The sequence below is a fragment of the Anabas testudineus genome, chromosome 24, assembly GCF_900324465.2.
Source record: "Anabas testudineus chromosome 24, fAnaTes1.2, whole genome shotgun sequence".
NCBI lineage: Eukaryota > Metazoa > Chordata > Actinopteri > Anabantiformes > Anabantidae > Anabas > Anabas testudineus.
This window is the reverse complement of record NC_046632.1, coordinates 3,358,037-3,478,007: the sequence shown is the minus strand read 5'-3', so window position 1 is coordinate 3,478,007 and position 119,971 is coordinate 3,358,037. Positions and strand designations below refer to the sequence as shown.

The 119,971-nt window shown below is 37.0% G+C and overlaps 17 protein-coding genes and 2 pseudogenes across 17 annotated transcripts; 18 read left to right on the top strand and 1 right to left on the bottom strand.

Annotated features, from left to right (window-relative positions):
• Window positions 1-17,485: 17,485 nt before the first annotated feature.
• Window positions 17,486-37,360, bottom strand: LOC113149604 (adhesion G protein-coupled receptor F5-like). Its single transcript, XM_026341814.1, has 27 exons — window positions 37,278-37,360; window positions 35,656-35,697; window positions 34,839-34,945; window positions 33,313-33,358; window positions 32,970-33,137; window positions 32,697-32,867; window positions 31,447-31,485; window positions 31,014-31,052; window positions 30,158-30,196; window positions 29,726-29,764; window positions 28,764-28,919; window positions 28,469-28,636; window positions 28,295-28,332; window positions 27,629-27,671; window positions 27,270-27,358; window positions 27,097-27,158; window positions 23,908-24,029; window positions 23,576-23,803; window positions 22,829-23,035; window positions 22,487-22,618; window positions 22,206-22,384; window positions 21,843-22,019; window positions 20,366-21,733; window positions 20,214-20,255; window positions 19,275-19,325; window positions 19,111-19,177; window positions 17,486-18,917 (listed from the first exon to the last, which is right to left on the bottom strand). Exons 3-27 carry the CDS (start codon window positions 34,938-34,940, stop codon window positions 18,859-18,861), a joined length of 3,831 nt encoding a protein of 1,276 aa, XP_026197599.1. The 5' UTR covers window positions 34,941-34,945; window positions 35,656-35,697; window positions 37,278-37,360; the 3' UTR covers window positions 17,486-18,858.
• A 9,159-nt stretch (window positions 37,361-46,519) lies between these two features.
• LOC113149637 (trace amine-associated receptor 1-like) lies at window positions 46,520-47,503 on the top strand. Its single transcript, XM_026341846.1, has one exon. The coding sequence runs from the start codon at window positions 46,520-46,522 to the stop codon at window positions 47,501-47,503; it is 984 nt and encodes a 327-aa protein (XP_026197631.1).
• A 3,436-nt stretch (window positions 47,504-50,939) lies between these two features.
• On the top strand, window positions 50,940-51,923 carry LOC113149615 (trace amine-associated receptor 1-like). Its single transcript, XM_026341825.1, has one exon. The coding sequence runs from the start codon at window positions 50,940-50,942 to the stop codon at window positions 51,921-51,923; it is 984 nt and encodes a 327-aa protein (XP_026197610.1).
• A 3,921-nt stretch (window positions 51,924-55,844) lies between these two features.
• LOC113149650 (trace amine-associated receptor 1-like) lies at window positions 55,845-56,828 on the top strand. Its single transcript, XM_026341867.1, has one exon. The coding sequence runs from the start codon at window positions 55,845-55,847 to the stop codon at window positions 56,826-56,828; it is 984 nt and encodes a 327-aa protein (XP_026197652.1).
• Window positions 56,829-64,225: 7,397 nt separating this feature from the next.
• Window positions 64,226-65,224, top strand: LOC113149551 (trace amine-associated receptor 1-like). Its single transcript, XM_026341754.1, has one exon. The coding sequence runs from the start codon at window positions 64,226-64,228 to the stop codon at window positions 65,222-65,224; it is 999 nt and encodes a 332-aa protein (XP_026197539.1).
• A 2,405-nt stretch (window positions 65,225-67,629) lies between these two features.
• LOC113149629 (trace amine-associated receptor 1-like) lies at window positions 67,630-68,619 on the top strand. Its single transcript, XM_026341839.1, has one exon. The coding sequence runs from the start codon at window positions 67,630-67,632 to the stop codon at window positions 68,617-68,619; it is 990 nt and encodes a 329-aa protein (XP_026197624.1).
• Window positions 68,620-71,791: 3,172 nt separating this feature from the next.
• LOC113149600 (trace amine-associated receptor 1-like) lies at window positions 71,792-72,790 on the top strand. Its single transcript, XM_026341807.1, has one exon. It carries the CDS (start codon window positions 71,792-71,794, stop codon window positions 72,788-72,790), a length of 999 nt encoding a protein of 332 aa, XP_026197592.1.
• A 1,847-nt stretch (window positions 72,791-74,637) lies between these two features.
• Window positions 74,638-75,618, top strand: LOC113149713 (trace amine-associated receptor 1-like). Its single transcript, XM_026341954.1, has one exon. It carries the CDS (start codon window positions 74,638-74,640, stop codon window positions 75,616-75,618), a length of 981 nt encoding a protein of 326 aa, XP_026197739.1.
• A 1,630-nt stretch (window positions 75,619-77,248) lies between these two features.
• LOC113149598 (trace amine-associated receptor 1-like) lies at window positions 77,249-78,247 on the top strand. Its single transcript, XM_026341806.1, has one exon. It carries the CDS (start codon window positions 77,249-77,251, stop codon window positions 78,245-78,247), a length of 999 nt encoding a protein of 332 aa, XP_026197591.1.
• Window positions 78,248-80,608: 2,361 nt separating this feature from the next.
• LOC113149543 (trace amine-associated receptor 1-like) lies at window positions 80,609-81,592 on the top strand. Its single transcript, XM_026341741.1, has one exon. It carries the CDS (start codon window positions 80,609-80,611, stop codon window positions 81,590-81,592), a length of 984 nt encoding a protein of 327 aa, XP_026197526.1.
• A 2,849-nt stretch (window positions 81,593-84,441) lies between these two features.
• On the top strand, window positions 84,442-85,440 carry LOC113149597 (trace amine-associated receptor 1-like). The gene has a single exon (XM_026341805.1). The coding sequence runs from the start codon at window positions 84,442-84,444 to the stop codon at window positions 85,438-85,440; it is 999 nt and encodes a 332-aa protein (XP_026197590.1).
• Window positions 85,441-88,597: 3,157 nt separating this feature from the next.
• Window positions 88,598-89,596, top strand: LOC113149596 (trace amine-associated receptor 1-like). The gene has a single exon (XM_026341804.1). It carries the CDS (start codon window positions 88,598-88,600, stop codon window positions 89,594-89,596), a length of 999 nt encoding a protein of 332 aa, XP_026197589.1.
• Window positions 89,597-90,405: 809 nt separating this feature from the next.
• LOC113149595 (trace amine-associated receptor 1-like) lies at window positions 90,406-91,805 on the top strand. Its single transcript, XM_026341803.1, has 2 exons — window positions 90,406-90,421; window positions 90,811-91,805. The coding sequence occupies exons 1-2, from the start codon at window positions 90,406-90,408 to the stop codon at window positions 91,803-91,805; spliced, it is 1,011 nt and encodes a 336-aa protein (XP_026197588.1).
• Window positions 91,806-93,239: 1,434 nt separating this feature from the next.
• On the top strand, window positions 93,240-94,222 carry LOC113149593 (annotated as a pseudogene).
• A 3,575-nt stretch (window positions 94,223-97,797) lies between these two features.
• Window positions 97,798-98,796, top strand: LOC113149592 (trace amine-associated receptor 1-like). Its single transcript, XM_026341798.1, has one exon. It carries the CDS (start codon window positions 97,798-97,800, stop codon window positions 98,794-98,796), a length of 999 nt encoding a protein of 332 aa, XP_026197583.1.
• Window positions 98,797-101,786: 2,990 nt separating this feature from the next.
• Window positions 101,787-103,460, top strand: LOC113149591 (trace amine-associated receptor 1-like). Its single transcript, XM_026341797.1, has 2 exons — window positions 101,787-101,805; window positions 102,466-103,460. Exons 1-2 carry the CDS (start codon window positions 101,787-101,789, stop codon window positions 103,458-103,460), a joined length of 1,014 nt encoding a protein of 337 aa, XP_026197582.1.
• Window positions 103,461-104,971: 1,511 nt separating this feature from the next.
• Window positions 104,972-105,974, top strand: LOC113149590 (annotated as a pseudogene).
• Window positions 105,975-108,593: 2,619 nt separating this feature from the next.
• On the top strand, window positions 108,594-109,592 carry LOC113149589 (trace amine-associated receptor 1-like). Its single transcript, XM_026341796.1, has one exon. The coding sequence runs from the start codon at window positions 108,594-108,596 to the stop codon at window positions 109,590-109,592; it is 999 nt and encodes a 332-aa protein (XP_026197581.1).
• A 4,475-nt stretch (window positions 109,593-114,067) lies between these two features.
• LOC113149549 (trace amine-associated receptor 1-like) lies at window positions 114,068-115,051 on the top strand. Its single transcript, XM_026341749.1, has one exon. The coding sequence runs from the start codon at window positions 114,068-114,070 to the stop codon at window positions 115,049-115,051; it is 984 nt and encodes a 327-aa protein (XP_026197534.1).
• Window positions 115,052-119,971: the final 4,920 nt, after the last annotated feature.

The following is a 119,971-nucleotide window of genomic DNA, read 5'->3' as shown; positions in this document are numbered from 1 at the left end:
AATATTTTCTACAACCAATGAGCCTTTCAAACAAAATATGTTTTTCATACCTGTAGTTGTGGTTGTAGTAGTTGTTGTTGTAGTACAAATGACGCCTGAAAAGCAACATCGGACATAAAATTATTTGGTTTTATCATAATTAACATAAGAACATGAATTTCTGTTTAACAGATAATTAAACACATACAAAAACTAAAATTTTGCAAGGTCAAATAGAGTTGCGCATCAATGCTTACTTGTGAGTGGTTCACAGAACTGTTCATCATATGGAAGTGTATTTAAGCATCCACAGGTTTGTGAAGTGTCAGTACTGCATGCATTATAGTATCTACACTTGCTGCATGGCCAAGCGAACTGCGGCTCACACTGACACTGCAGATCTCCAGTGGTGTTTGGATAGCACTCTTTAAAAGACATGCAAAAACCATGTGAAGCCACAGTATGCAAGTAATATACTACAGTGTTTGATGAAACAACAGTAATCCAGTCATACAAATTCTGAAAGAAAACAAGCAAACACAAGTTCTTACCTGTTGTGAAATTGACGCTGGTTACTTGTAAATACTCATTGATGGCGAAGGGCAAGGAATGCTCATTATTGCTAATTATGCTCCTGACTTGTGAAAAAAAGGTATCTGGTGCAACAGTGGAGACAGGGACTCTCAAGTCAATGACTAATTCAATGGCTACTGTCCCTATGGAAAACGAGAAAATGAGAGAAAGACTAAGGTTTACAAAACATTTTGCCATGTGCAGTCATCACAACAAGGATCAGATAATCAGTGTGTTGCACATGCCCAGTACTGAGCAAATTTTTAGCAACCAAATTTGAAACATATAGAAATTAAACTGGGTACTGTATGTGACAGAAAAATATCATTCAAGGTTAACTAGCTGCTGAAGTAGCAATGACCTGTGTTTGTTTTCATTCTTTCTGTAAAAAGACTTTAATAGCCAAGTGAAGTCAGGTGAGCTTTTGTGACCCAGTTGTATTATTTTGATTCCTTGCTCAAGTAAAACCTACTCAACCGAGACTTGCATCAGACTCTGTCATCTTTGTGTTTTGTTAAGTGTTAATAAGACAGTATGGGAGTTATAAACAGATATTCCAAGAGCTGTATAACTACATTTCATGTGTCTTACCATTTGGTGTTGTTTTTGTAGGTGTCATTTCTGTAATTGTTGTTTCTAGCGTTGTTGTTGTTGTGGTTACTGTTAATGACAAATATCATCAGGACTTTTACTAGTTAAAGAGGTATACGTTTTTCTTTATTCAAAATTCAGAATGATATGCAAAGAGACATTAATGCTTTACATACTATTAGGTGTTGAAGATGATGGTGGAGCTGTTGTTAAAAACATTGTATATTAATCAGCTAAACTAACTTTATTAAAAGTCGTAATACATTTTAAATGTCTGTTTAATGTAAAACATATTTTTACTATAAGAAATGAGTCTTTAATACCTGTAGTTGACGTTGGACATATACTGACACCTGAGGAGTATCAAAAAAAAATATTTTCATCACATATTTAGGTCTAAAAAAACATCAAACCTTTCATTAAAATTAGCATTATATAACATAAAACATGAATTTTTGCTTAACTGACAATTTAACACATTCAAAAAACACATGGAGATTTATTTTACTGCTGATGCTACACAGCATCAGTGCTTACTTGTGAGTGGTTCACAGAAGTGTTCGTCATAAGGAAGTGTATTTAAGCATCCACAGGTTTGTGAAGTGTCATTACTGCATGCATTATAGAGTATACACTTGCTGCATGGCCAAGCGAACTGCGGCTCACACTGACACTGCAGATCTCCAGTGGTGTTTGGATAGCACTCTTTAAAAGACATGCAAAAACCATGTGAAGCCACAGTATGCAAGTAATATACTACAGTGTTTGATGAAACAACAGTAATCCAGTCATACAAATTCTGAAAGAAAACAAGCAAACACAAGTTCTTACCTGTTGTGAAATTGACGCTGGTTACTTGTAAATACTCATTGATGGCGAAGGGCAAGGAATGCTCATTATTGCTAATTATGCTCCTGACTTGTGAAAAAAAGGTATCTGGTGCAACAGTGGAGACAGGGACTCTCAAGTCAATGACTAATTCAATGGCTACTGTCCCTATGGAAAACAATGAGAGAAAGACTAAGGTTTACAAAACGTTTTGCCATGTGCAGTCATCACAACAAGGATCAGATAATCAGTGTGTTGCACATGCCCAGTACTGAGCAAATTTTTAGCAACCAAATTTGAAACATATAGAAATTAAACTGGGTACTGTATGTGACAGAAAAATATCATTCAAGGTTAACTAGCTGCTGAAGTAGCAATGACCTAAGGCCGGACACCAGGAATGATAAAAAACAATCCAAATCTGTCTAAGATATCTGTGTTTGTTTTCATTCTTTCTGTAAAAAGACTTTAATAGCCAAGTGAAGTCAGGTGAGCTTTTGTGACCCAGTTGTATTATTTTGATTCCTTGCTCAAGTAAAACCTACTCAACCGAGACTTGCATCAGACTCTGTCGTCTTTGTGTTTTGTTAAGTGTTAATAAGACAGTATGGGAGTTATAAACAGATATTCCAAGAGCTGTATAACTACATTTCATGTGTCTTACCATTTGGTGTTGTTTTTGTAGGTGTCATTTCTGTAGTTGTTGTTTCTAGCGTTGTTGTTGTTGTGGTTACTGTTAATGACAAATATCATCAGGACTTTTACTAGTTAAAGAGGTATACGTTTTTCTTTATTCAAAATTCAGAATGATATGCAAAGAGACATTAATGCTTTACATACTATTAGGTGTTGAAGATGATGGTGGAGCTGTTGTTAAAAAATATGTATATTAATCAGCTAAACTAACTTTATTAAAATTTGTAATATATTTTAAATGTCTGTTTAATGTAAAAAATATTTTTACTATAATAAATGAGTCTTTTATACCTGTAGTTGATGTTGGACATATACTGACACCTGAGGAGTATTAAAAAATATTTTCATCACATATTTAGGTCTAGAAAAACATCAAACCTTTCATTAAAATTAGCATTATATAACATAAAACATGAATTTTTGCTTAACTGACAATTTAACACATTCAAAAACACATGTTGATTTATTTTTCTGTTGCAGCTACACAGCATCAATGCTTACTTGTGATTGGTTTACAGAACTGTCCATCATAAGGAAGTGTATTTAAGCATCCACAGGTTTGTAAAATGTCAAACTGCATGTCAGTACTGCATGCATTATAGTATCTACACTTGCTGCATGGCCAAGCGAACTGCGGCTCACACTGACACTGCAGATCTCCGGTGGTGTTTGGATAGCACTCTTTAAAAGACATACAAAAACAATGTGAAGCCACAGTATGCAAGTAATATACTACAGTGTTTGATGAAACAACAGTAATCCAGTCATACAAATTCTGAAAGAAAACAAGCAAACTCAAGTTCTTACCTGTTGTGAAATTTACACTGGTTACTTGTAAATACTCATTGATGGCGAAGGGGAAAGAAAGGTTTCTCAGAGCATTCCTGAATATATCAAAGATATTTGATGGTGTAATGGAGACTGGGATTTGTAGGTCAATGACGGCATCAATGTCTACTGGGACTGTGGAAAAGAAACAGGAGAAAATGGATAACAGGGGTCTCACCAAATGAGACTCACCACCAGACACACAAGAAAAATGCTAAACAGAGATAAACATTTCCAATGTCATACTATTGTGTGTTGTAGTTGATGATGTTGTCATTGTAAAACATAAAATGTATTGGAATTAAACTATTTTTGGCATTTTGCACATTTCAAAAATATATTTGTTATATGTTATTACATGTTACATTTGTTATTTTGTATAACATATAAAGGTATTTGTTGTTCTAAATGTTTGATCAAAATTTAAACTGCAATGAAAACAAAACAACATATTCCTCATACAAGAAGGTGCTTGTAGGTTTTGAAAAGGAATAGTTGCAATCTTTTTAATCATACCTGTTTGAAGTTCTGTCTTTGCCCACGTGACAAATTCTTTTTTTCAGGCATGTAGCAAAACCAGTTATTTAATTTGATTAACACATTTAAAAGATGAGGAAGCTTCATAATTATGAAAGATGAAACTTAGATACTAGAACTTGCAATATCTCAATATAAAAACACCAAGTAGATTCTTCATAGATCAAACAACTACAAACAGGAAATAGAGGCTGCAGAGTTTATGGGTGGAAACCACTGGACAAGTGGACAAGTAACTGTCCTAGAATTCATAACTGTCTTTCTGTCGGACTAAAAACCAACTGTCAAACCTGCCTTTTTGCACATAGCATAACTCTGTTTGAATATTTGTCACTACATTTCATAAGAAGTCATACCTAGTGTTGGTGTTAGTGGTGAAGGTGTTGTTGGAACTGGTGTTATTGGTTGTGATGGTGTTGCTGTTGTAGGTGTCGGTGTTGTCGGTGTTGTTGGTATTGTCACTGTGAAACAAAAAAATATGCAATGTGTATGAACCATGAATGAAGTTTCAAAAGAGAAACAAAACAAACAAACAAAACAGAGGAACTACAAGTTACAAACAAGACAAAAACAAACAAGACAAAACTTAACCTCAGATGCAGGTTTTTTGTTATCAGCACTTATTTCAAAAGCCTGCGTCTTTGATAGTATGGGAGTGCATTAGTGCCTATAGGTAAAATAACTGCTAGCAGGATATACTCCCATCCAGCTTCATTCCTTCAGGGAAGGTGCTGTACATTTCTGCAAGATGGTGCTAAACTCCATCTATGAAAGCAGCATGGCTTTGTGAGAGAATCTCTGTGCTGAACTGGCCTCTCTGCGGTTCACCAACTGGAAATATTTGGTGCATATTTTAACCCTAGTTAAACCCTAGTTTAAACACATGTTTTCTGTGTTCTATTGTGTATAGGTTTATGAGATTTGCAAATTTAGTATTAGTCAATGGTCATAATGCTTAATTTCACTCGTGGTGGAGTGACATGTTCGACGTAATCGAGGTAAACGACTATGTAAATGCATCGATTAACATGCATGACACATGCATCATTTGAGCATTTGAAGTGGAAGGCTTATAAAGCTAAATTACTTTCAGATATTGGTGCTTACAGTACCAAAAATGAGTATAAGCATTTTTCCTCATATGGTTTATCTGTAAAGTAGCCAGTAATGTACTGTACTTTCCACTTCTGAATGAATGTACTTAATAATATTTCACTAATTATTCAGCTGTAAATGTAATTAATACAGAACATTAATTTTTAAAACCAGTCAGGCCTACCTAGTTGGCTGTTGTTTAGCTGGCAGTACTGGCTGTCAGCTGGAAGGGCATTAATGCAACCACAAGTGTCATCAATGATGGCATCGCAAGCCCCATTGGCAATGCAGCTGTTAAATGACCAAGCGAAATTCTGCTCACATCTGCACTGGTATCCAGTCATATTTGTTGAACACACTATAAGGACAAAACAGTAGGATGCATCACTAAGGTTTAAATACATGTTTACTTTGTGAATACATTCAACTTTGACAAACAATGGGAAAGTTTTTTTTTTTTTTACCTGTTGTGGTCTGAATGCTGGTGACTTCAACAGAGCTGTTAATTGTTAAAGGCAAAGAGAGTGTCTCCAAAAGAGCTCTGAGATTAAGAAGGTCCTGTTCAGAGATGTTCACAACAGCTTGGAGAACATAATCAGTGGATGGATTACTAAAGGAGGAATTTAAGGCAACTAGGAGGAAAAACATAGAAATAATCAGATATTAATAGGCCATACTTTAGTCAAAACAAAATGACTAATCTTCAATATGATTTGCTCTACTGAGCACAGGGATGCCACAGTCAATAAGCAGCAATTACCTACTCACAGATATTGTAGTAATACTGTCAAAATGTGACTCACTTGCTCTTTTGTCCCTGGCACTACTGGGAGATTGATCCATTAATTCCTGAAAAAGTCAGTTTTCATTTCATTAATTATATAATGTCTCCTGGATATTGGTTTATCTTTTCGGAACATTTCTCTAAAATAATATGTTATCAAGGGCTTATTCTATTAAAAAATGTAAATTAGGGGTTAAATACAATGACTTGCTTTTATTTAAAAAAAAAACATACAAAACCTATTTTTTTATCTAAGGTTTTTTATTTATTATTTTATTTACAATATGTACAGTGCATCCAGAAAGTATTTGCTGCGCTTAAGCTTTCCACAGTTTGTTATGTTACAGCCTTATTCCAAAATGAATTAACTCAACAGTTTTCCTCAAAGTTCTACAAACAAATCTTTTTTTTTTTATAAAATGAAAACGTCAACTGTACATAAGTATTCACACCCTTTGCCATCACACTTAAAATTTAGCTCTGGTGCATGTTGTTTTCACTGATCCTACTTAAGATGTTTCTACAACTTTTTTGGATCATCTTTAAAGAAAACCTGTTCCAGAGCTCTCTAGACCTGTTGATCTTTCAACAGGACAATGATCTTAATCACACAGCCAAGACAGTCAAGGAGTGGTTTTGGGAAAATGTCCTTGAGTGGCTCAGCCAGAGCCCAGACTTAACTTGACGGAACATCTCTGGAGAGGTCTAAAAATGTCTGTGCACCAATGCTCCTCCTCCAACCTGATATAGTCAGGTACTGCAAACAAGACTGGGAAAAAACTGAAAATAGGTGTGCCAAGCTTGTAGCATCATACTCAAGAGGACTCAAAGGCTATAATTGGTGCTAAGGGTGCTTCAACAAAAGCTGTGAATACTTTTGTACATGTGACTTTATTGTTTTTTCATTATTAATAATGTGCTTTTTTAATTTATACCATCTTTTGCTATAGTTATGACTCATTGCTTGATTTCACTGCATGCTTTAAACCCTCTTGGTCATCAATAGATAGCATAAGCAATCACAATTGCTTATGCATCTAATCTTGAAAGATATTTTAATTTGTATTATTAATTAGTATTCTTACCTCAAAGAATACTTTCACAGACTGTGTGTATCCCTGTTTCTCCAGACTATAAAGTATAGCCAGGAGAACAATTGTGTATCCCACTGTCCTTGGTAATGTCATCTCGACTAAAGAGAAAAAACAACAAGACAGCAGATAAGTTTAGTTTTGGTCTATCGTTGCTCACAAGATTAATGTTCATTAGTGACACTTTCTATTTCAACATGGTAAATCTTTTTTGTTGAGATGTCTGCTAAGAATATATGGCATGATAATAACAATAATGATAATTAAAATGATACATTTAGAAAGTCAAGATAGAATTGATTTAATCAACAACATCTCTAACCAAAGTTTCCTTTCAAGGTATGGTTTGGCATGTCTAGACATACTATAAAATTTATTTGACATTTTAAACTGCACTGTTTGAAAGTTGCAGATCTTTGAACATTGATCATGTTTGTAGTTTTTTTTTGTAGAAATTATTTATGCCATGCGCCTTTAATATGTGATTATGATGAATTAAGAACATACAATAATGTACCACCTGAGTCCTGGCTTCATGACAAACAGGTTAAAATACAATACAGTTGAACATGACATCGGCACACTCTATTGCTATTACGATTATTTAGTTTAAATGTCCTTTTACAAAGACATACCACTATTACTATCAACACAGAAATATGTGTAGTGTATAGTTTCTTACAAACATAATAACCTGTAGTCATTGAGACACCGGGTGATACAACAAATGACACTTAAGAACTCAGCTTTCTTGACAAAGTTGAAAGTGCATGTAAATACATATGTCCAAAATATCAGTCTGAACATGCAAGGTTAAGTTGATTAGTTACAAAAATCTGCTTACAGCATCAGAAGTGTTGCTGATGTACTAGAGAATAAGAACATCCAACATGAAAGTGTCATGGCACACCCTAAATATTATTATCATTACATCAGCATTAGTGATGTTTAAAAACAAACCTTTTTTCAATTATGTATTTTGTAAAATCTAACACTGATTATTAAACATATTAGTTGACATCATAAAACACGTTTTATTTTTTTATTTTATTTTTGTTCTCTTAGAAGTTATTTCATTTATGCTCCAAATAAAAAATCATTTACATTTTGTTTTAACATATCAACATAAGAAGAAAACGATATAATACAATTTCGGAAAAAGTGAAATCTTAGCCAAGACAAAACAAAATTCAATTCTCATATTAGTAAAATTCTTATCACATTAACAAGAGTCAGCTGAATAATACAAAGTGTGATAATGTCTAAAAAAAAAAAGAAAGTAAATTGTGTAGTAGTGTTGGTATGCTACAGTAGTATAGATGCTAGAATAGAATGCTCCTGTTAATCTCTTCTCTAATCTGTACTTTCTCTGAAATAAAACACATATTTCTCTTGAATTTACATTAATTAATGACACACCTTGGATATAAGTGATGTTTTAAATTCATATTTATATTTGTTTACCTTTATTGTGTTTTCAGTCCAAGAGTGCTCTAGTCGAGAAGATGCAATCATTTGAATGTTTGTCTCTAGACAGACAGACCAATAATTAATCTGAAACCATTAGTCAACTTACTGGAATACTCTGAGTCACAAACCTGTCTAGCAAGTTGAGTGACTTGATCCTTCACGTAAGTGTTGGTTCCCTAGTTGATTACATACGAAAGCATAGTGAATGTTCTGTGCATGTACACTGTTACGCCTCAAAGACGTAGGGAGAAGAAAAAATGCTTAAAATGCTTAAAGTCTATTCTGTGTTCACACAATCTCAACCACGACTTTGAATTTTTTTTTTACTTTAAGATTAAAAATTGACCGATAAATCCATCAAAATGTGTTGTTAATTAATCTACTTTTGTCTGGAAGTTTTATCAAAAACATTTCTTATGATCTAAAAATGTAGATACAATAGAACAGAGTCAGGTTCCAAGAAGTTGTTTTCAGCCATGTGAAAAAAAAAAACAATACACGTTTACTTCAGTATCAGATTAATGACCCATCTCAAACTGTTGCTTAATCCAGTGTAATCTAAAATTAGATTTAAAATTTTCCAGATGCTTCTTTGAATTAGATTCCCAGCCTTCTTGTTAGATACTATAAAATAGCCATGTATTCTGCTTTTGTTTCTCTCTGTTTGCCTTGTTCCTTAATTTTTCTTTGATCTTAGTACTTGAGCATTTGAGCGTCCATAAGTCACAGCAGTGTTTTCACTAACGATGTCAGTCAAAAAAACAAAAAAGAAACAAATCAAAACTGAACCATATTTTCCTATTGCGAAGGTAAACTGTATTTTGTACGGGTGGATTTAAGGGTGCAGCTGAATAAAAACTCTAATTAATTTTAATGACTGCAAGTCTGTACTCATTTTAGTCATGTCACAATATGCCAACAGCAAACAGAAATGGATACCATCAGTAATCTGTTCCAGTAGCTACCAGACATAAAACCGTTTGTGGTCATTCTCTCCAGAAACAACACAGCATTGTATCGCATTTAAAAAGACTGTTTGTGTAAAGGAAGACGTTTTGACGTTGACAATAATCTGAGTTTCAGCACCACTGCATCACTTTGAAGTAATTGTGACAGTGATTGGGACAACTGAACTGGTGCTTTAAACCAAAGAATGACGAAATGTAAATATTGTTTTAAAGCTGCATTAACTAATGTATTACTCATTTTCTGAGGAAATTAAGTGATAATAGGACAAGACTATGTCTCTTAGCAGTTCTAATTTATTTCATGTTTCTGTTTAACATACAGGTCTTCTCTTGTTATACCAGCCACACTTGGCCTTGTTATTGCACATGGCCCACACATCATTTCCCTTTGATGAATTCCCTGTCACTCTGAAAATAAGCTTAACACAAACATGGACAAGACAATCTTTGTGTGATGTCCAACCTCTTATTAACTATTTTAAATTTTCTGTTGTAATCTGACATGCAGTGCAACTTAACCTCAGCTGCCTTAATTTAGAAACAATATTAGATATTTGTACAACTGATAGGTCAGTAAAGTCTCATCCTTCTTACTTGACATTAAATCACTGCACTGCTGCTGTACAAAAGCACAATAACCTTTCAACTAAAGGCCAATCTTGCCTTTGCAAAGGAGACTGGCTACATGGAGGCATTTGCTGTGCTGTGCTGTGACATATTTGCAGAAACAGGACGGGAGGGGTCAAGGTGTGGTTATGGGCTTAAGTGTCTTTTGTTTGCGAGAAAGCCATCTAAATTTAATTATCAACCCTTTTAGGAGGAGTAAGACGTGCAAAGAAAGAAGATATGTCAGCTATTTTCTTTCAAGATCACCCTGTTTGGGTGGATCTTACGTTCAAGCTGTTAAACACAGAGTTCAATTGACTCTTTATTTTTTACTCTCAGTTAAGAAAAATAATGTCCTCCAACTTACTTACTACTGATGAAAAGTGGATGAATACAGTCTGGGAGAAGTTCTAATAATTGAAGCCAATGGCTAATGTTCTGTGTCCTACTCTTTGCTTTTTACTGCTACTTTCAAGTTTTACAGATAACATTTTTTTCACTTGGCACAAAGTTGAAATAGACCAATGCAAAGGCTGTAACACTCAAAACACAGAATTTATACATGTAAATACACAGAAGTATATGTGTTTATTAGTGTCATAGTTTTTAGGCATTTGACTGCTAGCTTCTAATTACATCATAACCTTGTGGCCTCTTCCTCTTAACAGAGAGAATTGCTCATGCCAACTAATAAAGGTCACTTGATGGTAGTAGGTAGTTTAATCACAATACTGTGAGACTTAATTGGCTCTGTGAACAAAACAATAATCTGTAAGTGCAATCTTAAACACTAGAGCCTTTACTGAAAATAAAATGCAGTGACATCGTTTTATGGTGCGTGAGCACAGCAAGTATTTTGATTTAATAAAAGTACCCTAAGGCAAACACTTGGATTTCCCACGCTGTAAGTAGGCCCTGCCTACATTAAGCACACACTAAAATGAAAGTCCAGCTGTCAGTGATTCTAAATATAGAATAAAAGCACAATAGATATTGTGCCTATGGCATCTGTTCAGAAATAGGTTTCATTTTCACATTAAGTACTGTCGAGAATATCTCTTGACATTTGATCAGAATAAAGTTAAAGTCTACCTTTAAAAAAAAAAATAATCCAACTGCTAGCTTTACCGCTTATGGTTCTACGAAATGCCTTGTGCAGAAGAACTGGTGACACTTAACTTCAGAACTAGTTTTGCTAACAAGAAAATGATTTGTCTTTCGGTGCGTGAATTCAGTGAAGTATCATTAAGACTGTTGCACTTGTTTTGAAGGAGAAACCACTCAAACTTTGAACGAGTGGCCACACGTGCAAGATGAAAGCTGGACAGATGCAAGGGTATGAACCTGCTATGCCAGCTAGAGCTGATCATTGCCACTCTACCCTATGGTTCTATTTCCACTGTGCAACAAGTGCCTCCCACAAGTAGCTCGCTTTCCTCCCTCTGTTCCTGTCTGAATCCTATCTACCAAGGACTACATGTAAAATATAGCCTAGCAAAATATAAAATAATCATAAATAATGACCTAACTGTAAATACTGTAGGTAACAGCTGAACAATGTGGGAGGTAAGAACAGTTTTTCATGTACCTTAACTACATAAAAAAACAAATGAAAGATAATCTCAAACTGAGGATTGGCATTGCAGAGGATGGAACAAAACACAGTTTCACCCCGAATGCAAAATCAGACACTATGTCTTTTTATTATGGAAATGACACTTGTAGATAGCAGCTAAGCTAATTCAAATGAGACTTACTGAACAACTAGTGAAAAAGCTGGAGGAAACAAAACTTTGCATCACTGATGTTTATGATGAAGCCCAAAACCAATTGGACAAGCATCAATGAAAAGGAAGAAAAGGACTTTGCAAAGTTCTGTGACTCTGTCATTACAGAGACTGATAAGAAGTTAGCTTGGTTAAACTAAAACTAAGCCTGTGTGAGGGGTTCTCCTTCACTGACCTGGTGGCTTCAGAGAGATAATCTGTATGGACCAAATCTGTCACTAGTTATCTGCTGACCATACTGAAATACTGAAAGCCAGACTGGATATCTCAACATTCACCAGTAAGAAGTGGATGGAAGTTTTTTCTTAAAACACAGCAAAAGCTGAACATTGAATCATTTGACTCACAACTGATACTTGTCATGTTAGGATTTCAAAAGGACAAAGGACTCATGAATCACATAAAAATATCTGGAAACTATTCATGAAGAAAATAGACTGGATGAGTCATGTTTCTCCTAGTTCATGATCACTTGCTTGGTTTGGTTAATTTAAATTTCAGTTGTATTTAGTTTGATCATTAATTTAAAGATTTACTCAGATGAGCTAGATGCAGTTTTAGATTAGTTATAGAAGTCAAACGTAATAATAATAAAAAAAAATGTATTTAAAGAGCACTTTTCTAAACATATGTTACAAGCCAACAAGTGCTTCACATTAGAGATAAAAAAACACAGGTAGCCAAATAAGACCAACTTGAGCAAGCACTAGTGGAGAGGAAAACTCCCTCTAGGGAAGAAACAGATGCAGGAAACAATGAACAATAATAAAAAATACAAACAAAATTAAACAATAAACAATTTTACAAACAAAATGTACAATAATTGCAACATCAGTCCTTGTGCAGGCTAATAAGGCTTTAAGAGCTTGGGTATATAGCTGGGGGAAAGCCATGCAGGGCTTTAAAAGTTATCAATAAAATCTTAAAATCTATCCATAAACATACTGGCAGCCAGAGTGATGTCTTGATATTTTCTATTTCTAGTTAACAGTCAGCTGTCTCATAAAATGATTGAAATGAACATATTTTGGCGATACCTAACACTGAATATTGCGGTCGGCTTGGTGGTTGACACTGCAGAGTAGAGAGTCTAAGGGCTGCCTCAGCCTCTACTGAATCAGCAGGTACGGCGACAGAGCTTGAATTTGCAGCACCTACTGATAACTCAGATTGGTCAGCCTCACAATCACCAGTCTCAGGCTCCACAGACAAATCAGCATCAGGTGAGTTCTCAGACACATTGGTGAGTGTTTCTCCATCCATTGGCAGTTCCACAGCTTCAGGCAAGTAAGCTCCAGGCTTTTCGACCACCTTAAGCTCTTCCAGAGTTTCCACTGACTCGTCGCCAGATGTGGACGTACCTCCTCCCTTGGACAGAGACAAAGATCCTTCGACCTCAAGAAGTCAGTTCCACTCTTGCAACAGCAAAGGCAGCTCTGGTAGCTCCTCTCGAGTCATGAGAGGAACCTTTTCACCAGTCTCAGGCTGATGGATGACCTCACAAATAGCGGGGTCAGCTTGCTGTTCTGTTTTTGGGTCATCATGGGACAGAGATGAGGTGACTGAAGATCGATGGAATTCTTCTTTATGGTCAGTGTCTGGAATGGCTTTGATTCTGACTGTCAAGGACTCAGCCAGGGTGATGTTAGACTGTGAAGGGTCTGATTGAAGATTTGCTCTCATCAGGCAGCTCTGACAGATGGTGTCCTGGATGTCAGAGGAGATCTTGTCAGCATTGTTTGCACAGCTGCTTGGTCAGGTGATGAATCAGTTCCAACTCCTTACAAGGATGATCCTCTTCAGGCACGCAGGGCATCAGCGTCAAAATTGTACTGACAAGCACGGTACTTCAGCTTGAATGAGTATGTGGAAAGTGCAGCTAACCATCGATTGCTAGTGGCATCAAGCTTCAATGAAGTCAGGAGATACAGTATGTGAGGGGATTACTGTCTGTGGCGACTGTGAAGTTAGCACCATAGAGGTAATCATGGAACTTCTCTGTTACACTCCATTTCAAGGCCAGGAACTCAAGCTTGTGGGGTATCACGACTTGCTTTTGGACTCGGCTGGCATAAGCGGCAACTCGAAGCTTGCCCTCCTGTTCCTGGTACAAAACAGCGCCTAATGCTGTGGTGCTTGCGTCTTTGTGCAAAATGTAGGGCAATTTAGGATTAGTAAATTCAAGTACAGGAGCAGAGGTCAGCTTGTCAATAGCCATTTCAAAGGTGGTTTGGCAGTCTGAAGTCCACATCTTAACAAAGACCTGCTTGGGATCCAGGTACTTCCCTGGAGGAGCCTTCGTATTTGTGGACCAACAAACAGGTGCATAGCCTTGAGTAAGGAGGTTCAAAGGTTTAATGAAGGTGGCATAGTCCGTGATGAATGACATCTACCATCTTTAGTAACTAGTGAATCCCAGAAAAGATCTCAGCTCCTTCAGATTTCGGGTTACTGGGCAGGATTTTAATGTGGAGATCATCTCTGTGGTGGTTTTAACACCTTTTTCAGACACAACATGGCCCAAATATTGCATGCTGCACTGGAAAAACTTTCATTTCTCAGGGGACAATTTCAAACCAAACTCTCTTAATCAGCTGAGTACTCGCAGCAATCGTCTCTCGTGTTCCTCATGAGAGGCAGAGAAGGCGATGAAGTCATTGATGAACACAAATACTTCGTTAAGATGCAAGTCTGCCATACACTTCACCCTTAACCTCGATTCCATTCCCAGAAGCCAAGAGTCAGCACTTGCCAACCTGTGGTGTCTAAACTTGTCAAGGAATGGAACAAGTCTGCCTGCAATAACTAACTGGACTCCATATTAACTTAAAAGACATTAACTGTTATACTGGACTGCCTGCTGCCTACACAGCATGTAATCACCCATATGAGGATGGGTTCCTGTTGAGTCTGGTTCCTCTCAAGGTTCCTTCCTGTTGCCTTCTCAGGGAGTTTTTCCTTGCCACTGTCGCCCTCAGCTTGCTCATCAGGGACAATCTGATTATTATGATTCTTACACATTCACTGTTCATGTACTGTTCTTTGGTTGTGTAAAGCTGCTTTGTGACAATGTCAATTGTAAAAAGCGCTCTACAAATAAAATTGAATTGAATTGAATTAAACTCCTCGAGTCTAACAGTCTTTGTTCAGGTCAGCAATTTTTTTGTAGGCTATCTGAAGCTGAAAGTTGTCCTCACCAGGGGAAGTTGTTGCTGTGACAGCAGCCACCATGTTGTGCTCAGACAAGAGAAAGGTGTGTTAATTCTTGGTTGTAAAATACCCACGGAAAAGTGTAAAATGACTAGTGAGAAATGCGGTCATTAACAGTAGATAGTGTAAAGATGGACGGATGAGAAAGTGGAAAACGTACAAGGAGATAAACAATGTTTAGAGCACAAGAGTTACAAACTTGAATTTTGGGTGCGTCGGATCTGCAAAGTTCCAAGATGGCCATCCAAGGTTTCCAATCGATACCTTTTGTTCCCTCTTTGATTTGGTATTATTCTCTGTATATTTGCTCAACACCACCTCCACCAAGGCACAGTGTACTATATAGATGTGAGTGAAATTTGGCAAGCCTAGACAAGAAGTTGTTTGCATCCTTGTTTACATTATTGTGTGATCTGTTAAGTAGTAACAGGCACAGTGAGGCAGTTTCAATAGGTGGCTGGGTGGACTGATGGATGGGTCGTACACACTTAAATAAAAACAGAAGGCCTGTATGTTACCTAGAAACATGAAATAATTTAGAACAGCTTAGAGAAAACATCTTATCCCATTTCTTATAAAATGTGTAAAATATTTATAGTTATTGTACTTTTGTTGAAAGAATATAGGTTTAGCCGTCCTAGTTGTTTGCCAACCACAAACCTTTTTCAAAAACATATTCCAGTGTCATCACAATTGCTTCAAGATTCACTGATTCAGATTCAGATTACTGTCAATGTCAGAATGCCTTAATGGCTTGTCTCAAATGACTAATTTTGACTATGCACAATACTGTCACTGCTTAGAGATGTTACAATTAAGCAGTGCAATAAATTGTGTAAGTAATAAATAGTGAAACTTACTTACCTAACAGAAGGGAAGTCCAGTTGCCAAGACTCAACTTTCAGATTTCTTCATGTATAACAAGAGCTAAATTGCTCATAGGTGGCAATGTGTGTGTGGTTATCTTTCTCTAAATGTCAGCCCAATGTCAGACTGACAACCAGAGTTACCCGCCTCTTACCAAATGACATTATGCCCATCACCCTGTGACCTGTAACAAGGAAAGCAGTTGAGACAATGAATGGAGAGAACTTGCTCTTTGGCTACCATGTGTCATTACTCCCCTCTAGTGGTGTTAACCACTAGCACCTCTTCTTTCTCCTAATCTGTTGCACTGCATATATTCCATGGTTTATTACCTGCTGTCATATTAGTAAGATTACTTCAAACAACCACACACTCCTGCATATTATATTGTTCAAATGTAAATGTAATCATTAAAATTTGCCACTCTATACTGTATCTAGCCATACCTATCACAAATGTTTTTATGTAAAATAACACACACTCCCAGCAAAATTGTGGCAAGGTAAACTTTTTCCTAGTGTATATATAATGCACAAGTGACTTTAAAGTGAGAAAAAAAAAACAAATCCTGTTTTTTTAATCTGAAGTATAAGAAATGCTTTTCCATTCTTGATAAAAAACAGACGCTTCCAGTCTGATGGCTGTGGACATCACTGGCATAGATGATGAGACAGGGAGAGACTAAGAAGCCATCTCAGGTCTAGCCGCTTAAAGGGCTTCAGGTAGGGTTTGGGCTGTTTCAGGGTCTGAGATCTTTAGGATCCAAAACCGATCCTTCACCATCGCAAGGATTTAGATCCCCATAACACCAAAATCTCACATCTGAAGACAATATAAAACTGGTCGGCGAAATAATATAAATACTGCCTCTACTAACTGTTTTCAGCTCTTTCACTGTTTTCGCCTGAATATTAGTCAGAACCTTGGACTTGTCAGCTATTGCAACATGAAGCCCAATCACATCTGGCAACAGGAACAGTTTTACTGCGCAGTTCCTTGTGTTTATGTACAGAAACATAATGTAGCCTCCAACATACTGCAATACAATTATTCTGGTAGTGCCACTTGCACATTAAGATTTGCAATTGACCTGTTTAACCATGAATCACATAATTTATTAACCACTATTTGTGATTATGGGTTTGATATGTTTTGTTATCAGCCATAAACATAACATTTGAACATATATAAAGGGAATTACAATTTCCTTTGCTGTGATCATATCAAAAGTACAGGCATGTATTGACAGCTTACACTCCTATAAAGCATTGTATGATCAAGTGATCATAGTAATGTGATAAAGCAAGTGGCGAATCAATTTCACACTACTGCTTCCAAGACAGATTCCAAAATACGTATTTGCTGTGACCATGGTGCCAGCAGGCGCACCAATCAGCCGTATCTGTGCTCCTGTTGTTGTGATTCTGATTCTTGCCACATTAGCTCATTATAGTTATAGTTAAAAACTATACAAAACACTTGACTTGACAGTTGTCCATGAACCACATGGTGTGGTTCTCCCTTGCCTCATGTTGAGAATTCATTGGACAAGACAAGTCATTTACCCTCCAGAAGTATTGGAACACAGGGGACAGTTTATTTTGATGTAGACTGAAAACATTTGGGTTTGAGATCAAAAGATGAATATGGATCAAAAGATCAACATTTCAATTCATTGTCCAGGTGAAAACTGAAAATAGCAACCTTTGTTTGAACCCATCCATTTTCATGTGAGCAAAAGTATTGGAACTCAGGGACTTAAAATAGATTAAAGTAAATAACATTTTATAATGAGTTGTAAATGATTTGCTTGCAATAAATGCATCAAGCCTGTGATACAGTTGAAAACAACCATATAAGAAAATTCTAATACAGAAGTTGTTAAATAAGTGAAACCTGAAAAACATTAAAAACTTGGATGATAATATGTCTTTGTAATCATGTCAATTCAGTATTTATCACAAACTTGATTTATTACGAAACTAAACATATCTCACATTAATACATAACATAACTAAGTCAACTTTTTCGAACACTAAACATCATTTTTTTATTAACCACTCTTTCTCTCACTTCAATGTCCACAATGTCTTCATGAGTCCAAAAATTTAGATGCAGCCAAAACAAAACCATGGAGGACCATGCCAAATGCAATGGTTATAGAAAGAATTTATAAAAATAAGCACAGCCAGACCTTACCCAAATAGACTTGAATCTAATTAAACAACAGCATCTCGGCTGTGCTGATAAGCCAGTTGATTTGACCTCCATGTTTTAATTTTCCATGTGCTTCGCCATGTATTTTCCGATGGTGATGGTAACAATTTACAGATGATCTGCTGGCAGGCTTGGGCTTGGGTCTGTTCGGATCATCTGTTCCTGGACAGAACCAAGACCTGAGAGAGTAAAAGGAGACCTAACCTGATTAAAGTGAGTAGAATTTGGACCTGACTTGGATTCACGGTCAGGTCGTGGGTCCTCAAAACCACGCAATGCATAGCTGCAGGGTGTAGTGTTTTGTTTTTATGCTCACAATGCAAAAATGTTCCCAATACAATATTTTAAAACTGGTCCTCAGACAAGTAGAAATGCAGTAATTCTGAGAGCGTCTTTTCTGTAGTATGAGCAGTTTGTTTATAATAAATTAATAAACTAATGCTAATATTTGACTGATTGATTTGAGTCTAATCCTAGACAGTGGTGTCAGTATGATGCCACTGCATGGGTAAACAAATTTACTGATTTGTGTAAAACAGCCTTTCCCTATCTAATCTAATCTGAGTTATTTGGCAGAGAAAACTGAAACAGACATTTAGCCTAAATATCTAAATACTTGAATTTAATTTTACCCTCAAATGTTAAAGTTTTTATAGCTGCAATAGAGAAAATAAAATATGGGATGCCACTTGTTTGTTTGCTTTGTTGATTTGGTCAATTCATAAAGATCATCAACTGTTGGAGTAGGAGTTGGATGCTCCAGAGGGGCCAGATGACACATTGTAACCATCTGAAAAAGTGTCGGCAAAACAAATGCATTAATAAAAACATGATTGTTATGATGATCATGATTGCATTTAAATTGCATAGGAACATAATTTTCAGAAGATGATCAAAACGGTGAAACAACATGAGCTGCTTGTGCAGATAATAAACGACTTCAGTAGCATTTAGAAAATGGCTGTTATCAACTCATTCTGTACCTCTTCCTCTTCTCCAGTTCCGGAGAAAGCCCAGTCCACTTGATGATGAGGCTCCAGCACTGGTGCTCTAAAGCAAGGATAAAAATCAAACAAAATATGAGAAGCAATGGATGAGCTGCTAACAAAACAAAACTTATTATTATTATTGGGAAAACAATTCTTACCCTTGTTCCAGCACCTGAAGTTTGGGACTTTATTACTAATTCTGACCGCACCTGAAAAGTTTTCACCCAAAAGTTAGCAAACTAGTATAAATATTTAATTTATGCTAGTTTTATACTAGTTTCTTTCCATCAGAGTGAAGACAAACCTTTTTGCAACATCTCATGAAGTAAAGAACATTCTCTCTACAGTCAATGTAAAAAAGGTCTTCACAGACTTCAAAACAAGATTCTTCAGTCTGATGAAACCAGGATCAACTTATTACCATATTAATGGAAAGAGAAATTGATGTAGAAGGAAAAGAACAGCTCATGATCCAAAGCATACAGCTTTGTCTGCAGCTTGCAGCTAGAAAACCGCAGATAGTTAATGACAAACATATACAGCATATAACTTAGAGTTTCTTAAAGCAAAAAATTTAATATTCTTCACTGGCCAGTCAGTCACCTGAAGTTCACGCATTAAAATATGGTGTTCATTTGAAGTCAAGACTGAATGCAGAAAAACCCACAAACATTTTCTTTGCATTTTACACTTTCTTTTTCTGAGAAGTAATAAGTTTGTTTCTATTACATGGTAAATAAGTTAGTTTGTCCCATTATTTGTGAGCCCCCAAAATTGTGTAATGTTTATGAAAATATGAAAATAGCTGTAATGCCTGAGTAGTTAATATCACACTTTTGTCAAACTTGTTGAATCAAATCTGACTTAACACTCACTCACATCTTCAGTGTTTCATTTTAATTTCAGTGCGGTGGTGTACAGAGGCCAAATTCTCAAAAAACCTATAATGATTCCATTATTTATGGACTTAACCATCAATTTAATTTCACTTTCTTACAAATACCAGTAACAATGCCCTACTTTTTTTTGGATTAGATACCTACCTAAGACAGAACCTTAGATAATAGTAGATTATATTTGAATATTGACATACAGACCTTTTTGTCCAGCAGTGTCCCAAAGACCAATATGAAGAAACCCTTAATAGAAGCAGAAAGTGATGTCAATCAATAGTTTCAGTGTCAACAGTTATTATTTAGGCTCTGAAAAGTATCAAAAGTATATCATGCATAGTAAGACTGTATTGTACCTGCAGTGAATTGAATAGTGCAAATGCAATAAGAAGTCCTCTGTTGTATGGGTCTGTCATGGTTCCTATTCCTAGACCCCAAGTTATTCCAAAGAAAGGTGTGAGGACAGCCAAAGTTCTCGCAATAACCACTAAGGCATTCCTCTCAGCTGCATGTGAAGCGCCTCCGACTCTTCTCCTCAGCATTTTGTACAAGACCACAAGCAGGATGATGAGGTTTATCACAACTATTGTCAGCGCAGGGATCACAAATGCCAGTAGGGCTTTGGATTTATTCCAGTTGAGCCAGCAGATTTTCGCTCCTTGGATGTATGCTTGTCCGGGTGCAGTGGCAGCTATAGTTACAACCACAATGATAAGAGGGGCCCCATATCCTAGAGAGAATCCAATAACCAACATAGACGTTTTAGACAAACCGCCGTCAAAGACACTAACTGTGCGATAGAGCAGCAGCAGAGCTGACGCCAACATCCAGAAGAACAGGGCTAGGTAGAAATAATGGATAAAAAAAGTTGCTGTACTACATGCTGCTGTGTTTTCATCCTTTGCTGCTGAAATAGCTGCGCCAATAATGAACCAGATGTCTGCAATCAGGAGAGACACGGCGATGTTAACAATGGTAACATGACGCAGGTAAGAAGTATTGTTCTTTCTTATTTTTCTCCATATGACGGCTTCAATAATGAGGCATATGATCAAGGAAGCCATAGATATGCTGACTCCAATGTAGGTGATGTAATCCAGCACAGGGTCCTCAGTGCTGAAGGGCGACATCAGAATGGAGAAGGAGGTTAGATGGTTACAGTTGCAAGTGACAGTTTGGTTGTTGTTCACTAACTTGCAGCCTGTGTTGTCCCATCCTCCCAGACCACTGAATAGATTGAAGTTCCAGAAAACACACTCCGGGTTTTTCAGACTATCATTGGTAACAACAAATGTGAGGGAAATATTACTGACATTGGCACTGGACTGAATCAGTACAACTTTCCCATTGATCTCAGGGGAGTCTAAATTAAGTTCATTTCTTGCAGGGAGTACGTTATCCATTAATGAAAATGTTATAATAGTGAGTAACTTATTTTCTCCAGTAGCCTCTGATATTGCTACATCTACCGAAGAATTAAATTCAGCATTGAAATTGTCCTTGAATGTAGTTTTGTTCAAGATAATGTAATCTGTGGAAATGTCAAAAGAGTCATTGGTAAGGCGACGTGTTATCTGCTCAATAGACTGCAGGAATTTAGAGCTGATACTTTCATTTTTGGAGATGCTACTGTTTGTTAATGAGCTGTTTCCATTGGAATCTTTGTTTAGAGTTTCCCAGGAGCTCTTTGCTGTGGTGAGGATACCTGAAGTTATTAGAACGTCCTAAATGGAAGAGAAAGTAGTTATTACATCATCAAAAATGTACTGTAATGTATATTTTGTTTAAAATAATGGAGAAAATATTTAAAACTCAACAGATTTATTCACATACCTTCATTGAAGAATTAGTTATTGAGATAAGTAATGATGATGACGCATTTGCAACATTAGTGAGAATTTGAATTGTGGCATTGATGGTGGCAAGAGATCCAACCACTTGATTTGTGTACTTGAGAGTGGCATTGCTGAGCTCACTCAACAATGATGGTAGTGTAGTGCTAGTCAAAGACTGTGGAAAAAGAAGAAGAAAAACTATGCAAGAGTACTGTTTTAATATTATTTTTAATAATTAAGTAAAACTTTGAAATCTATTAACTGGTTGGGTGAAAATTCATCTAAGAACTTTTTATACAGGTGTGAAAAACATTTTTATCAACAAGTACAAGTGTCAGAAACAGCTGAAGAACTATCTCACCTCAGACTGCACAAGCAGGTCAAAAATTGGTTTTAGGACGCAGTCATTTTGTTGTTCCACCCACCCACTGCTCAAACAAATTTTTATTATTTGGCCCACCTCATTGGAACCTTGGCATGGACCTGCAGCTATATCATTTATTTTTCCATCACCATAAACAGGATCATGACAAACAAAATCTGGAGAGAAACAAAGAATGTTTTAACGTCAGTATTTGTGTTCACAAGATCTCAACCTCGATTATGATGGAATTGCATTGTTTTGTCGGGATCAATACTCACTTCCAGTCAGTATGTTCAGCGTTATGGTTGAAGATTGCGTCGAGTCACTTTTTACTTGACAAGTGAAAATCTTAGTTGTACAGTCTTGGGTACTACTAATTGTGTATTTAAAGCTGATTGAACTACCATTACCTAAACAGACAGACAGACAGACAGACACACACACACACACACACACACACACACACACACACACACACACACACACACACAAACAAACAAGAAACAAGAAATCTCAATAGGTGTATTATGTATACAAGTAAAACATTATTTGTATGAGAACTGCATTCATTTGATTTCACAATAGCTGATCTGTGATTTGTTTATTTGTTTTAGTTTTACCTGCAGCAGGCTGGTCTTTAAACTCAACATTATAGGTGGAGCTGTCGACAGAGCAATTCAATGTCACTGAATTTCCAAGAAAACACTCTACATTTATTTTGACTGGTGACACTTTAATCACCGGCTTTGCAGTGACATAAAATTTGTCATATGTCTGTCTGAAAGATGCGCTGTCTGTTCCCCGTATCAGCTTACATTCATAAGTTCCTGAAATTAAAAGGAGCTCATTATTGAAGTTCAAATCACATTTGATTCTTTGAATCAAGACCTAATACATTTAAAAATAATCCAATAAGTGACTATTCTATTACACCTTAAATTATAATTATTAAAAGTCCAGCTAAAAGTAAATAGTTTTTGTGCTGCAGAAGCCACATCCACATATGTTGTGAATCCTAATTTGATTTTATTTTTTGGATATGAAATCGAATCCCCTGTTGTAACTCGGAATACATCTCATTTTTGCAGTTTTTCTGTTGTTAATCAAGTTGCACTTCAATCAGTTTGTTTTTATTTTAGTGTTTTAGCTGTCTGTGGTCATTAACAAAGATTGACCCTCCATTCATCAAGTGGTTTTGCATTATAATACAAATACTGCCTTCACATGATACATTTATGAAGATCAAAGCACAAAGAGAAAACTCCTGTCCTTTACCTGCATGTGTGCCTATGAATTTGAAAAAATGTTGACTTAGACAAAAGTACAAATTATCTATTGACTGCACCATACTGGATCTTTTATCTTACCACTGTCAGTGCTAATGACATTTGACAAAGTTAATGTTGCTGTTCCAGCTCCACTGTTTGTTGAAAAGCTGTATTTGTAGATGTCTGCAGGTAATGGGCTGTTGTCATGCTTCCACTCTGCAATCCAGTTGTTACCAAAATTAAGATTTGCTGGTGGAGGGCCACATGTCACAGTCACTGTTTCCCCATAAAATGCTGACTGTGGCGTAAATATTAAGGACGATGGGCCTTTAAAAAAAAAAGCAATATGCAGTTGCAGTGATTAAAAAAAAACAAACAAAATAACACACACACACACAGACAAAATTGAATGTCTTCCAGAAATTACTTACTGTCAAATATTATGGGGTATGTGTTTGCTAACTGTGTAAATATCCCAGTCTTTACTGCACCTATTTCTGTCACATTTAAAGAAGGTGCACTGATGTTATAGTCTGCAATGGTGCTTCCGCTCCTGTAATAAAGAATTGAATTGCCATTGAGATCCAACAAGTATTAGTATTAGTGCTAGTAGGCAGAATGTACACAGCTCAAAAAATGAAAGGACTACTTTTTAATCACAGCATCAAGTCAGTTAAACTTCTGGGATATTGATCTGGTCAGTGGTCAAAGATGAACACTGCCAGAGCCCCACAAAATGACATTTAGGAGGATAGTAGTGTAAATGACCAAACAATCTGAAACAGACTCCATTAGGGTCAATTACCATCACCACGGACCTTGCTTGGCATTTGCCACAATAAACATCATAATTGGCACTGCTTTTCACAGATGAGCAAATGCCAAAAAAAAAAAAAAAAAAAAAAGCTTAAAATGCATTTAAAGACGTATTTTACATTATACAAAGAACTCATAAAGGATATGAAGAAAAATTTACATTTAAAATGTATGTTGAATCTTCTTCTTCTCTTTCGGCTTTTCCCATCAGGGGTCGCCACAGTGAATCATCCTTTTCCATCTAACTCTATCATGGGCATCTTCTACCCTAACACTAGCCAACCTCATGTCCTCTGTTAACACATCCATATATCTCCTCTTTGGCTATCCTCTTGCCCTCCTGCCTGGCAGCTCCATCTCCTAAATCTACAAAGACACAATGCAGCTCCTTCTGACCATCTCTGTAATTTTCCATCAACATTCTCAAAGCAAAAATGGCATCAGTGGTGCTCTTACGGGGCATGAAACCATACTGCTGTCTCTCCTAATCACTTCCACACCTCCACAGGTACGTCATCAGGACCAACAGCCTTTCCACTCTTCATCCTTTTCAGAGCCTTCCTCACCTTTCCAATCTCTGCTATTTCCTGCTCCACAACATCCACAATGTTAGAGTAAAAATGATTTACTCACTGATTTATAATTTTCTTGTTACAATGTTACTTCACTCATAAGGATAATTTCTTGTTTCTTACTTATTGTCATTATGAAGGATACATGTGTTTGATGTTTAATCCTGTAAGTAACAAGAGCATGTTGTACTCTACTGAAGCTGCACTTTGCACACACACAGGAATTAGGAAAGGTCAGGGAAAGGTCAGCGGCCTTGGAGTTGAACAGTTCTTGTTGCTATATGCCTATAAGAAATGTTTTATCCTTGTATGGAGTTTCTTTTCTTGCAATATGATCATCTTATATTCATCATGTAACCATAGGATACACCCACATCTGTAACTTCAGGGTGTGTCTCATCTTTAATAAAAAGAGACGGACGGAGTCGGAGGTGGAAACTCCTGGGTGAAGCATTCATGATGCTAAGATCTCAGGCCGGCTCCCCTTGCAAGTAAAAAGGCAGAGCAGTGTCCTTGTTGTGTTTTATTGTCTTCATCTCTCAGCGTATGAAAAGTGTTGTGGTTATTTTAAACCCGACACACATCTTCCTCCCGTCTTACCCTGTCATTTTCCTCGTTCATCAGCTCCTCAAAATACTCCTTCCATCTTTTCTGCACACTCTCCTGGGTTGTTAGTACCATTCCATCTCTGTCCTTAATCACCCTTACCTGTTGCACATCCTTCCCATCTCTATCTCTCTGTCTGGCTAGCCTGTACAAGTCCTTCTCACCTTCCTTTGTGTCTAACCTGTCGTACAGCTCATCTTAAGCTTTCTGTTTCGCCTTTGCCACCTCCCTCTTCACTCTATGCTGCACTTCCTTGTACTCCTGTCTACTTTCCTCAGTTCTTTCTACATCCCACTTCCTTCTAGCTAACCTCTTCCTCTGGACGCATTCCTGTACTTCCTCATTCCACCACCAAGTGTCTTTACCTTCTTTCCTCTTTCCAGATGACACACCTAGCACCTTTCTACTTGTTTCCCTGATAATGTCTGCAGTAGTTTCACAGTCATCTGGAGGCTCATCCTGACCACCCAGAACCTGTTTCAACTTCTGCCTGAATGAGTTTCTTCATTCTTTAGCTTCCACCACTTGGTCTTCTTTTCTGTCTTCCTTCTCTTCTTCTTCCTGACCTCCAGAGTCATCTTGCACACCACCATGCGGTGCTGTCTGGCTACACTCTCTCCTACCACCACTTTGCAGTCACTAACCTCTCTCAAATGACTTTGTCTACATAGGATGTAGTCCACCTGTGTACTCCTACCTCCACTCTTGTACGTAACTCTGAGTTCCTCTCTTTTCTGGAAGTAAGTGTTGACTAGCCATTTCCATCCTCTTAGCAAAGTCCACCACCATCTGTCCTTCCAGATTCCTTTCCTTTGCACCAAACCTGCCCATCACCTCCTCATCACCTCTGTTGCCCTCACTAACATGCCCATTGAAGTCTGCTCCAACAACTACTCTCTCTCCTTTGGGGATACTCTCTACGACCTCATCAAACTCACTCCAGAATCTCTCCTTCTCTTCTAACTCACAGCCAACCTGTAGAGCATACCCACTGACTACATCACCATCACCCCTTCAATTTCTAGCTTTAGGCTCATCACCCTGTCTGAGACTCTTTTCACCTCTAGAACATTGTTCACAAACTCCCCCTTCAGGATCACTTCTACCTAGTTTCTGTTCCTATCCACTCCATGGTAGAACAGTTTGTATCCTTCAATACATCTACCTTCCTTCTCTCCATCATGTCTGCCAGCTCTCTGCCTTTCCCTGTCATTGTGCCAACGTTAAGAGTCCCTATTCTCAAACCTATGCTCCTGCCTTTTCCCTTCTCTCTCTGACCACGAACCCTTCTGCCTCCCCTCTTTCCTCGACCAACAGTAGTGAAATTTCAACCCGCACCCTGTAGGTTAACGGCATCGGTGGCGGTCGTTGTTAACCCGGGCCTCGACCGATCCGGTATGAAAGTCTTGTGGATGATTTGCATAGTAGCTTGGGACCGGTACAGAAGTCACTGGCTTGCAACCCCTGTGGCTAGATTAAAATTTATGTTGAATAAATCTAAAAAGCTGAGCAGTGGCCTTTGAGAAGCGTGGGTTTCCTACTGCACTGGATTTTTCCAATGCTATTAGTTAAAAAAAAAGAATACGTATATACACACACACATCCAGAATAAGAGATTTGACTTACCGGAAGCCAATTAAATTTGCTTTTACAAGAGCTGAGATGTACTTCTGACATTGTGTTTGAATCTGTTTAAAACAACAACAGACTGTGTTACTGGCTATATAATAAGATCAGGTTCAAATATTACATAAATTCAATACATCAACAGACGGAGAGAACATTACATAAAGACTTACAGCACTACTGATGTCTTTCCACATTGTACTGCTTGGGTTGTTAAATGAGTTGTTAAAAGTTAAGTCCATGGTAAACGATGATTTCTCAACTGCAAGAGTCATTACAAAGAGGTTATATAATAACTTTCTAAAGTTTTCTTTGTCTTGAACTGAAAAATGAAACTGAAAATGTGCACTTCTCAAAGCTGAAGACAGGATACCAAATTGTAACTGAACAACAAAAGAGGTCTTGCTAATCAATGATTATTGAAAAAAACAAACTAATTTAACAGCACATACTGAGAGTTTGGGGCAATTTTATCCACAGCCAGGGCATAACTACATTTAGAACTTCGTCACTAGTTATTAATATGTCATACCTTGTGGTGGTATTGTTGTTGTTGTTGTTGTTGTTGTTGTTGTTGTTGTTGTTGTATTTGTTGTTGTTTGTGTTGTTGCTGTTTGTGTTGTTGTTGTTGGTGGTGGTGGTGTTGCTGTTGTTGGTGTTGTTGGTGCTGTTGCTGGTGTTGTTGGTGCTGTTGTTGTTGTTGTTATTATTGATGTTGGTGTTGTTATTATTGTTGTTGGTGTTGTTGGTGGTGGTGGTGTTGCTGTTGTTGGTGTTGTTGTTGTTGTTGTTGTATTTGTTGTTGTTTGTGTTGTTGTTGTTGTTGGTGGTGGTGTTGCTGTTGTTGGTGTTGTTGGTGCTGTTCCTGGTGTTGTTGGTGCTGTTGTTGTTGTTATTATTATTGATGTTGGTGTTGTTATTATTGTTGTTGGTGTTGTTATTATTGTTGTTGGTGTTATTGGTGTTGTCACTGTAAACAAACAAAAGAAATAAGCAGAACTTTTACTAGTCCAACAAAATGATGCTTGTTATTAGGAAGTTTGGTTATGCTAATGTAAAAATGACAAAATCAGCCACACTAAGTGTGATTAAGTTAACTATGATTTTATTTTATCTTTAAAATGGAAAAATGTTAAAAAATATTTTATACTACAACCAAAGAGTCTTTTAAAAAAAACATGTTTGTCATACCTGTAGTTGTGGTTGTAGTAGTTGTTGTTGTAGTACATATGACACCTGACAAGCATCAGACATAAAATTATTTGGTTTTATCATAATTAACATAAGAACATGAATTTATGTTTAACAGATAAATAAACATACAAAACCTAAAATTTTGCAAGGTCAAATAGAGTTGCGCATCAATGCTTACTTGTGATTGGTTCACAGAACTGTTCATCATAAGGAAGTGTATTTAAGCATGCACAGCTTTGTAAAGTGTCAGTACTGCATGCATTATAGAATTTACACTTGCTACATGGCCAAGCGAACTGCGGCTCACACTGACACTGCAGTTCTCCAGTGGTGTTTGGATAGCACTCTTTAAAAGACATGCAAAAACAATGTGAAACCACAGTATGCAAGTAATATACTACAGTATTTGATAAAAACAGCAGTAATCCAGTCAAACAAATTCTGAAAGAAAACAAGCAAACTCAAGTTCTTACCTGTTGTGAAATTTACACTGGTTACTTGTAAATACTCATTGATGGCAAAAGGGAAAGAAATGTTTCTCAGAGCATTCCTTAATATATCAAAGATATTTGATGGTGCAGTGGAGACTGGGATCTGTAAGTCAACGATGGCATCAAAGTCTGCTGGGACTGTGGAAAAAAAACAGGAGAAAATGGATCATGGACATCTGTCACAAAATCGCCACCAGACACACAAGAAAAAAGCTAAACAGAGATAAACATTTCATGTGTTATACTATTGTGTGTTGCAGTTGATGGTGGTGGAGGTACAAAAACAAAACAGAACAAAAAAAGAATCAAAATCAAACTTTTGTCTTTTTGCTTTTGCACACTACAAAAAATATATATTTGTTACATGGTATTTTATGTAATATAAAAAGTTATATGTTTTAAATGTTTGATGGATCAAAATTTAGACTGCAATGAAAATAACACCAACATATCCCTCATACAAAAAGGTGCTTGTAGGTTATGAAAAAGAATAGTTGTAATCTTACAAATGGAGCCTGATTGAAGTTCTGTCTTTGTTCATGTGACAGATCATTTCTCCCAGGCATGTACCAAAACCAGTTATTTGATTTGATTTACACATGTGGAACATGAGGAAGTGTCACGATTAAGGAAGATTAAAAGTAGAGACTAGAACTTGCATTATCTCAATGTAGGTAAAAAAACACCAGGTAGATGCTTTATATATATTTATAATAATTATTTATATTATATATTTTTATGATACAAACAAGACATAGAGGCTGCAGAATTTATGGATGGAAACTACTGGACAAGTAACTGTCCTAGAATTCATAAGTGTCTTTCTGTCTGACTAAAAAGCATCTGTCAAACCTTATCTTAATGAACAACACCACATACTGATACTTTTGTGGTCTTTTTTTGTTTTGGAGCTCTATTTTGTCAGTACATTTCATATGTCATACCTTGTGTTGTTGGTGGTAATGATGTCGTTGGTGTTGTCACTGTAAAATAAAAAAAATATAAAAAACACTGATTGAATAATTTATAGTAGATCATTTCATCAAAGGATTCCAAGAACCTGTAGAAATCTTAATGCAGTGCCCTCTTGTAGTGTAATGAACTGAATTGAAAACAAGCACAATTCTGTAACAGAGATCACTGCTCAGGAATACTTCCTTCTGTGAACACAGACAAGATAAAGAGAAAATCTGTGTAGAGTAGAGCATGCGGTAAGTCTGAAAATTCAAAAGCGACTAGTTTTGGGCCCTCCTCCACCCTCCCCCTCTTAAAGCATCTGTCAAACCTTATCTTAATGAACAACACCACATACTGATACTTTGTGGTCTTTTTTTGTTTTGGAGCTCTATTTTGTCAGTACATTTCATATGTCATACCTTGTGTTGTTGGTGGTAATGGTGTCGTTGGTGTTGTCACTGTAAAATAAAAAAAATATAAAAAACACTGATTGAATAATTTATAGTTGATCATTTCATCAAAGGTCATCAAGATAAAGAGAATATCTGTGTAGAGTAGAGCATGCGGTAAGTCTGAAAATTCAAAAGCGACTAGTTTTGGGCCGTCCTCCACCCTCCCCCTCTTAGTTTACAGAGGGATCTGCAATATGTATGAACCATGAATGAAGTTTCAAAAGAGAAACAAAACAAACAGACAAAATGGAGGAACTACAAGTCACAGTTACAGAGTCACAGTGGCAGAACAACAGTTTCTGTGGTAGCAGCAGACACAGCTGAGCAGGAATAAGTTAAGATGAGCATGCTACTTTACCACCATCCAATCCATAACTGCCAAAAAAATTATTTTCAATGTTTCATCTTGACTGTGCAATTAGCCCAGTCTAGTTTTCACAAACTTGACAAACAAACAAGTCAAAACAAAAACATGCAGCTTGAAACATGAGGAATAGTCACGATTAAGGAAGATAAAAAGTAGAGACTAAAACTTGCATTATCTCAATGTAGGTAAAAAAAACACCAGGTAGATGCTTTATATATATTTATAATAATTATTTATATTATATTTTTTTATGATACAAACAAAATATAGAGGCTGCAGAATTTATGGATGGAAACTACTGGACAAGTAACTGTCCTAGAATTCATAAGTGTCTTTCTGTCTGACTAAAAAGCATCTGTCAAACCTTATCTTAATGAACAACACCACATACTGATACTTTTGTGGTCTTTTTTTGTTTTGGAGCTCTATTTTGTCAGTACATTTCATATGTCATACCTTGTGGTGTTGGTGGTAATGGTGTCGTTGGTGTTGTCACTGTAAAATAAAAAAAATATAAAAAACACTGATTGAATAATGTATAGTTGATCATTTCATCAAAGGATTCCAAGAACCTGTAGAAATCTTAATGCAGTGCCCTCTTGTAGTGTAATGAACTGAATTGAAAACAAGCACAATTCTGTAACAGAGATCACTGCTCAGGAATACTTCCTTCTGTGAACACAGACAAGATAAAGAGAAAATCTGTGTAGAGTAGAGCATGCGGTAAGTCTGAAAATTCAAAAGCGACTAGTTTTGGGCCCTCCTCCACCCTCCCCCTCTTAAAGCATTTGTCAAACCTTATCTTAATGAACAACACCACATACTGATACTTTTGTGGTCTTTTTTTGTTTTGGAGCTCTATTTTGTCAGTACATTTCATATGTCATACCTTGTGTTGTTGGTGGTAATGGTGTCGTTGGTGTTGTCACTGTAAAATAAAAAAAATATAAAAAACACTGATTGAATAATTTATAGTTGATCATTTCATCAAAGGTCATCAAGATAAAGAGAAAATCTGTGTAGAGTAGAGCATGCGGTAAGTCTGAAAATTCAAAAGCGACTAGTTTTGGGCCCTCCTCCTCCCTCCCCCTCTTAGTTTGCAGAGGGATCTGCAATATGTATGAACCATGAATGAAGTTTCAAAAGAGAAACAAAACACACAGTGGCAGAACAACAGTTTCTGTGGTAGCAGCAGACACAGCTGAGCAGGAATAAGTTAAGATGAACATGCTACTTTACCACCATCCAATCCATAACTGCCAAAAAAATTATTTTCAATGTTTCATCTTGACTGTGCAATTAGCCCAGTCTAGTTTTCACAAACTTGACAAACAAACAAGTCAAAACATAAACAAAAACATGCAGCTTAAAACCTCACACACAGGTTTTGTTTTTTGGAAACCATGGGCACTGTCTCTTCCGGACTAAAAAAGACAAAAGGGACATTCTGGCTTGTTATCAGCACAGTAGCATAGCTTTGTAAGAGAATCTTGGTACTAAACTGGCCTCTCTGCAGTTCACCAACTGGAAATATTTGGTGCATTTTTCTAACCCCAACACAAAATAAAGTCCCATGATTGTTGCACAGTAAGGATCCTATATTACTTAAGAATTTAACTCTCCATTCCCAAAACTCCAGCAACTGGTCTTCTGAGTTCTCACATGTTTATGGACTGTTGTTAAAAGAAAAGGAGAGTCTACGACATGCTAAACACAATGTTTTCTATGTTCTATTGTGAATAAAGTATGGGTTTATGAGCTTTGCAATTTCAGTAATAGTCAGTGGTCATAATGCTTCATTTGACTAGAAGTGAAGAGACATGGTAATGTAGTCGACCATTGACCATGTAAAACAATTAACGTGCAGTCATTCATCATACATCATGCGTCATTTGAGCATTTGAAGGGGAAGTAATGCAAAGCAAATGTACTTTCTGATATTGTTGCATACAGTGCTAAAAAAGAGAAAGAAAGTATTTCTTTTGGTTTATCTGTAAAGTAGCCAGTAACGGTAAAGTACCTAAGTAATGTACTTTTCATTTCTGAAAGGATGTACTTACAATAATAATATTTCATAAATTATTCAGCTGTAAATGTAATTAATACATAACATTTCTTTTTAAAACCAGTCAGGCCTACCTGGTTGGGTTTTTAGCTGGCAGTACTGGCTGTCAGCTGGAAGGGCATTGATGCAACCACAAGTGTCATCAATGATGGCATCGCAAGCCCCATTGGCAATGCAGCTGTTATATGACCAAGTGAAATTCTGCTCACATCTGCACTGGTATCCAGTAATATTTGGTGAACAGACTATAAGGACAAAACAGTAGGATGCATCACTAAGGTTTAAATACGTGTTTACTTTGTGAATACATTCAACTTTGACAAACATGGGAAAGTTTGTTTTTTTACCTGTTGTGGTCTGAATGCTGGTGACTTCAGCAGAGCTGTTAATTGTTAAAGGCAAAGAGAGTGTCTTCAAAAGAGCTCTGAGATTAAGAAGGTCCTGTTCAGAGATGTTCACAACAGCTTGGAGAACATAATCAGTGGACGAATTATTAAAGGAGGCATTTGAGGCAACTAGGACGAAAGAAACAGAAATAATCAGATATTAATTGCCCTTTTGCTTTGGTGAAAACAAAATGACTAGTCTAGTCAATATGATTTGCTCTACTGAGCACAGGGATATCGAAGTCAATATGCAGCAATTACCTACTCACAGATATTGTGGTAATACTGTCAAAATGTGACTCACTTGCTCTTTTGTCCCTGGCATTACTGGCAGATTGAGCCATTAATCCCTGAAAAAGTCAAAAGTTTGTATTTCATTAATGATATAATGTGCCTGTATAGTAATAATAATAATAACAAGGCATACAATGTAACATTTTTTTATTGTTTTCCTTAAAATTCTACAAACAATAGGAAAACATTAGTTTTTGCAATCTTGTTTGTATTCAAAGTTTTCACACCCTTTCTCATCACACTTAAATTTGAGCTCTGGTGGAGTTTGTTTTCACTGATCATAGTTGAGATATTTCTACAACTTATTTGGAGTGGGAAATTCAGTCCACTGAACATAATTTGGAAAGGCATTTGTCTGTATAAGGTCCCACAGTTAACAGTGCATGTCAGAGCACCAACCAAGCCATGACGTCCAAGGGGCTGTATGGATACAGAGACACAATGGTATCCAGGGACAGATGTGGGTAAGGGTACAGAAGAATTTCTGCAGCACTGAAACCCCCCAGGCCAAAGATGGAACTTTTTGGTTCATCATGCTGTGGGGATGTTTTTCAATGGCAGAAACTGTCAGGATCAAGAAAAAGATGAAAGCAGCACTGTACAGAGACATCTTTGATGAAAATCTGTTCCAGAGCTCTCTGGACCTCAGGCTGAGAATGACAGTTCCTCTTTCAACAGGACAGTGACCTTAAACACACAGCCGAGACAGTAAAGGAGTGGTTGTGGAAAAATGTCCTTGAGTGGCTCAGCCAGAACCCAGACGTAACCTGATCAAACATCTCTGGAGAGATCTGAAAATGTCTGTGCACCAATACTTGTCATCCACTCTGACAGAGCTTGAGAGGCAGCCTACTGCCAAAAAGAAATGGAGAAACTGCCCAAACATTCCTTGTAAACAATACACTCAAAAGACTTGAGGCTGTAATTGTTACAAAAGGTGCTTCAACAAAGTACTGAGCAAAGACTGGGGTTTCTTATGTACATGTGACTTTTCCATGTTTATTTTTAATAAGGTGCTGCAAATACTTTCTGGATGCACTCAGAATGTAAGAGGAGCTTTTTTCTGAGAACAAATTCAATTCAATTCAATTTTATTTGTATAGCGCCAATTTACAACAGAAGTTATCTCAAGGCACTTTACAGTGTAAGGTTTTAGACCTTACAGAAAATATTTATACAAAAAATTACAGAGAAAACCCAACAATCCCATTTGAGCAAGCTTAACAAATAGTACAATTATATCAGGGTACCTTTAAGCATCTGCTGTATCTGCTAATACATACTGATGGTGGGTCATTAATGGGGCTCTTGTTTTTTATTACTTCAAAATTAGAAGAATGAATAATGTTACAGGCAGACGTTCTTTAATTTATACCATCTTATGACTCTGCTTTATTTTACTGCATGCTTTTTGGTCATTTGACAATACCATCACACTTCCAAACTCAATCACAATCACTTATGTTATCTAATCAAAAGCCATTATTTAATTTGAATTATTGATTATTTATTATTGAGTACAAGTATTATTCTTACCTCAAAGAATACTTTCACAGACTGTGTATATCCTTGTTTCTCCAGACTATAAAGTATAGCCAGGAGAACAATTGTGTATCCTATTGTCCTTGGTAATGTCATCTCGTCTAAGGACAAAACACAACAAAACAACAGAAAAATTTAGTTCTGGTCTGTCGTTGCTCACAAAATTAATGTTCATCAGTGATACTTTCTATTTCAACCTGCTAAATCTTTTTTTTAAAGATGTGTGCTAAGCATTAATTGCACTATAATAATGATGATTAAACTGATAGATCCTAACTGGGCAAAAAGCTCATAGGATAGGATTGACCTAGGACATCTCTAACCAAAGTTTCCTTTAAAGGGAATAGTTTGGCATCTTGTGAAAAATGCATATTAGAACCTGGTTGGCATGGCATAAAGACTGAAAATGGAAAACTTGTGACAATAGTTATGGTTTACAGGGGCTAATGTGACGAATGATTCCTTGGCTTTCCTGACGATTTCTTGGAAGGTTACTGTAGTTGGGCAAAACTAAAATTAATATTTTATAGACTTCAGTTTAGAACAAACATGCGTGAGATGCCTGTAGGTCCATTTAGTATTATCTTACCTAACTCTTGGCAAAAAGGCAAAGGTATGTGGGTATGCTGACATTTCTTCTTATCTCATGTCATAATTAAAATAAAGAAGAGAAGGAAATTCTAATTCTAATTACAATTGAGCACTTAACACCACCAGTTACCACAGAAAGTGCTGGAACTAGCTGATGGTGTTATTTCATTTTGTTTCAAACAAATGATACAATACACACAAGTAAAGATTTTCAACTTACTTCTTTTGTCTAAATCTGCAAACTTCGAGCAATGTATTTAGCCTGGAGTAGAAAACCAATTATGACAGAGACTTATTAGCTGTGGAAATCTCTTGTTCAATCAATTCAATACTATAACTTAATAATTACTCCAGTAATTACAGTCAGTTGTCATTAAAAAAATATGAGCCCAAAAATGTTTATAGTTAAAGTTTTAGAGCTACTCTAGACATAATATATATCTGATATTTTTAACCAGTGCAACAAAAGCAAACAGCATTCACAAATGAAACTATTTGGTTAATTTATCTCTTATGATCTCCGAATCACCTGATTTTGTACTTATGAGAAAATGTTACTGTGGTAATCAGTTGTCACTACTTTAGAAGATGGAGAGATTATGGTGCTGTGTACTGATTTAATCATCAGTTCTACATACTTTATATCCAGTGTTAAGGAAGCTGCTTATAAAGTCTTATATAAAGCCACCAGGCAATAAACACAGGAAGAATATCAATCAAGAGTGAACTTGTGAATTTTAAGTTTAAAACTTCAAGTCAGCTCAAGACTTAAAGTTTTAAACTTAAAATTCTCAAGTTCTCTTAACTCAGTAAGTTGATAAAAACAAACAAACAAACAAAAAAAACTACCATGTTAAAAGACTAACCAACATGCACTATTTGAGAGTTACAGAACATTTTTGTAGTTTAAAGAAATCACTCATGGTAACAATTTGCTATGTCTTTAATATGCCTTCAATTTTGATTTTGATGGTTTACAAAACATAAAGATACAATAAGGTGCCACCTGACATTTTTTGTTTTACATGACATTGGGTTCCTCTGATTGTTATTAGGATTATTTAGTTTAAAATGTCCTTTTACAAACGGATACCATTATAACTATTAGAACAGAGATATATGAAGTGTACAGTTTTTGCACATCTGACAAGTTGATACAGACAAAAACACCTAGTGATAGAAAGACAAATGACAAATGACACATAAGAAATAAGCTTTCTTTAGAAAGTTGACTGTAACCTGGCTACTTGAGTGCATGTAAATGCATATATTCAATATATCATATTGAATATGCAAGATTAAGTTGAGTAGTTACAAAAATCTGCCTAAAGCATTAGAAGAGTTGCTGATGTACTAGAGAATAAAGAATAAATATACTCATGAAAGTCTCACAATACACCCTTAATATTATTATCATCACATAGGATTAGAGATATTTAAAAAAATAAATATTTTTTAGACTATGTATTTTGTAAAATATACACTGAATATTTAATCTATGAGAACCACGTTATTTTCATTATTTTCTTTTTCCATGTTATATGTATTCAGCAAGACACTTATTTCATTTATTCTCCATATATAGATCATTTTAATGTTCTTTTTATTTTGTTGAACATCATTTCAGGAGAAAACAATATAATACAATTTTAAATAAAGTAGATTGTGTAGTAGTGCTGGTATACTGCAGTAGTATAGATGCTAGTATGGAAGGCACCTGTTAATCTTTTCTCTAATCTGTACTTGCTCAGCAATAAAACGTATACTTCTCTTAAATTTGCATTAAGTAATGGCACAGCTAAAATATTAGTGATGTTTTAAATTGATATTTATATTTTTTACCTTTATTGTGTTCTGAGTCCAAGTCTAGTCAAGAAGACGCAATCATTTGAATGTTTGTCTCTAGACACAAAGACTAATAGTCAGGTGAAACCATCAGTGAACTTCCTGAAATACTCTTTCTGAGTCACACACCTGTCTGGCAAGTTGAGTGACCTCATCCTTCACGTGTGTAGGTTCACTAGTTGATTACATAAGAAAGCATAGTGAATGTTCTGTGCATGTACACTGTTAAGATTTTTGGAGAAGAACAAATGTTTAAAACGCTTAAGGTCTATTCTGTGTTCACACAATCCCAACAAAAAATTAGTTTTAGATTTTTTATTTTACTTTAAAAATAAAATGGGCTGATAAATCCATCAAAATGTGATGCTAATTAATCTACTTTTGTCTGCATGCTCTATGTTTTATGTTTTAAGCAAAAACATTTCTTATGATCTAAACATGTGAAAAAAAACAACACACATTTACAGTACTTCAGAATCAGATTAATGAGATTAATTATTCTCAAACTGTTGCTTAATACAGTGTAATCTAAAACTGGATTTAGATTTTTCCAGATTGCTTCTTTGAATTCCAAGTTTCTTTTGAAATATGTTTTTAAAAAGCCATGTATTCTCCCTGTTTGTCTAGTTCCTGCTTTGGTTTTAATAATTAACATAAGATTTATGTCTCATTGTCTTGATGAATTACGCTGAACACACATGTTTCTTTACAGTTAATGAATGATTGACACAGTTTGAGGATAAATAAACTGTATAAATGTTTGTGTTTTGCTGCCTAATTAAACAAATCCCACACATATACTTTAGGTTAACTGATGCAAAAAACACTTTAAAATTGAGACTGGCATTTTTATTTTATGTCATTACCTGACCATTTGAGCATCAATTAGTCACAGTGGTGTTTTCACTACTGATGTAAGTAAACAAACAAACAAACAAACAAACAAACAAACAAACAACAACAAAAGTGACCTATATTCTATATTCATTAAACTCAAATTAATTATCTCTAGACTCTAATTAAGTCCATACTTCATGTCACAATATGCCTACAGAAAACACATATGGACAAGCATTAGTCATCTGTTCCAGTAGCTACCAGACATAATACCTTTTGTGGTCGTTCTCTCCAGAAACAACACAGCATTGTGTAAAGCAAGACGTTTGACTTTGACAATAATCTGAGTTTCAGCACCACTGCATCACTTTGAAGTAATTGTGACAGTGGGACATGTGTTGTGGGCAAACAAGACTTGTCGGCCTACCTGAGACAACTGAACTGCAGCTGTAAACCAAAAAATGATAAAATTTAAATATTGTTTTAAAACTGCATTAACTAATGTATTACACATTTTCTGAAGAAATTACTTGATAAAACGACGAGCAGTTAGCAGTTCTATGTGATTTCATGTTTCTGTGTAACAGACAGATCTTCTCTTGTTATTCCAGTCACACTTGGCCTTGTTATTGCATATGGCCCATGCATCGATTCCCTTTGCTGAATTCCTTGTAACTTCCTTGTAACCTAATAAGCTCAATATAAACACGGCCAAGATTATCTTTGTTTGATACCCAACCTCTCATTAACTTATTTCTGTTTGAAGTTCAGTAATGTTACATGTAGTGCAACTTAACCTTGGATGCCTTGTATTAGATTGGCTGCTATTGTTATCACCATAGAAGCCATAGCAACAAAGGATGCACATCCTCTAGAAACAATGATAGATATTTGTACAACTGGATAGGTTATTAAAGTCTCTTCCTCCTTACTTGACATTGAATCACTGCAGTGCTGCTGTACAAATGCATTATGAGTAAAGAAAGAAGATATGTCAGCTATTTTCTTCTAAAATCACCTTGTTTGTCAGCAATGTTACTGGGCATGCTCATGATTGGATCTTACATTCAAGCTGTTAAACACATAGTTCAATCGCCTCTTTATTGTTACTCTCAGTTAAGAAAAATAATATCCTCCAAGCTCTTTAAATGACAACTTTTGGTCTTTTCAAAAACCCACAGATACTTGATTGTCTTGCTGAAAAAATGAACATGGCTGCTGTACCTACTTACTACAGATAAAAAGTGGACAAATAAAAGTTCTAATAATTAAACCTAATGGCTAAAGCTACTTCTTGCTTTTTACAGCTATTTTCAATTTTTACACTTGGCAAAAAGTTTTATATACAATATGTGTTTATTAGTGCCAGTGTTTTTTTTGCATTTAACTGCTAGCTTTTAATTACATCATTACCTTGGGGCTTTTACCTTACCAGCGAGTGAGCATAATAGATATTGCGCCTATGGTGTCTGTTTAGATATAGGTTTCATTTTCACAGGGTATGAACCTGCTATGCCAGCCGGAGCAGCATCAACTTACTTTCCTCCCTCTGTTTCCCTATGAATCCTATTTAGCATTGACTGTATGTAAAATACAGCCTAGCTAGATATTATATATAATATAGACAATACAATAAATAATGACTTAACTGTAGACTTTGTAAATAACAGCTGAACAATGAAGGAAGTAAGTGAAAAAAAATCTAGACCCTGAAATGCTCCCTTTGCAGGATGGAACAAAAACACCGTCTCAGCCTGAATGCAAATCAGATACTGCTGGTGGAAAACACAGGTAAAGCTGCATAATTTGGTTAAAAGTCGCAATATGTTGCAAATGTTGTGAACAACACTATGTTTTGCAAATGTCATATGACAAACAACTGGTACAATGAGACTACATCAATTTCTTTGTGGACAGCCATGTACCCACAGAAAACTATTCGCTGCTCAAATAACCAAGTATATTGTGATACAGTAACCTGTATCTAATTCCCCTCAACTCAAACATACATTTATGATAAATAACATGAAAAAGTGAATGTCAGGAGATTGAGACAAAAATCAAATCCCAACATTATTATCATTATTAAGACTGGAGGTAAACAACCAAACCTCGGGCTCATGTGCACATCAAACATGTTAGACACACTCACTAGCTACTTTATTACAGCAATGTTGCTTTATTCGTAAGAAGGTGTCCCCCTCTTTAAGGCGACTTTGTCTGTTGTCATTGCATTTAAAATCACTGCTGCAAAGGCGCTGCAGTGTGTGTTTTACACAGGTAACTGGCTTGCCAGCTTCAGCGATGTGACGTTTGGACATAAAACAAAAGCAAATTGGATTTATATTGCCTTTAAAACATTACTGGTAAATTAACTGTCAAGTGCTTTTTTTTAGTTTTGCACGTGAGTGGACTGTCATGTGTAATGGTCCTGCAATGTGGTGCAGTACAGGGTTTTTTATTTATGGCTTGTGTGCTTGTGTCATTTAACAATATGATTTTAGTGCCTAAGAAAACAACTGTTGATATTTAATATTTAAAACAAAACGTCCTCATGATAAGGACAGCTAATCTCCCATTTCTTGCCTGTTCCCTCTTACTCATTAAAATTGGACTCTGCAGGTGTGTTATGATGTTTTTCAGATCATTAAGACGCCATGGATTTGTTTTGCTCTATTAGTGTTGTTATTGCAATAAAACATTAAAGCCCCAGGTTGAAAAGGTGAGGATGATGCAGCCAAGATGAATGTGTGTGTGTGTGTGTGTGTATAACGAGCGTAGCTTAGGGAGTAGCACGGTACATTCACACCTCTAATTGAGCGCTGTTGCATCACATCAACTAGCTGAAAAAAATTGTAAAGACATAAGTTAGCATTTGGGTCAATGTGTATAGTTTTAAAAAGTATTCTTAAGAGGGCAATGTATTTTACACCACAATACTTCTACTAACACCCACATTGCAAAAGAAACAACATTAAAGTGGTCAAAGTAGACAAAATATGCAGCTAAGGCATTTTAAGAATGAACCTGTTTGACCTGCCTCAGCTTCTCATTTCAGCTCACTTTTTAGATCATCCCTTGTTCATAGTTACTGACTGTGTAATTCCCTCATTATTGTTCAGAGACGTCAGCAAACAGTATACTAATGCCTTTATGTCTTCTGTTTCAGGTCATTTCAGTTGTTTAGCTTATTGCAAAACTAGGCCTATAGAAGGACTTTTTTTTTTAGGCAAATAGCTCACCACCAGGTTTGTGCAACAGTTTCCGTTGGTTCTGCTCATTCAGTAAGCATTTAGCCAGGAAGTAAGAAAGTAATGTTCTAGAGCTGAGATGTGATATGCAGATATGCAGCATTTCCAGTTAGGCTACACTTTGGCACAGCAGTGCTTTGGTTTACTGTAAGAATTATGAGGATGATTGCTATGTAACAACTGTTTTGACTCCAGGTCTATAACCTGTAACTGAATCTCTGTGTGACAGTTAAAGTGTCTGATGTGCAAGAAGGTAAGAATTTCTAATCCAGGATCAGTGATGATGAAGGTATTAACACAATTTTCAGAAAAGTGGAGACTTTTTCTAATATCATGTAAAGGGTTAATTTACCTAAACCTAATACCAGTTCTTTCTGAAAACAAACTGAAACATGGACTGTTTCCACTGTCACTTTAGTTTTCTTCTGACAAGACATGGGTTCATCATGGTTTTACATGTAGTTCTGCCTCAGATCTAGAAGGTAAAATTAATATTAAATTATTATTTTGCCCATGATTAACAATTCTCTTATCAAGTTTAGTTTTAGGATCAAGTAATGAGCCATGACCCATCTCTTGCAAACACTGACCCTTTAATGGATGCTCAGTCTTACAGTACAGCAGGTTTTGACATTTGCTTTAACTTGCAAAATCCAAATACATTAGACACTAAAAAAAAAGAAGAAAAGAAAAAAACGGTTAATCTTACTTGCTGTAAAGAATGAGGAAGTAAAAGAAAAAAAACAGCAAATGCTGACAGATTTATTACATTAATAGTACCAAACACCTGCATAAACCTAACATCTATACAACACACACACACACATAAACACGTTACTACCAGGAATACAGACAATGCAGGTATGGTGTTTCATCAGATAGCACATCACATACAGGTTCAACTTGTCGTTGATCTCCAATCTAGTAAAGAAACCAGTGTTGACTGAGCTGACCCTGAGTACATGGTGGCAGATGGTATGCTGACAACACAGACAGTCAGCTAAAACTGAACACCACCTACATGCTGTGGCACACAAGCAATAAACATATTTCACATTTACACACTCAGAAAGCTGCCAAGGTTCCTGTTGTAACAAGTCCCATGTCTTGTCCAGTGAAGAGTTCTTTCAATCTCAGTGAAACTTTACTATTAGCCCAGGTGAAGTACCAAGGGAAATGGCCCCCTTAGAGACAAAACACATGCAGGATGAAAACACAGAAATAGAACAGGGGTCCTCATACAGAACATTGTTTAAAGCAAGTAGATTTGTGGACTGAAGGAGACTTAAAGGTTTAAATATTTACACTGGGGAAACTATTAAACTTTATTGATTACATGTTGGTTTGCAAAAATGTCTGTACATCAAGAGAAAAACATACATACAAAACCAGGGATCACCAAATTTCTTAATTAATTATAGCTAAAGTGGTCCTCTGCTTTTTGAGCTCTATCCTATTCCATAACTGCACTCTAGAAGTTAGAACTGACTTTATTATTTCACCGCTTCTCTGCATGGTCTATACACAAAGGGAAGAGCTCCCTTTATATGGAATGCAGCCGGTCTGGCTTTTATTTTGGATCACCATGTAGTAAAAACTGCAGGTACCTCCATAAAAAGGTATTGAAAATGTGAAACACATACACAAACAATAAAATCATGCATCAGTGCAGATGTGTGAATAGGTAAAGTATGAAACATTAACCAAAAAAGACTAAATGTTATGAGGCTTGGGTCTGACTCCATAACCAGAGATGACACGGAAAAACAGGATGAGTTAAAAGGTGTACAGAAAGGAATATGACACTAATGTGAGGGGATCCAGAAGCATCACAGCTGAAGAAGTGAACGGACTGAATGAGGGATGCACAAGCTGTTCTGCAGGCCAAATGGCAGCGCCGTACCGAACCTTGTGCCGAAGGGACCAAGGACTCCATCTCCTGGACATTGAACAGTGGCGGTTGATGACCATAAACCACCTGAAAGGACTCAACCCCATGGCTGAAGATGGCAAGGAGTTATGAGCATATTCTACCTAGACCATCTTTGTCGACCAAGATGTAGGATCCCGGGAGCTCAGAAGATGGAGGCCGGTCTCCAGCTCCTGTTTAAAACGCCCATCCCCAATAGACAGAGAAGCAATGCACAATGATGAGAGTCCACGGAGATGTGGGACCAGGGCCGAGGAGGGATTGAGAGAGGACGAAGCAGTCCCACTGGATTGATTGATGACCTGTTCTGGCTTAAACATATATGGTGCAGGCCGAAACACCCAAATGCTTGACTGAAAAAGAGGGTGCGTGCCATTCCCAGGTGACAGGCCCAACGGCAGGAGTGGCACCAATCCAGCACCCTAGAGCAGAGGTGATCAAGGACAAACTGTTTATTAGATGGACAGATAGGAATGGAACATGTGTTTCAAATTCCTTTTTCTCAATGTCCAACAGGGTGATACCAAGGCAGGTGGCAGGAGGAAGGATGTAGTCAGATTGGGCAGGAGATTCTGCTGGCTCAAATTGTCGAGACAGAGTGTCTGCCTTAGCATTTCGGTGACCTAGGCGTTAGGACAGAGAAAAGTTAAAGCGGTTGAAAAATAGAGCCCACCTGGCTTGTCGTCCACACCAACAAATGTTGTGCAGCTCCCTCTAACCAGTGATGCCATTCCACCAGGGCCCATATTTAAAGGTTGGAGGCATCCACTTCTACGAGAAACTGACGGTGAGGGTCAGGTAACATCAGCATGGGAGCCGTGGTAATGCGTTCCCTAAGCTGGTCAAAGGCATCCTGTGCTTCTGGGGACAAAGTAAACCCAATCTTGGTAGAGGTAAGTAAATGCAATGGTCTGGCAATGGAGCTATAGTTTCCAATGAATCTCCTTTTTTGCAAAACCCAAAAACCGCTGTAAGGCCTTCCGAGACTTGGGGATTGGCCAATCTTTTACTGCCGGTACTTTTGCCGGATCCATCTGGATCAGACAAACAAGACAGACTTTGCACAGAACTGACACTTCTCAGCCTTAACAAAGTGGTGGTTCTGCAACAAACGTTGCAATACTCTTTGTACGTGTTTCACATATTCCATTTCAAATCTGGTGAAAATGAGAATGATATCCAGAAGGAGGGATAAGGACAATAATGCACATTATTGTACTTATTATTGAAAAGGGATCTTTTCTGGAGCAGAAAGGGAGAATAAACGATGTCATGGAGAAGAGGTACTGGGTAAAAGCCCAAAAGCGCAGTCATAGTGTCTGTAATGTAATAAGGAGGTCCCCTGCACGTTATTGAAAACGTGTTTGAGGTCTAAGTAATCAGGTGGGATGGCCGAAATGTCAGGAAATACCAGCACCGGTTCGGTTGTCTGTTATAATCTGTTCTTTCACTTGTCTACACGCAGCTGTAGAACAGGTCGAGCCCCAACCAAGAATCTTTATCCTGGCCCAGTCCAGGTGCAGCTCAGGAACCCCCGCCTCAGAGCCGGTCCAAAGTCATACACAAAGAAATCCAACAAAGAGGCAGAGTAGGGCAACAGGGGAGAATAGACACAGGAGAAGATCAGATACAGGGACGAAGGCAGGTCGAGAAGCAGAGCAATTTAGGTTACGGGAATCCACTTACGGTACCGCTGGTTCGGGCTGAGGCAGATCCAGGTATCTGGGAGACAGAATGAGGAATGACACAGTTTCAGAGAAAAAACACTCATGGTACCGGAGGTAACAGAGGCTTGTTGAGACAGAAGACAGATCCAAATGAGGGGGAGTCTGACATAAACAGGTCAAGCAGGTCAAGCAGGGTTTGTAACAGAAGATTAGTCCAAAGGTTAATGCTGGATATGTTCATTCTAATGTTGATGTGAGACTATCTGGCAAACTGGGGGACTGACAGACCTGCTAATACTGTCAAGGGACAGGGGAGACACAGGTGCAGGCGACTGACAATAACCTTAGAGAAGAGAAAGAAAACAGGGAATAGACCAAAAAAAAGCATTCAAGGGATCATGACACTAAACATGATTTTGTTTTTCTACTATATTAACAGTAGTTAAAAGTGTAATTTTTTTCACAGGCATGAAACAAAATACTGAGGTTGTTGCTGATACACATTCCTGCTAATGAAGAAGAAATACTCAAATCGTATCATATCATGTGTGCCAACAAGAGCTGCTGTATTTTTTTCTTTGGTTTATTAGCTGCTGTCAAAATATGTGGAAACCTTCTCGTCATAATTTCCACAACTAATTACACACAGCTACACACTTATACATACATGTTACATTACATATCATCTCACTCAACTTGAGTAATAATTATAAGAATTTGCCACTGTACACTTTTGGCCATGAAAGCATCACATACCTCTTTGAGACATACACTAACTTTAGCATTTCTTCAAGGATAACCTTAGCCTTAGTTTTGGCTGGAGTACTTATAGCAGGTGCAAATGTACAAATTAGCTAACAAACGTTGTATGAGGTGTACAACTTTCCAGCTTGCACTCTCCTTGTCTCCCTTCCACCAGCCTAAGCTAAGGGCACAAATGGTAATGAGTCGCTCGCTTCACATTTGCCTGTATAACTGAAGCATACCCTTGCTGGCAACGTGCATCAGCGTGAATTTGGACTGCAGTACCACTTTTGAACACACCGTCAGTCTTACAGATTGTTCCTTTAACAAAGGCATTACCTGTTTGCAAAAATGCATGCCGAGACTTAATCATTCCTAAAATGAATGATATTGTTTGAGGAAAATATTTTAAATAAAATTATATTGCAGCATTGTAAGCATGAGCTTCGAGTATGGTGAGAAGGGTTGTGAGGAAAAAACACTATACAGTATTTTGAATCTGCAGTACCACTTTTACCACTGCACATTACATTGAGTCATTGGTTAACTCAATCCATTCCTGATTGGACCACAATTATCATAATAAGCTGAAGGTTGATAAGTACTAACATTCTTCAGAGTGTCACATTTAACCAAAATCACCCATCAGCTTTGATTCATGGATGCTGTTGTATATCAAACAGGTATGTAAGAAAAACTGATTTCTATTGTATAATAGTTGTATAACTGGCACTGTGCACATTGTTAATTTTGATGATATGATATCTTTCAATAATATAAATTGTATTGTATTGTAGGAACATAAAAAAAATGGAACCAGAAGTTACTGTCAACAGTTCCGTCTTTGATTTCTGCTATGAAATAGATAAATACACTTACATACTGGCAAACACACCTTCTGTTAAATGTGCATTATTGTACTTATTAATCATGTTACTGTCTGTTGTTACAATATGTGGAAATCTTCTTGTAATAATCTCTATTATTTACTTCAAACAGCTCCACACTCCCACAAACCACCTTGTTCTCTCTTTAGCTGTTGCTGACCTGCTTGTTGGTATTTTTGTTTTTCCTTTCAGCATGACATTCTCTCTCAGCTTATGCATGAATAGTAGTAATTTCTTTTGCAAAATACGTGGCAGCTTTGATATAACACTGACCGCATGTTCTATACTGAACCTATGTTGTATTTCTGTTGACAGATATTACGCAGTCTGTCAGCCTCTGACATATAGAGCTAAGATAACTCATCATGTTGTTGTGATTATGATCATTGTGAGCTGGGGAGTTTCTGCTCTGATTGGAATTAGTGTGGTTGTTTCTGGGTTAAACAATGAAAAATGTGAGAAAAAATGCTTAATTGATGTTCTTATGGCAAACGCTATTGGACCTATCTTTGCATTTTACCTACCAATGATGATATTACTCTGTATCTACTTCAAAATTTTCCTTGTTGCTCAGAGACAACCTCGCAGCATTCATAACACAACCTGTCAGAGCACAAAGTCTGGAGCAACTGTCAGTAAGACGGAAAGAAAGGCCACAAAAACTCTGGCTACTGTTCTGGGTATTTTTCTGTTATGTTGGACTCCTTTCTTTCTTTTTGCAATTATTCAGCCTTTTACTTCAGTACCAGTTACAGTGGTTGAAGCAATTTACTGGCTTGGACTATCAAACTCAATGCTCAATCCATTCATTTATGCTTTATTTTACAGCTGGTTCAGAGCAGCTTTCAGAATGATAATTTCTGGAAAAATATTTCAAGGTGATTTTGCTAACATAAAATTGCATTAATTACTGTTTGGGGTGGAGAAACAAATTGGTAATGTCATTGATGATGAACTAAATGGTGATATAATAATGATAAGAATGATGATTCTTTTTACATGCAGTCTATTATAGTGGATTTTTACCACTGCATACTTCTGTTTACCTAAGCATGGCATAACTGTTGTCAATTGGAAAATAAACTCTACTATGTGATAAAATTGCACTGTGTCATGATTTATACTATTTCAATAATTCCCTAAATGTTAATATTATGTATATCTATATATTGTATTATATTCTATTATATTTAATCATTAAATTGTCATTTGCAAACAAAATGGCCTGTGGTTACTGTTGCTAACTAAATAAAACACATATTTACTTTAAACAGTGGGCCTCATGCATGAATCAGTCATGAAACTAAACTTTATTTGAAATAACTTGTGGCATTCACCAATTTTCTCAAAAACAAAGAAAAAAAAATCTGGAAAAAGCACATACAGTGAGGAACAAAAGTATTTGAACAATTGCAATTTTGCAAGTTCTCCCACTTAGAAATCTTGGAGGGGTCTGAAATTCACATTGTAGGTGCATTCCCACTCTGAGAGACAGAATAAAAAAAGAAATTCCAGGATGTATGTATGATTTTTAAAGAATTTATTTGTCTTGCACTGCTTAACATAAGCATTTCAACACCTGAGAAAATCAGTGTTAATATTTGGTACAGAAACGTTTGTTTGCAATTACAGAGGTCAAACGTTTCCTGTAGTTCTTGACCAGGTTTGCATACACTGCAACAGGTATTTTGGGCCACTCCTCCACACAGTCCTCCTCTAGGTCAGTCAGATTTTGGGGCTGTCTCTGACGCAGAGTTTAAGCTCCCTCCAAAGATGTGCTATTGGATTGAGGTCTGGAGACTGGCTAGGCCACTCCAAAACTTTGATATGCTTCTTACAGAGCCACTTCTTTGTTATTCTGGCTGTGTGCTTCGGGTCGTTGTCATGTTGGAAGACCCAGCCAGGACTCATCTTTAATGCTCTGAGGGCATGAGGTTGTTGCTCAGGATCTCACAATAAATGGCCCCATTCATCCTCTCCCTAATACAGTGTAGACGTCCTCTCCCCTTTGCAGAAAAGCACCCCCAAAGGATGATGTTACCACCCCCATGATTCACAGTAGGGATGTTGTTCTTGGGATGCAACTCATCTCTCTTTTTCTTCCAAACACGACGAGTGAAGTTTTGACAAAAAAGTTCTACTTGGGTCATGACTTTCTCCCATGTCTCCTCTGGATCATTCAGATGGTCTTTGGCAAACTTCAGACAGGCCTGGACATGTGATGACTTGAGCAGGGGAACCTCCTGTGCAATGCATAATTTGAAACCATGACAGCGTAGTGTTCTACCGACAGTGACCTTTGAAATTTGTCGTCCCAGCTGTCTGGGACATTGACCAGCTCCTCCCTTGTAGTTCAGGGCTGATTCCTCACCTTTCTTATAATCAGTGACACTCTACCAGGTGAGATCTTGCATGGCGCCCCACTCCGAGGGAGACTGACAGTCGTCTTTAGCCTTTTCCATTTTCAAACAATTGCTCCAACAGTTTCACCAAGCTGCTTGGCAATTGCCCCGTAGCCCTCTCCAGTCTTGTGGAGGTTCTCAATTTTGTCTCTGGTCTTTTGACAGCTCTTTGGTATTGCCCATGGTAGTAGTTGGCTTCTGACTGACTGTGGAGTAGACAGATGTCTTTAAAGAGCTGTAAACAGCTGCTACTAATTTAGATTAATGAGTGGAGTAGAGGTGGACTTTTTCAAGGCACAGTAATAGGTCTTTGAGAGCCAGAATTCTTGCTGTTACTCAGGTGTTGAAATACTTATGTTCAGCAGTGCATGACAAATAATTTTTTAAAGATCATACAATGTGATTCCCTGAAATTTTCTTTTTTATTCTGTCTCTCAGAGTGGGAATGCACCTACAATGTGAATTTCAGACCCATCCATGAGTTCTAAGTGGGAGAACTTGCAAAATTGCAGGGTGTTCCAATACTTCTGTTCCTCACTGTATTTTAAGCTCAGCCACCTGCACTTCTCTCACTGTGTTGTCAGTTTTCTGTTATTCAGACACACATGAGCCACAATAAATACAAAACTCAGTAAACTGGTATAACTTCTTTTGCAGTTTTTATGCATGTTGGTCCAGACTCATATTCATCCACTAGGCCAAGTTTAAATGTGTGCTCCATCAAATGAAATTCCATCCATGTGATACTGATATTGCTTTGAGGCTGACAGGACCAAAACGAGATCAGACTGACCTTGGAGGAAATTCCCTTGAGATGTTCCTGCTATATGAAGTTGGAAGAATGGGACAGATTTGATGTCATACAACCTGACAAAATAACGCCTCCAGCCATGACACTAACCAGTGCAGAGGCATACAAATAACTGAAATAATGTCAGATGTTAGTGACAGACAAATCCATAATGGCCATGGGCAAAACTTTAAAAAAGCTGTATGGAGAAGTAGTCAATCCCCAATGAAGGAAGGTTCACAAGAATCCAAAAGTACTAGAACAGTGAGGCTGGTTCTTCTATATTTATTGAACACTAAAAACTTCTGGCTTTGTCATCAAAAGATAATTAGGAGACAAAAGATCAACATTTCAGCTTTTGTTAATGACTGAATCTGATACACAATTCACAATTGTTCGAACCAAACAATTTCCATACACGTAAAATTATTGGAACAGGAAGACCTAAAATAGATTAAAGTGAACAAGGCCAATTATTTAGCTGCAAATCCTTTGCTTGCAACAACTGCATCAAACCTGTGACTCATTGAAATCACTAAACTTTTGCATTCTTCTATTGTGAAGCTTTTCCTGCTTTTCCAGGTTTTCACTGCAGCCTTTTTCAGTTGTTCAGTTTTGTGCCAATATTTTCACGAACCTGCCTTTAAGGTTCTAAGATTTTCTAAATAAAGAGGGGTTTATTTAGAAAATTAAATAAAAAATCTTTTCTTTAATAAAGGCCTTACATGATTTCCAAAATGTGTGACAACACTTTTTTCTTCTGAGGATTATTCTTAAAACGAACATAGTTTATTTCTTATTGTTTGAGCAAAATATTGGTAATAAAATTGTATTGCGGCATTTTGAAACACACCCACTGCTCTAACATCGCATTGAGTCATTGGTTAACTCAATCCATTCCTGATTGGACCACAATTATGATAATGAGATGAAGGTTGATAAGTACTAACATTCTTTACAGTGTCACATATAACCAAGATCACCGTTTAACTGTAATGCATGGACCTTGTTCATCCAACAGGTATGAAAAGAAAAACTGATTTATTTTTTACAGTTTAACTTGTATATCTGAAACTGTGCACATTGTTAATTTTGATGAAATGATATCTTTCAATAATATAAATTGTATTGGGTTTTAGGAACATAAAACAATGGAACCAGAAGTTACTGTCAACAGGTCCATCTTTGATTTCTGCTATGAAATAGATAAATACACTTACATACTGGCAAACACCCCTTCTGTTAAATGTGCATTATTGTACTTATTAATCATGTTACTGTCTGTTGTTACAATATGTGGAAATCTTCTAGTAATAATCTCTATTATTTACTTCAAACAGCTCCACACTCCCACAAACCACCTTGTTCTTTCATTAGCTGTTGCTGACCTGTTTGTTGGTATTTTTGTTTTTCCCTTCAGCATGACATTCTCATTCAGCTTATGCATGAATAGTAGTAATTTATTTTGTGAAATACGTGGCAGCTTTGATATAACACTGACCACATGTTCTATTCTAAACCTATGTTGTATTTCTGTTGACAGATATTACGCAGTCTGTCAGCCTCTGACATATAAAGCTAAGATAACTCATCGTGTTGTTGTTATTATGATCATTGTGAGCTGGGGAGTTTCTGCTTTGATTGGAATAAGTGTGGTTGTTTCTAGAATAAACAATGAAAAATGTGAGGAAAGCTGCTTAGTTAAAGTTCTCATGGCAAACACTATTGGACCTATCTTTGCATTTTACCTACCAATGATGATATTACTCTGTATCTACCTGAAAATTTTCCTTGTTGCTCAGAGACAAGCTCGCAGCATCCATAACACAACCTGTCAGAGCACAAAGTCTGGAGCAACTGTCAGTAAGATGGAAAGAAAGGCCACAAAAACTCTGGCTACTGTCCTGGGCATTTTTCTGTTATGTTGGACTCCTTTCTTTCTTTTTGCAATTATTCAGCCTTTTACTTCAGTACCAGTTACAGTGGTTGAAGCAATTTACTGGCTTGGACTATCAAACTCAATGCTCAATCCATTCATTTATGCTTTCTTTTACAGCTGGTTCAGAGCAGCTTTCAGAATGATAATTTCTGGGAAAATATTTCAAGGTGATTTTGCTAACATAAAATTGCATTAATTACTATTTGGGGTGGAGAAACAAACCAGCATCCAGTGATGCTACACTAAATGCTGATTTCATAACAGTGATTCTTTTTACATGCAGTCAATTATATGTATAGTGGATATTTAGCACTGCATACTTCTATTTAACTAAGCATGGCATAACTGTTGTCAATTGAAATATAAACTGTACTATGTGAAAACATTGCACTGTGTCATGATTTATACTATTTTAATAATTTCTAAATATTGATATTATATATAACTATATATTGTATTATATATCATTAAAGTGTAATTTAAAAATGGCCTGTGATTATTGTTGCTAACTAAATAAAATATGCATTTACTTTAAACAATGGACCATGAAACAAATTTGTTTATAAGTATATAACCTTTTTTCACATATCTTCTGGCATTCACCATTTTTTTCAAAAAAAAAAATAAAAAAATAAAATAAAAAATCTGGAAAAAGCACATATTTTAAGCTCAGCCACCTGCACTGCTCTCACTGTGTTGTCAGTCTTCCGTTATTCAGACACACATGAGCCACAATAAATACAAAACTCAGTAAACTAGAATTACTTCCTTTGCAGTTTTTTATGCATGTTGGTCCAGACTCATATTCATCCACTAGGCCAAGTTTAATTGTGTGCTCCATCAAATGAAATTCCATCCATGTGTTACTGATATTGCTTTGAGGCTAATGGGACCAAAACAAGATAATACTGACCTTGGAAGAAATTTATTTCAGCTTTTGTTTGTGACTGAATCTGATACAAAATTCACAACTGTTCGAACCTACCCATTTCCATGCATGTAAAATTATTGGAACAGGAAGACCTAAAATAGATTAAAGTGAACAAGGCCTGTTATTTAGCTGCAAATCTTTTGCTTGCAACAACTGTATCAAGCCTGTGACTCATTGACATAATTAAACTTTTGCATTCTTCTTTAGTGATGCCTTTCCTGCTTTTCCAGGTTTTCAATGCAGCCTTTTTCAGTTGTTCAGTTTTGCGATAATATTTTCACGGACCGGCCTGTAAGCTGTGGCTGATAAATACCACAAAATAAAATAATATGACTGCCATAAAAACTGGTATTCTATTCTAAATATATAGGGGTTTTCAATAATAAAGAAATTTCTGACACTCAAAATGAAGTGGTGAAGCAGTTTTGAAGGCTCCATTGCCTCATTGGGAGCTGGTCGCTGCAGATTATGCAGAGCGGGCTTGGTGCCTGGCAACAACCAGTCGCAATAAATCCATATTATACTGTAGGACTCCTAGTATTGTCTGTTAAATGAAGCTTTCTTTGTCTTTGAAGTTTTAGGCTCTTCTTCTGTTTCCTCACTGGCTAATTAACCTGTGCAAAGAAGCTTTCCAAAGACTTTTGTTTTTTCTTCATTTTGCCAGCTTGGGGGTTTCAGTTTAGCAGTAATGTGTTATGTGTTACCAGTTGGAGGAACCCCTATAAGAAGGTAGTGGATGAAGGTCAGACATGTGACTGAGGCAAGCATGTTGACATGGATCAAGAGTGAGTCATAGACAGAAGTGGAGGAGAGAATCAAGTAATTTTTCAAAATAAAACATCATTCAGAATCAGATAATACATAAAACGGAAATACTGGAAGTTATGTGTTCTTTCTGTACGGTCCGCAGCCCGGGGGTTGGGGACCTCTGTTCAATATAGTTTAAGTTTAGAGATTGGCTAAGCTGGTTAAAACATTCCACTTTATGTCCTTGATAAATTCCTTTATTGTTCTGGCAGTGTGTTTTGGGTCATTGTCTTGGTGCAAAATGAAAGAAACTCTCAATGAGTTTGGTTAGATTTTTCTTAAATTGGCAGACAAAATGTCTGTGTACTTCTGAGTTCATTAAACTGCTGGTCATGTGTTGCTTCCTAGAAAAAGCCATGACATCACTTCCATTGTGTTTCACATATGAGCTTGTCTGTTTGGGATCATGAGCAGATCCTTTTCTTTCTCCAAACTTCAGCCTTTCCATCATTTTGGTAAAGCTTCATCTTTGGCTAATTATACAAAAAAACTGTACCTTTTGACAAGTTCCAGCCTGGCCTTCCTGTTGTCCTTGCTAATGAGCGGTTTGCATCTTTGGGTGTAGTCTCTGTACTTTTGTTCATGAAGAACCTTCAGTCCTGGCCTCTGGAGGTTGTTGCTGATGTCACTAACAGTTGTCTTTCAGGGTCTTTCTTTACACCTCTCTCAGCGTTTCTGTTGTCAACTGCTCTTTTCCTTGGTCTACCCGTTCCATGTCTGTTACTTAGTACACCAGTGGTTTCTTTCCAAATGGTTGAACTAGCTATGAGCAATGTTTATACAACACAATTAATTTTCCATCTTATTACAATTGATTGTTTTTTATCCATAGATGTCATAGTTGTCTTGCCAAATGAAAAGGATTGTCCTCCCTGATTGTCCTACATTTTGCCACGTTCATCTTACCCTGTACCTTAACAAGCCTTCCAGGGCCAGCTGTTGAGAAGAATCACCACAGCAAGATGCTGCTGTGTTTCACAGTGAGGATGGTGTGTTTGTGGTAATGTGCAGTGATGGTGTGCACCAAACATAGCTTCTGGTCTAATGGCCAAAAAGCACCATTTTGGTCTCTTCAGCCCAAAAAACCCACCTCTTCTTGTCATGGAGTCTTTCACATGCCTGTTGGAGAACTCCAGTCGTATTTTAACATGAGTTTTCTTCAACAGTGGCTTTTTCCTTGCCACTATCCTATAAAGCCTTGACTGGTAAACAACCCAGTTGTTGTATGTACAGTCTCTCCTGTGTTGATTGTTAAAGCTTGTAACACCCTCAGAGTAGTCAGCAGTGCATTAGTGGCCTCTCTCACTAATCTCCTTGCATTGTCAATCAGTTTGTGTGGATGGCCTTTTCTAGGCAGATTTAGACATGTGCATTCCTTTCCATTTCTTGGTCATGGATTTCAATGAACTTCAGGAGATGGTCATTGCTTTGGAATTTTTTTTGTATTATCCCCTGATTAATGCTTTTCAGTGACCCGTTCTTTGCATGGCTGTGATTGTTCTTTTGTCTTCATGGTGTAATGGTAGCCATAAATACTGAGCAACCAGTGCCTTTATACTGTATTAACTTGAGTCACATTCACTGTTCTTAGGTGATCCCCATTTCACAAATTTGAGTACTATTAGCATCAAATATCTAGTCCTTAGGCAAATCATTTTAAAGGGTGTAGATATTAGTGCTAACATTGACTTAACCTTAACTTATTTCTTTCTTTTTTTCTTTCTTTTTTCCTTTTTAAATGTCAACAAAATGATGCTTTTTATAGGCACTTTAATAGGACAAACCAATTGCACATTCTGATACCATGAAATTGGTGGAAAAAACTAAAGCTGCTACCATTCAAGTTGTAAAGTAAGTAATACTTAATATGAATGAAAACTTATGTATTCACTGGAAATGGAAAATTGAACCTTCTGTGTCAGTCTTACAGATTGTTCCTTTAATAAACGCCTTACCTGATTTCCAAAATGTGTGACAACACTTTTTTCTTCTGAGGATTATTCTTAAAACAAACATAGTTTATTTCTTATTGTTTGAACAAAATATTGGTAATGAAATTGTATTGCTGCATTTTTGAAACACACCCACTGCTCTAACATCGCATTGAGTCATTGGTTAACTCAATCCATTCCTGATTGGACCACAGTTATGATAATGAGATGAAGGTTGATAAGTACTAACATTCTTCACAGTGTCACATATAACCAAGATCACCCATCAACTGTAATGTATGGACAATCTTGTTCATCAAACAGGTATGAAAAACGGATTTATTTTTACAGTTTAACTTGTATATCTAATACTGTGCAAATTGTTAATTTTGATGAAATGATATCTTTAAATAATATAAATTGTATTGGGTTTTAGGAACATAAAACAATGGAACCAGAAGTTACTGTCAACAGGTCCATCTTTGATTTCTGCTATGAAATAGATAAATACACTTACATACTGGCAAACACCCCTTATGTTAAATGTGCATTATTGTACTTATTAATCATGTTACTGTCTGTTGTTACAATATGTGGAAATCTTCTAGTAATAATCTCTATTATTTACTTCAAACAGCTCCACACTCCCACAAACCACCTTGTTCTTTCATTAGCTGTTGCTGACCTGTTTGTTGGTATTTTTGTTTTTCCCTTCAGCATGACATTCTCATTCAGCTTATGCATGAATAGTAGTAATTTATTTTGTGAAATACGTGGCAGCTTTGATATAACACTGACCGCATGTTCTATTCTGAACTTATGTTGTATTTCTGTTGACAGATATTATGCAGTGTGCCAGCCTCTGACATATAAAGCTAAGATAACTCATCGTGTTGTTGTTATTATGATCATTGTGAGCTGGGGAGTTTCTGCTCTGATTGGAATAAGTGTGGTTGTTTCTAGAATAAACAATGAAAAATGTGAGGAAAGCTGCTTAGTTAAAGTTCTCATGGCAAACACTATTGGACCTATCTTTGCATTTTACTTACCAATGATGATATTACTCTGTATCTACCTGAAAATTTTCCTTGTTGCTCAGAGACAAGCTCGCAGCATTCATAACACAACCTGTCAGAGCACAAAGTCTGGAGCAACTGTCAGTAAGATGGAAAGAAAGGCTGCAAAAACTCTGGCTACTGTTCTGGGTATTTTTCTGTTATGTTGGACTCCTTTCTTTCTTTTTGCAATTATTCAGCCTTTTACTTCAGTACCAGTTACAGTGGTTGAAGCAATTTACTGGCTTGGACTATCAAACTCAATGCTCAATCCATTCATTTATGCTTTCTTTTACAGCTGGTTCCGAGCAGCTTTCAGAATGATCATTTCTGGGAAAATATTTCAAGGTGATTTTGCTAACATTATATTGCATTAATTACTATTTGGGGTGGAGAAACAAACCAGCATCCAGTGATGCTACACTAAATGCTGATTGAACTGAACAGTTATTCTTTTTACATGCAGTCAATTATATGTATATTGGATATTTAGCATTGCATACTTCTGTTTACCTAAGCAACGCCTAACTGTTGTCGATTGAAAAATAAACTCTATGTGAAAAAATTGCACTGTGTCATGATTTATACTATTTCAATAATTTCCTAAATATTGATATTATATATAACTATATATTGTATTATATATCATTAAATTGTGATTTAAAACAAAATGGCCTGTGATTACTGTTGCTTACTAAATAAAACACACATTTACTTTAAACATTGGGCCTCATGCAAGAATCAGTCATGAAACAGATTTGTTTATAATTCCTTCCTTTGCAGTTTAGACGCATGTTGGTCCAGACTCATGTTCATTTGCTAGTTCAGGTAGAAATTTGTGCTCCATCAAATGAATGTCAGTGGTCTCTCTCGCTGTTCTCCTTCTTGAACAGTCACTCACTTCGTGTGGACAGCCTGTTCTAGGCACATTTAGACATGTGCCGTATTCCTTTCCATTTCTTGGTGATTGATTTCACTGAACTCCAGGGGATGGTCTGTGCCTTGGAAATTTTTCTGTATTCATCCCCTGAGTAATGCTTTTCAGTGACCTGTTCTCTGCGTGGCTGGGATTGTTCTTTTGTCTTCAACCAGTGCCTTTATACTGCAATAACATGAGACATATTCACTGCACTCAGATGATCCCCATTTTACTAAATGTAGTACTACTAGCACCAAATATATGGACCTGGATTAGGTCAGTCCTTTTAAAAGGGGTGACTATTAATTCAAACACTGATTTCACCTTATATATTTTTATTTAATTTACATTACTTTGTAGAAACCTATTTTCACTTTGACATGATTGAGTTTTATTCTGATTTTTTTTTTTTTTTTTTTTTTTTTTTGTAATGGTAGCCATAAATACTGAGCAACCAGTGCCTTTATACTGTATTAACTTGAGACACATTCGCTGATTTCAGGTGATCCCCATTTTACAAATTTTGGTACTATTAGCACTAAATATTTGGACCTGGATTAGGTCAGTCATTTTGTCATTTCTGCTCACAAGCTGGGTTCGCCAATGGGGCACCTCGGAGTGGGGAAACTCATTGCTGTTGAGTTCACCAAGCTTTTTATAAGAACACCAGCATGACAAGGAGGATTCCGCCCTTCCACTGCGGGAGACGGGAGAACACTGATGAGCTGATAGTCTTCCGACCTTTGACACCCAACTTGGTCCAAAATCTCACCAGACCCAAGTCTCTGTTTTCATCAGTTCTGGAGCTAATACCAACATAATTGATTGGGGTCTTCTTAAAATGCCATGTTTTAAATCCCTCTCTCAATCTCTTCAGGTTAAGGTGCTTAAAAGTATGAAATTGGTGATTTATTGTCTTGTTATTAGGCATTAACTCCAAACGTAACCAAAACGCATAATGAGTCATATTTTCATGTCAGCTGAGAGCTGTGAGTCAGTGTTAAAATAAACACATTGTTCATAAAATTGTGTTGGAGCATTGTAAAAAAAAGTGTACTCACATGCAGTCTGTCATTGGTCAATTCGATCCATTCCTGATTGGACCACAATTATGATATTAGGATGAAGGTTGATACGTACATTCTTCGCAGTGGAACATATAACCAAGCTCACCCATCAGCTTTGATTCATGAATGCTGGTGTGTATCCAAAAGGTATGAAAAGAAAAACTGATTCATTTCTAATGTATAACTTGTATTTCTGAGACTGTGCACATTGTTAATGTCTAATCTTTGCAATAATATTAATTGTATTGGATTGTAGGAACATAAAACATGGAACCAGAAGTTGCTGTCAACTGGTCTGACTTTCACGCCTGCTTTGAAATAGATAAGTATACTTACATACTGGCAAACACCGCTTCTGTTAAATGTGCATTATTATACCTATTGATCACATTATTGTCTGTTGTTACAATATGTGGAAATCTTCTAGTAATAATCCCCATCATTTACTTCAAACAGCTCCACACTCCCACAAACCACCTTGTTCTCTCTCTAGCTATGACTGACCTGCTTGTTGGGGTTTTCCTTTTTCCTCTCAGCATGAAATTCTCTCTCAGCTCGTGCCTGAATCATAGACAATTGTTCTGCAATGTACGTGGCAGCTTTGATATAACACTGACCACATGTTCTATTCTGAACCTATGTTGTATTTCTGTTGACAGATATTACGCAGTGTGTCAGCCTCTGACATATAGAGCTAAGATAACTCATCATGTTGTTGTGATTATGATCATTGTGAGCTGGGGGGTTTCAGCAATGATTGGTATTAGTATAATCATCACAGGATTAAAAAATAAAAAATGTGAGGAAAGGTGCTTAATTGACGTTCTTATGGCAAACACTATTGGACCTATTATGTTGGACTCCTTTCTTCCTGTGTGCAACCTTTCAGCCTTTTATTAATAATGCAATACCAGTTCCTGTGGTTGAAGCACTTTACTGGCTTGCACTATCAAACTCAATGTTCAATCCATTAATTTATGCTTTCTTTTACAGCTGGTTTCGAGCAGCTTTCAGAATGATAATTTCTGGAAAAATATTTCAAGGTGATTTTGCTAACATAAAATTGCATTAATTACTGTTTGGGGTGGAGTGGACTGGGAGTATGTTCTGTTCTGTTGACATAATTTAATGAAATAATCATTACATTTTTATTTTAAACAATTTTACTTGTGCTTCTTCTAATACATATTAATGCTGCTAACTAAATAAAACACAATCAGTCATGAAAAAAGGTTTGTTCATAAGTGGCACCTGAACGTTATTTAAGAGAACTTCCGGCATTCACCAATTTTCTCAACATACATTATTCACAAGTGGCTGAGATGTGTTGTACAAGCCATAAACTTCATCAAAGAGGAAAACATGGCCTCAGTTGTAGTGGCTTAATCTGAATTAATTTAATTTATTTGAATAAAACCACTTCACAGAACTGGGTTGTACAGGCTCAACTGACTTCATTTGGATGTTACTAAGTCTTTATACAGCAGGAAAGAAAAAAAAAACACAGATATCATGGACAGCTCAGCTCATTATTTTGCTTAACCTTGGCTGTGGAGCTCCCTACAATCTTATCTTCACATTCTACATCAAAGGTTTGAACAGGTGCTTTCCTTTAGTGAAACATACAGCATTTCTTTGTCAGTGCAGAAACAGCTTAATATAACTTTTTTTGTCAATTCCCATTATTTCTGAGATATTGCATTAAAGTGAAGGGGACCAATTTCAGGAGAAGAGATTCCCTTGATGTGTTTCTGCTATGTAAGTTTTACAAGAATGGGACAGATATAAGGTCATATTGACCTTAGTCTTTAATGTTTGACAACCAAAATCTAACCAGTTCATACTTCATCATCATATTAACGAGAATGTGATGGACAACCCGAAAATTTAACACCTCCAGTTAGAATATAAACCAGTGCAGAGGCATAAAAATAACAACTCAGTCAAGGTAGTGCCTACTGTCAAAAATGTGGTAAAAAATCTGACCTTATATGTACATCTGAGCATTTTTTGATTAACATTTGAATTTACTGTACTAAACTTTACCCCTCAAAAAAAAAACAAAACTACAGTACATGTTTGTATAAGAAGGCTGTTAAAAAGTTTAGGGAATTGATTCTATCTTTTATTTCAGGACCATGTACCTACACAGAAGAGGGCAGTAAACCTAACTTTACTCCAGTACTAGTTACTATTTTGTTGATAACACTGCAGCCTCACTACGAACAACACTGGATACCGTTGCCCCTCTGAAAAAGGATGTAGTGAATCAGAGGAAGTTGGCTTTATGGTTCAATTCACAAATCTGTTGCTTTGTGCTTTTTGTCTTCTGTTTTGACCCTGAACCACAAAACTCCTCCATTCACTGCATAATTTACCCCTACTTGTGAGCCGCTGTCATTCTTTGTCCCTACATTGTTGGATGAGGTGAAAAGTAGGTGGCGTTTCACTAATTTATATTAGTAGACGCAAGAAGGAACAACCCCAGGCTACTTTTCAGCACTGAAGCCAGGCTGACAAATACTCATAGCTCTGTTGAGCCTAGTATCCCCTTAACTGTCAGCAGCAATGAGTTTTTCTTTAAAAATAAAATCACAACTACTACAAAAAAAGATCAGATCCTTCCTGCAAATAGCATGGATGGACTTGAATATGTTATAATTACTTTCAGTAATTAATTCATCTAAAACATCAACATGTCTCTAACAATCTTCTATTAGCATCAGACAATATACTTCTCTATATAGTGGTTTTGCTAGATCTTAGTGCTGCATTCACACAATAGATCACAACATTCTGTTACATAGACATAAACATATCATTGGGGTTTAATGAACAGCACTGGGCTGATTTAAATTGTATCTATCAGATAGATTCCAATTGGTGCATGTTAATGATGGGTCTTCTATGTAATTAAAAGTTAGTAACAAAGTTTAATTGGGTTCTGTGCTTGGACCGATTCTTTTTACTCTATATACGTCCACCTTAGGGAAATTTCCTTTGTTATGTAGATGATACGCAATATGTTTATCTATGAAATCTGAAGAAACTAATTAATAAAGATTCTCTCCTTTGGCTCCCTGTAAAATCCAGAAAACTTTTCCTCACATATGAAGCACTTAATAATCAGACTCCATCTTATCTTAAAGACCTTATGGTTTCCTAGCAGAACTCTTTGTTCCCAGAGTGCAGGTTTACTTGTGGTTCCTAGAGTTTCAAAATGTAGAATGGGAGGCAGAGCCTTTTGCTATCAAGCTAACCCTAAGAGGCTAACCATCTTTACAGTTAAGACTAGACTTAAAACTTTACCTTTCCAAGTAAAGTCAGGTGACTCTAAACTCTGGAGTCTTGTTGCGTTTTTTCTTTTCTGTCCTCCCCTCTGAACGTTTCTGCAGGTATCCTCAGCCTTCGTGCTGTATATCTCCAGTGTCCATTTACCTACCGACCTGCCCAGTGTTTTTGCTGCTTGTTGTTGTTTTTTGTTACCTGCTTTTCTTTTCTATCTAGGCCTTTCACACTCCCCAACTGGTCGAGGCAAATGGTCGCTCACCCTCATCCTCGTTTTGTTGGAGGTTTCTTTCTCTAAAGGGAGTTTCTCCTCTCTGCCGTTGCCTAATGCTTGCTCAAATCGGATTGTTGGGTTTCTATATTTTTTTTTTTCACTGTAAATTGCTTTGTGATGACTTCTGTTTTAATTTAGTGCTATACATAAAAAAAACTTATTGAATTGAATAGATGGTTTTATGGGTAAAAATGGCTTAATGGAGAACTGATAATTACTTAATGTTAAAACTATACAGAAAAAGGCTACGCAAGAAAAGAGTCACAGAATGTGAGACACACAAAAATGTAATGTCCATAGACAATATGTTGACAACGCTGTCAGTGAAGTACCAGTGCAGGAATGCAAAAGATAAACAGTAAAACACCTAATGTGGAAAAAGGGAGAAGCAGATGCTGTCATGATTCCAGCTCCACCTCCCTGTCTGTCCCTGCTTTCCTTGTTTTCTCCCTGTCAGGTGACCTGCTAATTACGATTGTCTGCACATGGGCTTCCCCTGTCCCTTTATTAGCAGGTCAGTCAGCTTCCTCTTTGCCAGATAGTTGTACTTCAACCTGTGAACAGCACTATCCAGCATTATCTTTAGATTGCTTTTTGGAAACGAACCCTGCCCGACCTGATTTGGAATCTACAACTCTTCAGTCTTCTCTCTGGTTCACTCCTCCCCGCTTCTCAGCCACAGCTCATCAGGACTTCAGTGAGTACTCAAAAATTCACATTACCCAAGATCCAGCCAGAACTCGATTTAACTCTGTTTCCTCTCTTAGAACACCATACTCACCTGACGACAGCTCTGTTCGGCCGCAAGTCCCGACTCTCATCCACTGCATTATTATTGTCAATAAAACATTTCTTATCTCAGTTCTCTGGTCCTGTGTGGTCTCTGGCTATGGAGTCGGATCCTAGGCGCGTGACAGATGCAGCACACAGTGAAGACGATGACACACACACATTTGATTTTTCAGCACACATTTTATCCGAAAGCCGCAGACAGGACCTATTGCCAACCCAGGCAAACAACAGGCAAGAGAGAAAGGGAAATGACCCCCAGAGAATAACAAGAGGAGATGGAACAAATTAGATCAGTTCTAAAGACCACATTAACAAACATAAATATAACAGCATTTATCTACAACATTGCCAGATATGAATAGAACCAGTGGGTATCATGGGGATTTTTCTGTTCTGGAAGGACTCCAGTAATAGACTAAGACAACCCCCAATATCTAGCTGCAGCCCCCTCCAAGCATATTTTACTGACAAGGCTCATTTCTTTTGCAGTACAGGAGACAGAGCTCAGTTGTCAGAGCTGACTGAACACTGCTGACTGAGCCATGTTTAAGTATCCTTGTTCAAAACACAGACACCTCATAGTATAGCTTTAGGGCTATACATAATATATTTAGCATCAATTTCTCGGTGTTGGACACTCTCCCAACACCAACAAACCTGCACAGATGGTGAATGTTTAAAGGTATGGATAGTGAGGCAAATGATGCAAGACCCCCCCCTTGCCAGGAAAGAGATTGCCTCATCATTTTTAGACATGATGAGAAAAGGCTGCCATGGGAGCATTACCTTGTCATTATCTCCTCCCTTAGATAATGTACCAGAACCTCATCCAACAATGTAGGGACAAAGAATGACAGCGGCTCACAAGTAGGGATAAATTATGCAACGACTGGAGGAGTTTTGTGGTTCAGGGTCAAAACAGAAGACAAAAAACACAAAAAGGACAGATGGACATCAGCTAATAAGATATTACTTCAGTCATAAGAAGTTGAGCACCTAGATCTACAAGGGCTTAGAGCTAAAACAGACTTTCCATAATGACAAAAATAAATAAAAAAATAAACACATCTAAGTATTGTTTATTACTATTCACTGTCAGAGTAGATGCATGTAATGATTGGTCATCTTTTGTTATCTCAAGTCTGGCTGTATGATCACTTGTGAAGACTAGAGGCAGTTTCACTTGTGATTGGACAACAGTTGCACGTCATGAAACAGAGGTTGATAAATATTAAGGTTCTGCACATGTAAACACACATACTCATCAGATGCACTGACAACCAGGACAGGATTTACCAGGTATGGTGATAAAATGTTATGAAATATTCTTATTTTTAATGAAAACTGACTTCAGTCAGACTGTGCATAGTTTGTTATGGAAATGTTATCTCTTGCTAATAATATGAGTTACATTTAATCATAGGAGCATGAAACATGGAACCAGAACTTATTCTGAACACAACTGATGTGACAAAGATTCATCCCTGCTATGAAATGGACAATTTCACTTACATATTGACAAGCACTCCTTCTGTCATGTGTGTATTGTTATATGTTTTTCTCATATTATTGTCTGTTGTTACAGTATGTGGAAACTTTCTAGTAATAATCTCCATCATTTACTTCAAACAACTCCACACACCCACAAACTACCTTGTTCTTTCCCTGGCTGTGGCTGACCTGCTTGTTGGGGTTCTAGTATTTCCTTTCAGCATTGCGTTCTCTCTCAGCTCGTGTCTGTATTATGAACATTTATTCTGCAAAATACGTGGCAGCTTTGATATAACTCTGAGCACATGTTCTATACTGAACCTTTGTTGTATTTCTGTGGACAGATATTACGCAGTGTGTCAGCCTCTGACATATAGAGCTAAGATAACTCATCATGTTGTTGTGATCATGATCATTGTGAGCTGGGGAGTTTCTGCTCTGATTGGAATTGGTGTTATAATTGCTGGGTTAAACAATGGAGAATGTGAAGAAAAGTGCTTAATTGATGTACTTATGGCAAACACTATTGGACCCATTTTATCATTTTATCTCCCAGTGATTATAATGCTCTGTATCTACCTGAAGATTTTCCTTGTTGCACAGAGACAGGCATGCAGCATCCAGAGCACAACATGTCAGAGCACAAAGTCTGGAGCAACTGTCAGTAAGATGGAGAGAAAGGCCACAAAAACTCTGGCTACTGTGATGGGTATTTTTCTTTTATGCTGGACTCCTTTCTTTCTTTGCACCACAGTTCTGCCTTTTACCAATAACTCAGTACCAATTCCGGTGATTGAAACTCTTAACTGGCTTGCATTATCCAATTCAATGCTTAATCCATTTATTTATGCATTTTTCTACAGCTGGTTCCGTGCAGCTTTTCGAATGATAATGTCTGGAAAGATATTCAAAGGGGATTTTGCTAACTCGAAATTGCATTGACTGTTTGAGGTGTTATGTTACAGTAAGTGTGTTAGTGCCCTTACTGCTATTGTTTTGCACAGCCTAAGGAAAAAATTTGTGCTGCCATTTAGTCCCAGGACTTGGCAGGATTTTACATTCCTGGTGGAGATTTCGAATAGCATTGGTGTTCCAAAGAACTGACCAAATCTGAGTATAAAATGTCTTCAGTACATCCACTTGAATCCTATATCATATCTAATTAGCAATTGAAAACATTTAACCAACTAAATCTCTAAGAAGGATCATTCCTGTACACTCTGTCCTGTCTGGGTCAGCACTGTTAGAATATAGACCTAAATTTTATTTAGTTTGTTTTGTTCTCAAAATGTATCAGAATGTAACCTGTAAATTCAAACTACTGAAACACATATGACACAAACATACACATAACTGTTTGATAGAAGGCTCATAGGAAATACACTCACAGTTATAGTGATAAAGGTACATGTGCTATTAAACTGGTGTGTTTTTGTCTGTGAGATTTAGTTTATGCAAACAAATAGAACTGAAAACTTTGATAAGTCAAGCCTTTCTATTTCATTAAAAGCTTTTCAATGCCTCTATAGACATATCTGTGACGGAAACACGAGGGGATAAGTACCATAACTGACAATGTTAAGTTGCCAAATAAGAATAAATATTTTTTAATTTACTGATTTCCATTTTTATTCATTTCTACATTTCCTTTTTTCCACATTATTTTTTCACATTTCAAAAAAAGTAAAAAAGTAATGTAAAACAAAATACATAAATGCAGAAATTCATTATTGTAATTAAATAAATGTACAAAACAAATCAATATCAGAAATGATGGTAACACTTGTAACAATGTATTCATTTATTTTATTGTGTCTTTCTTGAGCCTCCTGTACACAATGTATAAAATGAATAAATAAAACTAGCACTATATTTATTTCTGCTATTTTTAACAAGTCTGCATTATACTGTAGTTTCAGTTCCTCATACCATCTACTGAAAGCAGAACTTATTTTAGAGTCAAAGGCATTTAAAACAGCAGTGTTTAGTACACAGTGAACAGATGAGTGATTTCTTAGATTAATTGTTGCTAATATGTTGACATGATGCAAACTTTAGATAAAATTATAAACAATAAGTGCATGGAGTTAAGTTAAGTGAAGTCAAGTGATTTCACACCTTCTCTGTGTCCTTTATGGGTTTCATGCTGTCTCCTGGCAGCATTTTCTACCCTTAAGTTCATCAAGCCAGTTCCTAGTTAAGTTGGGTGTCTTAGACATGGGGGTTAGAGATATCCTTTTCCCAGGACGTGTGGAAGATAATAAAATACATGCCTGTGTCATAGCTCTGAGCAAAAAATAATGACAATGGTAATCATACATTTTTGGTGGTTAAGCTGGCCCTTGAAGAATGGTACCATTGGTATGAAGGGAAAGAAGTGCTTCCACTACTTGCACTTCAAACTTACTTCACCTGCCTTCGTGGGGTCTCCCACATCTACTTCTGGTGGCCTGCACCCATTCAAAGACAACCAAGAGGCCCTCTAGTGGAATTTTTTGGCCCCGGCCCATACCCGATCATCCTTCGATGATTTTGGATCCTGAGCTTATCAGGCAATTCCACCAGGACAAGGAAATGCCTGTAGAGGAGAAGGTTATATCATTCTCCCTACCTGCATTTATACTTTAATTTAATCTTTTCCTTTTCATGTTAGCCTCCTCTCTGTTTCATGTACGTTTTATTAACAGTCTGATCAATTTCACCCGTGTTTCACCCTCACTTGGATCACCCAATCCAGGATCTCACTCCCACTCTCAGCCAACCATTCCCTCCATGGATTTTGTCCACAATTCTACTCTGGGCTCTTTCCTCAGTTCTGCTCAGCAGAAGCAGATGAGGGCATTCTCTTTCACACTCCTATAAAAAAGCCCAAGTCAGTTCACCACTGCACTTACCCTGATTCCTGTTAAACTTTCTTGCACTCCGGTTCTATTGTCTTGTTATTAGTCAGTAACTGTTCAATAAAACGCATGATGAGACATACAGTATTTTTATTACAGCTGGGACATATTAAAATGAACATATTGTTCATAACGTTGTATTGCGGCATTGTGAAAAAAGTGCACTCACATGCAGTGTGTCATTGGTCAACTAGATCCATTTCTGATTGGACCACAATTATGATAATAAGATGATGGTTGATAAGTACTAACATTCTTCACAGTGGCAAATATAACCAAGACCACCCATCAGCTTTGGTTCATGGATGCTGTTGTGTATCCAACAGGTATGAAAATGAAAATGGATTTATTTCTATTGTATAACTTGTATTTCTGAGACTGTGCACATTGTTAATTTCTAATCTTTGCAATAATATTAATTGTACTGAATTGTAGGTACATAAAAACATGGAACCAGAAGTTGCTGTCAACTGGTCTGACTTCCACGCCTGCTTTGAAATAGATAAATATACTTACATACTGGCAAACACTCCTTCTTTTAAATGTGCATTATTATACCTATTGATCACATTATTGTCTGTTGTAACAACATGTGGAAATATTCTAGTAATAATCCCCATCATTTACTTCAAACAGCTTCACACTCCCACAAACCTCCTTGTTGTCTCTCTAGCTATGACTGACCTGCTTGTCGGGGTTTTAATTTTTCCTCTCAGCATGACATTCTCTCTCAGCTCATGCCTGAATCGTAGACATTTATTCTGCAAAATACGTGGCAGCTTTGATATAACACTGACCACATGTTCTATTCTGAACCTTTGTTGTATTTCTGTTGACAGATATTACGCAGTGTGTCAGCCTCTGACATATAGAGCTAAGATAACCCATCGTGTTGTTGTGATTATGATCATTGTGAGCTGGGGAGTTTCTACTCTGATTGGAATTACTATCATCATAACTGGATTAAACAATGAAGAATGTGAGGAAAGGTGCTTAGTTGATGTTCTTATGGCAAACACTATTGGACCTATGTTTTCATTTTACCTACCAATGATGATATTACTCTGTATCTACCTGAAAATTTTCCTTGTGGCACAGAGACAGGCACGCAGCATCCATAACACAACTTGTCAGAGCACAAAATCTGGAGCAACTGTCAGTAAGTTGGAAAGAAAGGCCACGAAAACTCTGGCTATTGTCCTGGGAATTTTTCTTTTATGTTGGACTCCTTTCTTTCTTTGTGCAACCTTTCAGCCTTTTATTAATAATCCAGTCCCACTTCCTGTGATTGAAACACTTTACTGGCTTGCACTATCAAACTCAATGCTCAATCCATTCATTTATGCTTTCTTTTACAGCTGGTTTCGAGCAGCTTTCAGAATGATAATTTCTGGAAAAATATTTCAAGGTGATTTTGCTAACATAAAATTGCATTAATTACTGTTTGGGGTGGACAAATAGATTGGAAATGTCAGTGCTACTACAGTAAACACTGATATAATAACACTAATTATTTTTACTTGCAGTCAATTATATATAGCGTGTTTATAAATTGCCACTGCATACTTCTGTTTACCTAAGCATGTCATACCTAATGTCAATTAAATCCAATTTCATACTTGAGTCCAAGTGGACATTTATGTCATTTTTCAAGAAATTCCTTCAAGGTATTTTAGAGATATCATCTTTATGAGAATGTCATGGACAACCTGAAAACATAACACCTCCAGTTAGAACATTAACCAGTGCAGAGACATGAAAAAAACAATCACAAGTTATTGCCTACTGTCACAATTGTGGTAAAAAAAACTGATCTTATATGTACATCTGACCATTTTTGATAACATTTTCAGTGAGACTGTATTAAACTTTATTTTACCTAAGAAAAAAAATCACTACTGTACATGTTTATCTGAAAATGCTGTTAATAAATTTAAGGAACTGATTCTACCTTTTATTTTAGAACCATGCACCAACACAGAAGAGGGCATTCATCCTAACTTACCTACCAACCTAATTTTGTTGATAACATGGCAGCTTTACTCCGAACAACATTACATAAAAAAAAGCTCTCTGTAAAGCTAAAACCACTGATTACATATCATTAATAGAAGATCAGATCAATCTATTTTTATTAACAGGTTACGTATCCACAGGCTTTTAAGGTTTCTGTAGTCAAACCTCTACTCAAAAATCCTACTCTGGACTCAAGGGTTTCAGTAAATTATAGACTTATATGCAAAAAGAAATGAATGAAAAGGTAGCTTCAAAGCAATCATGTCAACCCCTGCACAGGAATAAGTTGGATAAAGATTTTCAGTCAAAACTTACAGTACATCACAGTACAGAAACTGAGCTGGTAAGGGTCACTAATGATCTTCCATTTGCATCAGATAGTGGACTTCTCTGTACAGCCATTTTGTATAATCGTAGTGCTGCATTCAACACTATAGATCACAACATTTTATTACGCAGACTGGAACATGCCACTGGAGTTAAAGGAACAGCACTAGCCTGGTTTAAACCGTATCTATCAGATAGATTCCAATTGGAGCATGTTAAAGATGACTTCCATCTACACAAAAGTTAGATATGACGTTCTTGGACAGATAGATTTTTATTCTATATATGTCCCCCTTAGGCAATATTTTTGTTATAATAATATTTCCTTTGTATAGCAATGGAAATGTATATTGCTTTACAGTTGATACCCAGTTATATTTATCTATAAACAATTAAACAATTTCCCTTTGGGATTAATTAAGTTTTTTGAATGTTGAAATTAGAAGAAACTATTAATCAAAGACTAAGCATTCTTAAAAGACATAAAGGCCTGGATATCCTTTAATTTAAGACAGAGATAATTTCTTTTGGGCCTAAAAATCTCATTTTTAGACATTATGTCTAATCACATACCCTTACCCAAAAACAAACAAAAAAAAAACTCTGAGTTATCTTTGACCAGGATATCTTCTTTACATCACAAGATATCTCTAAAACTTCCTTTTTTCACCTGAAGAATATTGCTAAAATTAGAAGCATCCTGTCTCAAAGTGAGGCTGAAAAACTAGTCCATGTATTTGTTACTTCCAATTTGGAAAATTGTAATTAACTATTAATAGGATGTCCCAATAACTCCTTAAAAAGCCTGGCGTTAATTCAAAATGCTGCAACCAGAGTTCTGACTGGAATTAGCAAGACAGATAATATTTCAAGGTGATTTTGATTTCACAGTTAGCTTCTCCCCACTGGCTCCCTGTAAAATCTCCTGATGCCTATTGCTAGCTCAAATGGGATTGTTATCCCATTTGAATGTTGTAATTATACAACATATATTTATACAATACTACTCTGTTAGGTCTTATACCTTACACTGTGAACTGCCTTTAGATTACTTCTGTTGTGATTTGGCACTATAAATAAATTTGGAAAGAGGGTTTTATGGTAATGAACATAACATATATAGATTGCTTAATGGATAACTGATAGTCACTTAATGTTGAAAAGAATCACAAAATGTGAGATCTCAGTTATACGCAAAAAATGTAATGTCCATGGACAATATAATGACAACACTGTCAGTGAAGTGCCAATGTAGGAGGGTTCAGAAGAATGCAAAAGATATATTAGTAAAACACCTAGTGTGAAAAAAGGGAGAAGCAGATGCAGCACACGGTGAAGACAATGACACATAGAAGGATTCTATTCAGGAATCAAGCACAGCACATTTGATTTTTCAGCACACATTTTATCCGAAAGCCGCAGACAGGACCTATTGCCAACCCAGGCAAACAACATGCAAGAGAGAAAATGAAATGGCCCCCAGAAAATATCAACAGGACATAGAACAAATTCGATCAGTTCAAAAGTCCACATTGTAGGCCTTGTTGGTGTAGTAGGCAGTGTGTCAATCTCACAATCTGAAGGTTGTGAGTTCAAGCCTCACATGTGGCACTGTTTTCTTTTGTCACGCGACAGCCAGGCTGTCCGGCTTCAGTGGCAAGCAACAAACACTACAGTTCTTTCACAAGTTTCATGCGGATCGTTCTTTCGTTCATTTGTCACGTGACAGCTACCAAGTCACTGTCACACTGGTAAACAACAATGGCAGGAAGGATGCAGGACACAAGTCACTTTATTGTGGTGTGTATTTGCTTTCCTGGGTTTTCACATTATTTGAGTTGCTTGTTGCATTTTGTGTATTATACTTTTTCATTTTGTTTAAGTATTGTTACTATAAACTGATTCATCAGTCAGAGTAGATGCATCTAATGATTGGTTATCTTATGTTATCTCAAGTCTGGCTGTATGATCACTTGTGAAGACTAGATGCAGTTTCACTTGTGATTGGACAACAGTTGCACGTCATGAAACAGAGGTTGATAAATATTAAGGTTCTGCACATGTAAACACACATACTCATCAGATGCACTGACAACCAGGACAGGATTTACCAGGTATGATGATGAAATGTTATGAAACATTAAAAGAAATGTTTATTTTATTCTATGATAACTGACATTAACTGACTGTGCATAGTTTGTTATGGATATGTTCTTTTAAATGTTGTTAATAATATGACTTAAACTGAATCATAGGAGCATGAAACATGGAACCAGAACTTACTCTCAACATAACTGAGGTGACAAAGATGCATCCCTGCTATGAAATGGACAATTTCACTTACATATTGACAAGCACTCCTTCTGTCATGTGTGTATTATTATATGTTTTTCTCATATCATTGTCTGTTGTTACAGTATGTGGAAACTTTCTAGTAATAATCTCCATCATTTACTTCAAACAACTCCACACACCCACAAACTACCTTGTTCTTTCCCTGGCTGTGGCTGACCTGCTTGTTGGGGTTCTAGTATTTCCTTTCAGCATTGCGTTCTCTCTCAGCTCGTGTCTGTATTATGAACATTTATTCTGCAAAATACGCGGTAGCTTTGATATAACTCTGAGCACGTGTTCTATACTGAACCTTTGTTGTATTTCTGTGGACAGATATTACGCAGTGTGTCAGCCTCTGACATATAGAGCTAAGATAACTCATCATGTTGTTGTGATCATGATCATTATGAGCTGGGGAGTTTCTGCTCTGATTGGAATTGGTGTTATAATTGCTGGGTTAAACAATGGAGAATGTGAAGAAAAGTGCTTAATTGATGTACTTATGGCAAACACTATTGGACCCATTTTATCATTTTATCTCCCAGTGATCATAATGCTCTGTATCTACCTGAAGATTTTCCTTGTTGCACAGAGACAGGCTCGCAGCATCCAGAGCACGACATGTCAGAACACAAAGTCTGGAGCAACTGTCAGTAAGATGGAGAGAAAGGCCACAAAAACTCTGGCTACTGTGATGGGTATTTTTCTTTTATGCTGGACTCCTTTCTTTCTTTGCACCACAGTTCTGCCTTTTACCAATAACTCAGTACCAATTCCGGTGATTGAAACTCTTAACTGGCTTACATTGTCAAATTCAATGCTTAATCCATTTATTTATGCATTTTTCTACAGCTGGTTCCGTGCAGCTTTTCGAATGATAATGTCTGGAAAGATATTCAGAGGGGATTTTGCTAACTCGAAATTGCAATGACTAACAATTTGAGGGCATTTAGTTAAGTAAGTGTGTTAGTGCCCTTACTGCTATTGTTTTGCACAGCCAAAGGAAAAAAAATTGTGCTGACATTTAGTCCCAGTTTTTTTGGCAGGACTTTTTATTTTCTGGTGGAGACTGTGAATAGCATTGTTGTTCAGAACAGTGTAGGAGGAAAGAGGAAGAGGAAAATGTCTACGACAACAGCGTACCAAATCTGAGTGAAAATTTCTTCATTACTGTATCAATTGGAAGCAATTGGACGTATCCAAACATTTATCCAACTAAATCTCTATGAAGTAAGAAGGATAGTTCCTGTACACCAAGGGTGGCCAAGTCTAGTCCTCAAGAGCCACAGCCCTGCTTGTTTTCCAACCATCTCTGCCCTACCCTCTACTGATTACCTGGATCAGGTGTGTTCAGCCAATCAGAAGCAAGAAGTGCAGAGATAGTTGGAAAACAAGCAGTGCTGTGGCTCTTGGGGACTAGGTCTGGCCACCCCTGCTGCATACCCTGTCCTGTTTGGGCAGCACTGTTAGAATATAGACCTAAATTATTTGGTTTTTAGTTTGTTTTGTTCTTAAAATGTATCAGAGTGTAACCTGTAAATTCAAACTACTAAAACACATATGACACAAACATACACATAACTGTTTGATAGAAGGCTCATAGGAAATACACTCACAGTTTGATAAAGGTACATGTGCAATCAAACTGGTGTGTTTTTGTCTGTGAGATTTAATTTTATGCAAACAAATGGAACTGAAAACTTTGATAAGTCAAGCCTCTTTGTTTCATTAAAAGCTTTTCAATTTTTCTATAGACATATCCGTGAAGGGAACACGAGGAAATACGTTCCATAACTAAAAATATGTTAAGTTGTCAAATAAGAATAAATAACTTTTACATTCATTCATACTTTTAAATATTTCCATTTTTATTAATTTCTGCATTCCTTTTTTTTCCACCTTATTTTTTTCACATTTCCACGAAAATAAATAAAGTAAAATAAAATAGATAAATGCAGAAAGCCATTATTGTGTAAATAAATAAATGATGGTAACAAATGTAAAAATGTATTCATTTATTTTATTGTGTCTTTCTTTAGCCTCCATACACATTGTATACAATGAGTAAATAAAGTCAGCATTAGATTTTTTTCTGCTATTTTTGACAAGTCTGTGTTAAACTGTACTTTCTCATACCATCTACTGCAAGCAGAACTTATTTTAAAGCCACAGGCATTTAAAAAAGCAGTCAGGGTTTAGTGCGCAGTGGACTGATGATTGATTTCTTAGATTAGTTGCTTCTAGTATGTTGATCTGATGTTAACTTTGGGTAAAATTATAGAAAATAAGTGGATGGAGACTGCTCATGTATGCTGATTTTACAAGTAATGATCAAAATGTGATAGATAAATTGAGTGTTAAGAGTAAAATACAAGCATGTTGCTGTCATGGAAAAGATAGCAGAGTCTTGCACAATAAACACACACACACACACACACACACACACACACACACACACACACACACACACACACACACACATACACACAGACACACACACACACACACACACACACACACACACTAAAATCAGCTTGTCATATCTGATTGGCCAACTGAAGACTGCATCAGCATAATGAGATTCACAAAGTTAAAAGGAAATCTACACCAGAAAACACATCTGCAGCTGCTGCTAACTATTCTAAGAGGTTAACAGGTATGCATGGAAAAATACACAGAGGCTGGTCATTACATTCTTAACTGCTAAAATGTTTTAACTGTATCAATATTTGTCCTAACCCCAAATGATAAAGCAAAGTACTGTAGGAACTTAAACCAATGGCTCCAGAAGACACTTTCAACACTACTGCTGACATACATCCCTGCTATGAAATAAATAAGGTCTCCTATGCTCTGACAAGTACTCCGTCTATTATATGTGTTTCATTGTACGTATTCCTTTTTTCTTTATCTGTTGTAACTATATGTGGAAACCTTTTAGTTATAATTGCCATCATTTATTTTAAACAGCTCCACACTCCCACAAACTACCTCGTTCTCTCTCTGGCTGTGACTGACCTGCTTGTTGGGGTTCTAGTTTTTCCATTCAACATGGCGTTCACTGTAACCTTTTGTTGGTATGATGAAAATGTGTTTTGCAAAATACGTGGCACCTTCGATATGTTACTGAGCACGTGTTCCATTATGAACTTGTGTTGTATTTCTGTTGACAGATATTACGCAGTGTGTCAGCCTCTGACATACAGAACTAAAATAAATGATCATGTCGCAGCAGTCATGATCCTGATGAGCTGGGGCTTTTCTGCAGTGTTTGCAGTTGCTTTTTCAGTTGCACAACTCTACTATGAAACAAGTGCAGTCCTTTTTCTCATGGGTAAAATAATAGGACCTCTTTTTTCATTTTACCTTCCACTCGTCATAATGCTCTGTATCTACCTTAACATTTTAATTGTTGCACAGAGACAGGCACGCAGCATCCAGAGCACAACCTTTCAGAGCACAAAGTCTGGAGCAACTGTCAATAAGATGGAGAGAAAGGCAACAAAAACTCTGGCTATTGTTATGGGAGTGTTTCTCATCTCCTGGGCGCCTTTCTTTCTTTGTTATACATTTCAGCTTGTTAGTTTTGGCGGCGTGCCAATTTATGTGATTGAATCCCTCAATTGGCTCACGCTCTCAAATTCTATGTTCAATCCATTTATTTACGCTTTGTTTTACAGCTGGTTCAGGACAGCGTTCCGGATGATAATTTCTGGAAAAATATTTCAAGAAGATTTTTCTAACACAAAGCTGTTTTAATGTTCTACCAATTCTCAAAGCATCTACTTTTTTACCATGAAGGAACACATTTTTTTTATATATGGCACTTTTTAGACATTTTAATCTTTTGTTCCCGAATGAAACTTAAAATATCGTAATAATGTTGCACTTAACAAGTTTCAGTCTGGGGGTTTCTCAAGGACAAACAGTTATTATTACTGCTCTTTGTTACTTAAAGCCATTATAAGAAGTGAGTGATAAATTAGCATTATTTAAAATGCTGTTTAAAACACACAGGTAGTTTTAGATGTGTCTTATTATGTCCTAACAATGCCCCAAGAATACATAACATATCACATTATGTTCATCAACTATGTGTACATAGTCCCTACCTAAAAAAAAAAAGGAAATTTTGAGTAATCCTTGGTATAAACACAAACATATACTAAGAACTGTTGAAATTTAATTTCAGAGTGCCTCACATGGTTCTTTTTGAAATATAGTGTGGGTATATTCTAAAAGACTGTGTACTGTACCTACCAGTATGTCTCACTTGAGTAGATTCTCGCAATCTATGACTGTATATTTGTCACCACACTCAACACACCAACGTTGCCCAATAAACTTTACACACTGAAACTCTAACAGCATTGTTTGAACATGTGTGAGTCAAATGTAGACTTTAAATGAGCATAAGAACGTTCAACTGTGCAGCAGTAAATGATGACGCCATCGCTCCAGACCTCAGCTTATATGTTGCATTTTTCTTAGGGCTGAGGTTGTACCTCATTGACCCCACTAGTCCTCTCTCAAATTGCATACCTGGAATAGGTCCTGGAATAGGTCCAGATTACACATTCTTGTAAACCTAAAGTTTAATTTGCAGTTAATCTCATATTAGTTATAATCTCATTGAGATATTATTTTTCTTGTCTTAATATGTTCCAACTCGCTGCTACCTTTATCACGAGTTTTTTTGACCCTCAACAGTAAAAAATAAAATAGAAGCACTTTAGCACTTTAAATAATATAAAGTTAAATTAAAGAAGTTGTGTTATTTACAACACACTTGTCATGTGACTGATAACAGTAATAGTAGGAGTAACATTAAAAAAACACTGTTAGGATTAGAAATAATGTTGAAAAGTTGCCTATAAAGTTTATGTTCTTTACAAGACACTTGTAAAGAACACAAGTCACATGTGACAACTGATTACCGTAACAATAAAATAAAAAGCACCAGGCAGTTGTTTGACACTAGACCCCGGTATATATAACATTGCTAATCCACATTTCTTTTAATGGAAATCTACAGAAAAAGTCTGTGGTTAATAGAATGATTTCTCAAATGCAACCTGCACCTGATGTCAGAGAGATGAGAAGTCCCACATCTGATTGGACAGTAATATAATGTATTCATTATGGTAATGAGGCCGGGATTTATATATGAAGACTGTACACAGTGGTGCTGTTAGGAAGAACTACCATAAACACTGATTGTAACCAAGTTTGGATTTTTAAAAGGTATGATATAATAACTGAAATATTTTCTTTTCTTACAGTAAATGTGATTGCACTGAGTTCATGCATTGCTGAATGAATTTAATTCTGCATTTTGCAGAATTGTGGATTATTAATAGAAAAAAACGATTTACAGGAACCCAGAAGGATGGCACCACAAGTCCCTGTCAACCGCACTGCTGCTGATCACATACCTCCCTGTTATGAGTTAGATAAGGTCTCTTATGTCCTGATAAACACTCCGTCCACAATATGTGTTTTGTTGTATATTTGTCTTGGCTCTCTGTCTGTGGTAATCGTATGTGGAAACCTTTTTATTATAATCTCCATCATTTACTTTAAACAGCTCCACACTCCTACAAACTCTCTCATCCTCTCTCTGGCTGTGGCTGACCTGCTGGTCGGTGTCCTGGTGTTTCCTTTTAGCACCAGATTCACTGTGAGCTCATGTCTGTATTACGAAAATTCATTTTGCAAAGCGCGAAGCAGCTTTGATGTAACACTAAGCACGGCTTCCATTTTGAATTTGTGTTGTATTTCCATTGATAGATATTACGCAGTGTGTCACCCTCTCACATACAGGACTAAGATGAATTTTCATGTTGTTGTGATCATGATACTGGTGAGCTGGACTGTTTCTGTGCTTGTTGCTGTAGGCTTTTTAGTTGCAGGATTACATTATGAAAAGTGTGAAGCAGCATGTTTAAAAGATGTTTTACTTGCAAATATTTTGGGACCTATTTTCTCTTTTTACCTACCAGTGATCATAATGCTCTGTATCTACCTGAAGATTTTCCTTGTGGCACAGAGACAGGCACGCAGCATCCGCAACATAACCTGTCAGAGCACAAAGTCAGGAGCAACTGTCAGTAAGATGGAAAGAAAGGCCACAAAAACTCTGGCTACTGTTTTAGGGGTTTTTCTCATGTGCTGGACTCCTTTCTTCCTCTGTTTTAGCTTTCAGCTTTTGAATAATGTCTCCGTTCCAGCAGCAGTGTATGAAACTCTCAACTGGTTCGCTCTGTCAAATTCAATGCTCAATCCGTTCATCTATGCCTTCTTCTACAGCTGGTTCCGTGCAGCTTTCAAAATAATTGTTTCTGGAAAAATATTTAAAGGTGATTTTTCTAACTCAAAACTGTCCTAACACATTGTTTAGAGAGCTGATGGACAACAGTCAGGACAAAATCAAGCCAATACACCCATTAACCTTGAATTGTCAGTTTAAAATGTCAAAACACATGTATACGTGGATGTGCATGTGTATCCTATGTGAGATTATTCCAACACATACTGGCACAATGATATTTATAATATTTATATGTACTGAGTTAAATATTTAATATACTATGAATAGCTTTATAGGTTTGATTTAAATGAATAATAAAAAATTATCTTTCTAAAAGCTTTACCAAATGATGGATGGTTACTGCGAAATATCTCATCATTGGTTATTTTACACAAATGCAAAACTAGTCTGTGGTCAGTGATGACTGAATAGAACAAAAGCAGAATTTTTCTTTTTTAATTATTGCAAGAGCAATGGTAAACTATGCGGTTTCCTGGTATTCTACATATTAATGCAAATAATTCAACCTCAGTTTAGTTTTTGTTGTTGTTTGTTTTATCCCAGTAGCACAGTTTAGTGTCAATGTGGTCTTGGTAAACTTAAGTGCACTAATATTATTTTTGGAAGAAAACACACATTATTTATGGCAGTGTTGAGATTCCTCCAGGATGTTGTTCTGATTTAATCCACAGCTACAGAAAGGAAATGCTTTTTTGATTAATATTAAAATTTGTTTAATAAAATTCTCCTTTTCCACAATTACTCTATATTTTAATAGATTTGTTCAATTGTTTCTACAGCTGGTTCAAATCAGCTTTCACAATGATCATCTCTGGGATAAATCATTTAATAATTAAAACATTTACAAAGTCAAAACTGTTCTGATTTTACTGAAAAGACATGTATGAATCAGTACCATACAGATGATGGGTACAAAAATGTATATTAAAAAAGTCATTTGATATCTAGATGTGAATGTGTCAATAGAAGTATTTATAGATTCATTACAGATAGCATTTTGCATGAAAATTCAATTTTAAAGGTTAGAAGATACAGATAACAGTCATGACAGTACTATGAACTCTGACAAGGATGTTTGTTTTACACAAACGTGACTCAGGAAAGACTCAATACACTTTTAGCAGCAATTCTTTAAGATTGGCTGCAAGAGATGAAGGACTTCATTTTAATTTTATTATGCTCCTGAACCACAACCTTTGCAACAGTGCTGGAACCTTCCCCTTTTTATGGCCCAGACTTAAACCTGTGTTTATAAAGCAGAAAAAAACTGTCTGATTTGCAAAATACCAAAAAAACGATCTCATTTACAGTTTTAGAATTTGCCACATAGACAACACAAACAGTAGTCTTCAATAACGGTTGGGAAATAAGTGTAATATTCCAAGCCTGGCACAGTACTGGAAGAGAGTACAGGTTCACTGTGATGTTACATTTCAGCAGAGTCAAACCATGCAGTGCTTAAATGTTTTAATTGACAGATAAAGAAGCTACAATGTGTGTCAACGTTTGACAAAGACGGAAGCCCATCCTTAAGCTTAATTTTTAAAGGCTGAACATGTCCATAATGTGTTCTACACCCCTGTTGAGCACTATATTCAGTTATATCTCACATGTTGTATCCCCTAGTTGAGTTAGCACCTTAATTGAAAGTTCAGTTAAACAGAGAGATAAGCTCATGAGTCATTTTGTGTGAATTACAGGGTTTCAAGGGATTTAAAACTTTAACTCTATAAAATAATATAACAAAATATTCTACATGTGAAGATAAGTAATGATACTGAAAAATGGACAAATTAAAATGACACCCTATTGTTCCACAACACGTGAAAAACACACAGCAGAACTTAACTTGCTGCTAAATCAGCTAGGTCCATTCATAGTGTAAGTACTGTACATAAAGTAAATCTCTGGAAAACATTATATCAACATGTGGAACAAAGACCTGATTCCACACATCCATCATGTAATCTTGCACAAACTCAAAAATACACAAAATATTTGGAAAGAATTTCTAGTAATGGACTCTGCACGCACACACACACACACACACACACACACACACACACACACACACACACACACACACACACACACACACACACACACACACACACAAATGAAGTTTCCCAAATCTGACTGGACAACTGAAATCATCATCATTATGTTAATGAGACAACAACTCATAATGATTAACACCAGCAGTTAAAGCAACAGACACTGATGAGCAGTGTCGATGATGTATCTTGAGGGGCAGCGTATTATTCATATTCTTCAAATGAAATTAAAGTCATCACTTATTTTAAGAAACGTCATGTTGTTTGTTTTGTACAGTGCTACTGAGTTAAATTAATTTTGTTTAGCACTGTGTCAGCACTATTGATTATAAACACTAATCTAATCATTATAACCAGTAGGAGCATGGAAACACAGTCTAATGGTTCCATTGTTTATGACATGCATCCCTGCTATAAGATATACAATGTTTCTTACATACTGATAAGTACCCCTTCTGCAGTATGTGTTTTGTTTTATGTATTTCTTGGCTCATTGTCTGTTGTTACAGTCTGTGGAAATCTTCTGGTAATAATCTCCATCATTTATTTCAAACAACTCCACACTCCTACAAACTCTCTCATCCTTTCTCTGGCTGTGGCTGACCTGCTGGTCGGGGTTTTAGTCTTTCCTTTAACTATGACGTTCTCTCTCAGCTCATGTCTTTTTAAGGAAAATGTATTCTGCAAAGTGCGGGACAGCATAGATATAACACTTTGCACCTGCTCTATTCTGAACTTATGTTGTATTTCTATTGACAGGTATTACGCAGTGTGTCAGCCTCTGACTTACAGAATTAAGATAAATCATTCTGCTGTTGTGGTCATGATCCTGGTCAGCTGGACTGTATCTGTCATAACTGGAAATAGATTTACTTTTGCAGAATTAGACCAAGGAACATGTGAAACATGTTCACTTAATGTTGTATTTGCAAACATCATATGGTTTATTTTTGCATTTTATCTCCCAGTGATCATAATGCTCTGTATCTACCTGAAGATTTTCCTTGCTGCACAGAGACAGGCTCGCAGCATCCAGAGCACAACCTGTCAGAGCACAAAGTCTGGAGCAACTGTCACTAAGATGGAGAGAAAAGCCACAAAAACTCTGGCTACTGTGATGGGAGTGTTTTTAGTGTGCTGGTTTCCTTTCTTCTTTTGTTTCACCTTTCTTTCCTACTTCATTTCAGTGCCAGTTCCAGTGACTGAAACGCTGAATTGGTTTGTACTGTCAAATTCAACACTCAATCCATTTATTTATGCTTTCTTTTACAGTTGGTTTAGATCATCTGTCAGAATGATAATTTCTGGAAAAATATTTCAGGGTGATTTTACTAACTCAAAACTGTGATTTGCTGAACTAACAACACATCAATAAACATGGTTGTTAATTTAATTCAGAGATTCACTTAGAACTGTTATTCCCTTTAAATTGAAATAAACAGATACAGTAAAATGTATGGATTCATGTCAGTTTAATTTAAACAGTGAAGCTCAGGTATCCAGCTTTCTAAAAATGCTGGTTGTGACAGTCTGCTCATTTTGCGTTGTGTGAATTGATACCGACGAGATGGTGCAGTGTAGTGAGGTTACATATATAGGGGTTATACATGTCATTACTATCATGTCACATTATGTTTTTTTAAATGTCTGTAATAGTAATATGCTGTGTAAAATTATCTCCTAACTGACAACCAAAAAATATAAGTTATTCTATTATCTTATACAATACTTTGTGAACTGTAACTCTCATAAACTGAAACTAGCAAATATTATTTGCTTTTCCATTTAGCCAGTTTTTTGAATGTGTGCAAAAAATTTAGATGTTACACTAAGTAATTTTTATTCAACAGAATAATCATAATGTTGTTAGTTTTTTCAACCTGTAACACACTGATATATCAAAGCTTCTTTAAAGATGTAGTGCGTAAAGTAGCCTTTGGTTTGGTCTATTCTGTGCTACTGTGGAAACATGACACCCTCCAATGAAAGGAACCTACTTCCTATGTAGATACTGCATAGTAAAGGCTTATTCCAAACAAAACATTGTACTGATTCTTGTTTTCTGCTCATTACATATACACACATAATGACAACATAATGTGAATATTATATACCATGTCTGCTAATAAAGCCCTCTAAATCTTACATAATTAATTTTAGACACTGAATTAATTCATGATAACAAAAATAAAATATAAAAAGTACTCAGTTAGTTTCATATTTCCTGTGCAGCCATGGAAATGGTATTCTGTGCTTTACTTAAAAGCAAAAAAGATCTTAAGATAATGTGACAAATTTGTTTGACAGTGCACAACACATTTTTTTCTAATCTAACACATACCCAAAATGGCTGTTACCGTTACTAATCCCTGCTGAAAAAGAAATTGCATTATAAAAGGAAAGTGCTATGTTAAAGGATGGATTCAGACCAAAAGGACATTTGAAGCTTTAGGGAAACATTGTGGATTTGGTTACATTAAGTACTTGGAACATATTCAAAAGCACAAAGGGAGCTGAGGTTGCTGAGCGCCACAGGAGATCCTTTCTACCTGTGGCAATCAATCTGTACAATTCCTCCCCCCTCTGTAAGGGGTGGGGGAGGTGAAACTGTCATAAACTTGCTGTGAATATACTGACCCAATTTAATTTATCTATTTACGTATTCTGTATATATATATTGAGTGTTTCCGGTATTGATGTTATTGTGTATTTATTTTTGTGTATTTATGTTGGTGTTGGATCTTTCCTGGTTGTGGTTCCTTTCTTTCTGTCTGTTTTGAGAACAATGGTAATGAGGCAAAACAAATTCCCTCTGGGATCAATAAAGTTTTTTGAATCTTGAATCTTGAATCTGACACCCAAAGTGCGAAAAACCCATGTTTATGGAAAGCCCTGTTATTTAGTGGGTCACATGGTGGACACCACCGCTTAATGCACAAGCCATTACCAATGGTACCTTGAGTTTTGTGAGGTAGAGGGACTGAAACCTCAAAACAATTGTCAGAATTTACACTAGTGTTTTGGGCCCTGGCTTCCTCTTAGTGCAGAAGAAGGTCACACTACTTTTGTGTGACCGAAGTAGGTAGGGCAGTTCCAGAACTACCAATGTAATAATTCAACTGACTGGAACTCATGTTTTCCTGATCTAAAATCAATTAGGTACCTATGGTGCATGTATTGGTCCATCTGATGCCACAAGTACCATCACAGAGCTGAATGATGTCCTGTTGTACAACATATACTGACATATCCTGTTATACTGTTATGAAGAAATTCAGCAAACCAGTAATGAGTGGAAAACTAAGGGGAGCTTATGAAGGGACAGGGACAAACAGGTAAAACAAATCCATGCTTAACAAGCCATGGAGTGGAGGAACATGAAGTCCATATAGGGGCGAAGGGAGGAATTGTAACATTAACTTACAAACGTCATTAATGTGTTTTCTCTTTGTTGTTGAATGGTATTAAATATAAGTGTATGTTATTACAAAGCTGTGGCCACTCATATCTATTTGAAATGACATGGCTGGTGTAACAATTATTTTGACCCTCAATAGTAAAAAACATAAAAAAAACAAAGCTCTTTGAATGGTTTAAGACCTAAATGGAGAAAATATGGCTTGGGATTATGCACCAAAAAAACACTGTTAGGATTAGAAAAAATGTTGAAAAGTTGCCTATAAAGTTAAGATAAAGAAGTTTAAGACACTTGTAAAGAACACAAGTCACATGTGACAACTGATTACTGTAACAATAAAATTAAAAGCACCAGGCAGTTGTTTGACACTAGACCCCGGTATATATAACATTGCTAATCCACATTTCTTTTAATGGAAAACTACAGAAAAGTCTGTGGTTAATAGAATGATTTCTCAAATGCAACCTGCACCTGATGTCAGAGAGAAGTCCCACATCTGATTCAACAATAATGTAATGTATTAATTATGGTAATGAAGCTGGGATTTATATATGGAGACAGTATACAGTGTTGTATACAGTGGTGCTGTTAGGAAGAACTACCATTAACACTGATTTGTAACCAAGCTTGGACTTTTAAAAGGTATGACATAATAACCTGAAATACTTTCTTTTCTTATAGAGAAATGCGATTGCTGAATGAATTTAAAATGATATTTTGGCATTTTGCAGAATTGTGGATTATTAATAGAAACAAAATATTTGCAGGAACCCAGAAGGATGGCACCACAAGTCCCCGTCAACCGCACTGCTGCTGATAACATACCTCCTTGTTATGAGTTAGATAAGGTCTCTTATGTCCTGATAAATACTCCGTCCACAATATGTGTTTTGTTGTATATTTGTCTTGGCTCTCTGTCTGTGGTAATCGTATGTGGAAACCTTTTCATTATAATCTCCATCATTTACTTTAAACAGCTTCACACTCCTACAAACTCTCTCATCCTCTCTTTGGCTGTGGCTGACCTGCTGGTCGGTGTCCTCTTGTTTCCTTTCAGCACCAGATTCACTGTGAGCTCATGTCTGTATCGTGAAAATTCATTTTGCAAAGCGCGAAGCAGCTTTGATGTAACACTAAGCACGGCTTCCATTTTGAATTTGTGTTGTATTTCCATTGATAGATATTACGCAGTGTGTCACCCTCTCACATACAGGACTAAGATGAATTTTCATGTTGTTGTGATCATGATACTGGTGAGCTGGACTGTTTCTGTGCTTGTTGCTGTAGGCTTTTTAGTTGCAAGATTACATTATGAAAAGTGTGAAGGAGCATGTTTAAGAGATGTTTTACTTGCAAATATTTTGGTACCTATTTTCTCTTTTTACCTACCAGTGATCATAATGCTCTGTATCTACCTGAAGATTTTCCTTGTAGCACAGAGACAGGCACGCAGCATCCGCAACATAACCTGTCAGAGCACAAAGTCTGGAGCAACTGTCAGTAGGATGGAGAGAAAGGCCACAAAAACTCTGGCTACTGTTTTAGGGGGTTTTCTCATGTGCTGGACTCCTATCTTCCTCTGTTTTAGCTTTCAGCTTTTGAATAATGTCTCCATTCCAGCAGCAGTGTATGAAACTCTTAACTGGTTCGCACTGTCAAATTCAATGCTCAATCCGTTCATCTATGCCTTCTTCTACAGCTGGTTCCGAGCAGCATTCAAAATAATTGTTTCTGGAAAAATATTTCAAGGTGATTTTGCTAACACAAAACTGTCCTAATATATTGTTTGGAGCTGATGGCCAACAGTCATGAGAGCATTATAAAAATCAAGCCATTAAACCCATTAACCTTGAATTGTCAGTTTAAAATGTCAAAACACATGTATACATGTATAAAGTGCATGTATAAAATATGTCGAATTATTCCAACACATACTGGCACAATGATATTTATAATATATATTCACTGAGTTAAATATTTCATATACTATGAATAGTTTTTTTTAGGTTTAATTTAAACTCAGCTGCCCTAAGTGAGACTTGAGCTCTCCAGAAGTGAATGAATAATAAAATTCTATGACTAATATGACTGATTAAAAAAAAAATGTCATGCCAATTTATGTAGTGTTTTATATTGTGACATACAAGCTAGACAATGTAAAAGTTAGCTTCGTGTTGAATTGTCATATGTGTACTTCGCATAATCGCCACTACATCTACAGTCCTCAAGAATAACTGTGAGCACAAGCCTCCTTTCCTATCATGCTAAAACTGTCTTTGCTCCAATTCAAAGTTGGTCTAGACAGGTATATACAGCATTGCACATCAACCTGAGCTGACTTGAAGAGGGGTATCAGATAGGGCAAAGTGGATTATAGTAGGAGGATTGAGAACCAACTAGACCAGGGTTGGCCACCCCTGACCTAGACAGTAACAACAGTCAGCAGGTGTGGCAGGGCATCCAGAACCTCACCAACTACAGGACCAAACTCTGAGCTGCTGACGGTGAAATCAAACTAGCAGAGGAGCTGAATATCCTCTTTGCTCGTTTTGAACTTAGTTCACAAGAGGTGGCACAGCTACACCACACAGCCCACAGCAGCATAAGCCTCACTCTCCAGGAACATGAGGTGAGGCATACGCTGCGGGCTGTCAATCTAATTAAGGCAGCTGGTCCTGATGGCATCCCAGGACGTGTACTGAAGGATTATGCAGACTAGCTGCCTGGAATCTTCACGAAGATCTTCAACCAATCCTTGCCAAAGTCCACTGTCCCTCCCTTCCTTAAGTCCTCCACCATAGTCCCCCTGCCCAAGAAATCCCACAGCTCCAGCCTCAACTACTACAGACCAGTGGCACTCATCTCAGTGGTAATGAAGTGCTTTGAAAAGCCCGTCACTGCTGCTATACAGCTCCTGTTTTCTCAAAAAAGCACAGAACATTAGAAGAGACACCTCACACCCTGGTCATTCCTTGTTTGAACTACTGCCTTCAGGCAGGCGTTACAGGTCGCATAATGCAAGGACAAATGGACGAAGCACAGTTTTTATCCCACTGCAATAACAACTCTGAATGCTGCTAAGATAATGCATATCCATCGCCTAAATAATGTATGTCCATTACCTACTGTACACGTTTGTGAGAAGATGATGCTTCTTTTTTAGATATATTTATTCTTATATATATTTTTAATGATTCTGTCTTTTATGACCTAGCACATTGCTTGTTTTTAGCACTGACTGGAGAGCACTTTCTAAAATTTTGTTGTACCTCTTACAATGGCAATAAAGACCATTCTATTCTTTTCTATTCTAGTCTATTTTATTCATACACAGTGCTTGAAGAGATTCATGCCATCGCCGATGGTAACTTGAGTGTTGTGAGGTACAAGGATTGGATCCTCAACACTCTCAACAACTGTCAGAATATACACTAGTATAGTGGGTTCTGGTTTCCTCTTATTGCAGAATGACATGAGCTCATGTAGTCAAAGTAGGTAGGCAGTTCCCGGATGACCAAGCCATTAATGCCAATGACTGGTCCTAATGTTTGTCTGATCTAATCTCAATTAGGTACCTATGGGGCATGTAGTGGTCCATCCGATGCCCCCAAGTACAACCACATACTCTTAGGGAACTGGATGTTATTCTGTTAAACAGGTCCTGACTCGTGACTCATCAGGAGCATGCCAACACGTTGCCATGCATGCCAGAATATGTGGCCCATAAACACTTCTGAGTGTTTCTCACTTTGATTTACATTTTTTGGGTTTAATTTATTTTGGTTTTCACTGATGATTGTTATTTCACAAACTCTAATGCACAAAGGCAGTGGTTCCCAAGCTTGGTCCTCAAGCACTGTCCTGCTTGTTTTCCAGCTCTCCCTGCCTTGTCCACTGTTGATTACCTGCATCAGGTGTGTTCAGTCAACCAGACCTTAGGTCATTTGTTCCACTCATTTGCATTTTCCTAATGGATGAGGCTATACCTCATTAACCCTACCGGACCTGAAATAGGCTGTGGAATAGTCCAAGATTACCCACTCTTGTCAATTTCATTAACCTAAATCTAGTTTAAGTTGTAGTTAATCTGATATCAGACATAATCTGATTGAGCTATTCTTCTTCTTGTCTTAATATGTTCTAATTTCCTGCTACTTTTATCTATATCTTTGAATCCCTTAACTTATCACAATAAGTCAAAGTTCCTGTAAACATCATGACCGTGTTTTCTTTTTGCATTGAAATAGTATCAAATATAAGTCTAGGTTATTACAAAGTTGGTACCACTCATATCCATATCCAAATGGCAACTGGTGTAACTATTATTCTGACCCTCAACAGTAAAAAATGCTACAGGACAAAGTCCTTTAAATGGCTTTAGATCCAAACGGAGCACATATGGCTTGGGTTTATGCACCAAAAAAACACTGGTAGAATTAGGAAAAAAAGATGAATAGCTGAATATAAAGTTAAGTTAAAGAAGTTATGTTTACAGTAAACTTGTCACGTGACTGATAATTGTAACAGTAAAAGCAACAGACAGTTGTTTGACACTAGACTCCGTTATACATAACATTGCTAATCTATATTTAGTTTAATGGAAAACTACAGAAAAGTCTGTGGTTAATAGAATGATTTCTCAAATGCAACCTGCTTCTGATGTCAGAGAGATGAGAAGTCCCACATCTGATTCGACAATAATGTAATGTATTCATTATGGTAATGAAGCTGGGATTTATATATGGAGACTGTACACAGTGGTGCTGTTAGGAAGAACACTGATTTGTAACCAAACGTGGACTTTTAAAAGGTATGAAATAATTGAAATACTTTCTATTCTTATAGAGAAATGCGATTGCACTGAGTTCATGCATTGTTGAAAGCATTTACAAGAATATGTTAATAGAAACAAATGATTTGCAGGAACCCAGAAGGATGGCACCACAAGTTCCTGTCAACCGCACTGCTGCTGATCACATACCTCCCTGTTATGAGTTAGATAAGGTCTCTTATGTCCTGATAAACACTCCGTCCACAATATGTGTTTTGTTGTATATTTGTCTTGGCTCTCTGTCTGTGGTAATCGTATGTGGAAACCTTTTCATTATAATCTCCATCATTTACTTTAAACAGCTCCACACTCCTACAAACTCTCTCATCCTCTCTCTGGCTGTGGCTGACCTGCTGGTCGGCATCCTGGTGTTTCCTTTCAGCACCAGATTCACTGTGAGCTCTTGTCTGTATCGTGAAAATTCATTTTGCAAAGCGCGAAGCAGCTTTGATGTAACACTAAGCACGGCTTCAATTTTGAATTTGTGTTGTATTTCCATTGATAGATATTACGCAGTGTGTCACCCTCTCACATACAGGACTAAGATGAATTTTCATGTTGTTGTGATCATGATACTGGTGAGCTGGACTGTTTCTGTGCTTGTTGCTGTGGGCTTTTTAGTTGCAGGATTACATTATGAAAAGTGTGAAGCAGCATGTTTAAGAGATGTTTTACTTGCAAATATTTTGGGACCTATTTTCTCTTTTTACCTACCAGTGATTATAATGCTCTGTATCTACCTGAAAATTTTCCTTGTGGCACAGAGACAGGCACGCAGCATCCGCAACATAACCTGTCAGAGCACAAAGTCTGGAGCAACTGTCAGTAGGATGGAAAGAAAGGCCACAAAAACTCTGGCTACTGTTTTAGGGGTTTTTCTCATGTGCTGGACTCCTATCTTCCTCTGTTTTAGCTTTCAGCTTTTGAATAATGTCTCCATTCCAGCAGCAGTGTATGAAACTCTCAACTGGTTCGCTCTGTTAAATTCAATGCTCAATCCGTTCATCTATGCCTTCTTCTACAGCTGGTTCCGTGCAGCTTTCAAAATAATTGTTTCTGGAAAAATATTTAAAGGTGATTTTGCTAACACAAAACTATCTTAACATATTGTTTGGAGAGCTGATGGCCAACAGTCATGACAGTAAAAAAAAAATCAAGCCATTAAACCCATTAACCTTGAATTGTCAGTTTAAAATGTCAAATACATGTATACATGTATAAAGTATGTCGAAATATTCCAACACATACTGGCACAATGATATTTACAATATATATACACTGACTTAAATATTTAATATACTATAAATAGTTTTTTAGGTGTGATTCAAACTCAGCTCTCCTAAGTGAGACGTGAGCTCCCCAGACGTGGATGAATTATAAAACTTTAAAAGCTGACTCTAATTTTATTTTTGGAGAGAACACACATTATTTATGGTAACATTGAAATTCCTCCAGGATGTTTTTTTGGCCTAATCCACAGTTACAGAGAAGAAATGCTTCTTTGGTTATTATTATTTGTAATTTAAAACACTCCTTTTCCATTATCACTTTATGCTTAATAAATATATTTAATAAAAACACGAGAGATCATGACCTTTTGGGCGGCTGGTTAGTGTAGTGCTAACATCACCACCTCCCATGTGGGAGACTGGAAGTCCCAGCTGTGGCCTACCTCCAGTAGGGGTCCTTAGGCAAGACCTCCTCACTCTTACCCTGTCTACCCTTGTACCCTACTTGTAAATTGCTTTGGATAAAAGCGTCTGCTAAATGACTTCTTTGTTGTGGAACATACTGCTGTCGGAGAGATCACAATTAATTTGAAGATCACTGTTACTATGAACTTACTGAGATCAATCAACAATTGGGCAAAATATTGGTTCCCAACAGTATTTACATTTTCATTTAAATCTAAATGGACCAGGGGGAAAGTTTGTGATTGTATATACTGTTCTGCAGGTCTGCTATAAAATAAATCATCCGGAACATAAACACAGACACACACACACACACATACACACACACACACACACACACACACACACACACATTATACACTTTTACCCTTGTCCAATCAAATGCATTTAAAATTTCATACATGTGATTGGACAAGACACCTTTCTACTAACCACAGTAATGAGACAAACAGTAATAAAGATCAAGTCCTGCAGTGTAGCCAGGGACAACCATCAGTGCTGATGTGTGGACTGTCGACAAGGTAGGGCAGGTGTGATTAGATCAGACAAAACTATTTTGTATTGTGCATGCATACTAATGTAAAATGATTTATTCCTACATTACATGTTTTAATGATTTGCAGGAACAGACTATTGCGTTGAAATGGCTATCGGCATTAATGGGTCTAGTATCCTCACTGACATACATCCCTGCTACAAAACAGATGTCTCTTACGTTCTGTCAAGTAACCCTTCCACATTATGTGTATTGTTTCATATTTTCCTGGATTCATTATCTGTTGTAACTGTATGTGGAAACCTTCTTGTAATAATCTCCATCGTTTACTTCAAACAGCTGCACACTCCCACAAACTACCTTGTTCTCTCTCTTTCTGTGGCTGACCTGCTTGTTGGTGTTTTAGTTTTTCCTCTAACCATGGAATTCTCTATCACCTTCTGTCTCTACTACAAACATGTATTTTGCAGAGTACGTGGAACTTTTGATGTAACACTTTGCACCTCTTCTATACTAAACTTGTGCTGTATTTCTATTGACAGATATTACGCAGTGTGTCAGCCGCTGACATATAAAACTAAGATAAATAATCATGTTGTTGTGATGATGATTGTGGTGAGCTGGGGTATTGCTGTCATAATTGGACTTAGCTTCATGATTTTAGGACTAAACCATGAAAAATGTGCCAACAGCTGTTTCATTGATGCTGTACTGTTAAACATCATGGGACTCATTTTCTCTTTTTACCTCCCAGTCCTTTTAATGCTCTGTGTGTACTTGAAGATTTTCCTCGTGGCACAGAGACAAGCACGCAGCATCCAGAGCACAAAGATAGGAGCAACTGTCAGTAAGATGGAGAGAAAAGCCACCAAAACACTGGCTACTGTGATGGGGATTTTTTTGATGTGTTGGCTGCCTTTTTTTCTTTGTACCACTACTCTTTCTTTTAGTCAGGTTTATTTGCCACTTCCTTTCATTGAATTACTTAACTGGCTTGCACTGTCCAATTCAACGCTCAATCCTTTTATTTATGCTCTTTTCTACAGCTGGTTCAGATCAGCTTTCAGAATGATTATCTCTGGGAAAATAATTCAAGGTGATTTTACTAACTCAAAACTCTGATTTAACTTTTGCAATGCTGAACTGATAAGATCCATGTATGGCACATGCATACACACACAGACACACAGTGATGTATGTACATTACTGTACTAATCAGTACCATACAGGTGGTGAATACAAAAGTGCATATTAAAGAAATCATTTGATATCTAGGGGTGAATGTGTCAATAGAAGTTTTTATAGATTAATTACAGATACTACCACTCCAACCATCTTAGACAGGGCTCCTGACGTTTGACTCTGACAAGAAGGTTTGTTTTACACAAATGTCACTCAGCAAAGACTCAATTCACTTTTAACATTAATACCTTAAGAGTGGCTGCAAGAGATGAAGGACTTCATTGTAAATTAATTATGCTCCTGAACCACAACCTTCACAACAGTGGAAGCTTCCCCTTTGTATCATTAATGTAATTAAAATAAATCTCACATAATTCACTGACGACAGGAACAGAATGAAAGCTGTGTTTGTAAAACATTACCAAATAGCAAAAACACAGATCTCATTAACTATTTTAGAATTTGCCACTAAAAAAGAAAAGTAATCCTTAATAATGGACACATTATTTTAAGTTAGGAACTAAGTGTATGTATTCCAAGTCAGGTCAACCTGTAAGAGACTACAGGTTCACTGTGATGTTAAATTTCAGCGAAGTCAAACAATGCAGTGCTTAAATCTTCTTTAGTTGACATATTAAGAGGCTAAAATGTGTTTCAGAGTTTGACCAAGACTGAAGCCTGTCTTAAGCATTATTTTTAAAGGCTAAATATGTCCACAATATGTTTTCTACACCCATGTTAAGCACTATATTCAGTTATATCAGGTTGTATCATCTAGTTGAGTTAGCATCTTAATTGAAAGTTCAGTTACACAGAGAGATAAGCTCATTAATCCTTTTAATATGAATATCAGGGTTTCCAGGGATTTAAAACTTTAACTCAGTAAAATAATATAACAAAATATTCTATATGTGGAGGTAAAATCCTGGTACTGAAAAGCTCCATTCAAAGGTCCATTCATGGTGTAAATACTGTACATAAAGTACATCTCTAGAAAACATGACCTGATTCCACACATTTATCATGTAATCTTGCACAAACTCATATTTGGAAAGGATGTATAGTAATGTAATAAAAGTCTGATTGGACAACTGAAATCGTCATCATTATGTTAATGAGATAACAACTCATAATAATCAACACCAGCAGTGTTACACCAACAGAAACTAATGAGCAGTGTTGTTGCATCATTTATCTTGAGGGGACAGTGTACTATTAATGATATTCTTCAAATGAAATGGAATTTTTTTTTTTTTTTAAGAAACATCATGCTGTTTGTTTTGTACATTGCTATTGAGTTAAATGCATGTTTTTTTACATTTGTCAGCACTATTGATTATAAACGCTAATCTAATAATTATAACCTGTAGGAGCATGGAAACACAGTCTACTGGTTCCATTGTTTATGACATGCATCCCTGCTATAAAATAGACAATGTTTCTTACATACTGATAAGTACCCCTTCTGCAGTATGTGTTTTGTTTTATGTATTTCTTGGCTCATTGTCTGTTGTTACGGTCTTTGGAAATCTTCTGGTAATAATCTCCATCATTTATTTCAAACAACTCCACACTCCTACAAACTCTCTCATCCTGTCTCTGGCTGTGGCTGACCTGCTGGTCGGGGTTTTAGTCTTTCCTTCCAGCATGGCGTTCCCTATCAGCTCATGTCTTTTTAGGGAAAATGTCTTTTCCAAGTGCGGGACAGTATAGATATAACACTTTGCACATGCTCTATTCTGAACTTATGTTGTATTTCTATTGACAGGTATTACGCAGTGTGTCAGCCTCTGACTTACAGAATTAAGATAAATCATTCTGCTGTTGTGGTCATGATCCTGATCAGCTGGACTGTATCTGTCATAACTGGAAATAGCTTCACTTTTGCAGAATTAGACCAAGGAAAATGTAAAACATGTTCACTTAACATTATATTTGCAAACACCATAGGGTTTATTCTTGTATTTTATCTCCCAGTGGTCATAATGCTCTGTATCTACCTGAAGATTTTCCTTGCTGCACAGAGACAGGCTCGCAGCATCCAGAGCACAACATGTCAGAGCACAAAGTCTGGAGCAACTGTCAGTAAGATGGAGAGAAAGGCCACAAAAACTCTGGCTACTGTGATGGGAGTGTTTTTAGTGTGCTGGTTTCCTTTCTTCTTTAGTGTCACCTTTCTTTCCTTCTTCATTTCAGTGCCAGTTCCAGTGATAGAAACACTGAATTGGTTTGTACTGTGAAATTCAACACTCAATCCATTTATTTATGGTTTCTTTTACAGTTGGTTTAGATCATCTGTCAGAATGATAATTTCTGGAAAAATATTTCAGGGTGATTTTACTAACTCAAAACTGTGATTTGCTAAACTAACAACATATCAATAAACATGGTTGTTAATTTAAGATTCACTTAGAATTGTTATTCCATTTATATTCAAATAAACAGATACAGTAAAATGTATGGATTCATGTCAGTTTAATTTAAACAGTGAAGCTCGGGTATCCAGCTTTCTGAAAATTCTGGTTGTGACAGTCTGATCATTTTGCATTGTCTTAATTGATACACACCAGATGCAGTGCAGTGTAGTGAGGTTACATATATTGGGTTATACATGTCATTACTATCATGTCACATTATGTTTTTTTAAATGTCTGTAATAGTAGTATGCTGTGTAAAATTATCTCCTAACTGAGAACCAAAAAATATAAGTTATTCTATTATCTTATACAATACTTTGTGAAATGTTACTCTCATAAACTGAAACTAGCAAATATTATTTGCTTTTCCATTTAGCCAGTTTTTTGAATGTGTGCAAAAAATTTAGATGTTACACTAAGTAATTCACCAAGTAATTTTTATTCAACAGAATAATCATAATGTTGTTAGTTTTTACAACCTGTAACACACTGATATATCAAAGCTTCTTTAAAGATGTAGTGTGTAAAGTAGCCTTTGGTTTGGTCTATTCTGTGCTACTGTGGAAACATGACACCCTCCAATGAAAGGAACCTACTTCCTATGTAGATATAGTATAAGCCTTTACTATATCTACATAGGTAGTAGGTTCCTTTCATTGCAAACAAAACATTGCACTGCTCTTTCTGCTCATTACATTTACACACATAATGACAACATAATGTGAATATTATGTACCATGTCTGCTAAGAAAGCCCTCTAAATCTTACACAATACATTTTAGACACTGAATTGATTTATAATTACAAAAATAAAAATTGAAGTTAGCTTCATATTTCCTGTGCAGCTATGAAAATGGTATTCTGTCCTATACTTAAAAGTAAAAAAGTTCTTTAGATAATGTGACAATTTTGTTTGACAGTGCACAACACATTTTTTTCTAATCTGTTGAACAGTGGGTCACATGTTGGACACCACCGCTTAATGTACAAGCCATACCCAATGGTACCTCGAGTTTTGTGAGGTAGAGGGACTGAAACATCAAAACAATTGTCAGAATTTACACTAGTGTTTTGGGCCCTGGTTTCCTCTTAGTGCAGAAGAAGGTCACACTACTTTTGTGTGACCGAAGTAGGTGGGCAGTTCCAGAACTACCAATGTAATAATTCAACTGACTGGAACTCATGTTTGCCTGATCTAAAATCAATTAGGTACCTATGGTTCATGTATTGGTCCATCTGATGCCACAAGTACCATCACAGAGCTGAATGATGTCCTGTTATACAACATATACTGACATATCCTGTTATACTGTTATGAAGAAATTCAGCAAACCAGTAATGAGTGGAAAACTAAGGGGAGCTTATGAAGGGACAGGGACAAACAGGTAAAACAAATCCATGCTTAACAAGCCATGGAGTGGAGGAACATGAAGTCCATATAGGGGCGAAGGGAGGAATTGTAACATTAACTTACAAACATCATTAATGTGTTTTCTCTTTGTTGTTGAATGGTATTAAATATAAGTGTATGTTATTACAAAGCTGTGGCCACTCATATCTATTTGAAATGACATGGCTGGTGTAACAATTATTTTGACCCTCAATAGTAAAAAACATTAAAAAAACAAAGCTCTTTGAATGGTTTAAGACCTAAATGGAGCAAATATGGCTTGGGATTATGCACCAAAAAAACACTGTTAGGATTAGAAAAAATGTTGAAAAGTTGCCTATAAAGTTAAGATAAAGAAGTTTAAGACACTTGTAAAGAACACAAGTCACATGTGACAACTGATTACCGTAACAATAAAATTAAAAGCACCAGGCAGTTGTTTGACACTAGACTCCGTTGTACATAACATTGTTGATCTACATTTATTTTAATGGAAAACTACAGAAAAGTCTGTGGTTAATAGAATGAGTTCTCAAATGCAACCTGCACCTGATGTCAGAGAGAAGTCCCACATCTGATTCAACAATAATGTAATGTATTCATTATGGTAATGAAGCTGGGATTTATATATGGAGACTGTATACAGTGGTGCTGTTAGGAAGAACTATCATTTCCATCATACACCTTCTCCATCGCACCTACACCCACCTGGACAAGCCTGGGGGCTTAGTGAGGATCATGTTTTTTTATTTCTCCAGTGCATTCAACACCATCCAACCTGCACTGCTGGGAGAGAAATTAAAAAACATGCAGGTCAACACTCCCCTGATTTCCTGGATCATGGACTACCTCACTAACCGCCCACAGTACGTCCGCCTGCAGAACTGTGTGTCTGACACTGTGGTCTGTAGCACAGGTGCTCCACAGGGGACAGTTCTGTCTCCATTCCTCTTCACCCTGTACACCTCAGACTTCAGGTACAACTCAGAGTCCTGTCATCTTCAGAAGTTCTCTGATGACTCTGCAGTTGTAGGATGTATTAAGGGTGGAGATGTCACGGAGTACCGTGGAGTGGTGGACAGTTTTGTTGACTGGTGTGGACTCAACCATCTGCAACTGAACATCAATAAAACAAAGGAGCTGGTGATGGACTTCAGGAAATCTGGGAGTCCTGTCATCCCTCTCTCTATACAGGGGGAGGAGGTGGAGGCTGTATCTGAGTACAAATACCTGGGAGTGTACTTGGACAACAAACTGGACTGGACCAAAAACTCATCAGCATTGTACAGAAAGGCTCAGAGCCGGATGTACTTCCTGAGGAGACTCAGGTCCTTCAACATCTGCAGCACCATGCTGCGGATGTTTTATGAGTCTGTGGTGGCCAGTGTCATCTTCTATGCTGTGGTCTGCTGGGGCAGCAACATGAAGGTGGCAGACACTAACAGACTAAACAAGCTGATTAGGAGGGCTGGCTCTGTTCTGGGGGTGGAGCTGGACCCTCTACATGTTGTGGCTGAGAGGAGGATGCTGTCCAAACTCCTCTCAATCTTGGACAACCCCTCCCACCCACTGCACAGTGTGTTGGTTGGACAGAGGAGCACGTTCAGCCAAAGACTTATTAACATTAAATGCTCCACAGAGCGCCACAGGAGATCCTTTCTACCTGTGGCCATCAATCTGTACAATTCCTCCCCCCTCTGTAAGGGGTTGGGGAAGTGAAACTGTCATATACTTGTGACCCAATTTCATTTATCTATTTTCTATTTTTCATATTCTGTATATATATTGAGTTTTTCGGTATTGATGTTATTGTGTATTTATGTTTGTGTATTTATGTTGGTGTTGGATCTTTCCTGGTTGTGGTTCCTTTTCTTTCTGTCTGTTTTGAGAACAATGGTAATGAGGCAAAACAATTTCCCTCTGGGATTAATAAAGTTTTTTGAATCTTGAATCTTGAATAACACTGATTGTAACGAAGCTTGGACTTTTAAAAGGTATGACATAATAACCTGAAATACTTTCTTTTCTTATAGAGAAATGCGATTGCTGAATGAATTTAAAATGATATTTTGGCAGAAATTGTGGATTATTAATAGAAACAAAATATTTACAGGAACCCAGAAGGATGGCACCACAAGTCCCTGTCAACCGCACTGCTGCTGATCACATACCTCCCTGTTATGAGTTAGATAAGGTCTCTTATGTCCTGATAAACACTCCGTCCACAATATGTGTTTTGTTGTATATTTGTCTTGGCTCTCTGTCTGTGGTAATCGTATGTGGAAACCTTTTCATTATAATCTCCATCATTTACTTTAAACAGCTCCACACTCCTACAAACTCTCTCATCCTCTCTCTGGCTGTGGCTGACCTGCTGGTCGGCATCCTGGTGTTTCCTTTTAGCACCAGATTCACTGTGAGCTCATGTCTGTATCGTGAAAATTCATTTTGCAAAGCGCGAAGCAGCTTTGATGTAACACTAAGCACGGCTTCCATTTTGAATTTGTGTTGTATTTCCATTGATAGATATTACGCAGTGTGTCACCCTCTCACATACAGGACTAAGATGAATTTTCATGTTGTTGTGATCATGATACTGGTGAGCTGGACTGTTTCTGTGCTTGTTGCTGTGGGCTTTTTAGTTGCAAGATTACATTATGAAAAGTGTGAAGCAGCATGTTTAAGAGATGTTTTACTTGCAAATATTTTGGGACCTATTTTCTCTTTTTACCTACCGGTGATTATAATGCTCTGTATCTACCTGAAGATTTTCCTTGTGGCACAGAGACAGGCACGCAGCATCCGCAACATAACCTGTCAGAGCACAAAGTCTGGAGCAACTGTCAGTAGGATGGAAAGAAAGGCCACAAAAACTCTGGCTACTGTTTTAGGGGTTTTTCTCATGTGCTGGACTCCTTTCTTCCTCTGTTTTAGCTTTCAGCTTTTGAATAATGTCTCCGTTCCAGCAGCAGTGTATGAAACTCTCAACTGGTTCGCTCTGTTAAATTCAATGCTCAATCCGTTCATCTATGCCTTCTTCTACAGCTGGTTCCGTGCAGCTTTCAAAATAATTGTTTCTGGAAAAATATTTAAAGGTGATTTTGCTAACACAAAACTATCTTAACATATTGTTTGGAGAGCTGATGGCCAACAGTCATGACAGTAAAAAAAAAATCAAGCCATTAAACCCATTAACCTTGAATTTTCAGTTTAAAATGTCAAATACATGTATACATGTATAAAGTATGTCGAAATATTCCAACACATACTGGCACAATGATATTTATAATATATATACACTGACTTAAATATTTAATATACTATAAATAGTTTTTTAGGTGTGATTCAAACTCAGCTCTCCTAAGTGAGACTTGAGCTCTCCAGACGTGGATGAATTATAAAACTTTAAAAGCTGACTCTAATTTTATTTTTGGAGAGAAGCTAACGTAGGAGAAATATGATCTCTCTTGCTAATTCCAGTCAGAACTCTGGCTGCAGCATTTTGGATTAACTGGAGGCTCTTTAATGAGTTATTGGGACACCCCATTAATAAGGAATTACAATAGTCCAGTCTGGAAGTAACAAATGCATGGACTAGTTTTTCAGCATCACTTTGGGACAGGATGCTCCTAATTTTAGCAATGTTTCTTAGGTGAAAAAAGGCAGTTCTAGAGATTTCTTTGATGTATGAAGTGAAGGAGATATCCTGATCAAAGATAACTCAGAGGTTTCTTACAGTATTACTTGAGGCCATAACTAAGTCATCAATGGTGAGAATGTGTTTAGACATAGTGTCTCTGAGATTTTTAGGCCCAAACAGTATAACCTCTGTCTTGTCCGGATTTAGGAGAAGGAAATTGGAGGACATCCAGGTCTTTATGTCTTTTAAGCATTCCTGAAGTTTGACTAATTGATTAGTTTCTCCTGGTTTCATAGATAAATATAGCTGGGTATCATCTGCATAACAATGGAAATTTATAGAGTGTTTCCTAATAATATTGCCTAAAGCGGACATATATAAAGTGAAAAGAATCGGTCCAAGCACAGATCCCTGTGGAACTCCATAGCTGACTTTGCTGTGCATGGAAGACTCATCATTAACGTGTACAAACTGAAATCTATCCGATAGATACAATTTAAACCACTCTAGTGCTGTTCCTTTGATTCCAATGACATGTTCCAGTCTGTGTAATAAAATGTTGTGATCTATAGTGTCGAATGCAGCACTAAGATCTAACACAACGAGTATAGAGAGTAGTCCATTGTCTGATGCTAGTAGAAGATCATTAGTGACCTTTACCAGTGCTGTTTCTGTACTATGATGTACTCTAAATCCTGACTGGAAATCTTCATACAAGTTATTGCTACGCAGGTGGTCGTACAATTGCTTAGAAACTATCTTCTCAAGGATTTTAGAGATAAAGGGCAGATTGGATATTGGTCTATAATTCGCTAAGACCCCTGAGTCCAGAGTAGGCTTTTTGAGTAGGGGCTTGACTACAGCAACCTTAAAAGCCTGTGGTACGTAGCCTATTTGTAAAGACAGATTGATCTGATCTAATATGGACGTGCTGATCAAAGGTAAGACATCCTTGAGGAGTCTAGTCGGGATGGGATCTAAGAGACATGTTGATGGTTTAGAGGAATTAATTACTGAAATTAATTCAGAATGATCTACGGGGAGGAAGCAGTCTAAGTACGAGCGTGGATCTAGAGTTGTTGTACAATCCATGCTATATGCAGGGAGGATCTGATCAATTTTTTCTCTAATAGTTATGATTTTATTTGTAAAGAAATTCATGAAGTCATTGCTGCTGAGAGTTGAGGGAATACTAGGTTCAACAGAGCTATGACTCTTTATCAGCCTGGCTACAGTGCTGAAAAGAAATCTGGGGTTGTTCTTATTTGCCTCTATTAATGAGGAGTAATATGAAGTTCTAGCTTTACGCAGGGCTTTTTTATATATTATTAAACTATCTTTCCAGGCTAGGCAATATTCATCTAAATTGGTGGAACGCCACCTCCTGTCCAACTTACGTGATTTCTGCTTTAAGCTACGGATTTGTGAATTGTACCATTTAAAATTCTTCTCCTAACTTATAAATCCCTTAATAATCAGGCTCCATCTTATCTTAAAGACCTCATAGTTCCTTATCTTCTAAGCAGAACTCTCCGTTCTCAGACTGCAGGTTTACTTGTGGTTCCTAGAGTTTCCAAATGTAGAATGGGAGGCAGAGCCTTTAGCTACCAAGCCCCTCTCCTGTGGAACCAGCTCCCAGTTCAGGTTCGGGAGGCAGACACCGTCTCTACATTTAAGACTAGACTTAAAACTTTCCTTTTTTATAAAGCTTATAGTTAGAGATGGATCAGGTGACTCTGAACCATCTCTTAGTTATGCTGATATAGGTTATTCTGCTGGGGGACCTCTACTGATACACTGAGCTCCTCTCCTCTCTCCTTTCTCCTGTATCAATGCAAATGCCACCATTGCATGTCATTAACTTTGTGTCTTCTCTCTCTTTTAGTTGTGTTTCCTCCTCTCTGTCTCCCTCTCTCTGTACTTTTCTGCAGGTATCCTCGGCCTGGAGCTGTACATCTCCAGAATCCAGTTCATCTGCCCAATGTTCTTGATGCTTGTTGTTGTCTTTATTGCCTGCTGTTCTTTTCTCTCTTCTCTTTCCACTCACCCCAACCGGTCAAGGCAGATGGCCGCCCACTATGAGCCTGGTTCTGCTGGAGGTTTCTTCCTCTAAAGGGAGTTTTTCCTCTCCACTGTTGCCTAAAGCTTGCTCAAATGGGATTGTTGGGTTTTCTCTATAATTTTTTGTATAAATATTTTCTGTAAGGTGTTAAACCTTACACTGTAAAGTGCCTTGAGATAACTTCTGTTGTAAATTGGCTCTATACAAATAAAATTGAATTGAATTGAATTGAATTGAGAGAACACACATTATTTATGGTAACATTGAAATTCCTCCAGGATGTTTTTTTGGCCTAATCCACAGTTACAGAGAAGAAATGCTTCTTTGGTTATTATTATATGTATTTTAAAACACTCCTTTTCCATTATCACTTTATGCTTAATAAATATATTTAATAAAAACACGAGAGATCATGACCTTTTGGGCAGCTGGTTAGTGTAGTGCTAACATCAACACCTCCCATGTGGGAGACTGGAAGTCCCAGCTGTGGCCTACCTCCAGTAGGGGTCCTTAGGCAAGACCTCCTCACTCTTACCCTGTCTACCCTTGTACCCTACTTGTAAATTGCTTTGGATAAAAGCGTCTGCTAAATGACTGCTTTGTTGTGGAACATACTGCTGTCGGAGAGATCACAATTAATTTGAAGATCACTGTTACTATGAACTTACTGAGATCAATCAACAATTGGGCAAAATATTGGTTCCCAACAGTATTTACATTTTCATTTAAATCTAAATGGACCAGGGGGAAAGTTTGTGATTGTATATACTGTTCTGCAGTTCTGCTATAAAATAAATCATCCGGAACATAAACACACACACACACACACACACACACACACACACACACACATTATACACTTTTACCACATGTGATTGGACAAGACACCTTTCTACTAACCACAGTAATGAGACAAACAGTAATAAAGATCAAGTCCGGCAGTGTAGCCAGGGACAACCATCAGTGCTGATGTGTGGACTGTCGACAAGGTAGGGCAGGTGTGATTAGCTCAGACAAAACTATTTTGTATTGTGCATGCATACTAATGTAAAATGATTTATTCCTACATTACATGTTTTAATGATTTGCAGGAACAGACCATTGCGTTGAAATGGCTATCGGCATTAATGGGTCTAGTATCCTCACTGACATACATCCCTGCTACAAAACAGATGTCTCTTACGTTCTGTCAAGTAACCCTTCCACATTATGTGTATTGTTTCATATTTTCCTGGATTCATTATCTGTTGTAACTGTATGTGGAAACCTTCTTGTAATAATCTCCATCGTTTACTTCAAACAGCTCCACACTCCCACAAACTACCTTGTTCTCTCTCTTTCTGTGGCTGACCTGCTTGTTGGTGTTTTAGTTTTTCCTCTAACCATGGAATTCTCTATCACCTTCTGTCTCTACTACAAACATGTATTTTGCAGAGTACGTGGAACTTTTGATGTAACACTTTGCACCTCTTCTATACTAAACTTGTGCTGTATTTCTATTGACATATATTACGCAGTGTGTCAGCCGCTGACATATAAAACTAAGATAAATAATCATGTTGTTGTGATGATGATTGTGGTGAGCTGGGGTATTGCTGTCATAATTGGACTTAGCTTCATGATTTTAGGACTAAACCATGAAAAATGTGCCAACAGCTGTTTCATTGATGCTGTACTGTTAAACATCATGGGACTCATTTTCTCTTTTTACCTCCCAGTCCTTTTAATGCTCTGTGTGTACTTGAAGATTTTCCTCGTGGCACAGAGACAAGCACGCAGCATCCAGAGCACAAAGATAGGAGCAACTGTCAGTAAGATGGAGAGAAAAGCCACCAAAACACTGGCTACTGTGATGGGGATTTTTTTGATGTGTTGGCTGCCTTTTTTTATTTGTACCACTACTCGTTCTTTCAGTCAGGTTCATTTGCCACTTCCTTTCATTGAATTACTTAACTGGCTTGCACTGTCCAATTCAACGCTCAATCCTTTTATTTACGCTCTTTTCTACAGCTGGTTCAGATCAGCTTTCAGAATGATTATCTCTGGGAAAATAATTCAAGATGATTTTACTAACTCAAAACTCTGATTTAACTTTTGCAATGCTGAACTGATAAGATCCATGTATGGCACATGCATACACACACAGTCATACACAGTGATGTATGTACATTACTGTACTAATCAGTACCATACAGGTGGTGAATACAAAAGTGCATATTAAAGAAATCATTTGATATCTAGGGGTGAATGTGTCAATAGAAGTTTTTATAGATTAATTACAGATACTACCACTCCAACCATCTTAGACAGGGCTCCTGACGTTTGACTCTGACAAGAAGGTTTGTTTTACACAAATGTCACTCAGCAAAGACTCAATTCACTTTTAACATTAATACCTTAAGAGTGGCTGCAAGAGATGAAGGACTTCATTGTAAATTAATTATGCTCCTGAACCACAACCTTCACAACAGTGGAAGCTTCCCCTTTGTATCACTAATGTAATTAAAATAAATCTCACATAATTCACTGACGACAGGAACAGAATGAAAGCTGTGTTTGTAAAACATCACCAAATAGCAAAAACACAGATCTCATTAACTATTTTAGAATTTGCCACTATAAAAAAAAGTAAAAAAGTAATCCTTAATAATGGACACATTATTTTTTGAAGTTAGGAACTAAGTGTATGTATTCCAAGTCAGGTCAACCTGTAAGAGACTACAGGTTCACTGTGATGTTAAATTTCAGTGAAGTCAAACAATGCAGTGCTTAAATCTTCTTTAGTTGACATATTAAGAGGCTAAAATGTGTTTCAGAGTTTGACCAAGACTGAAGCCTGTCTTAAGCATTATTTTTAAAGGCTAAATATGTCCATAATATGTTTTCTACACCCATGTTAAGCACTATATTCAGTTATATCAGGTTGTATCATCTAGTTGAGTTAGCATCTTAATTGAAAGTTCAGTTACACAGAGAGATAAGCTCATTAATCCTTTTAATATGAATATCAGGGTTTCCAGGGATTTAAAACTTCAACTCAGTAAAATAATATAACAAAATATTCTATATGTGGAGGTAAAATCCTGGTACTGAAAAGCTGACAAATAAAATGATACTTTATTATGTCACAACACATTACAAAAAACAAACAGCAAAACTTAACGTGATGCTGGGTCAGCTAGGTCCATTCATGGTGTAAATACTGTACATAAAGTACATCTCTAGAAAACATGAGCTGATTCAACACATTTATCATGTAATCTTGCACAAACTCATATTTGGAAAGGATGTATAGTAATGTAATACAAGTCTGACTGGACAACTGAAATCGTCATCATTATGTTAATGAGATGACAATAATCAACACCAGCAGTGTTACAGCAACAGAAACTAATGAGCAGTGTTGTTGCATCATTTATCTTGAGGGGACAGTGTACTATTAATGATATTCTTCAAATTAAATGGAATTTTTTTTTTCTTTTAAGAAACATCATGCTGTTTGTTTTGTACATTGCTATTGAGTTAAATGCATGTTTTTTACATTTGTCAGCACTATTGATTATAAACGCTAATCTAATCATTATAACCAGTAGGAGCATGGAAACACAGTCTACTGGTTCCATTGTTTATGACATGCATCCCTGCTATAAAATAGACAATGTTTCTTACATACTGATAAGTACCCCTTCTGAAGTATGTGTTTTATTTTATGTATTTATTGGCTCATTGTCTGTTGTTACAGTCTGTGGAAATCTTCTAGTAATAATCTCCATCATTTATTTCAAACAACTCCACACTCCTACAAACTCACTCATCCTGTCTCTGGCAGTGGCTGACCTGCTGGTCGGGGTTTTAGTCTTTCCTTCCAGCATGGCGTTCCCTATCAGCTCTTTTTAAGGAATTTTTTATATGTCTTTTTAAGGAAAATGTCTTTTAGAAAGTGCGGGACAGCATAGATATAACACTTTGCACCTGCTCAATTCTGAACTTATGTTGTATTTCTGTTGACCGGTATTATGCAGTGTGTCAGCCTCTGACTTACAGAATTAAGATAAATCATTCTGCTGTTGTGGTCATGATCCTGATCAGCTGGACTGTATCTGTCATAACTGGAAATAGCTTCACTTTTGCAGAATTAGACCAAGGAAAATGTAAAACATGTTCACTTAACATTATATTTGCAAACACCATAGGGTTTATTCTTGTATTTTATCTCCCAGTGATCATAATGCTCTGTATCTACCTGAAGATTTTCCTTGCTGCACAGAGACAGGCTCACAGCATCCAGAGCACAACATGTCAGAGCACAAAGTCTGGAGCAACTGTCAGTAAGATGGAGAGAAAGGTCACAAAAACTCTGGCTACTGTGATGGGAGTGTTTTTAGTGTGCTGGTTTCCTTTCTTCTTTAGTGTCACCTTTCTTTCCTTCTTCATTTCAGTGCCAGTTCCTGTGATAGAAACGCTGTATTGGATTATACTGTGAAATTCAACACTCAATCCATTTATTTATGGTTTCTTTTACAGTTGGTTTAGATCATCTGTCAGAATGATAATTTCTGGAAAAATATTTCAGGGTGATTTTACTAACTCAAAATTGTGATTTGCTGAACTAACAACATATCAATAAACATGGTTATTAATTTAATTCAGAGATTCACTTAGAACTGTTATTCCCTTTATATTCAAATAAACAGATACAGTAAAATGTATGGATTCATGTCAGTTTAATTTAAACAGTGAAGCTCGGGTATCCAGCTTTCTAAAAATGCTGGTTGTGACAGTCTGCTCATTTTGCATTGTCTGAATTGATACACACCAGATGCAGTGCAGTGTAGTGAGGTTACATATATTGGGTTATACATGTCATTACTATCATGTCACATTATGTTTTTTTAAATGTCTGTAATAGTAGTATGCTGTGTAAAATTATCTCCTAACAGACAACCAAAAAATATAAGTTATGCTATTATCTTATACAATACTTTGTGAAATGTTACTCTCATAAACTGAAACTAGCAAATATTATTTGCTTTTCCATTTAGCCAGTTTTTTGAATGTGTGCAAAAATTTTTGATGTTACACTAAGTAATTCACCAAGTAATTTTTATTCAACAGAATAATCATCAATGTTTTTACAACCCGTTACACACTGATAAATCAAAGCTTCTTTAAAGATGTAGTGCGTAAAGTAGCCTTTGGTTTGGTCTATTCTGTGCTACTGTGGAAACATGACACCCTCCAATGAAAGGAACCTACTTCCTATGTAGATATAGTATAAGCCTTTACTATATGTACATAGGTAGTAGGTTCCTTTCATTGCAAACAAAACATTGCACTGCTCTTTCTGCTCATTACATATACACACATAATGACAACATAATGTGAATATTATATACCATGTCTGCTAAGAAAGCCCTCTAAATCTTACACTATTAATTTTAGACACTGAATTGATTTATAATAACAAAAATAAAAATTGAAGTTAGTTTCATATTTTCTGTGCAGCTATGGAAATGGTATTCTGTCCTATACTTAAAAGCAAAAAAGTTCTTTAGATAATGTGACAATTTTGTGCACAACACATTTTTTTCTAATCTGTTGAACAGATACCCAAAATGGCTGTTACCGTTACTAATCCCTGCTGAAAAAGAAATTGCATTATGAAAGGAAAGTGCTATGTTAAAGGATGGATTCAGACCAAAAGGACATTTGAAGCTTTAGGGGTACATTGTGGATTTGGTTAAATTAAGTACTTGGAACTTATTTTTACTAAACAAATATATGTATTTTAATTTACATAGAGAGGCTTTAAGGGTAAGGACATTATACAAACTGTGTTGTTTTAACGTTTAATACTCACTGGATTTGATTTAAAGATGAGGCAGCATCACTCCATGTAATAATCTCTCCTTTCACCCCCCACCTGCACTTCCCTGCTAAAAGTTGTGGCAGCCTTTGTCCTGGAGAACCCATTTGTTACACTACTCAAAATGCAAAAGCACAAAGGGAGCTGAGGTTGCTGACACCCAAAGTGCGAAAAACCCATGTTTGTGGAAAGCCCTGTTATTTAGTGGATCACATGTTGGACACCACCGCTTAATTTACAAGCCATTACCAATGGTACCTTGAGTTTTGTGAGGTAGAGGGACTGAAACCTCAAAACAATTGACAGAATTTAGACTAGTGTTTTGGGCCCTGGCTTCCTCTTAGTGCAGAAGAAGGTCACACTACTTTTGTGTGACCAAAGTAGGTGGGCAGTTCCAGAACTACCAATGTAATAATTCAACTGACTGGAACTCATGTTTTCCTGATCTAAAATCAATTAGGTACCTATGGTGCATGTATTGGTCCATCTGATGCCACAAGTACCATCACAGAGCTGAATGATGTCCTGTTATACAACATATACTGACATATCCTGTTATACTGTTATGAAGAAATTTACATTACTGGTTTGGTCAGCAAACCAGTAATGAGTGGAAAACTGAGGGGACCTTATGAAGGGACAGGGACAAACAGGTAAAACAAATGCATGACAGGCCGTCGAGTGGAGGAAGAGAAAGTCTATATGGGGCGAAGGGAGATATTGTAATATTAACTCACAAAGGTCTCTTTGTTGTTGAATGGTATTAAATATAAGTGTATGTTATTACAATGCTGTGGCCACTCATATCTATTTGAAATGACATGGCTTGTGTAACAATTATTTTGACCCTCAACAGTAAAAAATACTAAAAAACAAAGCTCTTTGAATGGTTTTAGACCTAAATGGAGCAAATAGGGCTTGGGTTTATGCACCAAAAAAACACTGTTAGGATTAGAAAAAAAAAAAAGTTGCCTATAAGTTAAGTTAAGTTAAAGAAGATTATGTTCTTCACAAGACACATGTGACAACTGATTACCATAACAATAAAATTAAAAGCAACAGAGAGATGAGAAGTCCCACATCTGATTCGACAATAATATAATGTATTCATTATGAAAATGAGGCCGGAATTTATATATGGAGACTGTACACAGTGGTGCTGTTAGGAAGAACTACCATAAACACTGACTGGAAACCAAGCTTGGACTTTTAAAAGGTATGACATAATAACCTGAGATATTTTCTTTTCTTATAGAGAAATGCGATTGCTGAATGAATTTAAAATGATATTTTGTCATTTTGCAGAATTGTGGATTATTAATAGAAACAAATGATTCGCAGGAACCCAGAAGGATGGCACCACAAGTTCCTGTCAACCGCACTGCTGCTGATCACATACCTCCCTGTTATGACTTAGATAAGGTCTCTTATGTCCTGATAAACACTCCGTCCACAATATGTGTTTTGTTGTATATTTGTCTTGGCTCTCTGTCTGTGGTAATCGTATGTGGAAACCTTTTCATTATAATCTCCATCATTTACTTTAAACAGCTCCACACTCCTACAAACTCTCTCATCCTCTCTCTGGCTGTGGCTGACCTGCTGGTCGGCATCCTGGTGTTTCCTTTCAGCACCAGATTCACTGTGAGCTCATGTCTGTATCGTGAAAATTCATTTTGCAAAGCGCGAAGCAGCTTTGATGCAACACTGAGCACGGCTTCAATTTTGAATTTGTGTTGTATTTCCATTGATAGATATTACGCAGTGTGTCACCCTCTCACATACAGGACTAAGATGAATTTTCATGTTGTTGTGATCATGATACTGGTGAGCTGGACTGTTTCTGTGCTTGTTGCTGTGGGCTTTTTAGTTGCAGGATTACATTATGAAAAGTGTGAAGCAGCATGTTTAAAAGATGTTTTACTTGCAAATATTTTGGGACCTATTTTTGCTTTTTATCTACCAGTGATTATAATGCTCTGTATCTACCTGAAAATTTTCCTTGTGGCACAGAGACAGGCACGCAGCATCCGCAACATAACCTGTCAGAGCACAAAGTCTGGAGCAACTGTCAGTAAGATGGAAAGAAAGGCCACAAAAACTCTGGCTACTGTTTTAGGGGTTTTTCTGATGTGCTGGACTCCTTTCTTCCTCTGTTTTAGCTTTCAGCTTTTGAATAATGTCTCCGTTCCAGCAGCAGTGTTTGAAACTCTCAACTGGTTCGCTCTGTTAAATTCAATGCTCAATCCGTTCATCTATGCCTTCTTTTACAGCTGGTTCCGAGCAGCTTTCAAAATAATTGTTTCTGGAAAATTATTTAAAGGTGATTTTGCTAACACAAAACTATCTTAACATATTGTTTGGAGAGCTGATGGCCAACAGTCATGACAGTAAAAAAAAAATCAAGCCATTAAACCCATTAACCTTGAATTGTCAGTTTAAAATGTCAAATACATGTATACATGTATTAACTATGTCGAAATATTCCAACTCATACTGGCACAATGATATTTACAATATATATACACTGACTTAAATATTTAATATAAAGAAATGCTTCTTTGGTTATTATTATTTTCAATTTAAAACACTCCTTTTCCATGATCACTGTATGCTTGATAGATATATTTAATAAAACCACGAGACATCATGCCCTTAGGCGGCTGGTTAGTGTAGTGGTAACATCACCACCTCCCATGTGGGAGACTGGAAGTCCCAGCTGTGGCCTACCTCCAGTAGGGGTCCTTAGGCAAGACCTCCTCACTCTTACCCTGTCTACCCTTGTACCCTACTTGTAAGTTGTTTTGGATAAAAGCGTCTGCTAAATGACTGCTTTGTTGTGGAACATACTGCTGTCGGAGAGATCACTGTTACTATGAAATTACTGAGATCAATCAACAAAATCCATATCTGTTTTCTCTGTGTATTCTGTGTGTGTGTGTGTGAGTGAGAGAGAGAGAGAGAGAGAGAGAGAGAGAGAGAGAATGTAAATCACAAAGTTAAAATTAGACTTAATTTTCATTCTTTCTCTTGGATTTATAATAATTTAAATAAAATAAAAATTTACTGTAAAAGTGATTGTTGGCGTTTATTTATTTTGCCATATTAATTGGGCAAAATATTGGTTCCCAACAGCATTTACATTTTTATTTAAATCTAAATGGACCAGGGGGAAAGTTTGTGATTGTATATACACTGTGTCATGAGCTGCATGAAGCACTCCATGGCCAGAGATCAGACAGGGCAGAACTGAGTAGTCAATCTTTATTTTATATCAACAGAACACAGTGAATCAATGAATTGAATGAAACAGTCACTAGATAGGAGGAGATGAAGTAGGATGAGTATGGTGGTCTGTTTGGAAACCGGAAGTGACGTCAAAACCAAGATGGCCTACCAACGGAGAGGACATGGACAAAATGGACAATGGAGATGGTGAATGGTGGCAACTGACAATCGGTGGAGAGTGTCCAAGAGTGTAACCAGAGTAACGAAATCACAATGAGAAAACAGTCACAGAGTGTGATGAAATCCAATGTCCAAATGAGGGAAAACAGTGAGGTTTTGTACACAGGCAGTCCAAACAATAAATCCGAAAGACTAAACTCAGAGGTCAAGGGTAATCCAGGTCATACACAGATAGGCAGTTCAGAGAAAGGTCCAGCAGGCAAAATCCACAACAGAAAGACAATCCAGGTCGAAACACAAAGGCGGTCCAAACAGTCAGAGCAGGGAACCAGAGGGGAAGCAGGATCAGGTCAGGCTGGTCCATCGAGGGGGAATCCAGGGTAGACATTGTAGAAAGGGTACAGGGCAGAGAAAGGGAATCAGGCAGGTCCAGGTGCAGGTCTGGTACCGTGAGCAGGGGGAATGACCGGTAGTAAACAGAACTCACAGCACCAGGGGGTCAGGCAAGAGACGGGGTCCAGATCAGGCAGAGTCCAAAAAAATCCAAAACATATCAGTTCAAGGAAACGCAGGATAGTGTCCGGGAGTTGAGAACAAACTATCTGGCAGGGGAAACAGGTGAGCAGGCCGGTATTTATACTGTGGGGGAAACCAGGTGTAACCAATTAAGTGAGTGCATGTAATCAGACTGGGAAGAGGAAACAGGAAGTTGGCAAAATAAGAGCACGGGGTGAAAAACCAGCAGCAACGAGGCTGGAATCATGACATACTGTTCTGCAGTTCTGCTATAAAATAAATCATCCTGAACACACACACACACACACACACACACACACACACACACACACACACACACACACACACACACACACACACACACACACACACTACACACTCTTACCCTTGCTAGTTAGTGTAGTGGTAACATCATCGAGACTGGGGTTCAAATCCCAGCTGTGGTCTACATCCAGTAGGGGTCCTCACGCTGCCCTGCCTACCATTGTAACTTGTACTGACTTGTAAGTCGCTTTGGATAAAAAAGCGTCTGCTAAATGTAAATGTAAACATGTGATTGGACAAGACACCTTTCTACTAACCACAGTAATGAGACAAACAGTAATAAAGATCAAGTCCGGCAGTGTAGCCAGGGACAACCATCAGTGCTGATGTGTGGACTGTCGACAAGGTAGGGCAGGTGTGATTAGCTCAGACAAAACTATTTTGTATTGTGCATGAATACTAATGCAAAATGATTTATTCCTACATTACATGTTTTAATGATTTGCAGGAACAGACCATTGCGTTGAAATGGATATTGGCATTAATGGGTCTAGTATCCTCACTGACATACATCCCTGCTACAAAACTCTCTTACATTCTGTCAAGTAACCCTTCCACATTATGTGTAATGTTTCATATTTTCCTGGATTCATTATCTGTTGTAACTGTATGTGGAAACCTTCTTGTAATAATCTCCATCGTTTACTTCAAACAGCTCCACACTCCCACAAACTACCTTGTTCTCTCTCTTTCTGTGGCTGACCTGCTTGTTGGTGTTTTAGTTTTTCCTCTGTGTGTACTTGAAGATTTTCCTCGTGGCACAGAGACAAGCACGCAGCATCCAGAGCACAAAGATAGGAGCAACTGTCAGTAAGATGGAGAGAAAAGCCACCAAAACACTGGCTACTGTGATGGGGATTTTTTTGATGTGTTGGCTGCCTTTTTTTATTTGTACCACTACTCGTTCTTTCAGTCAGGTTTATTTGCCACTTCCTTTCATTGAATTACTTAACTGGCTTGCACTGTCCAATTCAACGCTCAATCCTTTTATTTACGCTCTTTTCTACAGCTGGTTCAGATCAGCTTTCAGAATGATTATCTCTGGGAAAATAATTCAAGGTGATTGTACTAACTCAAAACTGCACTGATTGAACTTTTACAGTGATGTAAACTGATAAGAACTGTGTATTACATATGCATATACTGTACAAGCACACAGTCGCACACAGACATATGCATTACTAATACAGTACAGTACTAATCTGTATCATCCAGGAGGTGGATTCAGAAATGCATATTAAAAAGGTCATTTAATAACTAAATGTAAATCTGTTATAGATTAATTACAGACACTATGTTGCAAAAATTTGAATTTTAAAGGTTGGTTTATTTTTTTTCCAACCTTCTTAATGCTTGAATCTGACAAGGAGGTTTCTTTTTACACAAATGTGACTCAGCAAAGACTCATTAAAGTTTTAACCTAAATTCCTTAGAAGTGGCTGCAAGACATGAAGGACTTAATTCTAAATTTGTTAGGCTCCTGAACCACAACCTTCGCAACAGTGGAAGTTTTCCCTTTGTATCACTGATGTAATAAAAATAAATCTCATATAATTCAATGAAGACAGGATCAGAGTTTAAAGATGTCTAGAATTACTATTTAGAATTTGCCACACTGTTACTGTAGTCCTTAATAATGGACACATTATTTTAACTCCGCAACTAAGGGGGAGGGTTGCTCAGTTGGTGGAGGAATCGCCTACAAACCATATGGTGAGCAGTTCGACTCCTAGTTCCTCCTGGCTAGTTGCTGAGGTGTCTTTAGACGAGACACAGAAACCCTGTAGTAGTGCTAATATGTACTGTCAGGCAGCTGTGAAACTGCTAATTCCCCAAGGAGATCAATAAAGTATTCATTCTTATTATGTCCTTCAAGTCTGGCATAGTGCTGGAAGAGACTACAGGTTGTGTCTTTACATTTTTTTATGTATTTTTATGTTTTTAATGGATTTAAAACTTTAACTCTGTAAAATAATGTAACAGAATATTCTACATGTGGAGGTAAGTACTGGTACTGAAAAATGGACAAATTAAAATGACACCCTATTGTTCCACAACACGTGAAAAACACACAGCAGAACTTAACTTGCTGCTAAATCAGCTAGGTCCATTCATAGTGTAAGTACTGTACATAAAGTAAATCTCTGGAAAACATTATATCAACATGTGGAACAAAGATCTGATTCCACACATCCATCATGTAATCTTGCACAAACTCAAAAATACACAAAATATTTGGAAAGAATTTCTAGTAATGGACGCGCACACACACACACACACACGCACACACACACACATCATCACACATCATCACACATCGTCATCGTTGTGTTAATGAGACAACAACTCATAATAAATAACACCAGCAGTGTTAAAGCAACAAAAACTGATGATGTATGTATCTTGAGGGGCAGCGTATTACTAATGATATTCTTTAAATAAAATGAAAATCATCTCTTATTTTAAGAAACGTCATGTTGTTTGTATTGTATAATTCTACTGAGCTAAATTCATGTTTTTTACATTTGTCAGCACTATTGATAATAAACACTAATCTAATCATTATAACCTATAGGAGCATGGAAACACAGTCTACTGGTTCCATTGTTTATGACATGCATCCCTGCTATAAGATATACAATGTTTCTTACATACTGATAAGTACCCCTTCTGCAGTATGTGTTTTGTTTTATGTATTTCTTGGCTCATTGTCTGTTGTTACAGTCTTTGGAAATCTTCTGGTAATAATCTCCATCATTTATTTCAAACAACTCCACACTCCTACAAACTCTCTCATCCTGTCTCTGGCTGTGGCTGACCTGCTGGTCGGTGTTTTAGTCTTTCCTTCCAGCATGGCATTCTCTCTTAGCTCATGTCTTTTTAGGGAAAATGTTTTTTGCAAAGTGCGGGACAGTATAGATGTAACACTTTGCACCTGCTCTATTCTGAACTTATGTTGTATTTCTATTGACAGGTATTACGCAGTGTGTCAGCCTCTGACTTACAGAATTAAGATAAATCATTCTGCTGTTGTGGTCATGATCCTGATCAGCTGGACTGTATCTGTCATAACTGGAAATAGCTTCACTTTTGCAGAATTAGACCAAGGAACATGTGAAACATGTTCACTTAATGTTGTATTTGCAAACACCATAGGTTTTATTTTTGCATTTTATCTCCCAGTGATCATAATGCTCTGTATCTACCTGAAGATTTTCCTTGCTGCACAGAGACAGGCTCGCAGCATCCAGAGCACAACATGTCAGAGCACAAAGTCTGGAGCAACTGTCACTAAGATGGAGAGAAAGGCCACAAAAACTCTGGCTACTGTGATGGGAGTGTTTTTAGTGTGCTGGTTTCCTTTCTTCTTTAGTGTCACCTTTCTTTCCTTCTTCATTTCAGTGCCAGTTCCTGTGATTGAAACACTGAATTGGTTTGTACTTTCAAATTCAACACTTAATCCATTTATTTATGCTTTCTTTTACAGTTGGTTTAGATCATCTGTCAGAATGATAATTTCTGGAAAAATATTCCAGGGTGATTTTACTAACTCAAAACTGTGATAAACTAACATGTAGTACAACATATCAATAGACATGCTAGTTATTATAGTTTTTTATTATCGTTATTCCTTTTAAAGTCAAATAAACAAATATTCTAAAAGGTATGGATTCATTTAGTTTAGTTTATTTAGGTTGTAAAGCTCAGGTATTCAGCTTTTCTAAAAGTGCTAGTTGTGACAGTCAGGTGAATTTCCCTTTACATTTTGTGTGAATTGGTGCAGACTAGATTGCACGGTGTAGTTAGGCTACATACATTGGGGTATGTATGTCATTACTATCAAGTCATATTATTTAATAGTTTTTACAAATGTCGGCAATAGTAATATGTATTGTAAAATTATCTCCTAAATAATAATAAAAAGCTATTTAATTATATCATACATTTGTACAGAAATGTTATTCACAAAATCTGTAACAAGCAAATATCGTTTACTTTTCCATGTAGACATTTTTTTGGCTGTCTGCAAAAAGTTTAGATGTTACACCAAGCTAATTTTATTCTACAGAACAATCATCATTGTTTTTTTTTACAACCAGTTTGAGACATTGATATTTCAAAGATGTGGTGTCTAAGCTAGGATTGGTCTATTTTGTGTTACTGTAGAAACACGACAGCCTCCATTAAAAGCAACCTAGTCCCTATGTAGATATAATAAAGTCTCATTCCAAACAAACTGAATTGTACAGATTCTTGTTTTTGCTCATTAAACATTGATTAGAACATAATGTGAATATCATATAAATTTGTTAAATACATTTTTAGCTTTAGGAAAAGACTGTGGATTGGGTTAAAATAAGGTCTTGGAACATATTTTTACTAAGGAAATATATGTATTTGAGGAGTCGCTTTAAGGATAGGGACATGATGCAATCTATGTTGTTCTAACTTCTACTACTGACTTGTTTAGTAAATAATTAAGCTGTTCTCATGGTTAATGTTTTCACATACTTTATTACATAATACATTTCATTATAAAATATAATGTCTTACAATAAAATGTGATTTAGTTTTTTAGATGTCTATGGATCACTTTCTTTGTCACGAGACAGGGGTTAGACTCCATTGCCAAAGACCACACAGAGGCAAGAATGAAGTGTGAGCTGCTGTTGGTGATGGTGGCAATCTGGAAGTGGTTACCGAGGGTGAGAGGTGAGTCTGATGTCACTACCAAGATGGCGGTTCAAATGGAGAGTGAATGGAGCTGAAGGTAACAGGTGGAGACAGGTCTTTACTGGGAATAGTGGCTGGTAACAGTTGAAGGGTTTCAAGAGAGTAATTACTGTTTTGTAGAAGCACGACATAAATCAGTTAGTATCTTAACATCAATCCTTACGATAACAAAATCCATACTTTAAAGACCAGGGTGATAAGGGTGTGTAATCATACACATAAAGACAGTTCTGACAAAAACAAAAAAACGACGATCAAGGCTTTTTCACAGGGAGGTCCAAAGCGAAGACGGAGCAGGGTAGAGGAAGGAAGAGAATGGGAACAGAGGCAGGTCCGGTACTGAGAAGAGGGGGAAGACGAAGGAGAGAACAGATCAGTTAGGCATACACTCACAGTACCGGGGGGGGGGGGGCGAGCAGAGAGCATTACCAGGTAAGGCAAAGTTCATAACAAGTTGGCAAAACGTGAAAGGTTAGGTGAAGTTCATTCTTATGAGTTTCGTAAGAATTACGAGTTTTATAGGAATGGGCTCTCCTCCAGGCCAGGGGACGGTACCAAACTGAGGCCTGAGCACATGGGACAGACGTGTCCTTCCCCTCTGCATTGAACAGGCTGGTAGCCATACACCATCTGGAAAGGCATCAATCCAGTGGCTGAAGATTGCAGGGAGTTGTGTATGTGCTTAACCCACACGACCTTTGTTGAATAAGATGTGGGTCCCAGGAGCATAGAAGACGGAGACCAGTCACCAGCTTCTTGTTGAAATGCTCTGTGCATTGGGATGTGCATGGAAACTAGAAAACAAGCTGACAGAGTTCCCCAACAGGCGACAGAACTCCGCCCTAAAGTGAAGGTAAACATGTGGTATAAGCAGGTGTGCTGTCTCCTTAGCAGATGGGAGTTTCATCAGGGGAACAAAGTGGACCATCTTATAGAAAGGGCTCACTACAGTCAAGGTAATATTGAAGGCTTTAGAGAGAGGGGGTTCAGTGACAAAATCCAAAGAGATGTGGGACCAGTGGCTGAGAGGGATGGAGGATGGGCGAAGGTGACTGGTAGGTGCTTGATGTACCTGCTTGGTTTGAGCACAGACAGAGCAAGCAGAAATCAAGGTTCCAACATCCGCTAACCAGGCAACTAGAAACACAGCACGTAGAAGACGGGGGGGAGAAGTTACACCTAAAAAAAAGGGCCCACCAGGCTTGTCGGGCATTCAGGCATTTAGCTATGCAGAGGTACTCAAGGTTTTTATGATTTGTTCACACCAAGAACTGCTCCCTTCAACCTATGGCGCCTTTCGTCTAGTGCAAGCTTCACTGGCAATGATTCTCTGTCGGATAAGGTCAGAATGAGGGCTGTGGTGAAGTTCTCTTTAAGATGATTAAAGGCTTGCGGGGCTTCTGGGGTACATGTGAAACGGGTCTTGGCGGAGGTAAGTGCATGAAGTAGGCTGGCAATAATGCTGTAAGTTGCTGTAACTAATGTAACTAATTCCTATAGAAGTTGGCAAAACCTAAGAAGCGCTGTATGGCCTTCCCAGACTTGGGTAGGTCAATCTATCACTGACCTATACTTTAAAATCTGAATCTGGTCAGAGGAAACAATGAATCCCAGAAATGAAACTGTCATTTGACATGTCTCGGCTTTACCATAAAGGTGCTTTTGTAAGAGACGTTGCTTAAGACTTGAAGAAAATAGGAATGTCATCAAACTATAATATGTGCAGTGGCGAGCTACAAGAAGTAAGGTGTATATTTATGTGTCCTCTATTCCGTTCTCTGATTCCCCCTGGATCCTGCTCGATCTCTGGTAATTTGATTGCTGCTTTCTTTATCAGGTTTGGATGAATTGAATATCGTGATTAGCTCCTCTGAGATGGTTTGAAAAGAGGACCAGTAAGATGCCACCGCCCCGGCTTGGGAGTCCGGTGAGCAAAGAGATCACAAATCCTTTTAAGGCCAGATCAGAGTAAAAAACAGAGGGTTGAAACTTGATTGTGCATTGTGTGAGAAATGGCCGACAATTTACTGGGTCTCCGTCATCAGGCTGCTCGTATTACCATTGGTATTTAGTCTCTGCTGGTTATAAATAGTCAAAATCCACATGTGTTATTTAAGACAATTGACTTTGTTTTAAATCCCTCAACAAGATTGTGCTGCCTGGAATCCTCTGCTGAAGTGTGCAATCATTTCCTGCACTTTTTTACTGAGAAGGTTGTCACCACAAGGGCGTCCATCTCAGCTCCTGCCTTTGACCCATCTGATTGTGCCCTTTGTCTGGCTCTGTTTAATACGTTTGAGCCCGTAACACTCTCACTTTTGGAGGAAGTCATTAGCAACATCAAGCCATCATGCTCCCCTCGAGATGTTCTTCCTCCTCATTTTCTTGCAGAGGTTTTCCCCAGTATAGGGCAGTTGGTTTTGTCTACTATAAACGGCAGCATGACTTTAAGTATCGTCCCGGCAAATTTCAACATGCGGTGATACAGCCCCTGCTTAAAAAACTAGGTCTCGACCACATTGAGTTGGCTAATTTTAGGCCCATCTCCAAGCTGCCCTTCATCTCTAAAATCTTAGAGAAAATTGTTTATGTGCAGTTGAAATCTTTTTTAGTTGAGCAAATTCTTTTAGAGGTCTTTCAAACGGGTTTTAAAACCCTGCATAGCACAGAGTCAGCATTGCTAAAGGTCTTTAATGACATTCTCCAAGCAACCGATAATGGTGATTTTATGATCCTTGTTCTGCTAGATGTGACTGCTTTTGATACTGTGGACCATAATATTTTATTATCTTGGCTGCAGCATCTGGTGGGCGTTCAGGGTACCGCTTTAGAATGGTTTAGGTCCTATTTGGCGGACAGCGACACAAGTGTGAACCTTGTGGATTCTGAATCATCTGCAGCTCCCCTGTTATATGGAATTCCTCAATGGTCAATTTTAAGGCCTCTCCTTTTTTTCCTTTATCTACTTACTCTGGGTTCCATCTTGAGGAAGCATGGCATTTCTTTTCATTGTTATGCTGATGACAGTCAAGTTTATATGCCGCTGAAAAAAAGGGATGACTTCTGTATAAAATCGCTTCTGTCTTGCCTTGATGACATTAAGGACTGGATGGCCCTAAGTTTTTTGAAGTTTAATAATAAAAAAAAACAAGATGATTGTGTTCAGTCCAAATGGCTCCGGCAAACCCTCCCTGGTTGGCCTTTGATTTTATTTGATTTTAATATGTAATATTTAATTTGATTTTAATATGGTACTATGAGATTTTAAATTGGATCGCCAAATTAGTGCAGTTATAAAGTTTTTTCCAGCTTATGCAGCTGGCTAAGGTAAAGCCTTTTGTTACATGGCAGCACTTTGATAGCTAAAAACTCTGCCTTTCATTGTACATCTAGAAACACTATGAATCAAAAGTAAACCTGCAGTCTGAGAACGTTCTGCATGGAAAATATGGTACTATGAGGACTTTAAGATGAGATGGAGCCTGATTATGAATTGCTTTATAAGAAGAGAAGTTTTAAATTCAATTCTGGATTTTACAGGGAGCCAATGGAGAGAAGCTAACTTAGGAGAAATATGATCTCTCTTACTAATTCCAGTCAGAACTCCGGCTGCAGCATTTTGGATTAACTGAAGACTTTTTTTACTTAAGGCCAATTTTAAGCATACTTAAAGTTTGACTAATTGTTTAGTTTCTGCTGGTTTCAGTAAAATGTTTTATGATATATTTTCATGAAAAGTGTTTCCAAAT

What these genes read in the sequence shown, in the direction of transcription:
- LOC113149637 (XM_026341846.1), top strand. Translation starts at nt 46,520, where the DNA reads ATGGAACCAGAAGTTACTGTCAACAGTTCCGTCTTTGATTTCTGCTAT.
- LOC113149543 (XM_026341741.1), top strand. Translation starts at nt 80,609, where the DNA reads ATGGAAACACAGTCTAATGGTTCCATTGTTTATGACATGCATCCCTGC.
- LOC113149629 (XM_026341839.1), top strand. Translation starts at nt 67,630, where the DNA reads ATGGAACCAGAAGTTGCTGTCAACTGGTCTGACTTCCACGCCTGCTTT.
- LOC113149592 (XM_026341798.1), top strand. Translation starts at nt 97,798, where the DNA reads ATGGCACCACAAGTCCCTGTCAACCGCACTGCTGCTGATCACATACCT.
- LOC113149615 (XM_026341825.1), top strand. Translation starts at nt 50,940, where the DNA reads ATGGAACCAGAAGTTACTGTCAACAGGTCCATCTTTGATTTCTGCTAT.
- LOC113149604 (XM_026341814.1), bottom strand. Translation starts at nt 34,940, where the DNA reads ATGACATTACCAAGGACAATAGGATACACAATTGTTCTCCTGGCTATA. An exon ending in ATTACCACCAACAACACAAG is followed by an intron (nt 31,053 to 31,446) that starts GTATGACATATG and finishes TTTATTTTACAG; the next exon opens with TGACAACACCAACGACACCA. An exon ending in CTTCAGGTGCTGGAACAAGG is followed by an intron (nt 19,178 to 19,274) that starts GTAAGAATTGTT and finishes TCCTTGCTTTAG; the next exon opens with AGCACCAGTGCTGGAGCCTC.
- LOC113149597 (XM_026341805.1), top strand. Translation starts at nt 84,442, where the DNA reads ATGGCACCACAAGTCCCCGTCAACCGCACTGCTGCTGATAACATACCT.
- LOC113149650 (XM_026341867.1), top strand. Translation starts at nt 55,845, where the DNA reads ATGGAACCAGAAGTTACTGTCAACAGGTCCATCTTTGATTTCTGCTAT.
- LOC113149549 (XM_026341749.1), top strand. Translation starts at nt 114,068, where the DNA reads ATGGAAACACAGTCTACTGGTTCCATTGTTTATGACATGCATCCCTGC.
- LOC113149589 (XM_026341796.1), top strand. Translation starts at nt 108,594, where the DNA reads ATGGCACCACAAGTTCCTGTCAACCGCACTGCTGCTGATCACATACCT.
- LOC113149596 (XM_026341804.1), top strand. Translation starts at nt 88,598, where the DNA reads ATGGCACCACAAGTTCCTGTCAACCGCACTGCTGCTGATCACATACCT.
- LOC113149598 (XM_026341806.1), top strand. Translation starts at nt 77,249, where the DNA reads ATGGCACCACAAGTCCCTGTCAACCGCACTGCTGCTGATCACATACCT.
- LOC113149713 (XM_026341954.1), top strand. Translation starts at nt 74,638, where the DNA reads ATGGCTCCAGAAGACACTTTCAACACTACTGCTGACATACATCCCTGC.
- LOC113149600 (XM_026341807.1), top strand. Translation starts at nt 71,792, where the DNA reads ATGGAACCAGAACTTACTCTCAACATAACTGAGGTGACAAAGATGCAT.
- LOC113149551 (XM_026341754.1), top strand. Translation starts at nt 64,226, where the DNA reads ATGGAACCAGAACTTATTCTGAACACAACTGATGTGACAAAGATTCAT.